Here is a 144,179-nt window from a genome sequence, read left to right on the forward strand (position 1 = left end):
ATGAGTGGCAGCAATCCCACGCAAGGTTGCCAGCCCTCTCCAAATTCTGACGAACTTCCTGGCAGAGTTCTCAGAGTCCATTCAGCCGACGCTGGTCCCGCGCAAGGACGTTGTCTCCTTCATAAACGCCTACTTCGTTGTGTTCGTCGGTGTCCTAGCGACGAATTAGCATCAGCTGTGCTTCATTGAGTTGTTCGTATGGAAGAGTTCTGCATAATTCACTCCGAGTTGTTGGGGGCGAGGTTTCAAAGATGATGTTGGTCCTTCAGCCTTCTCCATTTCGTGTTTTGTGCTCCGAGTGAGCTTGTGGTCTGCGTTGTTGCTTACATAGCTTGAATACCTTAGTCTGGTTTGATGTCCTTCACGTGGTAGCGACCTCGCTTTCCGGTGACGACATCCTCCAGAGTGTAGAGATTGGCTCCCAGCTTTTCTTTAACGATAGCTGGAATAAATTTGGGGTCCAGTTTCTTGTTGATATGGTCCGCCTTCGAAGAAAGAACAAACGAGCGGCGCCATACTAGCTCGCCCGGTTGAAAGGACACAGTCCGCTTTTGTAGATCGTAGCGCTTCTTTGTCTTCTCGTGGGTCTTCTTGATCCGCTGTTGGATGAATTTGTGAATCCTGTTGATCGTGGATAGCCGCATCTCCTGCGCGACCTTTGGATCGTCCGACACGTTTAAGTCCTGCAGAGTGTAGAGGTCCGTGTGCAACAGAAGTTCCCTGCCGAAGTTGGCGAAGTGCGGGCTGACTCCGGTTGATTCGTGCTTCGCACTGTTGATAGCTGCGGTGATGGCGGCCAGGTTCTTGTCCCACTCTCGATGATCTTCCTCCAACAACGATCGAACACAAGTGATAAGAACTCTGTTCACTCGCTCGGCGTTGTTGACCTGCGGTGCGTAGAAAGCGGTCTTCATGTGGATGATGTTGTGACGGCTTAGCAGCGCCCGAAACACCTGCGACTCGAACTGCTTGCCGTTATCTGATAAAATAATCCTTGGTCTGGAGAACTTGAGGAACACCTTTTCTTCCAAAAACTCGACCATCTTGCTCGAATCAGCGGCTCGCATCGGGTGAGCGATGACGTATTTCGTGATCCAGTCGACAATTACTAGCAGCACAGTGTTGCCTTTTTTGGATCTGGTTAACGGTCCGACGAAATCGATAGAAATTAGCTCCCACGGGACCTTCGCTGGCTTGAGCTTCCCCATCTGCGGCATCATTCTTATGTTGGGCGCTTTACTAGCCTTGCACGTAGTGCATGCTTTGACGTAACGGGCGACGTTGTCCTGCATCTTCGGCCAGTAATAGTGCTGCTGTAGTTTGTGCCACGTCTTCTGGAAGCCTAGATGCGCTGCTGATGGTGCGTCGTGGTATCGACGAATGAGTTCTGCTCGGTGGTTTTCCGGAACTACTTTCTTCCATCGATGCGTGATTAAACCAGCCTCATCATTGCAATGACAATTTTTGTAGAGCTCGTTGTTTGCGATACGAAAGTCGGGATACTTATCGCCTTTCCGTTCCACCTGCTTGACGATGTTCTTGTACCATGGATCATTCTCCTCGGATATCGAAAACACTAGCGAACAGACTACTCTGGATAGCGCATCTGGTACGGTGTTGCAGCTGCCCTTCCGGTACCTGATTTCGAAGTCGAACGCGTTGAGTCTCAAGAGCCATCTGCTCATCAAAGCTGTGGGGTTCTTTAAAGTTTTCAGGTAGCTGAGGGCGGAATGGTCACAGTAGACGACGAAACGTACCCCTTCTATATACCCACGAAACTTTTCTATCGCACGAATAACTGCTAAGCACTCTTTTTCTGTAACTGTGTATTTTCGCTCCGACGAAGATAGCTTCTGGGAAAAATAACTGATCGGGTGTTCTTCTCCCTCGATGTCCTGCGTCAATACAGCACCAATCGCGACATCGCTAGCGTCGCATGCTATCGAGAACGGTTTTGTATAGTCCGGCATCGCAAGTACTGGAGCGGTAACTAAAGCTGACTTGAGTTTGAGAAAAGCTTCTTCTGCTGCTGTACTCCATCGAAATTTGATCTTGGCTTTCGTGAGCTCCGTGATTGGTGCGGCGATTCGTGAGAATTCTGGAATGAAGCGTCGATACCATCCGCATAAGCCTAGGAATCTTTGAACCTCCTTTCGTGTGTTTGGAACTGGAAATTTGACGATGCTCTCCACCTTTTCCTCGTCGACCCTCCATCCTCCTTCACTGAGAACGTAGCCCAAATATTTTATGCGTTGGCGACAGAACTTGGATTTTTCCGGAGAGATGGTGAGATTCGCCTGACGTAGTCTGGTTGCCACTTCTTGAAGAACTGCTACGTGTTCGTCAAACGTTTTGGAGCAGATAATAATGTCGTCCAAATAATGAAAGACGAATGGCTCCATGTCCGCGAAAAGATGTGTCATTAGTCTTGCGAGTCCTTGACTTGCCGTACAGATACCAAAAGGAACAACCTTAAATTGGTAGTGACCACGGGATGGTACAGTGAAAGCTGTTAAGGGTCGTGACTTTTGTTGGAGCGGCATCTGCCAGAAGGCATCCTTCAAGTCAATTGATGATATGTACGAGCATCCTCCGAGGTTATTGATGATTGCGGAGATCTGCGGTATCGGATAACCTTCGTTCACCATGATTGAGTTCAGGTGTCTTGCGTCTAAACATACCCGGTATCTGCCATCTTTCTTCTTAACCGCTACCAGTGGATTGTTCCACGGCGAGAACACTGCTTCTTCGATCACGTCTAGGGATAGCATTCGGTCGACTTCCTTGTTAACTTCCGCTAGGACGTACTGCGACATTGGGTAGTACCGTTGTTTCCTTGGTGGCGCATTTCCGACGTCGATTTGATGTTCGTAGATTTGCGTCCTACCTAGTTTACCATCTTCTGCCTTCGGAAATGTGTGTACCACTTGGTCTAGTCGCTTTTGCTGTTCTGGTGAAAGCTCCTTCATCGGTTCTGCATCTTCTTCTAGTTCACTGCTCATCATCGAGAAGCACACTGCCTTGACGCCAAACGTTTGCCAGAAGTTCATGCCCATGATAGCGCAATCTGGCAGGCTAGGCACGAGTAGAACCGGCAATATCTCGCTTCGATTGTTGTACGATATTGGCAGACGTGTGAAGTGATTGATCTGGTGTGGCGTTCCATCCGCTGTCTTGATCCCACCGTTCAGTGCTTCTTTTCGCAGTCCCAGCTCTTCTACAATCTGTGCTTTATTGCCACCTAACAACGAACAGTTTGCGCCACTGTCCAACAAAGCTGTAACTTTCTTTCCAAGAACGTCCAAAACGGCGTGTGGACGATTGTCATGTCCGGGATTGATAATGATAGAGTTGATGTCTAGTAAATCGGGAGGTATTGAAGGTTGATAGCTGTGTTGCGAAGAATCTGGCCCTCCATCTACCACCTCCTCGCTGCGGCGTTTTCCGCTTCACTGTTACAAACAAGACAGCTGCGTAACGTGTAACCTTTTCGACCGCATCTGTAGCAAAAGAGAATTGCCTGTGCCTTCGTGCAATCCGGAAACCTATGCCCCTCCTCATCGCAGTTCCAGCAAAGCGCTGGGCGGTACGCTGTATGCTGAACAGGATCTAGATCGTACATGTTGTTGCCTGCTTGCTGAAGCTGCTGGTTCTGGAGCTGTGGTTGATAGTGCTGTTGGAATTGCCGTTGAGGCTGCTGTTGTTGAAGCTGCTGCCGTTGAGGCTGCTGTCGCGGAGCCCATTTAGCTTGCTGTTGCAACGGATGTTGTATTCGATGGTTCTCCGCTTGACTGCCTTGCCGATTCACCAAATTGTTCTGACCTGCCGAAGTTGTAGGCGGTTGCTGACGCTGTTCCGGTCGTTGTAGAGAGTGTTGCTGCTGTAGTCCTGTATTGAAACGATTCGATCTGCGCTCTAGTTGAAGCTTCATGGCACAAACTTGCTCGTACAGCTGGTTGAAGTCCCCTTGCAAACCGTTTGCTTCTTCTGGATCCACTAGATCTGCTTCAGTTTGGATAGCTGACGTTGAAGCCGCACCTTGCTGGCTCTCGTTCTCCACCGTATAAACTCTGTTGAAGCGTGGCTGTTGTATTGGAAGCCTATGCGATGGTGCTGAGCATGAGGTGGCTCCGTACAACTGCTCGTCCGCCTCTACTGCTTGCAATCTCCCGAAACGCTGCTGCTGGTGTTGCTGAGATCGACTTGTTGTTGCTGGTGTTGCGAAGTTCGGTTCTAGTAAGCTGTTGTGCGGAATTGGAATCCTGCGCTGCTGGTTCAGTAATAGCCTTGTCTCGTCGAAGTTGCTGCAGACGTTGACCAGGTCCATCAGTGTCTTTGGCTGAGCGGCTGTTACTATTGTTGCATAGTCCATGTTCATATTTTTCTTGACTATGAACAACTTCTCCTCTTCCGTAAGTGGTGGATCGATGAAGCGGAATAGTGTAGAGATGTCACGGAAGAACTTATCGAACGTTTCGTTGGCACCTTGAAAACGGAAGCTGGCTTCCAACCTCAGGATCTGAGCATACCCGCTAGGCAGGAATTCCCGTCGAATTTCTTGCTTGAATGCTTGCCAGGAATATAGGCGACGTTGGGCAAGTGCTCTTGAGTACCAGTCGAGGGCGTCTTCAAGCAACAGGTGCTTGATGGAAGCCAGAAGTGTCTGATCGTCGATTCCCTCTGATCTGGCAAACGTCTCCACCCGGTCCAAGAAAATGTTGAGGGACGTGGTGTCCTTTTCGCCTCGGAACTTGAAAGGCCAATTGTGAATCGCCTTCTGCATCCGCCTGTCGTAGTTGCTACCACTTCGGTTTGTAAAGCTGTCGTTCAACTGCTGCTGCCTCCTCTGTCGTTGTTGAATGTCGAACCGCAGTTCGTCCAGAACGTTCACAGCAGCCAGACCAGCCGAACTACCCGACCTCCGGATGATTACTTCCTCCGAGTCCCTCTGTCCTTGTCTGCCTCCTTGGAATGGAAGAGAAGACGGCTCGACATCCGCTTCTTGCATCCGTGCTCGTGCTCCTTCATCATTTCCGGCTGCTTGTGGCCTCGGTTGAATCGTCAACGCATCGCAGGCATCCCTACTGCTACTGTTCTCTGCCTGGATGGTTGGGACACTAGTTGAAAGGCTAGTGTTTTCTGTTTCACTTAGCACCATATTGACTGCACTGTTCACGCACTCTATCTGAGCTAGCAGCGTCTCTACAAGCTCGCACACGACCCTACGCGTTTCCTCTAAACTCGCGACCACTGGAATCAGTGATAATCTTTGCCGGTAATGAAGCAATCTCGATTTCGCGCAAGCCATTTGATCGGCGTTTCTATTCTGCGTGGCTAAATCAACATGATTCCTCAATTCTACAACTGCCCTCTGGCAGACCTCGATGTTCAACTCCGGCGACATTACGTGTTCTGAATTAACATAAATGGTGTCTCTAAGGGTGTCCTCTTGGACAAGGGCTTTTAACTTGACCACCCTAGCTCTTCTAGAGCATGGGGCTAGATTCGTAACATGGCGCAAGGCCAATTCATATTCCATCTCCTCATCATTAAGATGATATAATTCAATTTGTTTATTCATCATCATTTATTTTGGATCAAAAACCAGATATTTTCAGTGGACTTACAGATTAAAATAACAACTTGATACGATACAAAAACTTGAGCAAAAATCAAAATAAGCCTAACAGTTGCTTTCGCAAATCAACTGTTTTAATAATCATAATAATATCATTTCATATAAATACTAATGATATTCAAAATATTCAAAATTATCGAACAAAATTATGCGGTTCGATTTAGTTGGGCGCCATTTGTAACGGAGGCTGATCGTGGTCGGTGCCACAAATAAAAGAATTAAGATTGCGAAATTGCGAGAGATAATTTTGCGTGTATTGGGCAACATTTTTGTAACTCATCCCTCCCATTATCCCCAAAATAGCGTGTACTCACTCTTTTCACAAGCTTCCAATGTGCTTCCTCCTCGGCCTAAATTGCTCCCGCCTCGGGAGCGGCGTTTTGCTGTACACGGATGCGGCGATCGAAGACAGTCGGTTTCGGCGGCTGATCCACCGATTGCTCTTCGCCTGCTGCGGCGATCAGAATTTGGTCCGACTTGACGGTTGTGCCACAGGATTTCTGCCGCTGGCGCGGCGGTCACTGGCGAACGGATTCGGCGCCGGAACCACCAAGATCTCCCGCCTCGGTGCGGCTATCTGCTGTGCACGGACTCGGAACTTGTGCGCCGGATGTCCGCCCCTGATGCGGCGATGGAATTCGGTCCGGATTGTCAGCTGTTCCTCCGGATATTCGCCACCGATGCGGCGACGCGCTACCAACGAATTCGGCGGCTGTGCCACCGAGATTTCGCCACGGGTGCGGCGATCTGCTGCCGGCTATTTGCCACTGACGCGGCCCACAGGATATTCGCCACCTATGCGACGATTGAACGCCCTCGGATTCGGCGGATGTTCGCCCCTGATGAGCCAAGGAACTTCGGTCCGGATTGACCGCGGTACCCCAGGATTCTTTCGCCACTGGTGCGGCGACGACGAGCGAAACTTGTCGGCGGCTGTGCCACCCAATGCTTGCCCCTGCTGCGGCGATAGAACTTGGTCCTGCTCGGCAGCAGTGCCCCAGGAATCTTCGCCACCGGCGCGGCGACGAAAGCGAATGAATTTGGCCCTGATTCGCCGGGATTTCTTCGTCACCAGTGCGGCGTCGACGTTGGCCCCTGCCACAGCGACGATATTCGCTTCGGTTCGGCTGCAGTACCGCCGGTATTCTTTCGCCACTAGTGCGGCGACGAAAGCGAATGATCCACCAGATGATCCTCGCCTCGGATGCGGCGATGAAAAGCGATCCTAATCGCACCGATTCGCCGCGATTTTCCACCGGATCGACGATCGATGGCAGGTGAATTCGGCAATCGTCTCCGGGCTTACTCGCCACTGGTGCGGCGACCTGAAGCGCTTGGTTTCGGCGGAGGTTCCACCGGATTTCACGCCACTGGTGCGGCGTTCGGGATTCTATCAGATCCGGTCGTTGAATTGCCGGACTTCCACCACGGATGCGGTGATCGGATTCGGCAGACTTGGCGGGATTCTTACCTCACGTTCAGCGATCTGCTGCGCTTGGATTCGGCAGACTGAATCACTGAGAATCCGCAACTTAAGCGGCGAATGAACCCGCTCGAATTCGGCTGCTGTTTCCCGGAATTCGTCGCCACTGAAGTAGCGAGACGGAAGTGACCGGAATCTTGAATGCGGCCCTCGTAGCTGTGCAGCCTGTTCCGGTGAAGATGTTGTGCAGCTGGGCTCGCCAGATGAATGGTGGTTGATGTGTGGAAGGTGTGGAGGCCACGTGGCGAAGGCTTTACCACCTGCTAGGCCCTGTAGAGTTGGCCAAAAGAAGAAGAATTTGCCAAAAAGGAAAAAAGGGGTCCTGGGGACAAACCATCTCATTAGTTTTTCCTGCTGGAATTCTTTCGATCTTGCTTGGGTACTTACGGATTTCCGACCCCTTCTCCGTTATCTCGATTTTGCAGAACGTGGCTGCGACCCGGACGAGCGCTTGGCTTTAGTATTCTGAGGGGAAAAGGAACTTTTAGTTTCCTCCCACATTCTACTTTTGGAGAGACTTACCGGAGACTGTGTGGTCGTTTGGCCTTTCTATTGACCCGTCTCGTTGTCCTGAGCTACTAGCCTAGCCGCTTTTGGTCGGATTTCCAGCCGGGATGCCTGTTGGAGCAAGATTCTCCTTAATAAGCTGTTTGCTGTGATTCTTTTTTCACTCGCTTACCTCTTGACTCCGTGGAGCACCGAGTTCCCCTTTTTGGGACTTTGAAGACGGCCCACACTTTTAACTGGCCACTTTTTAAATTTATTGCGAAACTCTTCGCGCAGCGTCCACCACCTTTTTCACCGGAACTTTGAATGACGTCTTGTCAAACTTTTCCGTTGAGATTGCTGCCAACTTTTTCATATCAAAAAGGCAAAACCCCCAGGCCCAGTCGGAAATTCCATCCGAATGTGGTCCGATTCCGTAAGATTTCGGCTCGTCGAGCAGATACTTTCGATGATTGTTTTTCCAGTCAGGGATTTTTCCTGCTTATCCGATGCACGCTAATAAAATGTTGAGGAAGGATGGGTTCTTATTGAAAAATGTTGCCAGATCGCTAGAATCGTATCAAATTAACAGATTTGTTGTTACAGAAAAAGTCAAATGCAACACAATTCAGTCTGTAGAAGCCTATACCGGCTAAGACCATCTTTTGTTAAAATTAATTTTCATTCGAAAATGAGGGCTTGTGATATAGCTCAGTTGGCAAATCTGTTGCTTCCTGAGCCGATGTCCGCGAGTTCGAGCCCAAGAGTAAATATCGAACACAGTTGTACCGGATAAGTTTTCAATATTTGTCCGCCAACTGGAACGTTGATAAAGTCGTGAATGCCACAAAGATGGTAAAACGACTATAATCGAAACAAAAAAAAAAAAATTCGAAAATGAGTTGGTTTTGTAATGCGATCAATTATTCCGATTTAATTGAAAACAACATTACATGGTGATGATTTGATATCATTCATTTAGTTCCTCTGGATAAATTTAAGATCGCATGTTTTCGAAAAAAAAAACACTTTAGAATGACGTGAAAGTTGACCTGCTAGATGAATTGATCTGAGAAAGAAGGTAATTTCAATAACAAATCAACTCATTAGGAAGATATCCATTTTCGGTTGAATAAGAATCTAAACAAAGAATAATAGGATATCGATAAGAGAAGAGATAGAATTTGTTAATCTTAATTAAAGTCGCGAAATGGTATTTGGGTTATTGGGAGTTTTTGGACACGTGTTTAACAGAACAGAGAAAAATTGAGATTGTCAGATAAGTTTCAAACTTCAAAACTTGTTTTAAATTGAATAGAAAGCCAATTTACAATCCGAAATAAATTTATTCATAAATAACTTTTGTCAAGCTTTTTACCGAACTCAGTTATTTTAATATAATAATTCAGATTCAAAATGTAAGATTTCAGATTCAGAATCTAGAATTAAGAGTTCAGATTAGAAATTCCGAATTCAAATGTAAAGTTAGAACAACAGATTCAACATCGGAAAGCGAAGTTTAGATTTTGAAATTATAAATAATATTTCTTAATTCAGATTTCGTAATTAAAAGCATAAAACACAACTTAGATTTCATTTTCATGATTCCGAATTCGCGATTAAAAATGCAGTATTTTTATTAAAGCTTTCATAAAAAATGCTTTCAACAAACGTGAATCAAACGGTGATAAGATCATCGGAAAAAGCCTTATAAAAAAGTGATATATGCATCAAATAAAGCTATTATACAATAACCAAGAGCGACGGAAAGGAAAAATGCGTTTCGCCTTCTTTCTGAGCTCATACGACACTTCGAAACATTGCTCTTGAGAACCCCCGCGAAGCATGATTCGTTTTCCAGATCGATATTTTAAGATGTTTGACGTTTTTATTTCGTCACAAACAGTTCGATCGCTAAATTATCTTGATTGTCTTTTATTCAGAACTTTTTTTTTTTTGCGTTCTTCTTCTCGACTTTTTTATGCTGAACATCGAACTGCATCGGATCAAATAATCAACGGTACATTAGACTGGCCCATGAAAATAAAAATCCTTATTTTCAACGCGGCACCTTCCAGATTGATGTCATTATGTGAAAAAAATTATTTTCTGAAAGTTTCAGGGAAGTCAAGTCTCATACCAGCATTTTTAATTTTGATTAAGCGAAAAACTAAGGGTTGATCTCGCTGAAATGTCCAAAAATTACAGCTGTATCCACTAAATTGCCCTCAGTTTCTTTTAAAAGAGAAGTGTTGGACCGAAAAGTATCAGAAATTAAAGGAGGAGGATGTAGCCACCTAAAATACAGATTAGACGAAGTATAAGTTGGAAAAACTGATCAATATCATGACTGAAAAAAGTGTCTGCCGGCCGATGGGAGATACCAAGAGTGAAGTAGAAATTTTTCTAACAAAAAAAAAAACGACAAATTATTTTTTAAATTTTTTTTTTATGAATTATTATAAGATTACCTTCATTTCCTTCATATAAAGTATTTCGATCAAACGAATGGTTTTTAAGATACACGCATTCGTAACTGTCCCATTTCTAAAAGAACTAAGCTTTAAGTAAACGATATGCCTCACCGTAAACCGTTAAAACATTTAAAGCCTTTTTACAATTTTTCATGTTAAAGGTCATTATCTACTTAGGTAATTTTTTTCAATACTTTATTTGAACAGCTGGTAAATTTTTAATGCGTTTTGATGTGCTATTTTATGATTTTCGTTGAAAAATAACAGAGTTATGGAGCTTTGAAATATGGTTTATTTTATTTACAAAAAAATATAGCTCAATCTTACTCGAAAAATAAAAATGTAAGAAATCTGGAAAAATAAATGTGTTAAAAAGTCGTAAAAATGAACCCAATTATCAATTTTAGGGACAATCTGAAGACCCCTGGCGCAAATTGTCAGATAATAGAAAAACATTCCGTGTGACAGAGAAGAGGTGATTGACATCACACTTTGTTCTAGAACAATTTCTCAGGAAATTTCAAATTGACATGTTCCTGACGAAGAATCGATTTCTGACTACAGGTTTATCTATTTTGAACACTCAGGTGAATTGTTAGAAACAATTTCATTCCGATAACCCACGATCAACTGATTGGGATCTATATTTGGAGCAGCTTACTACTTAATTTCATGGACATAAACCTGAAATATGTAACTACTCCTCTTGAGCTGGATGAAGTGGTTGAAAAACCACCCAAATTAATTTGTAGAGATGTACCGAATATTCGGTCGGCCGAATATTTGGCGTCGAATACCGCCAAAAAACCGTTAAGCCGGATATTCGGCTCACCGAATAGTTGAGCTAAGTATTCGACCGAATATTAATTTTTTTTTAAATTTTATACAATAACAAACTTGTCAATTTCTTCAACAGATGTTAGATAATTTATGAAATATCCAAAATTAATGTTGCAAAGCTTTAGTAGCTCAAAGATTTATGGTTTCAGTGAATTATTGTAGGTGTTTTCGTGTATCTTTCACTGTAGTTAGTTTATAGTTTGTTTATCGTTTAATCCAGTTTTTCTTCATATATCCAGGCTTGCCCATAAATAAAAGAATTCGAGAAAAGTCAAATCTGACCGGGATGCCCAGATATTTTTTAAAATTTTCCGGATTTTACCCGGATTTAAGATTATTTGCCAAATCAAATAAAAAACTCAAATTTCTCTTTAAAAATTTTTAGAATTTGTGTTCACAAATGATATTTGGAGTAAATTTAAGAATGATCACCATTTTTTGTTTAATATTTTGTTACGATTATAGCACATTTCTGCAGCAGCTTTAATTCGATGAAAACTTTTCCAATAATTTTCTTTCTTTTTTATCTTGTTTATTTGAGAACAATGCCTAGTTTCTGTTCAGGTTTGTACTTTATTTCTACAAATATTTCAAAAAATCAACCAGAGTTGCCCAGCTGTGTGGCTACGTATGGTATAAAGTATGGTATGCTCTTTTTAATTAATTTGAAGACATGTTGCTTAAATTCGACATTCATCTAATCCGATATTTAATAGGCAAATTGGAATAGTTTGGCAACTGTTTAGATGTGTTTTGTCCTAGATTTCACTGGAACCCAATCTTTTTGGTGAAAAACGCACTGGAAGCGACAAGTCATCTGATATCATTTCAGTTATTGGTGACATTTTGAAAATCGAAGAGACCCCTTCTTGAAAAAGGACCTCTCTGGTTGAAAATAATCGACTCAAAAACATGAGGGAATAGATGTAATATGAGAAAAACGAAATAATTGCTTTTATATTTATATAAAGCTCAACAGAATATTTGACCGAATATTCGTTTTGCCGAATACATAGTTGAAAAGGTCAATTTTCAGTATTCGGCCGTTCGCCGAATACCACTATTCGGTACATTTCTATAAATTTGAATACTTATGAAGAAGCATGTTACGCACATTGAAATTCAACAAAAACAGTACACCATGGTGGAACTAAAATCTCAGTAAATTACGAAAGAACTGCATACGCTCTTGGAAACGATGACGCACGGATGGTTTTGATGCTTTCAAGTTGGCTCGCCGAGCCTTCCGAAAAGTAGTAAGAGCTGCCGACGCCCAAGTTGGCACTCACATTTCGGACTTGCACGAAGCAAGTAGGTTAAATAAAGTCTTAGCGAAATCAAAAGATTAGCAGGTTCCATACTTTAAAACCCCCAGCGGTTATTATACTTTAAACGACGAAGAAACATTAAGTTGTCTGTTCAATAATCACTTTCCAGGATGTGTTGATAAAGATTCATCGATAGGGCCTGAGTTATTTTTTGGAAGTCTAGATTCCTTGCATTTGGCTCGGAAAATAGTTACTACAGAATCGATCAAATGGGCAATTGATGGTTTTGCTCAACACAAATCTCCTGGAAGTGGCGGTTAAATTTCAAGTTTTGCTTAAGAATAAGGATAAGCAGTTTTGCTCATGGATATATAAACTTCAGCGGCAGATAGCCGTGAAATTAATCCCTAAAGGGGGAAGATCATCATACGACGAAGCCAACAGCTTTCGTCCTATTAGTCTTAAGTTCATTTTTATTAAAAGCACTCGGATGTTTAATTGATCATCATCATCAGAATGCCTTGTCCAACATCCGCTTAATGCGACACAACATGCATCCCAAACAGGAAAATTAACATTAACTCTTCTTCACAACGTAGTGTTATAGACACTATAATTTCATATAGTCTGGCAAAGAGAATGACGGGAGCCAATCGAACTGTCATTCGCGGGAGCCAATCGAGCAAACTTTCTAAATATTGGAAAATCATGGTGGAAGTATTGTGATTCACAAAGCTTTTTTGGCTTTTAAGTAACAATAACTTAAGGTATTTCGTATAATTTTCACTATTTATTCACCTCTAGATTATATCATATTTTTCAAAAACGATTTTGAGGTCAATTGACAAGAAAAACGTTTATTTTACGAATCTAAAAAACTATTTTATATTTTGCAACTGGAAAGAGTTATGAAGAGCTTGAACATTATCATAGAATGCTCGATTGGCTCCGCGCGAATGACAGTTCGATTGGCTCCCGTCATTCTCTTTGCCAGACTATATGAAATTATAGTGTCTATACGTAGTGTGTAAAAAATGAAAATGGTTTTCCACAGGAACAAACATGCAGCATGGAGCATTCTTTGACATAGAAGGAGCATTTGATAATGTCTCGTTTACATCAATATTGAATGGGAGCGCACGTGTTTTTTTCTTCATGTCGCGAAAAATTTTAATGTTTTAACTTTAAAAAGTGAAAAACTAGGTTCTTTTTGCAGTGCAGTAAAGAAAAACGGAGATTAAAAAAATGGCGACGGTTGGCAGTGAAAACACAATGCGAATGTATTTAGAAAAAGAGGTAAAAAAGCCTAATAGAGAATTTGTTTTCGTGTGGTGGTGCTCCGGGGCACTACCGGTAGTGCACTTTTTGCTGTTTTCATGCTCGTTTTCACGATGAGTAGTCCACTGGTAGTGCACCATAAAGTGGACGGTGGAACACTCTGAAAATATTCGGTGTTGCTTGCGCTCTCACCAATACTATCACGAATTTTGACAGCACATGCTTCCCGTTGTAAACAAATATCAGCTGGTTGGTTTATTTCTATACCGCAAAAATTGCGTTCGAGCTGTTTTTTTCTCTTCATTATCCCGAAGAACGGAAACTTGTTCCGGATTCAATACCAGTGCCGTTTCCAACAGAGGCGGAGAATTTCACCTGGATGGTGTCGTGTCCGGTGGATTTTTCCTTCCTTCGTAGTCAGTCCGGGCGATTCAGGATGTCTTTCGAAGAAACTTACTTCACGTCCGTCCGTCGCAACAATATTCTATCAACTGGCTCGGCTCGTTCGTTTTTTTTCACTCGGAGAAGCCGTTGGGAATTGCACCAATCCACCCTCTCCACATCGTGCAGATTCATTAGTGGTAGTAAATCCTGATCAAATTTGTCGGACTATCTCTTCTCGTCGGTTCACAGACAACGTAGATACTAGTTGTGTTAATTAGACTTCATTATTCTCAAACCACCCAAAATTATATTTTGAACTGTCATTTTTTTTAATAATTTTATTCTCATTGTTCCTATTCTCTACATCCCTCTCCTCGCCTACTCTTCATTCTAAATTTTTGCCAAAAAACATAAATCAATTAAATAGAAAAAAATATTGTTTGATATATATTTTATTTCAAACATTGACATTGAATGTATATCAGAAACTCCTTTAAATTAAAATCTAGTCGTAAATATCCGATTTTAAAATCAGTTACATTGTCTTTTCTATTGTGGTTTATCGCATCATTTTTTATTTATCATGTCATATTCATTCGTCATCAATTAATATAATTTTCTTTCTGTTTTTCACTTCTGTCTTTCTGTTTTAACCATTATTATTTTTTTTTTACCTTTTCACTATGAATCGTGACTTCTATTTCTGCTCAACAGCACTTATAAAAATTAAAGGACATTAAAGTTGGTTTTTCCTATTGGCTAACATTATTCGTTTCTTTTATTTTAACTTTTCAATTAGCAAATTACAATTTTTGGTAGACTTTTTCCTTATTTTTCCTTTTTTTTTAAACATTTACTAGATCAAAATACTTTCATCCTTAAGTACACTTTTTCTTATCACTTTAAAAAAAACTGAATCAATGAAAAACGCGATTTTATAATTCTTCTCTATCATTTCCCCTTCAAATCAGTTTACTCTTCTTTTTTTCCGTCTCTTCTTCTTATATATATCTTTAAATTATATACTTTTTCTTTATTTTCTTATCTTACAATCTCCCTCTTCTCATTTTTTCATTACCTTAACAAAGCCAACGAATAATGCAATTTAATACCATATCAATTTCTGATCTTATTATTTTCCTCACGTCTAATCTATTCAGCTTCTTAACCCAAACGTCCATCATCTTCTCAACTTATTATTGACTACATTTCTTTCTTTTTCTCATCCGATTATTTCGTTTCTGCTCATCTTTTTATCTTTTTTGTTTCTGCTGTTACAACCTCTCTGTCTATTTGTTTCTAGTCACTTTTTTGTATCGTTTTATCTTTCGTCCCTCATTTCTCATTTTCTCTTCTTATTATTTTATAATCATTTCTGCCATTGTCCTCGCCAGCCTCTCATCTTGTTATTTGAATCTCCCCCTTGTCTCATCACTTAGATTCTTACTATCGTGGCCGAAAGATCCTTCTTCGGAGTTGCCTATAATTAATTTTTCCAGCAGCTTTTGATTTTCTCAAAAAAAAATTTACACTAACGAACACATTTTTTTCTCGTTAAGAACTCTCCTCTATCCTTAAAAGATTTTTCTTCCTCAAATATATAATAAATCTCGTATATAATTTTCTTTTTCTTTACTATTCTTTTTTTTTATCTATCTTATTTTTGTAATCGTTTGATTTGTTTTTTTTTGTCTTTTTTTATTGGGCCAAACTCTTTTCACATAAAATTTTACATTTCATATTCTCGTTGTTTCATCTAACCCATTTCATTTATTATTTTCTCATCTATCTTATTTTGTAATCGTTTGATTTGTTTTTTTTGTATTTTTCTGGATCAAACTCTCCTTTTCTCATAAACTTTTCCATTTCATATTCTCGTTGTTTCATCTGTCCCATTTTATTTTTCATTTTTTTTTTTATCTTCCCATTCTCTCATCTTTTGATTCCATGTTTATCTTGTCTCCAAAAATATCTAATGTTCCATAACTTTTTTATTTATTTTTTGTTATACTTTTTCTAGCTCAAAATACTTTCATTCTAAAGTGCATTTTTTTTATCAACGCAACTTTTGCTCTATCATCCTCTTTTTACTCATTTTTTTTATAACAAGAATTCATCTATCATCTACTCATCTTTTTTTTTATACCTTTTCTTTCTCCTTCGCATCTGATTATCTTAACTTATTCAATAATTTTATTAATACATCTTTCAATTTTCTAGTCGTCTGGTTTTTCCTGAATATCATTTTCTTTTTCACTACTATTTTTTTTCTCATCTATCTTATTTTGTAATCGTTTGATTTGTTTTTTTTTTTGTATTTTTCTGGTTCAAACTCTCCTTTTCTCATAAACTTTTCCATTTCATATTCTCGTTGTTTCATCTGTCCCATTTTATTTTTCTTTTTTTTTCCCATTCTCTCATCTTTTGATTCCATGTTTATCTTGTCTCCAAAAATATCTGATGTTCCATAACTTTTTTATTTATTTTTTGTTATACTTTTTCTAGCTCAAAATACTTTCATTCTAAAGTGCATTTTTTTTATCAACGCAACTTTTGCTCTATCATCCTCATTTTACTCATTTTATTTATAACAAGAATTCATCTATCATCTACTCATCTTTTTTTTTTTATACCTTTTCTTTCTCCTTCGCATCTGATTATCTTAACTTATTCAATAATTTTATTAATACATCTTTCAATTTTCTAGTTTATACTGCTATAACCTTTCAAATTTTTTTCTAGTCTTTTTTTTTCGTTTTATATTCGCATCTGATTTCTCATCTTTTTCATCTTTTCTCATCTATTTTTCTTATCTTCTAATGTTATCATCGTTTTTTCATTTTTCTGTCAATCCTCTTATTACGAATTGTTATATTTCATAATTAATTTGGACTTTATGCCACTCAGAGCACAAATGAAGTCACTCGTAGCCAATCATGGTGATAGTTTTACTTTTTCTTTAATCCAAGAATCGCTCTAGATTCTTGATACTAGAAATAGAACAAGTATACGATTACCCAAAGCCGTGAAAAGGCCACTCAGAGCCAGGGGCCACTCAGAGCCAAATATGGACCACTCGAAGCCACTTAAACCAAGAATCGCTCGAGATTCTCTATACTTGCCACTCGGAGCAAGTATACGACCACTCAGAGTCGTGAAAAGGCCACTCAAAGCCAGAGACTAAGACCACTCAGAGCCAAAGTCGGGCCACTCGAGGCCACCACAACAAAGAATCGCTCGAGATTCTCTATACTTGCCACTCGGAGCAAGTAAACGACCACTCAAAGTCGTGAAAAGGCCACTCAAAGCCAGAGACTAAGACCACTCAGAGCCAAAGTCGGGCCACTCGAGGCCACCTCAACAAAGAATCGCTCGAGATTCTCTATACTTGCCACTCGGAGCAAGTAAACGACCACTCAAAGTCGTGAAAAGGCCACTCAGAGCCAATTGCGGGTCACTTGGAGCCGCCCAAACCAAGAATCGCTCGAGATTCTTGATACTTGCCACTCGGAGCAAGTAAACGACCACTCAGAGTCGTGAATAGGCCACCCAAAGCCGAAGTCGGGCCGCTCGAGGCCAATAAGGATCGCTAGGTATCATGAAAGTTAAAAGAATTGAGAACAATCACGTCGAAACAATATTCAGCATCCAGTCTCGTTCATTTGCTTAAAAAAACACTTCATACCGTTTTTGAAAAACTTCAAAATGGCCTCTCAGATGCCGCTCCAAATCACGCCACACTTCACTTTCCAACACAAAAAGCAGCACTCAGACCTCCAGCTAATTCGTTTGGATAAAAGATCTTTTCACATCATCAACTACTCGCCTCGAGAGCGTAGACCGCGCCATTGTCGTGTCCGGTGGATTTTTCCTTCCTTCGTAGTCAGTCCGGGCGATTCAGGATGTCTTTCGAAGAAACTTACTTCACGTCCGTCCGTCGCAACAATATTCTATCAACTGGCTCGGCTCGTTCGTTTTTTTTCACTCGGAGAAGCCGTTGGGAATTGCACCAATCCACCCTCTCCACATCGTGCAGATTCATTAGTGGTAGTAAATCCTGATCAAATTTGTCGGACTATCTCTTCTCGTCGGTTCACAGACAACGTAGATACTAGTTGTGTTAATTAGACTTCATTATTCTCAAACCACCCAAAATTATATTTTGAACTGTCATTTTTTTTAATAATTTTATTCTCATTGTTCCTATTCTCTACAGATGGCACGTTCCAAAGCAAACAACGCTCCCAAGAAGAAATGTGCCCAGAAGGTTTTCTGCAATCGGTTCCAGGCGATGCCGAAAAAGAGCAGCAAATCCGAGTGCAAAAAGGCCAACCCAAAGATCTGGTGGAATCGCCCAAACCGAAAAGTTTTCTTGTTCGGGAGGGTCCTATAAGTTGATCTCCACAGCAAGAAGCGTTCAGCTGCATCGAAGCTACTCTGCTTTGAGCTGTGCCTTAGGGTGACGATGCTCGGTTGCGCCAAGTCCCGGATTCCCACCTGTTGCCCTTCAAAAACGGTAGTTCGAGACTACACCCGCATTGGGAGCGTGAATTTCGTTCGTTTCGGTCTGTTAGCAAAATTTTCTCCCCCGATTTCCGCGATCTGAGTTCGCCAATTTGATTTCCAAGAATTTTTCTTTTGTCATCTGAAAACGGAAATAGGTACTCGAGGTATTTGCGAGGAATAAACGTTCAAAATACTGGAACCTTCAAGCTGGGGTAACTACAGTCTAGCAGCAGCAAACATAGACCACCCAGAATCAGCCGGTATTGCAGTTATCATCAGAGCCAGAGGCGAATCTACCAAGCAAAATAAATCTGAAATCTTCACAATTCAACATAGTATATATATTCATGCTAAAATTTTCATATTATTTAAAAGAAAATGATCAACTAAAGTAAATTTCATTTCAATTTTCGAAGTCAAACGAAAACAAATACCAGCTGTTATGGATTTTTGATAGCTTGATGTTTTCTGTTGACACTGCCGATTTCACGTACACCAACAAAGGTGGGTGCAAAACTCGATTCATGCTCGTTTTCAGCCTGGAAGGTGCAACACTTTCGGGTGGTGAAAACAAATACGGTATAAGGATTTTGAAGTTTTCAATTTTTTTTTTCGTGATAATTGTATTACAAGTGATATGTTGCTAGGCATGTATCAATGCCAAGGAATGTTCAGTTTTCGTGAAGTTCCAGGACCAAAAAATGCTACAAGAAGTTCTCCAGAAGCTACCTCGCTACTTGTCTTTCGACTATGATGATGGCACCAGAATCCAGATCACGCCTGTAGGAAGCAGGCCATTTGTTCCGTTACGTTAGAGATTTCAAAGGAACTTGAAAAATACGGGACAATACATCAGATAGTTCGTGAAAGATACGCCGTTGAAACAGGATTTCCGATATGGTCTGGTGTGCGAGGCATCCATATGGAGATTGTCCGAGAAATTCCAGCGAGGCTCCACATCAATCACGTTCAAGTGAAGATTTACTACGATGGGTTGCAGGTCAAATGTTTTGGTTGCGGATCGACAGATCATCTCAAGGCATCGTGTACTAAGCAATCGTCGGTTAACAAACGTTTGTCGAGAGGTGGCGTTGTTGGATCGCATTCTCTCCCTCCAACATCCGAAGGTGGGGTGAGAGCGATCTTTCGTGACACCTTGTTAGGAAAAGGTTTGCGCAGTAACGAAGGGGTGCTCAAGGGTATTCCCATCCCACAGAGGAAAAAGCTTCGATGGAAGGCACCCGGAATCAGTTGACTAGTCGCTCCGATCGTATTGCTGCTAATGATAACACAGATGAAGGCGATGGTGAAGCTGGTGCTATTGCCGTCGAGGAAAAAGATGAAACCGATCAACAGGAAACGAGGAAACGTGGTTCAAGTGTAAATAATAGTAACAAAAAAGGAACGGAATCTGAAAACTCATCAACCGAAACAGAGCATGAGAGAGCAATGGCCGTGCCACCAGCACCAAGCATTTTGGGGAGACAAATACCCGATCGAAGAAAAAGCAAATCAAGCTCAATCTAGGTTAGGCTTAGAGTGGGAATGGGCATCCTCATTTCTTCCTTTGTTTGTGTAGTTTAGATTACTAATTTGTGAAAAAAAGATTAGCAAATAGTTTTTCAAAGATTTCAAGAATACGAATGGATGTACAGAACAGCTTAAATTTCTCTTCAAAAAGTGACAATCTCAACCTAAGGAAACAATTTTAATCATACAAAACAAGTTTGGCTCCTTAAAACCTGGAGGTATGAGCCGTTTCAAACAAAGAAATTACAAAAAAAAAACAATATTGAATGCGGCATTATACTTCATGGGGTGCCTAGTGTTATAACTAACTGGATTAGCGCAATGCTAAGTAACAGGAATCTTCATTCGTCTTTAGGGCATCCGCAGCAATCGCGAGCAAAGTGAAAATGCTCACGAGTTTAATCACTTCCATACCGCACCGGGGGTTAGTATGAAGGTGAGCAAAATAGGGCCGTTGCCGTCGGGACCGACAAAATCACCAAATTTGCTCACTAGAAAGGGGCGAGATCAAACATGCACTGAAAAAATTCTACCGTTTTAAGCAGAATTAAACAAACGAACGGAAAGCGGAAACTTTTTTTATTGCGCAAAAACTAATTCCATGAAATATTTCCGAAAAGCCCTTCAAGTCCGACGATTGCTTTCTGAAAGTTTTGATTGTGCATTCCGTGTAGTAAACATTTTACTGACTTTCACAACCTTGAGTGAAGCTTCAAGGATTTTTCTCGGAGTAAGAATAATCGAGACCAGTGCGCTGTGCAGGATTTTTGTATCCAACCGTATGGGTGGCATTCCATTACTGTCCCTACCAATTCGGCTTTCGAAACGAGGTCTCTCAATAAGTTTGCAACTAATGGGACCCAGTTTTTCGGAACAGCAACTATTTCAGTCAGCACGTTGGTTGGAAAAAGAAGTTAAAGATTTAAGCAGAATTAAACAAACGACGTCGCAGCGTGTGTATGTTTGTTGATATTCATTTTAAGAAAAAATGTGTATGAGATTAAAATTGTGGATGGATTTTTTTTTAATAACCAGTTGAATTCGCAATTTCGTTACATTTTTTCGGGTTTATCCAGGAATTGAACGAGAAAGTGCAATTGCTGGTTCTGATGGTGAGTTATTTATTTTGTATTTTATATTGTTCAGGACTCTCTCACTCAATTTCAGATAAACAAACTCGAAGCATCGTATTTTATGACCAAAAATGATCATGTAACATAAGAAGAGCCGTTTGGTGGACGACTCCGAAAATTTACTCGGTCCGTATTAATTTAAGATTAAGATTTTCTTCAAAAGTTTTCTCAGTGCAATGCTAAATTTAAAAATAATTATGCTACCGCCCGGTGCGCGAAAGAGTGTGTATCCCAAAACCGGTCCGCTGAAATGAGCAAAACCGGGCCGCGTATACTCACTTATTGGTGCGTTTGCTCTTATGGCAGGCTTCAATTACAAAAGTTGGCACACGTGGTTGCCCACAGGCACAGGGTGTACTAAATATCACCTCTTTGATGGAACCTAGTTGCAGACGGCTTGTTGAGAAAACTCAATGACCTATGGATTCACATGTTCATCTTCCGCTGGTAAAAGGTTGGTGCATAAATAGTGTTCTTATGTAGAACTTTCAGTTAATCCTCTAAAAACAAATATTGTTTTATTCACTAGCTAACTTATTACGAATCAGACGTGGTGTGCGCACTCTGATGTTTTATGGTTCAGAAATCAACGTGTCTGATCAAGTTAAATATTTGGGTGTCATTCTTGACTCCAAATTAAAATGGTTAGACCACATCGAATTCAGAATCACAATAGTATACATGGCCGTCGGACAATGCCGATGTGCAATCGAGAAAAACTGGGGACTCAAACCCAATCATATTCACTGGATAGACTCCACAATAAAGTAAGACCAATTCCGGCCTATGGGTGTCTAGTGTGGAGGCAGAAAGGAGAAGTTGCAACAGTTCGGAGAAAACTAAATCACCTTCAAAGAATGTGTCTTTTAGGATCGTTCACAATAACTGCTACTGCAGCACTAGAGGCTCCTCTTTTTGTTCTAAAGTCTGCTTCATTTAATATTGGAACAAATTCTTTTGCTCATTGTGGCGCTCCTAGTGGACGGATTTGGAAACTTTTTTCACCCACGTGTTATCAAGCAGTACAAGGAAACATTGACGACGGCTCGGAAGCCGCATTCGAAGCGTCGGAGTGGAACTGTCGACCGGAAACTGCGTGGGAAAGTCATCAAGGCCGTCAAGAGGAATCCCAATCTTTCAGACCGCGATTTGGCCAATAAGTTCCAGGCCGCTCACAGTACGGTGCGACGAATTCGTCTCCGGGAAGGAATAAGGTCATTCCGAGCCAACAAACAGCCAAATCGGACGCTGAAGCAGAAAAATGTGGCCAGAATCCGTGCTCGAAAGCTGTACGACCAAGTGCTGACCAAGTTCGACGGATGTATTCTGATGGACGATGAGACCTACGTGAAGGCGGACTTTGGGCAAATCCCAGGTCAAAAATATTATTTGGCGACGGCTCGGGGGGATGTACCTGCAAAATTTAAGTTCGTGTTTGCGGATAAATTCGCCCGCAAGAACATGATTTGGCAGGGGATATGCAGTTGTGGACAGAAAACCAAAGTCTTTCTCACTGACAAGACAATGACATCAGAAGAATACAAAAAAGAGTGCCTACAGAAACGGATTCTGCCGTTTATTCGTGCCCACGACCGTCCAGTAATGTTTTGGCTGGACCTCGCAAGCTGCCATTACAGCAAAACGGTTATGGAATGGTACGCAACGAACGGGGTCAGCGTAATACCGAAGGACCTCAACCCCCCAAACTGCCCCCAGTTCCGGCCGATAGAGAAATACTGGGCAATCACGAAGCGGAGGCTTAAGGCAAAAAGAAAACTTGTTAGGAACATGACTCAAATGAAGAACTGGTGGAATCAAATCACCAAAACGGTGGACGAAAAGGGTGTGCGCCGCCTAATGTGCCGTATTACGGGAAAAGTACGAGAATTTCTTCGAAACAGCAATGAATAATTTTTTTATTTTTTTTTTATGAAAGAGTAAAGAAAATGCTACATTTGTATGAAAAACAAATTATGAATTCGTTAATAAATGACTGAACTACACGCAATTGTTTGTGTTCCAATATTAAATGAAGCAGACTTTATCAAACCTCTACACTTGTTCCTAAAACAGGAAGCCTTCTGATGTGCATTTCGTCTACAGGCAGTTGGTCAAACTTGATCGTGGAATAGTTGGACACTTGTCGACTAACCAAATTGTTTTTAGAAAAACCATCTCCAATCATATCGAGTAACTTTTTAACTTTGAGTAAATCGCATTGCAGCATCCTGAACAGAGCACTCTCTGGTAATTGTAAATTCAACTATCATAGGCACAACATCCAGCGTGCTGAATCTCCTGTATGTGGTAGTTGTGAATCAGATGTGGAAGATCCCTTCCATCTTATATGTAACTGTCTCTCATTTAGACTACGTTTTCGTACTCTGGGATATCACGCTTTAAGCACTGACCATACTGACTGGACACTCGATTTTGTTTGTTCGATAATTTTTCCAACAGTACGCAATATCGATTCCAGAGTGCGCATCGATCGATTTGAAGAAATGTTATCCCAGTTAGAAATTGCCAACCAACTTTCGAAAAATTAGGCAATTTCGGCGATAAAATCAGGCTAAACAGGTACATTTTTCCTACTGGGTATTTGAATCGGCAAAATGGTAGGTCCGCCACCTACCGGTGGTATTGCGAACCTACTAAATTTGACGAAGAAATTAGCCAGAAAATGATCGAATTTTTGTGCTAAGTGTACTGTCAGTATGATCAGTGCTTTAAGCTAGACTGAGTTTAAGAAATTCAACTTAAAGGACATTTTTTCGAGTTCAACCGTTCTGATTATCTCTGATTGAGTTGGTGGAAAGACTGCTTTGCAAATTGTTTTCATTCAGTTACCAAACAGATATTTGACATTTCGCGCTAACTCAACCTTCAGAGCACTCATTACGCCTAGATTGATGCTGTTCTTCCACCTTAAGTGACCAACGGTAATTTATGAGCCAGTTTCAGATTCTCAAACGTGTTGACAATGTATGGCCGAAAATATGATCTTTTTCTTCCTATTCTGCGGAGTCACCGCGTTTCCAAACCTGTCGCGCATATCAAATATCGACGGTATGACCTCCAGTAAGAGCACAAATATTAATCGGATGGGGCCATCGCATTGGAGGCAATGAATACCTAATGTAAATTTGGCAGAGAGCACGATGCTCCACCCAGAAGCCGCGATACTATTCGGCGCGGTCCCACGCCATTCCGGGATCGTGTCAATGATCCATCTCGGATCGGCCACCAACATTAGGCTGTCTGTCTGTCATGACACAGCGTGAATGGCTAATGTCTCATAATGGGTGCTTTTTTTCTTCTTTTTACCGGCAGCTATGGAGTTTCCAAATATGTTTAATTTCCATTTGAGTTTTGGAAAATATCTTTCATTGAAGGAGTAACTATATTCAATTTAAATGTAATAGATTTTTGTAGAGCTACGCTAACACAAAATAACGTCATGAAACGTTTTGGTAACCCTAGAAAATCCCTAAAAAAATACTGCACGTTCTTTCAGAACCTAGCCTAGAGGGATAACAGTTCACGTAAAGCTGGAACCCAAGTGACGAAAGAGTGTCGGAAGTTTTCTCTTTCTTCTTTAAATTATTTAATACCGTATTTGTTTATGCCGAGTGTTGCACTAGTGTTGCACTGGTGCACCACTAGGTGCTGTCAAACTGTTTGTTTATTCGGACGGTGTTGCACTGGTTTTGACCTGTCGGAGTTCTGCTTACGGACGGTGGCCCACCGATAATTTTGCCAGTGTCGCGAGAGAGCGTGTGAGTGAGTGAGATAGCAATACACTGGCGACGATTTGTGTTTGTTTTTATCGGGTACGGTGGAACACTCCACGAGTGGAGAAAACAAATACAGTATAAGTTTACCTAATGGCCAATAAGGCATGTTTCGGGTAAAACTCTTTAGGATTATGCCGAGCTCCGTTTTATTTTTCCTCCAAATCGCAAAGCTTCAAACAAACTAATTTCTAGTCAAAACAGGCTTTGAATGTAAATGCGCCTCAACGCGGAATATGGTGATTTATTTTAGAAGTTCTTTGTGGTAGCAGTACGGCAAATCCTGGTCAGAAAAGAGAAGATGTTGTTCTTCAATGCGTTAGATAAACAATCTACCGAATTATAGATTTTATGGCACATTTCTCCCTTATGATGGTTTTCAATTTGTGAAGGTTATTATTTTAGTGTGTGCAATTCATGTCGAATAAACGGGATTTAAATGTCTTAAGACACGAAAAGAAAAAATAATCACCATAAAACAGGATTACTTCATCAATACGGAGCCTTTTTTCCTAAATTCAGATTTTTCAACGAAACTCTTTCCTCAATGAGCGCGGGATCATTTGAGACAGGTTGCCTGAGAACCGGTTCTTCCGAATGATGCAAGTTCGGGACAGCCTTTTTCCGTTTGTCTGCTGCGGGAAAAATGGACCTACCAGTCAGACCGGCGGCATGTTTGGACAATCAAATGTAAATTTTTTTTTCCAATTTTATACAAATTTACTTCTTCCCTATCCCCGCAAATTATCACAAGTTGAGCAGTACCAAAAATACGAAGAACATTGCCTTTAATTAATCTATGGGCTTCTGTCATCAATTGTTGTTTTCTTCTTCCTCGAAAGCGAAAGCCAATCTGTACTACCTTCGAAATGCACCAAATCCGAATTGGGTGATAAATGTCAGTTAGTTAACATTAAGAAAATATCGAACTCGTTATTGCCCACATGTGAGAAAAATCGGAAGAAACAAATTTATGCGCAGCAATAAAAATGGTTCGCCATATAAAAGATTTGAATAAAAGCTGTAAAACTAGATTCCTCTTTGTTTTGCAAAGAAGTTCTGGCTGGCTGTGTATCAGGTTTCGTCAATCGTTCTGGAAAGGAAAAGTCTTCCAACTGTGCGAAGCATTACCTCGATAGATTTAGTCATTGAAATTTAAAAACGAAATTATCGGTGGTTTGCTTAGAACGAATTATTGTTTCGACGTTGAATGGAGATATTAATTTTAATGGTGATGTCTCTTTTTAGAAGAACTAACTCAAGATATTAGAATTTCAAGAAAAATAATGGAAAAATTCCAAATTTTGCCAGGAATTATCCATTTTTTACAATAATACAAACAGCTTAAATTGAGTTATGATATTTTTCTTGCGTTGAAAAACAAAATTTTTTATGCAAGTTTTATCAAAAAATTCATGAACGAATTTTAGGAAACCTTGGCTTTAATTTTCGTAGCGTCTGAAATTGAACCAAGAGAAAAATGGGTCGTTTTCAAACATAGACCGTAATCATCCCTGTTCGAATAATGAAATTTAACTGTCAGTTAAATTTAAGCTGATTGAAAGATGTATAGTTAAAAAGTGTATGTAGTTTTCAAGATCGTATAATACCTGCTTTAAAAGGTTGGACTGGAGTCGAATATTTTCCCGTCTCATGTGCAACCATTATTCTTCAGACGCGGTACTCTACCGTTTTGATATTGCTGGCATATTGTTTGATCGTGTAAGATCCATCTTTTCGTCAGAACGAATTAAATAGACTCCCTTCGGGCCCGAAGAAGACCACCTAACGTTCCAGTGAGAGATATACCAGTTGTGCTAGATTTGGACTACGTGTTCGAAATTTACCTTTTTTTCTAAAAGCTATCGATCTTCGTTTATAGTTCTTTTTTATTTTTATATTTCCCTTTATATCTTCTTTATCTATATACTAAAAGAGTAAAGCTAAGCAAAAGTATGGGCCGTTTCAAATAAAGAATTACAAAAAAAAGATCGTAAAACTGAAAAAAAACCAAAAACTGAAAAAATCATATTTTTTCTTCTTTAAAAACCATTGTTTTTTGTTTATACTGTATCATTAGCACAAATTTTAATACTGTGGTGATTTATGATTCTTATTTATAAAACCAATCAGGTCAATTAAAACTAACTAAATTTAATATTTTTGTGTTTTTTTAATCACATTAAGAACCGCGAAAAACATTCCAAGTAACCAAAAGTCCCATAAAACAGGTACGAAAAAGCCCAATCATTGATCTGAAGTACGTTCTTTGCAGCTCAAAATTTAAGTTCATATTGATACTTTCAAGTTCCAAAACAAGTCACTTAGACTTTCTATTCAGGTTTCAGCAGCCTTTTAATTCAGCTTCCGACAAATCGTACAAAATCCCCTTCTATCTCAATTTCACCCTAGGCATTACTTCAAATAAATTTCTCTCGGTGGATTTAAGATTCGTTCAAATTGAGGTTTGTTGAGATTTGTTCAATTTGCTGCTCGATTGCTTCTTTCCTACATTTCCTATTTATATTTTCTTATATCGCGCATCAGAAAGGTCACTCAAGTAATCAAATTACTTATTGAAAAAAAACTTGCCCGGGTTGGAGATTGAACCCTGACCTTCGTGGTGACAATCGAACACGCTACCACAAGGCCACGCCTAAATAGATGTTGTTCTAACTGAAACTAAAACTTAAAGTGCTTGTTATATGATTTTAATCGCCGTAATTTTTATGATTATAATTTTAATGGCATGTTCGGCGAAATGAAAACTAGAGAGAATTTTATTTTTTATAGAAATTTTAAAGAAAGGTGGATAGACAGGCAGTGCGCCAATAGGAGAAAACTTGATAGGTGTTGAAATTTTAGGCTAGAGGGCATGTTGATGAAAAGCTCCCATGAATTGTCCCGCCTTTGCTCTACAACTAGCTAACTATACATGAGAAACTGAGAAAGAGAATTCCCATGTATAGCGAGCCCAGTGGTTTGAGAGCGTGGTTTAAGCGGCCCATAGACTACACAAATGGCTTGTGCCAATTCGATGATTCCACGACAATATGGTTTGATTCTATGCTCGCTCACACACGATACAAACGTATTTCGTGCGAACACAAACGATTTCCGGCGAAAAAAACAACAGCAACAAAAAAACCGGTCTCCTCCCCGGCTGGGTCTGAGTAAATGGCCTGGATTTTGTACAAACAGCACCATACACATTGTACAAAATATTTCGATCCGGACCGATTTTACTCAAACCGTTTGCGCGATCATTCAAGCAGTGCCATACACGATGCTAATCGTGTTCACAGCGACAAAATTTCATCGAATTTCATCGCATTTGTACACATGTTGTGTAGTCTGTGGCCCGCTTCAAACGAGTCTCTAGTTTTCATTCCGCCGAACATGCCATTAAAATTATAATCAACTCAAAGTGGTGATATGATTTTTTAGTATACCTGCAGGCGCAACCGCCCTACCAGACAGCCTGCTCTGCGACGTAGTTCCACCTCCCCGTGGTGCAGAGTGGAAACGTGTCTACAGACTTGTCATCTGTAGATGTACGGCCAAGAGAACTACACGTCACACTTGGTATAGTCAGCTACCGACGGGCTGCGTGCCGAGTGTGACAAAAACGTGGTGCGACTGGGCACCTTGGTACCAGTGCTCAGTTGCAAGAGGGGTCGTAACGTGTATCGGGTAGTCGCGACCCCGATAAGCGGGACGACCAAATGTTCGAGCGGGTGTTGGTCGAATTCGCGCGTCGGGTGGTCCTAGCCCTGATTTGCGGATATGACCGACTCACGACGGGCAGAGGGGCCTTGTGCCGTAATATGTGGCGCCCATTGGATTGGCCTCAGGATGAGTCTCGAAGAGTCGAGACGGAGAAATTGTGGGATGTGTGGATATCTCCAGACCCGAGGAGAGGCGAGTCGTCCTCGTCTTGAATTGGGTCAAGAGACGTACCGAACGAGGGCCCTCGAGACACGAGGAGAGGTGGGTAGAGTCGCCTCGAATTGTGACAAGAGGATGGATGTGAGAGGGTCTCGAGTCACGAGGAGAGACGGGTCATGACGTCTCGAGCTGTGACAAGATACCGAATGTGTGGGACTCGAGTCACGAGTAGCGGCGAACGGACTGCCAATCCGTGAGTCGTGAATCGTGACAAAGAGTAGTTGAAGATTGCTGGTGTAGCACGTACAAAAACGAGTATTTGCCGTGGAGCGCATTGCGCGAGTATGGTCTCCCATGTCAGGTATAGCCTTCGTTGCAGGTCCGGATGGGAATTATGGCCAGAGGCCCCAGGTGGATTTTATGGCGTAGGGGTACATAGTATCATGAGTCGTCCAATTGCACCCATGGACCCAGAGTAGCAAACTGGGAGGACGCGGTGGCTCGCCGTGACTTGGAATGCAATCCGTAAAAAGGATTTACCACCTGGGTGATCAACTAATAAAAAAAAAGACAGCCAGTCAGCCAGCCAAGATGACCTAAATGCACTTATAGCACTGACCACACTGACTTGACTCTTAGAACAAAAATTCAACCATTTTCTGTCTAATTTTTTGTTGTCAGATTTTGCAGGTTCGCAATACCGACGGCAGGTGGCGAACCTCAAAAAATTGACAAAAAATGCCCTGTAGGAAAAATGGTCCTGTTTAGTCCGATTTTATCGTAGAAATTGCGTGTTTTATTTTTAAAGTTGGGTGGCATTTCCTAACTGGGATAGCATTTCTTCAAACCGATCGATGCGCACTCTGGAATCGACATTGCGTACTGTCGGAAAAAATATTTTTTTTTGTTTTGTTTCTGGAAAAATTATCCAGAAAACGAAATCGAGTGTCCAGTCAGTATGGTCAGTGCTTATAGTGATCAAGTAAATCCCGTTTATGATACTTCTGTGCACTTTGGTGACCTTTCGGTGACTTAAGTCACTTACAACGTACATATAAATCACTTTTGCTACTTTCAAGTTCATTGACGAGTACACACATTTTACTCATAGGAATTGGATAAAATAAGTCTCCAACAACTCTACGGCGTGACTCTACGGCGAACTCAGTGTCCAGAAGGTGGTGAAGGCTGGCCGGAATAAGACCAAGACTCTGTTTTGCTGGTGTTCGATGATTTCGAAAAAGCATTTGACCGACTGAACCAAGAAAAAATCTGGACGGCTCTAAGGCGACAATTAGTCCCAGAGAAACTAGTACACCTCATCGAAGCACAGTAAGGCATTGCCGTGGAATCCTTTGACAGTGGAGCAGCTGAACGACCTTGACCTGGCAGACGATATAGTTTTGCTCGCCCAAAGACAACAAGACATGCAGAGCAAACTCGGCGATCTCACCGAAAGCTCTTAGGCAGTAGGTCTCAAAATCAATGTCGGAAAGGCCAAGTCGATGGAAATCAACACAAAAAATCGTTCCAATTTCGAGGTAGCTGGACAACAGGTTGAGAAAGTGGAGTGCTTCCAGTATCTTGGTAGCCAGATAACGCCTGATGGTGGTACCAAGAAAGACAGCGAAACCAGGATCAGAAAACCCGATTTGCGTTTGCGAGTCTCCGAAAGTCTTGTACGTCTCGGTGGTCGAGTGGTTAGCGTGGTAAGACGGTAATCGCTGGTCCACTGATGGCATGGGTTCGATTCCCATTTCGGTACTGGGTGTTCAATGTTAATCTTAAGTTGTCCACGTCATTTATTCAGTCTGTAAAGCCTAAATCGGCTAAGACGGTGTGTGTCTTTTTTTTAAGAAACATCTGGTGCTCACGACAGATCTCCCTACGAACTAAAATCCGAATCTTCAACTCAATCGTCAAATCCGTTTTGCTGTACGGGTGCGAAACTTGGTGCACATATGCAGTGACGTCTCGAAAACTGCAAGTTTTTGTGAATCGCTGCCTGCGGAACATCCTCCGCGCTTGGTAGCCTTTCAATTTGATATCAAACGTGGAACTTCATCGCCGGTGTCATCAAAAAACGCTAGATTCCTTTTAAGAGATCCACTTAATCCACCGTTAACAACAATAAAAAATGACTCAAAAGTTACATGGGACACTTTTGGGTAGAATGGCAGAGTACAGTCTTTCAATTTTCTGGAGCATTGATTGATTATTTGAACTAAAGTCTGTGAAAATTTCATGAAAAAATTTTTTTTGAGAGAGTATTTAATGCTCCAGTGGTTGGCAAGTTAAAGCAGTTGGAACTTTTAGGATTCACTTTTTTAGACCATAGGCATTTAAGTTTTAAAAAGCGGTTCCCTTCTTTAAAAACTCACAATTTTAAAAAAATGTTATTTGTTGAAAATTTTCGCTAATCGAAACAACTTTAACAAATTTGTCCATTTTTCAATGACTAAACCTACATATAAATAGCTGAACCATTCCACATTATCTCCAATAAATGTTAACATTATGTAAACACTGGATAATTTCCCTGGGAACTGCCGTTCCCGAAAATGTGCTGACAAACTACGAAAAGAAAACAGAAAACAGTGATTTTAACAGATGTCACATATTAGCTTGTTATGATAATGAGCAATTAACATCGACTGCCGGTTTGTTGACTGACCGTCGAATTTTGGTTATGGCATGAATGGCTCACGACGACGCGTGACTTATCGTCGTTTGACGATCGAACCGTTTGGTTGTGGTATATGATTAATCGATCAAGAGCAGCATCAATATTGAAAGAAGCGGTTTGCCACCTGCACGGTGCCCAATTTGGCCTGACCGCTCCGATTCCGGAACACGACATAGTTAGCGCGAGTCCTCAGGCGGCGTGGTGGGAAACGATAAAGGAACTTCGCATCCAGCTGTGCGGAGTTTCGAAAGCCGGTTTTTCGGTGGCGTAGAAGAAGCTGGCAGCAGGCATAATTTTGAAGCAACCTGTGAGCGTCCGAAAGCGCTTCAGCCATCAGGATACGAGTCGGAAAACCCGAAAAGATTTCGGTATAAAGTAGTTTCCTTGCCATCGATCTGGTTTAGTTTGATAGCGGATTTGATCATTACCGCATCTGGCACGGGAATCTGCAAGGTGTCGCCAGCCTTGACGTCGTGATAGCTGTCCGATTGTTTCCTTGGGATATCTGTTTAGCGCGAATTCGTCACATTCGAGAGGTCCAAAAAATGAAAATTGTAAGTGCAGAGATGAAGAAAAACTATTAAAGCTTTAAGTGACTGTGATTAGTGGGAATTCGAGCCGGCCGAAAATTCGAACGATGAACATATTGAATGACAAATTATCATTATCTTATCATAAGAACAGTGATTTATGCTAAGTATAGCCAGGCGGTGACGGTGGATGATTTGTATGGAAATTAATGTACCATTCTTGGGCACTTGGAATCGACAAAGGTGATCAGCAACTGTCGTTTTGTTGATTGTTGTCTGGATTTATTTTCGAAGAAATGTGATGAAGTTATGTGATGCTTTGGAAGGCTTTGAATTATGGCGGATCTTATATCTTCACACATTAAAAATTTACATTAATTTTGTGTTTATAAACGGAGTGATTTAGAAACAATGTTATAGTCATAAGATTTGTGCAATATTTTAGTAGAAAATATTAAGTTTTCAGAATCATGAGTATGTTTAAAATTTAACACATTCTGTCTTTTAATGGTCATGATTAAAATCACTAGAAAGTGGTTAGCGTGTCCCAATCTTCCCAATGAACCGTATTGTAATAGTCTACAAACATCAACAACATACATGTTGAAGTGAGAAAATATAAATGAAATGTTTGCAATCAATTTATTTATCATTTTATACAAGAAGTACTAAGGGACGAAAATACCTAAGCTTTGATGAAAATTTGGAGAAAATTTGGCACCCTCCACTCTGGCAAAAAAAATGCTCCCATTTTCCCATCGGCTGATGTTAAAATTTAAACTCAGGTTAATGCCGATACCGTGATTTGAAACCAATATGTCTGGCGACCTGATCTCCGAACCAGCCTAGCAGTGGTATTTTTCCCCATACTACAATCAGCCAGATTGCGGTGTTGCTAAAGCACGTCATTTTAAATTGATTGTTGAAATTTTTCATCTGATAGTTGATGAAATCATTCCGGCCTCGTTCAAGATATAAAAATTTAGGCCGGGACATGTGCCAATATGACTCCGGCAAGATGCTTGGTAGTAAACTTGAATTTCACATTCTCTGGAACATCCTTAGCCTTCATGGGTGAAATTTAGCGACCCGTACGTTAATTGGACACGCAATCAATTGAAAAAAAATTTCTCGTCTAAGAACACGATGATCAGCTGCTTATCCTTCAACATATACAGAAATCGCTTCGAGCGCGTTTTAATTCGTTCTGTTACCAAATGGCGCTTAGCTCTTCGCCATTGATGATGTATTTAAGTCATTTTTGACCATCGTTGCATGGAGCAATTCGAGAGATTCGCTTCCTTAGCCAGCCTCTGGATTCATTTGTTTATTTATTGTTCATCAACAGATCACATATTGATCCAAATGATAAGTTAAAAATTGAAGACAAACTACAATTACACGGAATTCATCCTACACTATACTTAAAGCACTAAGGATTCTTCTTCGGAATAATTTCCTGGAAACGTTCGAATCAAAAAGATCGGAGAGCTGAAGATCACGATTCCTCAGGCCTCGAGAACGTACGCTGAGTTGGAGTGCTTCTAACAGTGCGGGGCAGTCGAAAGCAGATCGGCGTCGATAGAGGCCCGTGTTGCGGTCCGGCAGGCCTGCAGCGTGTCGATGTCGATTAGGCGGTAGCGAATTTCGTAGCTGGGAAGTTGGAACGGGTCTTGCAAGGTCAGGTTCCTGAGAGCGAAACGTAAAAAAGGCCTCTGGATGACCTCGATACGCTCCGAGCCATTTTGGTAGTAGGGGCACCATACAGCCGAGGCATATTCGAGGGACGATCGAACCAAGTTGCAATAAAGACTATTGAGACAATAAATATCCTTAAAGTTTTTTGTCATGCGGAATAGAAGACCCAGGCATTTGGAAACTTTATCAATGATGTAATCTAGAAATCTAGCCGTTTGTCCAGGATAACACCAAGGTCTTTCACATGCTCAACTCGTGCATCCGCCTCATATCCAAGAAAATAATCAGCCGACAGCGGGAGCCGCTTGCGTGAAAATGAAACTACCGTGCATTTGTAGCGATTCAAGGGAAGGCATCACACCAGGCGGCGAAGATACTAAACTGGTTCTGCAAGACGTTCGCATCTTCGGGGCCGTTGATAAGTTGAAACAATTTCAAGTCGTCGGCATACATCAGTTTTGGTCCATCGAGAAGCAACAGCACGTCGTTGAAGTAGATCAGGAATATTATGGGTCCTAGGTGGCTGCCTTGAGGTACTCCAGAAGAGTCAGGGAATTGATTGGAAAATTATTCACCAGTTCGTACGATAAGTTTCCGTCTTATCAGATAGCTGTGGAACCATTCCAGTAGAGCCGCAAATACCTTGTGGTTTACCTTGTCGAAAGCCGCGAACAGGTCGGTGTAGATGACGTCAGTTTGAGATCCTCTGGCAGAGCTGTCTTGCACGGAAGAGGTTTGTTGCCGTTGAATGCATGAATCCATGTTGTTCGTTAGAGAAATAAAATTTGCAATACGAGAAAAATGGATCGTATACAACCAGCTCAAACAGTTTGGCAATCGCACATAAGGCAGAGATACCGCGATAGTTGTTAACATTATTCCTGTCACATTTTTATTTGTCGGAAACATGAAAGCCTCTTTCCGAATGAAAGAGAACGAGGTTTCCGTGAGCGATGCTTGGAAGATTCGTTTTAAAGAAGTCAGCATATGTGGTATATATCGCTTAAGGAAAGTTGCTGCATAGAAACTGGATTTCAACTTCGCAGTCGTCTTCAAGATGGTATCGTCATCGATTACGATGTGATGAAAGGAAGTACTCTGACGTGGGATGTTACTAGCCGCAAAAGTCAACCTGCCCGAAGATATTGAACCAGAATCAAAAGAACTACTGAATTTGTCAGTGAAAAGGTTACAAATATCACGGTCCGAAGTTGCCGACTTGTCTTCCAAACCATGTAGGACGGTAAGACGGATTCTTTTCGTTGGTCCTTAATGTACTTCCAAAACGATTTGGGTCTAGTTTTAAAACTACGCTGTATCCGGATAAGGTAGCCCTGGTAACAACGCGTGCATGCTTTTTTATAAACTGAGTTAATTTTGCGATATTGGTTTTTGGCGTGAAGAGACTTGTGCCTCATATAGTAGCGGAGGGCTTTGTTGTTGGGAGCTTTCATTTGTCGCAACTCTTTCGTGATCCAGGGAGTTCGTAGGTGAGTGGCTGCTGAGCGTTTTGGTACGTGATGATCGATGATCGATGATGTAGTTGAGTGATATGAGAGAACTTCAAAGCAGCCGCGTTTGGGTCGGAAGATTCGAGTTCAGAATCTCAGTCGATGGCGTCAAGCGTGTAACAATCCCTTGTGTTACGCCCGCTCAGTCACAAGGACTCTCACTCAGGGTCGGCTTGCAAGAACAATAACAAGAACTGTAATGATTTTGGCCAAATGCAAATCATTGTATTTAAATGTCGAGACTGTTAATTTGGCACTTTCCCTAGTTCCCTAACTGTCCTTAGTTCCCTATTCTCAAATTTTTACAGAGGTACTTACGAAACCTACGGTGTGTGGTGTGACGTGTCCAACGATGTTCGCTCCGCTTCTAGGATCCGTCTTCTAGCCAAGCCACCGTGCTCGTGGCCACCCAGGGAACCGTGCTTGGATCGTCGTTCGTACCAATCCTGGAAACCGCTCTACCGTCTTGTACCGTGGGAGCAGTTCCCGCCCGTAATTAACACTAGCTGGCCCAGGGATGTTGCGGAAAATCCTTCCGTTCAACGATTGCCTTCCTCCTTAACCAGAAACCACGACCATGTGAACGGTCACAAGCGTTTGTGAAATAGCGACAAAATCAGCGTTCTTGAAATCGAAAAACAGGGACGCCGGCTTGTTGATAGGAGACACAACTTCAGAAATTTCAAGTGAAAGCAACAGTGCCGGGTGATGAGGAACAGGCTTAACCAGAGGCGCAGGAGCTAGTTCAATCGTAGCCAATTGGGATCCGTCGTTAACAAAACAACCTTCAAGCAAGCGTCTATTCTCATTCTCGACGCTGTTAATTTGGCGGAGAGTTGCTGTTGAGTTGAGTTAGTCGAGATTCAAACTGGAGGGTGTAGTAAATGAGGATCTCGCTGGATCAGCATACACAAAACCGCACTGGAAGGAACACCATTCAAGTCCGAGCAGGTTGAAGTCGCCAATAATGAGAATGTCGTCCTCAAGAATCCTCAAGATCTGGGCGTTATCCTAGACCATCGGCTGGAGTTTAAGACTCATACGAATTACATCGTCGATAAAGCGTCTAGAAGTTTTGGCTTCTTATTTCGCGTAACAAAGGAGTTTAGAGATGTGTACTGCCTAAAAAGTCTGTAGTGCAGCATAGTTCGCTCAACGCTTGAATATGCATCTGCAGTTTGGTGCCCATTTTACCAGAACGGAGCTGAACGAATAGAGGCTATCCAGCGGCGTTTCATACGGTATGCCCTGCGACACACTGTTTACCCAGTTACGAAAACCGTTGCCGCCTAATTGATTTAGAAAATCTACAGCTCTATGTTACCATCCGGCTGAATAACTACGGAACGAACAGCGCTCTAATTGGAATTTTGAGAACTTTCAACCGCTTCGCCTAGTACTTCGACTTCGACGCTTCCAGGGCTACTTTCCGAACAAAAATTTTAATGGTTTCGAGAACTGTATAGATTTAACTAGTTTAAACTCATTATTTTATTAAGTTATCATTAGAATCAACATGTGATCCGTTGATGTTTTTACACAAATAAACAAAAAGAACAGTGAGGGAACACAATTGAGAAAGGCCGCGGGAAGAAGACTCTGCGAAGGTCGCGCTTTTGGCACGATTATCCCGACGAAGAGCTTTCGAGTACCCAGATCGATACGGATCCAAACTAATTCCTGATCGTTCTATGACTCGTCGTCGATTGGAGTTGCTGAAAGACCGGATCAGATGGCAATCAGAACTCCGCCGCCGGTGGATTTAGTACTGTTTTGAGGTCCTCGGTCACGCCAGAACACTGTGTAGTCGAAGCTTAAAACCTGACTAGTAAGGGTTCTGTCGTTCTGCCAGGTTTCGGTGAAAGCCACAATATCGTAGCTGGAGCATGAGGCGGGTAGCAGATACTCGTTGACGCAGGAGTTGATACCGCCAACATTCTGGTAATAGAGATTTAGTTGATCTCGTGACCTAGCAGACACACTGGATCGTCGTTCACTGGAACGGAAAAATCCATCACGAAGGGGAAGGTCGATGAAAGTTGAGTACTTGCCTGTCAGTGCAGGCTGGAGAACCTCATCGCCGCAATCGAACTCAGGGCCGGGACGACTGATGCCGCTGGCTGGAACCAGCGCGACTAAGTCGAAGGGCTCCGAGGTCTCCGTAAAACCTGGATCGTTGCGTCCCAGTGAAGAAGCCCGTGAGGAAGCGAGGATTTGAGGATGCCCGTGAAAGACTAGATGATGTAGGTCGGAATGGTTGGAATCGGAAATGTCGTCACGCAAAGGAAAAGTTCCGAAACGAAAAATGTACTTGCCTGTTAGTGTAGGCTGGAGAACCTCATCGCCACAATCGAACTCAGGGCCGGGGATCCACAGATGAAATTGATCTTACAAGATTCCGCTGCAATTTGTCTTGACCAATTTTACCACTTTTACAGTGCGTACAGACCGTGGCCTTCCAATACCGGGATCCCGTGGACATGGTCCATCAATTAAAAAACGTTTCACCCGGTAAATAAGCAGTCGCTAGGGCATCCTACAGCACCGCAATTTGCTTAAGAGATTTTTGAGCGACAAGCAAACTGGTCTTTCTCTCTTTTGTCACAAGGCTTTGTGTACATCTTGCCGATATTGCGTATACTGTACAACTGCAATATTTACGTTAGTTGACAGATGAAGATCAGAGCTAATATACCCACAAAAAATATCCAAAAAATTCGTCATAAACAATCCAAAAAAGACCCCTAGAAATTTTCGCATGTCAGCATTCGCTTAAGAATGCTGACAAGTATTGTTTTATGATATGATTGGTCGTCCATTCCAGATTTTCTTCGATATATCCGGGCTTGCCGATAAATTTAATAATGAATTCGAAATTAATCAAATCTGGTCAGGATGCGCAGGTGTTGTTAAAAACTTCTCGGATTTTCGCGGGTTTATTCACATTATTTGCTAAATCAGTAGTTCAGTATTGGCATAATAAAATAACTCATGGGACTTATAAAAACAAAGAAAAAAAATTAGATCTTGAAAAACAAATTTAAAGATCAAGTTTCACTAATTAAGATGAAATCATCTTTGGGGATTTTTTCTATTATCTGACGGGTTTGAGTCGGGGGTCTACATATAAAAATACTAAATTTTCAATTTTGAGGAAAATTTAAAGACCCCTGGCGCAAATTTACAGATAATAAAAAAAATCCTCCTTGGTACTATAATTCGAAACTCCAGTTTCAGTTCTCATTTAAAAATGTTAAAATTGATCTAAAATAATGCCTACAAAAAAATCAAATAAAACACGGGATCAGCTAGTTATGAAATAAAAAATTGTTATGAAAATGATCTTGAAATTACCAGCTTTTCAATAAACTCACCGAAAGTGGAGAAGGTTTTAAAAAACTGGAAATCTTGGCATTTTAGGATTTTAAAGAGATGTGGATTTTTTTGTACCGTCCATTGTATATTGATTGGAAACATGAAATGTAACTAAGAAAACCTCAATCGAAAACGCTCACTGAAGAAGATAGTATATAGCTATCGAAATACCGGTATCTGAACTTTTATTATACCGTGGTTGAATTGAAGGGTTGTTTTGATTCAGAAGAAAATCTTAACTACAAATGTTTTATCATTCCTGACACCTATTGGACAGCCTCTGTTAGTTTTCAGAATCAAAAAGAATTCTGAAAACTTCACGGATTCAAAATCTTTATCAAAGAACGGCAGAGGTCAACGCGCTTTCGTTATCTTAATGTGTCGATAATCATTAGTATGTGAAATTTTATGATCACCATAGGCAGAGATGAGTCTCTCAGCCGGGCGTTTTATGGACCTTTCCAGCCTGAAGATTTCGTTAACTATTTTCGCCCAAAAATGGCTTTGCCGGGTGTCCAATTCGTCAACGAACGTCGACGATGGGCCATAATTCATCCGGTTCTATTCTCACCTACTAAACCGAGTAACAAGTTTGTGGCTAGGTTAGACACGCGGAAATCAGCTTCCGTGGCTTTGGAGCGACCGGGTTATACGATATTCCACGGTTATTGATTCTGTCTATTTGCATTGAAAAAGCGTGTTCACATTCGTTGAATATGTCGGTAGGTATCTGCAAACCGCTCGTATCCAAAGCTGATTAAGTATAACGATTCGCTTCGCTTTTTTTCTTCTCTAGTTTGCTTTTGTTGAACTCTCAGCTGCATATTAGATGAATGGCAGTAAATCAGTTCTGACATGGTCACACCTCGATTTGCTCGGTCTCGAATAATCGTGGTTCTTGAAGATGTTCATCTGACCAACTGTTCTTGAAGCTTGTCGAAAAAAAGTCATCTCAGAACGTTCCTGTTCGAGCAACCACAGAACAACATCGGGTGAAGAATTATGCTGATGTTGACCTCGGGTTAATGATGATTTGATTTGCATGTTGAGAAATTAAGATGTTAATTTAATTTAGTTTTATTTTAAATTCTTAGATAGGACAATTTTTCCTGATAACTTACCTTCTGAAGAAGTTTTACTTTTTGGTTCAACTAAAATATCCTAACCTTTTAAGGTTGGAAATTTATGGAAAGTTCAATAAATTATTAGTGACAATTAAAATTTTAACTCAACCATAAATTAAGTGAGAAATTATCAGCGTTGAGCTGTTTTCGCTCCAAATTATTGTTTCTTGGCTATACAATTCTGAAGAAGCATTTCATACTTATGTTGAATGATTCGTTTCGAAAAATATTTGAGAAACTTGTAAATTTCGTGGACGGCTGACTTTTAACCCTTCATTTCATGATTTTTTTTAATATTTCCTTAAAAATCATTTTAAACATTTGGAAATGATGAGTACATCAAGAAAAAAATTAAAATAAAATACGATTTTTCCCTTTTTCTTTACATTTATTGTTGCAAATTTGTTACTCTATGAAACTAAGGATTAAGATTAACTGAATTTGAAAATTTTCATCTACATTTCTTAAAAAAAACATTTTTGATGAAATTATTTTATCGGCTATATCGGTGAAATTTATATTCTTCGAGAAAGAATATTTAAGAATTGAAAGATTATAGACGGATAGAAGATTAGAATAAGATAAAAGATGTTGAAATTGAGCGGAAGGGTAATTTTAATTTGAAAACTTTTCATCACATTTCATCGATTTGTTCCTCACATTTTTGATTTTAGAAGAAGACTGCCAACGTACACTAAAATCTTTTTTGCGCGGAGGATACGTATTGGGCAAACGTGTAAAATCTAATATGGCAGTTTACACATTACTTTTAAAACTTTCAATGACCGAATATCACATGAAACTCTCTCAATATGGTTTAAGGACTTCAACAAGTTGACACTTTAGTACCATTGGACCCTGGTTAGCTTCAAGCTTCAAGTCAAAGAAATATTGGCAAATTTGGAACCTTGTCGCAGAATAATTCCTCAATGTTCCTGAAACCGTCTAACACAAACGAGGTTATTTTACAAATAAAAGAGCTTGATTCGAAAAAAAAGTTGTGGCTCTGATGAAATTCCAGCATATTTTGTTTAAATGCACCATGAGCTCTTCGCAAACATTTTGAATGATGTTTTTCACGAAATGGTCATAACTGGATCCTACCCCAATTACCTGAAAATGGCAAAAGTTATTCCAGTATACAAAACTGGCTGTAAATCTGATGTGAACAACTACCGACCGATATCTGTTTTATCAGTTTTAAGTGAAATTCTGGAAAAAATGCTAGCTTCTAGGCTGCTAGATTTTCTTAAAGTTCACAGAATTTTATACACTCATCAATACGGGTTCAGAAGTGGCTCGAGTACATTGACGGCAGCATGTGAGCTAGTGGATGAAATCCTACTGGATATAGATGCTAAAAAGACTGTTGGTATCCTTTATTTGGATCTGAAAAAGGCCTTCGACACAATTGATCACTCTGTGTTACTGGATAAATTACATATTTATGGAATCAGAGGAACAGCTAATAAACTATTTCAAGATTACCTAAGCGGACGGGAACAATATGTTGCAGTCAACGGAAAAAAGAGTGTGCATCTGCCTCTGACAGTTGGCGTACCACAAGGGAGTAATCTGGGACCTTTGCTTTTTCTTCTGTATATAAATGACCTACCAAAGCTAGGCCTGAAGGGGAAACCACGACTCTTCGCAGACGACACGTCCTTGTTGTACACCACGAATGATCCAAGCGAAATCGTTGCTCAGATGAAGCTAGATCTACAACTGCTCCAGGATTATTTTTTGGAAAATTTGCTGTCTTAAATCTTTCCAAAACAAAATAAACAATTTTCAACTCTCGGAGGTCGCCTCAAATTCAACATAGGAATGAGCTGATAGTACAATCCACAACTACACCCATAGAAGAGGTTGCAAAAATCCAATGCCTATTTAGCACATCTCTGTGCCGATAATGCGCTGAAATGTGCACTGTGCCGAAGATGATATGTTTGAAAAACCGTAACTGGCATAAGGACTCGCCTCCCAACTAAAATGATGCATGACCACTACATTCAAGCAAAACAAGAAAAACATTTTATGGGATTTCGTTCCTATTGGATAATTCATCCCAGAAACAAGAAAATAAAATCATAAACCACAGCGCCCGTAGGGAGAATCGAACTCAAATCACCACCCAAATGGTCTTGGCAGACCGACATCTTAACCAGTGTACTATATGAGCTTCATGCAGGAAGAGGGATATTTGTCATAGGCATTCTGCCACCGATCAATCACAAAAGAAACGCACGACAGTGGCTTCCCGGCGTTTGGCCTCCTTTCAAGGTATTCATTTGTCTTGCGATGGAAACGGGAAAGGGAACTGGAGTGGATGAAACGGGAAACCCATTGAATGAGAACTGTGCTTTGCTTACTGCCTGCTATTACATACACACGCTACATATACACAGCTGCTAAAGCCGGGCAGCTTGGCCGGTGCTTGTTTGCCGGTGAATTGAAGGAATATATTCTTGTTGCTTTTGCTACATACACACGCACAGCTTAGCCGTGGTTGAAGGAATGTTTTTTTTTGTTGTTGCTTTTACTGCATACACACGCACAGCTCGGCCGTGGTTGTTTGCGGGATTGAATTAGAAGGATGTTTTTGTTGTTGCTTTTGCTACATTCACACGCACAGTGCTCGGTTCGCTGGCTGCCTGGTGTTGGCCGGTATTTATTTCCATCCTTCTTCGTCTTGTGATGCGATAGGGAGGGACGTGAAAGCGTTTTTATTTTGTTTCTTTCAGACATACGCAATTCGGTTAACTTGGGAGATTAATGCCGGTGGGAGCAAATCGAATCAGCACCGATCGCGTTATCTTCTTGTACCAATGATGCTATGTAATTGACTACACGCCATTGGCACAGAGGCTGAATTTTGGGTGTATAGAAAAAGCGCAGAGTTACAAATATCTTTTTTTTAATACTTTAATTCTTTATTCTTTAAAATCACAATATTTCTTACAATCTAAACAAATTCATACAACAATGTTTCTTGCTTCAAGGCTATTGTTCTTCTAAACCATTTTATTATTTGAAAGCTACCTTCACTCTTTCAACAAATTTCAATAAAAATCTATTAGAACCATTGAAACATTATCAAGTGTGAAAAAGAAACCTATCATGAATGCACTTATTTACTTCTTGAACGAATGAAATTAGCCGGCATAACATTAGGTACTGTTGCTACCATATTCAGCGTCCCTTTTTTAGCTCTACGCGTACGCCTTAAAATCAGCTGATTGGAGCTATCTTCATCAGTAGCGGTTTCCGAAGGGAGAGATTGATGCCGTTTTACCCCACTCTCCTTTTGGACCTCTTCTACATCTTCTTCCATCCGTTCATGTCCTGCAAAACCTCTGAGCACCTTGGTGAAACTGCTAATCGTCTTTTAAGATTTAGTCTGTCGCTTGTCTAATTTTGTTGATGTCGAGTTGCAAATTTCCGTTTGCACCTCCGGTTCAGTTCTTTTGATAACAGGAGATTGAACCTCTCCAGAGTAGCTCACTCTAGTTTGCTGCTCTAAATACCCTGCTAGCAGAACTAGCTGGGAGAACCACGCCGTCGAATTGGTGAACATCTTTATCTGCTTGTGTTCTTCTGTTTCTACTTTGCGGGCAGGAAGCCTTTAGGTGGCCCTCTTGCTTACAAAGATAGCACTTTTGTTTGAGCCCCTCGTAGTAAACTCTCCCTTTACGATTACAAAATAACAAATAACTTGGGATCTCACTAGTCATTTCCATGAATACACCTCTTATACCAGTAAACAGGTCCAACTCCAGTTCTGCTGGAAATTTTTCCTTTACCAGCCGTTTTACCCTGCCATACTTTCCCAATACAGCTGCTATATTTGCATCCGGAATTTCCGGAGGCAAATCAAAAACTCTGACATACCGGGTAAAGCAACTTGCTATTGTCATTATAACATTCACCGTTGTTCACTTCGAATACCTAAACTGAAGAGTCTCCGCATTCTGTGCAATTACATACATCCTTCATGGCCTCATTAGTTCTAAACTTTATGAACAGGTGCTTCTCCTCGGCCACCTTGTAAGAGGTTTCCATTTGTGACCTGTCCGCATCTAAATCCTTAATAAATCGAGCCGTTTCTACCAAAGTTGGACTGAGAGCACCATCTGGGAACCTAAAGGTTATTGTATTCTTCAACAGCTCGTCGGCCATTTTAAAAAAACACTCACTGCTGGAACTCTGAAATTTTCACTTATGAAGCTTGAATCGAAATACATCTGTCCTCTACGAAGTCTGATCGTCAACTGATGTCTTTAAATCTTTCCAAAACAAAATACACAATTTTCAACTCTCGGAGGTCGCCTCAAATTCAACCTAGGAATGAGCTGATAGTACAATCCACAACTATAGAAAAAGCGCAGAGTTACAAATATCTTGGACTGTCCATTGATGCCGATCTTAAATGGACAACCCATATCGAAAACATTAAAAAGGAAATAACTAAGCTCAACATGTGGCCTTCTCTGGAGGATAAAAAAATACATTCCCATGAAGCAACGTTTATCAATGTACCATGCTTTTGTTCAATCAAAACTTCAGTACATGGTAGCAACTTGGGGAAGTGCCAGCAAAAGCGCATTGAAGCCGCTGCAAGCCGTACAGAATAGGTGCTTGAAAATAGTATTTTGAAAACCGCGATTATACCCAACAAACGACTTGTATCGAGAATCTCCGCCGTCAGTTTTTCCTGTCGAAGCCCTGCGAGAACTACAAGTTCTTATACAAATGAAAAACTTCCTCCAGAACCCCCAGACTCACCGGAATCTGCAAATCCCTCTCGCAATCCATAGGTATGGCACTCGAAGACCCAACTACTTGTCGACACGTCGAATGAACACTGAAAGGGGAAAAGCTACCTTCTCATATTACGGTAGCCAAATGTTTAACGCTCTACCATCGCACGTACGACTTGAGAACAACCTTACGAAGTTTAAGCTTAAGCTCAAAACTTTTATAAGAAGTAATCTAAATCTACATTTATAAAAACTTAATGTCGCCTAATCTGGAGAAACTGGAAGTCTACTGCACCCTCTAAACAGATATTCAAATCTCACTGAGGGTGCAAAATCGTCCTAAAAATCTCATCATATGTCCACCGCCACCATTAGCCTAGTGAACTGGCAACAAAACACAGACTTCCGACAATCTAGTACTTCACTTTACTCTGTCGGAAGTAAAATTTAGTGCTGGCGCTATTATAAATGTCTATACCGAAGTGATAAATTATAATCTATTTTACAGTTTTAAGATGAAAAACATCCTCAATATCATGAAGTTTTAAAGTTTCGCTTGATCGAGAACCCAAAATTTAAGGATAATTTTTTTTCGATTTACATACTCTATTTATTTTTCGGTAGCAAAAATATAGCTTGCGCTGACGATCGCCCCGTGGTAAATTATATACCGTTGAATAGGTGAAAGCCTTATCAAGATGATATGTATGCAACTTCACCATAAAACATCAGTTTTAGTATTAATACAACAAACCTAGAGAAATTTCGGAGCCCATACTTGATTTAAACAAAAATATTCATGAATAATTGCAAAATATTCAATTCTAAGCTCAAACCCCGTTTTGGTAATCATGAAAAAAATAGCAAACTTTGAAAAAACCAACACGATTTGGCTAAACACATTTTACGAGAAAACAGTTTATTCATCTCTTACCTTACAATTAGAACTATTTTATTAAAAATACTAACTATAGGGTAATCCATGATGCCGAAGCACGATTTTGATGCAACCCTTCTCATTCCGGATGACGTTGAAACAGCTGATTCCTGCTGGTTGTTGTTGTTCACAATTTAACTTAAAACTCTGTGTTCGTAAGCTCCACTTTTCATTATTTTAGCGAAAATGAGCAGAATTTCCAAAAAAAAAAAGTGCAAAACAAATGGTGTACTATGCCCAACATTTCGCTGATTCAGTTGGCGCAAATAGAAGAGGTAAGCATTGACGAGGCCTGAAATTCGATTCGGAAGAATGGAGAAGAAAGCAGCTTCGTGGGGAAAAAAATGGGCGGAAATCGAATCCGGTGGACAAAACTTTGAACCGGAAAGTCATGCGTGCTTACGCCAGTAAGCCTCGTAAGAAAACTGCCTCGATTTAAAATGTGGCCAAAAACGTGGATCCCCTCTCAGCACTGTCCATAGCACCACGTTAGATTGGGTTTAAAGACAATCAAGAAGCAGAAGAAGCCGAAGCCAAGTCAAAACAAGCTGCTTCCGTTAAACTAAGAGCTCTTAAATATCAACTGCGGTGTGGAAAATCGGTGTGCGTAATCATCAACAACGGATCCTATTAAAGTTTGATAACAAAACGCTTCCGGGTAACCAATAAAGGGTGATACGGTCAAAATTTGGTCAATATCAACTTGACGTATTTCTTTCAATTTTGCATTTAAAAAACCTGAACACCCCTCATTTTGAAGGTGTGTAGAATGTTGCTCATATTTTGATTTTGGAATTCACTCTTCAGTTGTCAAAATGCCGTCCAAGGAAGAAGAGCAGCGTATCAAAATTTTGCTCGCCCATCGCGAAAATCCGAGCTACTCGAACGCAAAGCTGGAAAAATCGCTAAAAGTTGCCAAATCAAGCGTTACAAATGTAATTAAAGTGTTTGGGGAACGTTTGTCGACAGCCAGGAAGTCTGGATCGGGGGGAAATCGAAAACCGGAAGCCGCTGAGACGACAAAGAGAGTTGCCGGTAGTTTCAAGCGAAACCCTAACCTCTCTCTCTGAGATGCCGCAAATAAGCTGGGTGTAACGTCTACAACCGTGCATCGAGCCAAAAAAACGAGCCGGACTATCGACTTACAAGAAGGTAGTGATTCCAAATCACGATGATAAACAAAATACGAAGGCCAAAGCGCGATCCCGGAGGCTGTACACGACGATGCTGACGAAGTTTGACTGCGTGGTAATGGACGACGAAACCTACGTCAAAGCCGACTACAAGCAGCTTGCGGGACAGGAGTTTTATACGGCAAAAGGAAGGGGAAAGGTAGCAGATATTTTGAAGCACATGAAACTGTCAAAGTTCGCGAAGAAATATCTGGTTTGGCAAGCCATCTGTACCTGTGGCTTGAAAAGCAGCGTTTTCATAGCTTCCGGGACTGTAAACCAAGAAATTTACGTGAAAGTCTGCGTTCTTTCCTGAAGAAACACGGTTGTTCCGTACTGTTTTGGCCGGATTTGGCATCTTGCCATTACGGTTAAAAGGCCATGGAGTGGTACGCCGCCAACAACGTGCAGGTGGTTCCCAAGGACAAGAACCCTCCCAACACGCCAGAGCTCCACCCAATTGAGAAATACTGGGCTATTGTCAAGCGGAACCTAGAGAAAACAAAAAAAACTGCTAAGGGCGAGCAGCAGTTCAAGGCAAACTGGTTTTCTGCGGCGAAGTAGGTGGACAAGGTGTCTGTACAAAATCTGATGGAGGGGTTAGGGGTAAGGCCCGGCAATTCGGATTTGGAAAAGCGGAAGCATAACTGAATATTTTTCCTGAATTTTATACTAATGAAACTTGAAAAGGAAATTATATTTGATTTTTAAAATAAACGATTTCACCGATTTACACGCGTTTCCCCTTGACCAAATTTTGACCGTTTCACCCTTTATTACCCTGTTCGGGATGGCCAAAGTATTGACGGAGACATACATTTTTATAAAAAAAAAAAAATCGGTAAAAAGGCAATAGTTTGGCAAGCCATATGTGAGTGAGACATGCTTTCCGAGTTGTTCGTGACTACTGACGCAATGAATACAGCTGTTTACATCGGAGAGTGCCTCAACCGTAACCTTCTCCCCATGATCCGCAAGCATGATCTCCTAGTACTGTTTTGGCCGGATTTGGCATCAGTTCACCACTCAAAAAACACGATGGCTTGGTTCAAAACCAATAACAACGTTCAGATTGTACCAAAGGAGATGATTCCGCAAATTGTAAATACTCAAACGAGACCGATTGAAACTGTTTGGGTCCTTACCAAATCGTGGATGAGAAAACATGTGAAGCCTGCAGATTCTATCGAAAACTTTGCAAAAGACTGGATAAAACCATCGCAAATCAATCTGTGCTTAAGATAATGAGTAGTCTTCGATCAAAAATTCAATCACTGGCTTACACGTTTGACCGGAATGTAATTTTTTTTATTGATTCACTGTAGAATTTGTGGATCAAAATTGTTTTTTTTTCTCTAATTATAGACACTTTACCACGTTTGTGGCGTTCGTGTATTTGGATCAAAAAAGTGAAAAAAAGTATTTGCTCCTAAATTGTGTTTTTACTTTTTCTTCAAAATCGAGCTTAGACTTAAAAGGACACCCTAAAGGTATAGTAATCAATATTGTTGTGTCAAAACATGCTAGTTATAAAATTTTTAGTCCAAAAAGCTTTCGAATTCCAATTTTTAATTCGTTTATTTGTGATGGTGTTAAAAAGAAAACACCTCATTTTATAATATGTTTGTTCAAAATAATCTGGAAAATCATTATTTTACTTTTTTCTTCCAATAATCCAGCTGCTTGTCGTTTGCCTGCTGGGAGCTGTGCAGCTCACGTTGGCAGCCAAAATAAAAATTCCTTCGAAAAACCGCAACGAAGACCTGTTCTCGGATGACGAGTTTACCTTTCCGGTGGAGGACAACAAGGATCCAACCAACTTTACCGGTGACGTCATGAAGGCCACTATCCTCATGGCGGAAGTCAAAAACACGGGCAAAGGCAAATTCAAATATGCGTAAGTGAATGAGGGAGAGTTTTGGGATATTTTTGATGCTAATAAACTGTTTACAGGGTAGAAACGCAGAATGGCATCGAAATCGAACAGATTGGAAAGTTGCGAAACGATAACAAAACGTTCGTCGTGATGGGTTCCTATACCTACACCGGAGCCAATGGAAAACGGTATCGTGTCCGATACACTGCCGACGAATTCGGCTATCATCCGATCACTGAACTGGATTTGGACATCCCTGAGTATGATTATCAAATTGCTAACTCCCTTTCCAAATAATCATTAAAACCTCCAATCCTTCTACCCAGGCTTGAGGGTCAACAACCTGCTACGCGACCTCCACTACAGCCATTCACGTTTGCACCGCGGACAACAACGACGACTACCACGACAACTACGGAGCATCCCGGATACAACTACGAACGGCCTTCCAATGCTTATCTGCCCCCAACGAATGGGTACCTGCCGCCTTCGAATGAATATCTACCCGCCAAAAATGTGAACGAGCCACCACAACAACAGCTGCCGCCTTTTTTCGATCCTCCGTTCCGAGGTCGGAACAACAATTTCATCTAGGCTAACTTCATTCACATCCGGAACTCCTACCTAGTGAAGCTATGAAGTACAAACTTCAAATCCTACATATGTGAGAGGTCGACGATCATCTGTCACTCGCATAGCTAGAAAAGTTTCACCGAGATGGTCAACTACCATTTAGTTTCTAGATTTTAGTTTTTGTAAATATTTCTTCAACGCAGTATTTTAAGTTATTTATAATAATAAAAAATCAATCGTACATCTTTTGAAATTAGATTGTTTCATATTTTCAAAGCATTTTTTCACCTTAAGCAACGTTATACAGTGAACAATTGGCTTATTGGTTCATGACTCGATTTTAAGGTTTTGCAAACTTCTATCAAACAATTTTCATTGAGTACAGAGAGTTGTTTGTGATTTATTAATACTATAAACCCTGTTATTATCCTAACATCAGACCATGCATTTGCGATATATTTCGATCTTAGATTTGTGATGTGAATTTGAAAAAAGAAAAAAAAAGTAGCTCCCTGTTGTATTTCCGTGTGAGTTCGTCCTTCCGTGGATGGGAATGAAGGTTTTCTGCACAGAAATAAAAAAAATAAATTTTTGATTTATAAACATGACAATACATGTATATTAATTGTCTCAATAGTAAGTTATTTTATGTCTTAATATACTATTGAAAATAATTGTTTCATAAAATTTTTTTGTGAATGTTGAAACTCCTTATTTCGAATTTCTGTGCACCACTATTGAGAACCCTTCTAAATGATTTCGTGGGAAAACGAGAAAGAACCAAATGGTATTAATTTTTTTCCAGATAACTGTTTAATTGCATTTTTATGTGACTTGTGGAACACTATTTTAAACACACGCGACCTAAATATTTAAACACATCACTTTATGAAATCTCCAGAATGGTTCTTAATAAAAAGAAAAACAAATATTTGTTGAAGTACCCCCAAATAAAAAAAATGTAACTGTAGTAGAATGATGTCTTATTCTATTACAGTTCTTCAAAGTCCGGGCGTTGCTGGTGGCTCCAGAGAGTCCTTCATTCGATCCAACAAAAGTTACACATAATGAATTAATGAATACAAAATATATATAAAATTCAAAATATATATAGTATCTCAAAAAGTTGATTGTACACCCAATTTTTTCCTTTTTTCTCGAAATATTGTGTTCTCGCAGTCACGAGAATTTCTCATTGAAATTTTCAATTCATCAGTTGGATAAATCATACAGTTGATAAACTATCAGCATTATTTTTTTTTCGCCTATCAATTGACTCGGTAAATGAACAAATAAAAAACGTAAATTTTTCGAGCGTGCCAAAATTTAATGTGTACACTTATGAACCTTTTTATTATTTAATGATCGGGACTCGATCAGACTGAACTGAATGCCTTCCACATTTTTTCGAGACACTTGAACTTTAAGTGCACATATTTTCATCTAGAGACGAAATGTTGGGCACTTATGAATCAAAAGAGATAGCTTTTAACACAAAGAATTCTTTTTAGTCAATCATATTTGCCTTTTGATCTAGAATATGAATTACACGAGATCCGAAATTATATTTTAATTTTTTTTTGAAAATATTTCAAAAAGTCATCAGCAGCGAATAGAATACGTACTTTCTTATAAAGTTGATCGGTTGTTTTTTGGGATGAAATTTAAAAAAAAATCTTGAAGGTATGGCATTTTCTCTGTAATTTCGTGAAAATAATAATTGAAAATTCCATAGAAAATCAATGATCGATTTTATATGCAAAAGCTGTGTTAAATAACACTTATTTTTGATAGGCCTACACAGCTGCTAATACTCCTTTTATTTTGAAGTTTTATACACCAATCGATACCTTTTAAATTCAACTAAAATTTAATTGTGGGATTCGAAGAAAAATATTGCTATCTGATTTTCTGCTGAAATTTTTATTGTTATTTTCTCGAAATTACAGCAAAATTGCTATACCTATATATTTTTTTTCAATTTCATTACAAAATATCAACGGATCAACTTTTTAAGAATGTAAGTAGTACAGTATTCGCTGCTGCTAACATTTTTGAAAACAGTTTGACAAGAAAAAAAATCTTTAAAATATTTTTTACTATGATTGAATCACATAAACTTCAGACGTGTACCCTAGACTGTGTCGCTTTGGGGTCATTTTTGAATTTCTCAAGTCCTGGGGTCTATAAGCTTTGTTTTGGTTCAGAACTCATCCATAATTTTTTTTCCAAAATTTTAAAGTAACTTTTATATTAGTTGGCTGGTAAACGGTGGATAATGTGCAACTCGAGACCCCATAGTGGTCATATCACCTCTTATTCACAACTCCTATCTCTACCTCCCCGCGGTGCCGGCTGGGGTGCGAGTAACCTAAGCGGAGATCGGGTACCCAACCCCGGTGGATGCTTTGGTCGCATGCAGACTGAGAAGGTGGCCGCACGCGTCCCCAGGTCGGGGGCGGCGTGCAACAACAACCGAGCGTCTGTTCTACAGGTCAGGGGCGGCTCAAGCAGCGTCTGTCTCGCAGCGAGCGGCTGAATTTATGAAATGCGGCTCCCGCCAGCTAAGTCCAAGATGGCAGCCCCATCGCGGGATAGGGACTTTAGGCTAACAACCTACTGCTCCTGATATCTTGTATTGTTACAGAAACTGAGAGAAGAAATAACCGAATTGGAACTTTGGCAACGACTTTTAGCATGAAAACACGGACTAGAATTGGAACTTGGAATGTTTTGACCCTTGCCCAGCCAGGAAAGCTGGCTCAACTTGCTAGAGAAGCTAGCCGCCTCAAGCTAGAGATATTGGGACTGAGCGAAGTCCGTTGGCCTAACACTGGAGAACACAAGACACAGTCCGGGCAAGTACTGCTTTACTCTGGCATACGAGGAGAACATGCTACTCGGGAACGAGGAGTTGGTTTCCTTTTAAGCCCGCAGGCCCATGCGGCCCTCATAAGATGGGAACCGATAAACGAAAGAATAATCGTAGCCAGATTCAGAACACGGGTTAGAAACCTTACAATGGTCCAGTGTTATGCGCCAACTGACGTTGCCGATTTGCAGGAGAAAGAGCAGTTTTACAGTCAATTGAACAGCGTGGTTGAGAGAATTCCGAAGGGTGACATTCAAATCCACTTAGGCGACTTCAACGCAAAGATTGACTCCGACAATCAGGACTTTGAGCGCATCATGGGGCGCCATGGCCTAGGACAGATGAGCGAAAACGGAGAGCTGTTTGTAGAATTTTGTGGCAACAACAACATGGTGATCGGTGGATCGCTCTTCCCCCATCGACCAGCACATAAGGTCACTTGGGTATCCCGAGATGGCCGAACAGAAAATCAAATTGACCACATCTGCATCAGTCGAAAATGGAGAAGGAGCCTTCTTGATGTCCGCAACAAACGAAGCGCAGACATTGCATCTGACCATCACCTCGTCCTTGGCGAGATACGACTGAGAGTTGCGCGTGTCCAACGGCGCGAGGAGAAAGTCGGGTGTCGATACGACGTCCGCCGGTTGGAGAATCCAGAGGTGAAAAGGGCATACGTTGAACAGCTAGAATCCCGAGCCTTGGAGTTGCCGACAGACGGAACAGTCGAAGAACAGTGGTGTGGAATCAAGAATGCTTTTATCACGACGAGCCATGGTACTCTCGGTAAAGTTCGTGGAAGAAGAAGTGATTTTATTTATTTACATAGTATTCCGTCTCACGACATAACTTGACGAACATAATTCCTGAAATTCACTCGGTTCATAGCAACCGTTCTCCAATTTCTCGGGCACCCCACGTTCGCCAGATCACGCTCCACTTGGTCTAACCATCTCGCTCGTTGCGCCCCCGCTCGTCTTGTTCCTACCGGATTCGTAGCGAACACCTGTTTTGCAGGACAGTCGTCCGGCATTCTCGCAACATGTCCCGCCCAGAAGAAGTGAATGGATGTCGGATGAAACCTGGAGGATGATCGATGATCGGAGAAAGGCGAAAGTCGGAATTGAGCAGGCATGTACCGGGTCAGCCAAAGCAGCCGCCCGCTTACGATATGCGGAGCTGGAGAAGGCAGTTAAACGAGCTTGTAGACGAGACAAGAGAGCCTGGACAAACTCCCTAGCCGAAGAGGGAGAAAGAGCCGCCGCCATTGGAGATATCCGATTATTATATGATATTTCTCGCCGCCTTAGTGGTGCAAGGACTAATGCAAGAATGCCGCTGAAAGACCGAGCAGGTCAGCTGCTGACAGATCGAACAGATCAGCTTAAGCGTTGGACTGAGCATTTTGATCAACTTTTCCGAGTTACAAATAGCAATGGCCAACAGAACCCGCAGCTCGAGGCGCCCACAGTAAGTCGCATTAATGGCGTCAACTCGGAAGCGCCCTCGCTGGCTGAAATAGAAACGGCAATCAAAAACATGAAATCCAACAAAGCGCCTGGAATCGATTGCATTCCTGCTGAAATACTCAAAGCCGACCCTGCCTTGTCAGCACAAATGTTGCACCGTCTTTTCGCTGACATTTGGGATACTGCAACATTCCCGGCCGACTGGATGCAGGGTATCCTCGTAAAGGTCCCAAAGAAAGGAGACCTAACAGAGTGCGGTAACTGGCGTGGCATAACTTTGATCTGTACAACCCTCAAAGTACTCTGCAAAGTGATCCTGAACAGGATCCAGGAGAAAATCGACGCTACACTCCGACGGCAACAAGCTGGATTCCGATCCGGACGATCATGTGTGGACCACATCACAACGCTACGAATAATACTGGAACAAATCAACGAATTCCAGGACTCTCTTCTGCTGGTGTTCGTTGATTTCGAAAAAGCATTTGACCGACTGAACCACGAAAACATCTGGGCTGCTCTTAGACGACGAGGGGTCCCAGAGAAACTAGTCCATCTCATCGAAGCACAGTACGAGGCATTTTCGTGCAAGGTCTTGCACGACGGTGTCTTGTCCGAACCAATCCCGGTAACTGCTGGAGTGAGACAAGGATGTATTTTGTCACCGCTGCTTTTTCTCATCGTAATGGATGAGATCTTGACTGGATCGATTGACTGTAGACCAAACCGAGGATTGCCGTGGAATCCTTCAACCATGGAGCAACTGAACGACCTTGACCTGGCAGACGATATTTTTTTGCTCGCCCAAACACAACAAGACATGCAGAGCAAACTCGACGACCTCACCGAAAGCTCCAAGGCAGCAGGTCTCAAAATCAATGTCGGAAAGACCAAGTCGATGGAAATCAATACAGAAAATCGTTCCAATTTCGTGGTAGCTGGACAACAGGTTGAGACAGTGGAGTGCTTCCAGTATCTTGGTAGCCAGATTACGCCTGATGGTGGTACCAAGAAGGACATCGAAACCCGGATCAGAAAAGCCCGATTTGCGTTTGCGAGTCTCCGAAACATCTGGCGGTCACGCCAGATCTCTCTACGAACTAAGATCCGAATCTTCAACTCAAACGTCAAATCCGTATTGCTGTACGGGTGTGAAACTTGGTGCACATATGCGGTGACGACGCGAAAACTGCAAGTTTTTGTGAATCGCTGCCTGCGGAACATCATCCGCGCTTGGTGGCCTGGCAACTGGATCTCAAACGTTGAACTTCATCGCCGGTGTCATCAAAAGGCGCTAGAAATCGAGATTCGGGAACGTAAGTGGAGATGGATTGGGCACACGCTGCGAAGAGATGAAAACGAGATTGGCAGAGAGGCGCTCGACTGGAATCCAGATGGGCATCGAAGAAGAGGCAGGCCCAAAAGCTCGTGGCGGCGAAGTCTAGCCGCTGAAATCCGCACAGTTGACGAGAACCTTGGCTGGCAGCAAGTGAAGACGCTGGCTCCGGATCGCCAGCAGTGGAGATCTTTTATCTCAGCCCTATGCGCCGGTCAATCGGCGCTGGACCCTTAGGTTAGGTAGGTAGGTTTTATATTAGTAAATTTTAACTTTAATGTTCGTGGGAAAAAAAATTTAAAATTATGTACTGAAAAAGCAATTTCATTTTTGTTTCTTTTGTGGCACCGAGCTTGTAAATGGTTTTTGTTCCAATTTATAAATTTTCTAAAGGAAATTTTCCGCTCAAAAACTTTGTTAAAAGCCGCAATTTCGTATCTAATTAGGCAGAAAAGTTATTAGTTGTTTAATAGGGGCATGACTTTTGGCATTGAAAAATATAAATAATTTTCTAGTATTTTAAACATTTTTTTAAATTAATAACTATTGGCCAGTAAATTAAGTTTCAAAAACTAGTGTTTCTACTGCCATTTAAATCTCACCTAAATATTTTAGAAGTTGTTGAATGAAATAGTAATATTTTCACATAAACTTACATTAAAATAAATGTGAAAGATATGTATGTGTTAGCTAAAATTATGAAAGTTCTGTTTCAGAGAGCATTCTCACTCACTGGTTGAGAGAATAGGAATTTTATCCTGTTTTCTGTTAACCAAAGTTTTTGTTACTGAAGGTTTTGTTTAGAATCCACAAGGTGTTTGAGCCGTTAATTTTACTGTCATGATTGTGTCATTGATTTTCAGAATAATCTGATACCCTTGATGCAGAACCTGAGTAACAGGCCTTCTTCTCCAGTGTTGGACAATTTCACAATTTGAATAACAACAAAGCATCGATTATCTTATAGCGTTCTCTTTGATTTATTTCTTTCAGTTTCTGTTATTACCGCCATAATTTCAAGCGGTTTTCCAGTTTTCATTCGTTTTCGGTACCATATACTTATCGTCTCGTCAATGTGTGTGTTTGTTTTTTTTTGGTCGGTTTTCACCGCGGTCATTCTCCAAAACATTCTGCCCGATACTCCTAAAATACTTTTCTACCATTAAGAAGTTCTAACAGAGTCAGCTGTTGTCGGAGGGGCACGCATCCTTACATACTCTTCTGATGATCAACCGCCAATCAGTTGTTCGGTCTTTAACGCTCAATTTCATTCTCTTGGGTTAGTGCACTTTTCATCAGATAGAGTTTTTTTTTCATCATTTTCTGGTAAAAATATCGCTAGCTTTTCGTAATAGACTAGAAAATGAAGAAAAAACATTTCTCGTCCCACTTTACGTTCAATGAATTTCAACAATTTTTCTTTTTAATGCTTCAGTGTTTTATTTGTTTTTCCCAAGCGGTTCTTTTTGCTGACGTTACAGTTTGGTTTTCAGTACGAAAATATATACGTTAATGTTTTTTCTTTATTTTTCTTATTCTTGTTTTGTAGTAAATATGATCTTAATTTTCATTTGCATTCTTAAATAGAGTTTTTCTCGATAATCGTTCTCTCTCTCTTGCTTCGGTACTCATTTGCTAATAGTGAGAGGTTGACTCGAAATTGCGCCCGAAGGTGATCTGAAATCCGATCGTTTTTTTTTTTTAAGTTGTTCATCAATCGTTTCCGGCTCAGCCATGAATGTCTTTCTCTCGGATCACCTTGAGTTCTGCTCGTGTTTCTCGGATGAAACGTGAAAAGAGAGTTTTTAACTACTAGCAATACCAATTTTTGCTTTTGTTTACACTATTTTGTCGTTTTTGTAGATGGTTTAACTGTTATTTTATTGTATCATTGTAAGTATTAGTATTTGTTTTAGTACCAAATCGGAGATTGCGTGTAATTTTGCCGCTTGTGTAGATGGCAAAGAGAAGTCGAATCGACTCTCCAACGAACGTTTTTCGATTAAACCTACGAGCATATAAGCCCCCAATGCAATGTTTTTAGCGTTTTAAATGGATAGGGTGAAGGGCTACTTGAAATGATTATATTTAAGAGTTGAAGCAATAACGATGAATAGACTAGAATTTAGAACGTTAAGGTGAGTCTCGGATTTTTCGATGAAAAAATTCCATGATGATGATTATTACGAAGACATAGATATTGTGAGTCAATATTTTGAAAAAAAAAATCGTCGTTGGAAAGTGTCATCTATCTCTGATATTCACTTTCGGAGAGCGAGGCAGCGTGCGATCGCGTGAAGAACCGCAGACTATTTTGGATAAGAGTTTGACATTCTGCAACATGTTTCGTATGTTTATTGAATTACTTTTTTGTTGTATTGATTCGGTGTACAAGCACATCCAAGCATGCTGTTTAAGATTTCGATTTAAACTATTTCGACAATATAAACAATTAATAGTTGTTTTTTTCTGTTTGATAATGTTTCAACTAACAATCACGTGGTCTCTTCTGGATGTTTTATCAGCGATGCCTACTAAATGTAGGAGAAAAGTGTACACGAGTTTGGCCCACATAGAGTGGAGTATCTGACGTACAGAAATTCGGCGCCTGCTGTGTTTATAGTCATCTCGAGTGTAAGTGCGAATGATCTACTACTAGAGCACATATAGCGCATATTCAACACCATTTACAGTCATATTTGATGGGTTAATTTTGGCACCAATAGGCGCCTTTAATAAATGTGTCAACATGTTCGATTTGAATCGATAGATGGTAATTCAATCAAGGAATTAAACGGTACGCGTTACAATAAATCAACGCTATTAGTTTGTTTTCACTTCCTGCCCCTTTCCTATACGATCGAATATAAAACCTTAATGCTTCTCGCGTACGGCTCTTTTTCGACTTTTCAGAAACACGAATTCGATCCCAAATTCTGCTCGGTTCAACCCATTTTCAACATAGTTATATTGATGTTTTCCTTTCTTCTGTTCTGTATCTACAAATTATAGCAATAGAGAAACTACGCTTAGAAAACAAAATTAAACAAACTTCAGCACCAAATACGAAAAAGATTTATTCGATCCCTTACGGTCTTTGCTAGTTATACCACGAATACTCCACAAGGTGTTTCGAGGTTTCCAATCGGATAAGTCTTTTCCTGCATAAATTGCTGATAAAAATCATTCTACCCCGCATTTGTATTTAATGCGTTTGATTCATCTGAAGTAAGGCAGTATTACAAAAAGCCACATGCGTGTACACATGCTCAAACACGTTATATTGAATCCTTGACGTGTCAAAATATAGCACCTCTCGTTCTATAAAATCCGCAAAAATGGAAAATAAAACAAAAAAAGTTCAGCCGAAGAAAAATGCAACTGAATCAAGTTCTGCTAACAGAGAAAGGCCACGTTGCGGTTTAATTTTTTTTTTTTCAGGTTAAGAAAAAAAGGATATCTGCCGTCCAAAAGTATAACCCTAAGTGTGAGTACCACAAATGGCTTCACGCATTCTGCCCTACCGCTGACTGCACGATTTACGCAACCATTCTCATCACTCTTAGCTGCTCAGTGCAACCCAAGATGATCGGGAGACGATTATTTTCTGTAGTACCTTTCCAAACAAATGACCGGAAGTCACTAAACATTATTTGCTCTAAATTACAATTAATTGTTACACAAGTTGCCTACAGTGTTACACAGAGTTACATAATCCGTTACTGTTGATTTTCGGCGCTCATTCCATCTTATCAAAACCCGCACGTGCACACGTCTAACTTTGTCCGATTCATACTTCTTCACCGTTCATACGAATATCAGCAAGCTTTACATGTTTTGTTTTGTTACCTCCTAGTAAAATAATTTAGATATACACACTTTGCAGTATAAAATAATGAAATACATTTACTCGCGTTTACCGCTCATCCGGGTATAGTCCTCTCGTTTGCCTGCCATGCTTTCTGTATCCCCTAACTATACCTAGCGCCCTCTCTGTAAACGTGTCAACTAATGAGAATGTTTGTCAAAAAACGAGTTCAAGTTTCCAATTTCAAAATGGAACCCATTCTATCGCTATTGTTTATGCTTAGAAAACGGAAAAAAAATTGTTGTTTGTTTTGTTTTTTGTTTTGGACAAAATATAAAATAACAACATTCGCACTTTTGTAAACCCCTTCTTATCAATCGTGTGTCTCTCTTACTTTTTTTTTTAACTCAATCAGTATTGTTGATTGTTTGTATGTAAAAGTGTATGTGTGTGTGACTGTGTTGTATACGTGTATATGTGAGTGTTGCCTTCCTTCCACACACGATGTCAAAGATCCTCAAACCTTACAACACACTAAGAGGGTAGCTGTATTACTGTATCACACAGCAGGCGCACTTCTTTTTCTTCTTTTCGTCTATGATCACGTGAGATGCTGATTGGGGTCCCGGTATCACTTGGTTGCTGATCTGAGTTTGACTCGAGGGTTGCTGCTGCTGACTGGAGGAACCGTTCTTCTGCGGTGACGCCAGGGAGGTCGGTTCGCCGCCCTTTTGGGGCGATTTGGACGTTCCATTGGGCTGCTGGTTTTGTTGCGATGCCTGAAAAGGGCGGAAGGGGAAAATATGAATTCGAAGTATTCGTCCATTTGAGTAATAGATGTAGCTTACTTCGAGCTTCGTTACACCGCCGTCTACCACTGTGCTGCCACCGTTTTCCGCTGGATGGCTGCTGTCCTTTGGTGCGCTGCCGTTCAGCAGGCTCGCATCACCGGTCGGGGTTATGGGTTTGCCACCTGTGGAAGGAAAGACATATAATACGTTTTAGAATACTTCCATTGATAGGGCGATCTATTACACGAGAGCAAAATTTTTGTTGAAAACGGAGGTTTCAGAGGTGGAATAGAGTTATCTTTATTCAGGTTCAATCGTCAAGTCACTCAAATATTACTTATTACGTTAGCGATAGCTATTGTCTCACTTTTGTCCACTTATATTCAATTCTTGGAACATGGCCGATCTCTAAATTTCATGGGCAGTATCCACGTGCTCTTTAACGAATTGAAGAGCCTCAAACTCGACATCGTAGCGCTTAAGGAGGTATGCGGGAAGAGATCCAGGGTATGTGTGTTCCGAGATGGTCATACCAGATGATAATAATAAAGCATTTATAGTGATGGAGAAGACCGACCGAATGTGCCGGTTGAAGATCAAGGGCTGGTTCTCCAGCATCAGCATCATAAACGTGCATAACCCTCAACCTTGGAAGTACCGATGGCGACAAAAACGAATTCGACGCTAATACGGCCGCTGTCTAAAACATGATATCAAGATCATCATCGGGAATTTTAACACTCAGGTCGACCAAGAAGAGGAATTGGAAGGTTCAGTGCGCACCAGCTGACCAACGAAAACGGCCTCAGACTTGTATAGATTTTTCCGCATCTAAACGAATGGCCGTACGTAGTATTTTTTCCCCTCACTGCCCTCAACTCAAGTACGCCTGGAGATCACCATAGCAAACGCAATCACAGATCGACCATGTTTTGATAGACAGCCGGCACTTCTAGGACATCATCGACATTAGATCCTGTCGAGAAGCCGACATTGAGTCAGATCTGGTAATGGTGAAGATGCGCCCAAAACTCTCCGTAGTGAACAATGTACGAAACCGACGCATGTCTCGGTTAAATATCGCATGACTGAAGCAACCTGAGGTCGCGACAGACTCAGGGGACTGAGATAAACGGAGAATCATCGTCAATGATCAAACAAATTTTGCTGCCAGTGATTGAATTTGTGGTAATTTGTGGCAATTTGTTAGAGAGAATCAGAAGGTTTAAGTTAAAATGAAAGAAACCGGTGCTCAGAGAGAGTGAAAATGTGCTAATTGTTGCAAATTGTTGCAATTTGTTAAGCAGTTGAGGAATTTCAATCATTACCATTCCAAATGCAAAGAATTCTCTCTCCACTGCAATCCCTCGGACAGACAACGCTGCCGGCAGAGAGCGAGCTGGACGAAGCCCCTCTCAGTCATCAACAGCGTTGCGGAGAACGTCATCGGGCATGTGGAACGAACTCGACGGAACGACTGGTGCGATGAGAAATGATGGACGAAGAGAACGTCGCGCGGGCGGCAATAGTACAAAGAAGCACCCGTCGAAATGTTGAAAACACCGACAGCGGAAGAGGCAGACAGTCCGAATTTTCCAGGAGAAATAGTGCCGCCTGGAGGAGGAGAATCTCGAGGAGCTGGAACAGCTGCATCATTCCAACATGAACGTTCTGTCAGAAACTCAACGCATCCCTCAAAGACTTCATGCCGCAAGCCGAAATGTGCCGGAATAAGGACGTGACGGACAATCGTGATGTGAACAAAGGTGGAAGCAGCACTTCGTTGAACACCAGAACGGCGCACATACTGAAGATCAAGACGGTGGAAGAAGGTACATCGCCGGCGTAGCCAACGACGTAGAGGAGCCACTCCCAACGATGAATGAAGTAAAGGAAGCCATTCGCCAGCTGAATATAAACAAGTCGGCTGGGAAGGATGGCATCGCAGCTGAACTCATCAAAATGGGCCCGGACAAGTTGGCTGTTTGCGTACACCGGTTGATGATCCGGATCTGGGACACACAACAATAATATGCCCCATCTACAATAAGGGCGACAAATTGGACTGAGATCCACCGAGCGATCACTGTCCTCAATGCCGCCTAGAAAGTATTGATTCGTGGGAAGTCATTGTGGCATCCCGAATTTGGTAACATCTAAGCTGCACAGGTGACTCCCAGGTCAGTGTGTAAAAGAAGAGCAGAAACTTTAGGTGCATTTTACGGAGTGAAGTAAACACGGTTTATAGTTCTGTTGCGTAGTGGCGTATATTGCAGTCATCAGGCCGGCTTCGTGGAGGGACGATCAACGATGGACCAGATCTTTATACTACGGCAAATCCTCCAAAAATACAGTGAACAGTGAACATCAAGTCTCTACGTATCATCTATTTATCGACTTCAAAGTCGCATACGACACGATCGACCGTAACGAGCTATGGAAAATCTTGGGCGAGAATGGCATTTCCGGGAAGCTGACCAGACATAACAAAGCGACAATGGATGGAACGCAGTGCTGTGTGCGGATTTTGAGTGAATTGTCGAATTCATTCGAATCACGTAGGGGGTTTCGACAAGGCGATGGTCTATCCTGCATGATGTTCAACCTAGCGCTAGAAGGTGTTATTCAACGAACAGTGGGCGAAATACGGTACACGACTTTCAACAGATCCGGTAAACTTATCTGCTCTGTCGACGACACTGACATAGTCGGCAGATCATCTGCGGCGGTGGAGGAGATCTACCGCAAACTGAAACGCAAAGCAGGAAGGATTGGGTTGATGATAAATACGTCTAAGACAAAGTATATGCTGGCCTGTGGATTCGAGACCAACCGATAGTTGATGATATGGGAGAACTTCAAAGCAGCCGCGTTTGGGTCGGAAGATTCGAGTTCAGAATCCCAGTAAAGGGTGATACGGTCAAAATTTGGTCAATATCAATTGGACGTATTTCTTTCAATTTTGCATTTAAAAAACCTTAACACCCCTCATTTTGAAGGTGTGTGTGTGTGTGTGTGTGTGTGTGTGTGTGTGTGTGTGTGTGTGTGTGTGTGTGTGTGTGTGTGTGTGTGTGTGTGTGTGTGTGTGTGTGTGTGTGTGTGTGTGTGTGTGTGTGTGTGTGTGTGTGTGTGTGTGTGTGTGTGTGTGTGTGTGTGTGTGTGTGTGTGTGTGTGTGTGTGTGTGTGTGTGTGTGTGTGTGTGTGTGTGTGTGTGTGTGTGTGTGTGTGTGTGTGTGTGTGTGTGTGTGTGTGTGAGTGTGTGAATTCACTCTTCAGTTGTCAAAATACCGTCCAAGAAAGAAGAGCAGCGTATCAAAATTTTGCTCGCGCATCGCGAAAATCCGAGTTACTCGCACGCTAATCTGGCAAAATCGCTAAAAGTTGCAAAATCAACCGTTACGAATGTAATTAAAGTGCTTGGGGAACGTTTGTCGACAGCCAGGAAGTCTGGATCGGGGGAAATCGAAAACCGGAAGCTGCTGAGACGACAAAGAGAGAGACACATGAAACTGTCAAAGTTCGCGAAGAAATATCTGGTTTGGCAAGCCATCTGTACCTGTGGCTTGAAAAGCAGCATTTTCATAGCTTCCGGGAATGTTTTGGCCGGATTTGGCATCTTGCCATTACGATAAAAAGGCCATGGAGTGGTACGCCGCCAACAACGTGCAGGTGGTTCCCAAGGACAAGAACCCTCCCAACACGCCAGAGCTCCGCCCAATTGAGAAATACTGGGCTAATGTCAAGCGGAACCTAAAAATGACCAAAAAAACTGCTAAGGACGAGCAGCAGTTCAAGGCAAACTGGCTTTCTGCGGCGAAGAAAGTGGACAAGGTGACTGTACAAAATCTGACGGCAGGGGTTAAGCGTAAGGCCCGGCAATTCGGATTTGGAAAAACGGAAGCCTAACTGATTTTTTCCCTGAATTTTGTACTAATTAAACTTGAAAAAGAAATTTAATTTGATTTAAAAAAAATATGTCACCGATTTACACGCGTTTTCCCTTGACCAAATTTTGGCCGCATCACCCTTTAATATACGTTTTTCTTAAATTGTTCATTCGTAATTAACTTATGAATCTGAAAGAGCATGGCGAAGGATAAAACTTTTTCACCATAATGAAAATGAATTGATCCAATTCTGAGAATTATTTCAAGGTATAAATTTCAAATCTTAATTTTAATAATGGTTTGTAATTCTGAATATTTTCTTTTCATGTTCTGAAATGATGAGTACGAATATGAAAATTGCATCTAATTTAAATTAGAAATACAAAATAAAGATAGGAGTCAGGACCCGAGATTTTTGTTTCAAAATTTTCCCCAAAATCTGGCCAATATTCAGGAAAATTTAGAAATTTTTCAACAAAAATCATACAGAAAAACACTTAAAAAGTGTTTTCAAAATTCATAATTATAAAGACTCAATTGAAATTATCATTTGATTATGCAAATAAAGTGAAAAAATTCTGACAAAATTCTTTTGAAAATTGATATTCGGGACTAAATTTTTTATCAACAAGTGAGAATATTTTTGAAAAACTGTAGTAGAATTATTCACTTGGGAAAATATTTCGAAGGTTTGGCTTTAGCCCTGAGTCGAGATTGTTACTCTTGAATCGTTTTAGTGTTTTTTTTAAAATTTGATTGGGAAATTTAAATTATGAGTTTGGAGAAGAAACCTTTTTCGTTGTTTAATAGGTTGTACTCCATTTACCCGAAAACCATTGCCCAGAACGAAAAATTCCCAGAATTTCAATCGCCAGAAAGAACCATTCCCCAGAATTTTTTTCCCCAGACGATCCATTCCCCAGAAAAATTTTCGCCAGAATGTACCATTTCCCAGAAATTTTTTCACCAGAATGAACCATTTACCAGAAATTTTTTCGCCGGAAGAACCATTTCCCAGAAAATTGAAACCATTTATCCTTACTAGAAATTAATAAAAAAAAAAGGAATTGTTAGAAAAAAATGGGTTTTCATAACTCAATTCTTTTGCGGCAAAGCCGCAACCAACGAGGATGAAGGGGCTGAGGCGGCACAAAGCCGCCGTAGCTCCCAAATCCGAGGTGGCCGCCGACCCGCCGTCGGAAGCGGCGGCCCCATTACATTGGTCTAGGTCTGCCGGGGCTTCCTAGGTCTGCGTGAAAGCTAGGGGTGATCCCTTAGCCCCGTCCGCCACGCGATAGCGTGAAGCACAAAACGTCTTTCAAGTTCGAACGCGCAGCGTGAGGAGTCGGATACCAAAACGGGTTTTTAAAGGAGCATGGTAAGCATTGAATCAATTAAAGTACCATAAACCATAAACAAAGCAGGATATTGGTTCTAAAATAAATTTAGTTGGAAAATTTCAAAGTTGTAGTTTCATTTAAAAAAATTTCGAATTTTATGAAATTTACAAGAATTAATTAGAAAAAAAAAACAAATAAAAATACAAGATGAAAAAATCTGGGATTTGTGCCATTCTGGGAAATGTTCCATTCTGGGGCAAAAAATTCTGGGAAATGGTCCATTCTGGGAAAAAAAATTCTGGTAAATGGTGCATTCTGGGGAATTTTTTTCCGGGAAATGGTTCATTCTGAGGTTTGATTTCGGGTATTTGTCATTCTGGGAAAAATTCATTCTGGGCAATGGTTTTCGGGTAAATGGGATACAATCGTTTAATAATCCTAAATTCAACACATAAAATCATATTGATTTTGTAACTACATTGCAACTAAATTGCATAATGTTTCAAATCGGTTATAAGCTTTTTGACGCCATTTTAGCAGTCAATATGGATGACACGTTTTCCTGAACTTTAAACTTATAATGCAATATAAAAGCATTATATATTCGCAGTCCTTTATGTGTTAATCTGAATCTAAATCGATTTCAGTATCAAAACTAGTAATTCATGTGCTGGAACTGAAACTGTACTTTTTTATGTTTAATGCTTTATTTTAGGCTATTTTTCGGTCTTGGATGTCAAGCAAACAACTTCCTTTTTGAAATGCCCGATGTTTCGACCATTTTTGGTGATCTTCTTCAAGGGTTTTGTCTAACAGTTGTTATTGCAAGATTTCGTTTTTTTCCAACGTTCAGGTGTCCAGTCTTCGCTGCTCTTTTTTTTAATCGGGATTCAAATACAAATTGTTATCCGATTTGCGATGTTGCACTGTAACTTAGTTATAGCGTGTTTTTTTTTTGAATTCTGGATTTGTTTCCGGATCCGTCCGAATAAAAAAACGACTTTCGATTTTCGATTTATTCTTCTCTCAGTTTTTCACATTCGGATTGTCTTTTTTCGTGTCCGGATTGCACTGGACAGCAGATAGTACGATTTTGCTTGGGTGAGAGGTTCTAAATCGCGGCAATAATAATTTTTCCGTTCATTATTTCAACTGTTTTGCTTTCAGCCACAAACAGCTGTTTATTGTTTTGACAACAGGGGATTTTTTTTTATTATCTGACAATTTGCGCCGGGGGTCTTCAGATTTTCCCCAAAATTGAAAATTTGGTTCATTTTTGCGACTTAAAAACACATGTATTTTTTCAGATTTCTAACATTTTTATTTTTTGAGTTAGCTTCGGTTAGATTTTTTTGTAAATAAAAAATAACCATTTTTCAAAGCTACATAACTCTGTTGTTTCTCAACGGAAATTATAAAATAGCACATCAAAATGCATTAAAATTTTATCAGCTTTCCAAATAGAATAGTTGAAAAAAATTAAATAATGGCCTTCAACATGAAAAGTTGTAATTAAACTTTAAATGGCGTCTAAAAGTACCGTCTGCACCACCGAATATTTTGCAAAAAATACCGTTGTATAGCTCGATTCATGATGCAACTTTCATCTGAAGACACCAAAGTGGGCCATTTACACCTTGAAGAGTTATGAAAGAAATAATGACAATAAATCTCTTTTTTTGCATCGAAAACAAACAATGGTCGAACAACTGCACTCACATATGGAGATAGCAAGCACTTCTAACAGTAGGGGAGAGTGGGGATACTTGATCCCCTTTTCTTATTTTCACCATATCTTTTTGGAACAATTTAGCAACTCGCCGTCTTTGACAATTTCTGACAGCTTGTAACTTCAAGTTTCTATGCTCCAAAAATTAGAACGATACTTGAACCCGTTGATGAACTAGAAGCATTTTCGTGGGAGTAAAAAAATTGCGACTTTTCTGAAGTTAGGGGAGACTTGATCCCCTATTGAAGGAGACTTGATCTTTTATTCAGGAAGCCCTAATCCTTGTATGAATATCAAACAAAACCCCAAGATAGAATGTTAATTGACCATTTTGGTCATGTTTGTTCTCATTTTACAATTTATAGCAGACATAAGAAGAAAATTCTAAAACTTTGTCTCAACGCTAATAACATTGCATACTTAAAGGCGCTATTTTTTATAATTAAGAGAAAATGAATTATTTTTGCTCTTTTCTTCAGACAATTGTTTGATAAATATTAGTTTTTGGATAAATATTAGTAATTTCGTAATCAGCAATCATAACGATCAATTCAGAAGAAGAATGTGCCGTTTGGAAAGGGGGATCAATTGTACCCAACTCTAGGGGATCAATTGTACCCATAATCAACATTTTAGAAAACTTTTTCTGAAAAAAGTTGAGAGTTTTCCATTGCTTTGAAAATATGGCATTATGAAGGTCATTTTACGCTCGAACGATTGATACATTGGATCAAATATTTTTTTCATAATTTTCCCATGTACGGAACATTCTAAAGTGATGAAAAAAGATCTTCAAGTTACATTTTGTAAAAATTTTCAAACAAAGTTCAATTACTCAAACAATTATTTTGTTAAAAATTTTTAAACTACAAGCATTGTTATTTTGCTCATTTTGGCACATTTTTCTAGATTATTTGATCTTTGTAAGACATTCCAGTTTCGAGATATAGCAAAGGAATCAAGTATCCCCAGGGATCAAGTATCCTCATTCTCCCCTATGGAAACAAAAGAACTCACCAAAGCAGGTACAAAACACTACTTTTTCGTGCTTTGTAGAGTGTTTGCAGCAAAACTGACTTTAAATTTTAACCAAAATTCTGAGTATCGTATTGTTTAAGTGATATAACTAATACTGGGAATGTTGCTTTTACAACCTGGTCATATACTATATAGCAGGCATGTCAAACTCGTTTAGGTGTGCGGGCCGCATTAAAAATTTTCTACGACGTAGAGGGCCGCAGCCAAAATCAGCTAGAAAACATAACATATTAGTTTCGCGAAGATTATATACAATACAAAGGAATATAGTTAAAAGTAAACTTGGAATGAAATTTTGCGTTAAATTTTTATTAAAGCTTTTAATGTTTAATATTCTTATATTATAATGCATTATATCTATTGTACTGATGCTTGACATGTTTTCTGAGATACTAGTTCATTAATATCAAGTTGAAGTTTATTTGTCACTGACACTTTTATTATTGATGATAAATTTGTATCAGATAATCTCGAACAATGAGGAGTTTTTGTAGCTTTCATTATGGAAAAAACTGCTCACATAGATAGGTACTTGCAAACATACATAGCAAGAATTCCGGCAACAAATTTCCGGTGTAAGCATCATAAGTTTTTTTGTCGCTAGAGTAGTGTCCTTTGACATTGTACTCTTTTGGCACACTTATGCAGAAATTACATATTAAGCAGATTATTTTGTTGAATATCGATGTGCAAACATAACTCAACTCCCGTTTTGCCTGAAATATTCTTTTTTCGTCCTGAATTTTTCTTCTGCTAGTAAATGGTGCTGTAGTTACTAATTCTTTATCTGTATTAATTTCCATTTTTCTGAGAAATTAAAAAAAAAAAGCTCTGACATATTGGCGTATATTTGAGGCTCTTGGAGCCAAAGGGGTGTAAGTGCAAAAATGATCATTTTTGAGAAAATCATTCTAAACAATTAGTTGTATTAAAATCTTTTTTCAGTGCTTATTTCAGATTTTAATAATTTCATCTTCATACTTTTTTGAACTACAACTTCCCAACAAGTTTATGGAAAATCGCACATCAAAGAAACTTTGAAGCGTGCTATCTCGAAAGTAGCTTTTGTGCACTAATACCCCTTTGGCTTTGAGGCCCTCATATGATGTGATAGCAATTGTTTACAAAAAACTTAACTTTATTTATTGACGTCAAGTTTTAAATTTAAAATCGATCTCTTAGTCCGGAAAGATTTAAAAAAAATATCTGCGAAGAGCAGTTTATTGGTCAGATAATAGAAAATGATAATTTTATGAACAGTAGCTGAAGATATTTTTTTTTAAAAACACAATTATTTTTTTTCATTTTACAGTATTTCAAAAACTGCTATAATCAGAATTTCCCATTTTTTTTTTCATTTCAGTGACCGGTATGGTATTAAAAATGACTCTCAATTTACGAAATAAAAATATTGTTAACTAACGTTATTAAAAATGTATGCTGTTTATACTCACGTATTCGGATAGGTTTGAGACAATATGAAGACTCCAGCGGTGGGATATGTTTTTGTTCAATTCCGGTGCAATCAACAAACTTACCGCGAAATTAACTAAACATTAGACAAGTGGTCACTGAAATAAAATTATTCAGAGCTACAAATTTAATCACGGAAAATTTTTTACTTGCTTTTTTACAATGAATAATGTTTTTTTTTAAATATCACAATATGTCTGTTGTTCCTTCGGTAAAGCAAAAATAATAGTACCAAAATACTTGGAAAATATTTATGTTGTTTACGCTAAGAATGTTTACGCACAATTTTACACGGAAGCGGAATCTCACCTCAATCTGTGGTTCAGAGCAACAATGTTACACGTGTTTTTCTGATATGAAATTTGAACATCGAAAAACATTTGCATTAAGTTGAAAACGTTACATTCAACTTAATTTTTTTGGAGTAATATTTTACATAAAAATCAGTGGTGTTTTTTATGTGACAATTTAAGACGGGGCTACGCGGGCCGCATTGACCAAGGCCGCGGGCCGCATGCGGCCCGCAAACCCCCAGTTTGACATGCCTGCTATATAGCTTATAAATTTTTCGATCAAAGATCATTGTGAAGCATAATCAATGCCAATAGTAGAAGGTTCAGTCCCTGTGTTTGGGATCACAAAAATGTAATTAAAAAAATGAAATATAGACGTGATTTACATAGTTTTTATATTGGGAGCTAAGCACTGGACACCAAAATCCTTTCCCATTGATCAAAAAAGTATGAGAAAGTGGCACAAATGTTGTAGAAATAATCAAAGAGCTCAGTATGGCCAGCCCAGGCTGTAAAATGATGAAAATATGATATTTTTACTGTATTCGTTTTCTACATTCGCCCAGTTTTGAGGTTTACCATACTAGAACGAACATAATTCGTCGTCAGTGTTTTGCTACCTCGATCGCTCACTCACGAATCTTCAGTGTTCCACCGTCCTTAAAATCTGGGAAATTAGAGATGCAAAATTCAGCGCATAAACTTCTAAAAATGACAGTTAAATGCGCATAACTTGTTGTGACCTGGTGCAAAACTGGGTATAAACAAATACGTTAATAGATTTTTGGATATAACATGAAGCCAGTTAAGCTGCAACAATCTACCGCCCCTTCTTTCATAACAGTCCCATATACAAAAAAAGCAAGCGAGACAATCAGCTTTTTCTGTTTTGGAATATATTTTTAAATTGTGACCACCACTTTCAGCATAAACGAAAATCGTTTCTAGGTTATCAAAATCGAGAGCACCATTTTTATTCATTATGGGACTGTTAATCGACCATATTTGAAACCTTTTTCGAATCTACTAGCATAACCGTCCCATACAAAATATATTTTTCTCACCAAGCTACTTTCTAAGACTTAAATTTGATCATTTTTAACTTCTATATGCAATTGTCAGAAAAAGAAACATACTTTTGCAAAAAAATATCATGAATTCTACATTGTAAGTTGAATCTTTTTACGATTTTTGATAGCATCCGATAGTTTTTCGCTCAGGATGTCATTCCTAAGAAAGTCAGACCTGCCTTCGAAAACTAGTGTGCATCATTCGACATCAAGTGAGTTAAAAAGGTGTTTGAATGATTCAAAGCAATAAACCAAAGACTATTTCGCCGAAAGAAACATTGAAAAGTAACCAAATCTGTGGTATTTCACATATGAGACTGTTATTCAGGTATATTTCATATAGGACAGCCACGAATTGATTTTTTTTCGAAATTTCTAGAACAAAACCTCTTTTTTTTAGTCTTTTATGTTGAAGCCTTATAGTGACCTAAAATGACGAAAATTCATATGGGACTGTTATGCGAGTAAGGGCAGTCTGAAAAGGACGAAAAAATAGTGTTTTTTACCAGCTTTGATAAGTTCTTTTGTTTTCATGTTGTTAGAAGTGCTTGCTATCTCCATATGTGACTGCAGTTGTTCGACCATTGTTTGTTTTCGATGCAAAAAAAGAGATTTATTGTCATTATTTCTTTCATAACTCTTCAAGGTGTTAATGGCCCACTTTGGTGTCTTCAGATGAAAGTTGCATCATGAATCGAGCTATACAACGGTATTTTTTGCAAAATTTTCGGTGGTGCAGACGGTACTTTTAGACGCCATTTAAAGTTTAATTACAACTTTTCATGTTGAAGGCCATTATTTAATTTTTTTCAACTATTCTATTTGGAAAGCTGATAAAATTTTAATGCATTTTGATGTGCTATTTTATAATTTCCGTTGAGAAACAACAGAGTTATGTAGCTTTGAAAAATGGTTATTTTTTATTTTCAAAAAAATCTAACCGAAGCTAACTCGAAAAATAAAAATGTTAGAAATCTGAAAAAATACATGTGTTTTTAAGTCGCAAAAATGAACCAAATTTTCAATTTTGGGGAAAATCTGAAGACCCCCGGCGCAAACCCGTCAGATAATAAAAAAAAATCCCCAACAACATTGAGAGTATTGGTGAACTTCTCCCAAAACTGACTTTCTTCTCAGGGCGACTCCGTCCGTTTTTCGAGCGAAACTAGTTTGCCTCTAGACCAATAAACGAGCACGATGACAGCAGTTAGAGCGAAGCTAGGTTGCCATCGCAAATCGGATGAGAAATTGTTTTTGAATTCCGATTACAAAGAAGAGCGGCGAGGACTGGACACCTGAACCTTGAAAATAAAAACGTAATAACAACTGTTAGGCAATACCCTTGAAGAAGACCCTCATAAATGGTCGAAACATCAGGCATTTCAAAAAGAAAGTTTTTTTCTTCCAAGACCCAAAAATAGCCAAACATAAAGCATTAAACATCAAAAAACGGTCGATAACATAAACCTAATCTCACATTTTTTTTTAAATTTTGATTCCAATTTAGAATTCAGCATATGTGTCAGAAATTTAATGAAATATTCAAAAATTAATTTTAAGATTGTTTGCGTAAAAAAAACAAAAGATTCAGAATTTTAAGAGCTGCATTTTGATATTAAATGTTTTTTTATGTGTTTACAAAAAGTTAAATGTTTTTTTCTCTTGATGAAAAAGTGATTGCCATATGAATTCGCGACGCCTCAGCCTTTTTTCTTAATTTTTCGTTCTGATAATATAACAATGCTTAAAAGCTTTCATATTTTTACGCATTAAATTTAACAAAATCTATTATAATTAAAAGTGATGTCAAAGTCTGATAAATAACTAAAAATCTGTGTGATAAGAACTGTGGCAATTATGGTCGTCTGATTTAATCATATCAACTTTTATTCAATCTGGAAATAATTTTTAAATCTAGATGCCGAATCCCAAACTTGAAGATTGAAATTAAAATTTGATGCTGAAGATTGTAAGGAACCAGAGAATACGTTTAAAAAAAATCTCTTTACCTTTGATGAGATTGACAATTTCGTCGGCTTCCCGCGACAGATCACCACCGGGTCGGAAAGGGTTGTCCCAGCCGGATTCGGTGCTGTGGAAAAAGAAAGAAGGAAAAAAATCGTGAATAAAATGGTTGAATAATATTGAATCGGCAGCTCAGTCGTGTCGTGTCGAGTTCAGTCAAGTCACAAACTCACAAACAGCTTTGCCGTTCGTTTGTTTGTCCGGAAGGAGACAGAATTGGACGGAAATTAATTGCGATGGTGATGAATGGAGCGGACCTTCTAGGACGTGCGAGGGAGTTGATTAAAGTTAAAGGTTTGGATCATTGAGAAAAAAATTCGCTCTTTATGACAAATCCACAGCTTGAAAAAAAAACTTATTTGGGCCTTCATTCGAATTATTCTGAGTTCATTTACACACCATCAATTACCTGTTCAGTTTCGCCAGGATTGTTGTTTTGTGCACATTCTGAAACTGTTGATGGTGGGCTGCGTACTGAGCCTGTACGGTGGGATTGGGATAGCCGCCGGCATTGGCTGCGGCCTGAGCCTGGGCTGCGCACTGTTTCAGATATTCTTCGCGGGGAACCTCCACCACATAGTACAGAGCACCGCCATGCGATTGCGAGGGAGTGGTGGCCGTTGAATTCACCATTGCAGGATTTGTTTGATCTTTTCTTCTGTTTCGATTATGAACCAGTTCACTACTTAGTTTATGACACTCTAACCATCCGGAATCAACTTAGTTCGATTCAATCACATGGTGTCCCCAGTTGTTACACTATAACAAAGTTCGTTGGCTCATTTTTTCTCACTATTTTTGATGAGGACACTGCGAGACGAGGAAGCGTGTTAATCGTTTCATCTTTTCAAAAGATGTAATCAAATTTTGTCTCACTTGTTTCGAAGAAGATGGAAAAATTTTACTTTTCCACCCCACAATACTTTATCTTCAAGAAAATAACACGGATAATTCCAACATTGTAACTAAGTGCACGTGATCTGAAGCGCATTTCGAAATGGTTTTGTTTTCTAACGAGGGCACGTTCACGGAAAAGATAATCTTAAAACAAGCTCCATCGATTGGTTTATGATCCAATCAACTTTGCTAATGCGAATGTTAACTAGAGCCATAAGACGTACGTAGATGTTCTTTGTGGGTGGTTTGTGATGTGTGTTTTTGGTTTCGATTCCTTGAAAATGTTCCTCGAAGGTTTGAAGCCAAACTTTGATGTTATTGTAATCAGTGAAACATGGATAAAGGATGAAAATGTAGTTTTTTTTAACTATCTACCAAGATTTAAGTTCACTTTTTCATCCCGCTAGCTAGGTGGTCTAGCTATATATGAGAGATAACAGAAAATTCAACAAAATACAAAATTTGCAAGATGAATGATACCACAATATTGGAGTCGAAGTAATTTCCAGTGGAGCATCAATGAATGTGTATGAAACCTACAGGCCACCGGACTACCACTTTCTAAATTCCTAAATTAGAGCTACTCCAATGGAGTAGTACTCCATGCCATCCAGCGGTTGTTCACCGCGTGAAATGTTCTCTCCTCGAAAGCCGGATAGCGGAAGGACACGGTCCTCACTCACTATGAAAATTGTAAAATTGGTCAATAAAAAAGTGAAGCAGAATCCAGTCAGATCAATCCGGAGGCTGGCTAAGGAAGCGAATATCTCGAAATCTTCCATGCAACAATTGGTAAAAGATGACGGCATCATCTAAGGCAAAATAAATGTGCCGTTTGATAGCATAAGGAATTAAAGCACTGCGACTTGAGCGCTCGAAGCGATTTCTGTCTTCAACTTAAAATACTTTTTCTTTAACTTAGAAAAATCAGATGATCGTCAGCTTCTTTCGATTGATCCGGTGTCCAATTCACGTACGGATCGATTAATTTCACCCATGAAGGCAAAGGACGTAAAATTCAAGTTTACTTCCGAGCATACCGCCAAAGCCAAGGTTTTTATTAGCGGTTGCTTCGAATGGATGGAAGATGCATCAGGTTTTCATAAGAGCTGGTGCAAAAGTTAATACTGAAGCCTCCACGGACATTTTAGAGAATCAGCGCATGCTGGTCAAGTTAGGTGAACCCGTGAATGTTGTTGCCCCTCGACTATTTGATATGGGCGTATGTGCAATTAGGCGCAAGCAAAGGCTTGTGGATCCTCTCTCCTAAGGCCGATGACATAGTGAGAGCGATGCGATGCGAATTTACGGACGCAGCCAATGCGAAGTCCCCATCAAATATTTAAGAGAGTATATCGCAGGAACGACAGAATTATTCAAACAATTATAACAGATGTAAAGATTGTATTAAAGTTACCAAAATCGCATATAGCTACAAATGTGGAGGCAATATATCAACAATGACAAGATTCCAACGATTCAATTTCTCCACAAAATGCAAAATAAACGATTTTAAGTAATTTGATTAAAACGAATAAAAAATTTCGCCAACCGAGATTTGAACTCCAGTCCTTCGAGTTCGCTATCCGATATCTAACCACGATGCCAACTCATCAGTTAATGGCCCTTATTCTGCGCCGCGCGTGACGTGATGGTAGTCGACTCACCCAAGTCACGCTATTCCAGTAGTCGGTTTAGGTGAGGAACGTCACTTCGGATGAACTTTTTGAGTTCTTACCCTATTCTGATAGTCACCGTGGGTGAGAATCGTCGCATTCGGGTGACGATTTTAGGTGACAATTGTCGGTACCTTTTCAGGTGGCGACGAGAGAGAAATTGAATGGAAAATTGATACAAAATGGAATAATTATGCTCCAAACGTTTAATTACACTAAAGTATGACAGTTTTAGAATCAATCAAAACAAAAATCACTTCAATTTTTGATTTTTTCAATCATTTGAGCAGAAAAAAAAAATGTTTACTAGACGTTGAAAATAAATTCAAACATATAGAATTGAAAGAGGTTATAATTTCATTTTATATAACTTCATTTACATGCATCGAAATTTGAAAAAAAACACATTTTTTGCACTTCACTAAATCTTATCCGATTCCCGTCGCGGGGGGTATTTCACTTTCACCCGGTAATGTTGTTTTCGAACAAAATAAGCTTTGAAGTCCTGTACTGAATCGTTGTTTATCCACGTCGAGGTGTCGTATCCCATGTGTTGATCCGTATGCAAAGGACCAGTTGATTGAGGCAGCAGCCGTCGATTTCCGCTTTTCTGGTGGATGTTTTTTTCAAGCCGCTCCAGGAACCAAACATATATGACCAAATTCTGTCCGATTCGCTTTATTCGCAGCTCCAAAAGTGATTCCAGCTGCTTGCTTAAATCTTGCAACCCGATAGTGACCGTTTGCGTAACGAAATTTGTACATTTTGATTTAAAATTTAATTTTAACATTTGGAATCGCGAACGAAATAAATACAAACCGAACAAATTTGACACTTGAGTTCACTCGGTCGCTCACCAGAAATGAACATCTGTCACTTTACCCATATCGACTCCGGGAATAAGGTGACAAATCTCACGGTGACTCGAGGTGAGGTGACAATCGTCACGTCACGCGCGGCGCAGAATAAGGGCCAATGAGATCCACGCTATAGCTCTATAGGTCAGATTTTCTTTTTACGAACCGGTCAAAGGAAGAAAGGGAGAGATCGGATAGAGTTTCAATTGATGGACCGCCCATTTATCTTAAGGGGGGGGGTAGGGTCTAACGGGTATAAAAAAACACCATTTTCACGATTTTTTTCTAGAGCCATCGTTCAAACAAATGTATTCAAATTTTTTGCATTATACAAAGCATTGTTAAAAGAACATTTAGTAATTTTTTCGTAGAAAAATATTGAAAAATGAGCCGGTGACGGAGCATTTTCGAGGATGCCTTTTAGAAAACAGGATTTGCGGTGGACACTGTATCTCAGCACAGAATCATCTGAAGTCAAAAAATCAGAGCAAAATATTTTTAATAGATGTTTTTCTGGACCCCAACGTTTTTATTTAGCTTAAAAATATTTTTATGAAATTTTTGTGGCTGTTTGAAGTAAAAACTACGATTTTTCACTTAAAAATCCGCCATTTTCCACCTCTAAAATCTCCCCAAAGTAAAAAAAACAAAAAACAAAAACGTTGGGGTCTGGTATTTGATATGTAGAATATATGTTCCAAATTTGAAAAGAATCGGATAAGTAGTTTTGAAATGACGATGTCCACGGACTTTAAAAATGTGCTTTCGAGAAAAACGCGTTTGAAGTTTCTGCTCTTGCTTTCTTGCAGTATTAGATAGGGAGGATAAAGGCCTATAACTTCTACAGTTTTGCTTCAATTGACTTGAAAATTTGACACAACATTTTTGAAATGTTTTAAAATAAGAAAATAAAAAAAAAATGATTTTTTGAAAGTGTTAGACCCTACCCCCCCCTTAAATCAGTTCACCCAAATCGTAAATGTTGAATTAGCAAAACAAAAGTGGACACACATCGAGTGATTGATTCTTAACATGTTTGTCTACATGCCTGAATAAATAAAATGGTTTTTAAGTTATGTTCACATCCTGAAAAGTGTTTTTCAACCTTGATGACGGATTTTTGCATATTTTTATTGGTCATACTGTAACAGGTCGGCGTTAAATACAGAACTATAAATACTGCAACTTTTTTTATAATACCATAATTTACGTTCAACGAGGATTTTTTTTTTTTTTTTTTTTTATTTTTTTATTTTATTTTTTTTTTTTTGATTTGTGTAGTTTGCCGATTGCGCCATGTGTCCGTGTCTACGTGTACATTGGAATTCTTGAACGGATTCCATTCAAAAGAGTGTTATTTTGAAATTATTTTCAATATTTGTGTTGAAAAAAAAAACAAGAAGAGGAAGATTATCGATAAAATTTAGGTTTTCTGTACTAAAAGCTTTTGTTCTATAAGCTCGATAGCATTGTATAAAGCTATGTATTTTGGGTGTAACGGGTATAACGGGGTTAGTTCATAGTAGTATGAAAAGTGTCTGATCAAAAAGATTGTGCCGAAAGGTCAACGGATGACTAAAACCTTTCAGAAGTGATTTTTGGATAAAAATGTTCAAAATTCATCGTTTTCCAGTTACTGCAAAACTTCTAAGCTAAGTATATTTCTTTTATTTACCTTTAAGTATTAAATATTATATTAAGTGTCAGGAACTCTAAAAGAGAAAAAAAATCAACACTTGCCGTTCATAGAATAAAGATCGAAAATATCGAAAGCGTTATAAGTTTGAAATCGCCTAAAAGTATACTATAGAATTGAATATTTTAGAAACTAGCTTTCACACGTTAAATGCAAATTTAATTTTTCATCTTGTGTACCACGGTATTTTACACAATAATTTTAGAAATAGTGCAAGGCAACCTTTTTTTTGTCGAGATTCATTATCAGAAACTAACATTAAAACATCAGACAAGAATGCCCACCGTTACTGGCATAAAATGGTCAAAATCAACGAAATTGCCACCGAAAGTGTTATACGCGCACTAGCCCAAACGCCTAAAAATAGGCTAAATATTTTTTCTTCCGTTTTATTTGAGTCTAACTACCAGGCATTTAAAACAATCGATATCTGTTTCTAATCTAATATCTTTAGAACAAATAGTATCACAGAAATTAATCTACTTCTTTACCAAAGAACATGTAAACTTGTATAATAAAAATCTGTCCGGATATGAACGGTGATAATTCAAATTGCAATTTTATCCTTTTTGGCTTGTTATGATTAGCAATTTGACTGTAGTAGTAATTTCATGTATATCTAACAGTTATACGAACCTTTTCCGAATTCGACGAAATGCCAGCATTTTAAACGTCAGTTCTAAAACTTGTTAACCAGAAAATCAAAAAGAACTTCCTTATTGAAGCCTTGGAATGTGTAAGCTTAAATATGTCGAACCTTTAACTTGCATCTGGAAAAATTTGAAAAATTGAAACCCTTTTTTAATGTCCGCGATTTTTTTTAATTAGGATAATCGTAAAACTTAAATAATTTCATAACTTATTACAATAGTAGATTAGGCTTAAACATTTCTGTTCTGTATGGTATAGAGATAATTATCCATAGGTATATGGTATAGAGACAATTAAATTTAAATTTCCTAATGAATAAACGAATTAGACTAGTGGAAGTTTTTAAACGACGAACTAAAATTGTCAACCAACATCGAAAGTTGTCAAACGTTTAGCGAAGAAGTGATGAATGTTTTGGAAATAGTTGTGAGTTTTCAAGTTTATAGGGTGCATCTTGTGAGCATGTCATTTCTTTAAAACAATAAATGTAGGTTCAGGCGTAGATAGATAGACAGAAAATTAGATAAACGTATTAGTAATTAAAAAGTCAATATTCAATGCTTCCATGGTTGGAATATTTTCAATTGGATTGGTTTATTTTCCAGATTAATTTTTTTTCTTTTATTCGAGCAAAGGCCCGTATGATTTTTTCTGCAATGCAATAATGCTTTGAGTTAAATAGGCAAAAATAAAAGTTATTGAGTGAAGTCAGATAGATTAATAAAAAAGAACTGAATCTTGACTGAAAAATAAGTGTCTGAAGAATTATATAAAAAAAATCTGAGTTCATAAAAAACCGATAGTTTAAGGTACGGTAAGAAAAAGTTTGTAAAATGTTGAAATAGTAGATATATTTAGGCAGTGGTAATTATTAGTGACATTGACTCGATACGAAAATTCAAATTCTACACAACATTTATGGATTGGTTATGTAACATTGATTCATAAACAATAAGAAACTCACTAACACAGTTTTTCGTCTATGCTAAGAATTCGAATAAAAAGTAAAAGCAAATATTTATATCAGAATCGACTAGGATTTAATGAAAATATTAATTTTTTCAATTACATTACATCATACCAGAGAGTTAGTAAACAAGAATATACAACTTACATTAAAGCAATGAATATCAAATGACATATACTATCCTATATGAATTTCGTTTGCATAAAATTTCTTTTTTGGATATTATTTTCAATTTTCCTAGACAAGTTTGGAAAAAGTTGAATTTCATTAGCGTCAAAAAGATGCCATTAAATTTAGCAAAGCTAATTTCAATTTCAGGGCATTCTGCTTTAAGCTTGTTTAGACATTAAGGAATCCATAAAAATGAAAAAAAGTTTTTAGAAGTGTGAGATATTATAATAAGAAGGTCAAATTAAAATGTATAACTTGTTATCCACATGAAGTTAAGAGGAGAGTTATCAGTTGCACTAGTCAAAAGTGTTTCCTTATCGTATCCTTCCACCCATACTTCCTAAAACAACTTTTTTTTGCTAGGATGCAGAGGTAACCTCGGTCCTAAGGCACAACATTATTCTTTCATCCCTTTCTCTCTTTTCCAAACTATCTATTGACTACTAGGACGTGGCCGGCGCCGTTATTGATGATTAAAGAGAGAGCATCAGTTTTGAGCACTGTGAATGTGTTGTCAATCCCAGACACCATTATTTTGACCTTTGAACAAAATTGATGGCCTCGGTCAATCACGGAGTAGCAACCATTGGCGATGTGGAACTCGTTCTACTGAGCCGCGCCTGCGATCATGGAATTCTAAATGCGTTTAGTTGAATAACAATTCTGATTATAAAAATAAGAAAAATAAGATGAAAGTTTTGAGAAACTATTGATTTAAAACATTTATCAGGTTGCATTTCGGGTTCAATGATTCACGGTGGATGTGAGTAGTCAATCAAGCTAAGCTTAGCTAAGCTAATACCATAGTTTACGTTCAACGAGGAATCTTCTTTACTAGACAAAAGGTTTACTCTCTGGAGCCACCTTAAAAAAAAGTTTCGTTTCATAACAACAAAAGGTACATATTCAAAACTCCTTCAAAACTTAAGAGGGTGGGTCGTTACGATGGAAAGGGTGGTAAAACTTTTTTATTCTTCTCCTATTTTTTATTTCTAACCGGCATTAGCCTTAAAATGCCTCTCAGATAACTTAGAAAAGCTACTTATTGCAGTGAAGCACTCAGTTTCTGAAAGATTATCATGAAATCTTGTACAAGGCTTAGTCTTAATTTTAGCCTGCAGCGCATCACTTTTTCAAAAGTCGGGTCATTTGGGGCACTCTTATGTACAAATGTACTCAACTGAAGAATTACCAGGTGCCATTTTAATTTTAAGAAGCACATTAATCGAACAAAATTTACAGACACATGAACTGAACAAGAGCCTTTCATTCATAATAGATAAGATAGGACTGATGTGTATAAGTGAAAAGTATCAGTGAATAACTGCTTTTTATTGAAAAGAGTGAGGGTAATCATTTTCCGAAAAAAATTCATTTGAAGTACACTAGAAGAAGATTCATCGTTTAACTTTTCTATATTACAAACAATTTAAAAATTATTCTAGAAGTTGTTGTTTGGGCCCAAATACCCAACTGAAATGGATTTGGAAATGAAAATGGAAACTTTTTATTTTAAATAATGCCGAACAAACACTTTACTGTTTGCTTTCATAACAATTTAAGTATCTATATACATACGTAGTTAACATGAAAAGTGTGTTATGTTTTACTTATTTTGACTGCGTAAAACAGTCTTTTAATCCGCTTCTTTTTTGAAAAGTGAGTTTTTAGAACTGCACTGAATTTTTTTGAGAAATTTTTAATATACACTTAAAGTGGTAAAAATAATATTCCCTCCTGTCAACTCACACGGTGGGTCTTTTAAGAATTCGACCTTTTAAGGATTTCATCTAGAAAATGATTCATTATGTTGAAAAGGTCAGAAGAGGTATCCCAAGTATTGAAACTGAAGCAGAAATTCAAAATTCTTAAATTAAGTTCTTTTACTTTAAACAGCATTTAGTAAAAGTGAAGTACCAAACATAAATTGCAGGAAAACTGTAGATAAAGCTTAGTTCTTCTAGAAATGGGACACTTTTTTTTTTGCTGATAGCTCATTTACTAATAATCGCACATTCAAAATTTGACAGCATTTTGCTGCCTGTTGAAAGTACCATTAGACCTTTTTTCAAAATTTTAAATTTACATGTTTCCGAGATATTTACGATGCAAAAGAAATAGAAAAAAATATTTAAGAAATAGGAAACTTCAAAATCCATCATTTTCAAATTGATAGTCAGCTATCAACCGTTGATTATTCAAAGAATTACTGTGTAAGAGTAGAGGAAGTACCAAGGCTATGAGATAAATGATTTTTGATGGACTACTAAACTTATGAAAAACCCTAATTCCAACAAATTCCAGCGTTTGAATCCTATAACATGTCTGCTCGTGGCAAGGTCCCTAGCAGATTAAAGTTTGTATTAGCTGGTTGTTTTGTATAAAATATTATGATTTGCCAAAATTCTGCTCCTGTGGAAAAGTGCAACAATTTTTAAAACGAAAACTTTGATTTTCATTGTCTTTAAAAGCCAAAAAAGAGTAATCTTATATATATCCTTCGCAACCTACGATCTATACTAACCGATAATTCTTAAAATTCAATCTCATGATGGTTTTTCTTCGTTATTTATAGATTTTTTCAGCAGACATTCCATATAAAATGCTTTTAAATGGCTCAAAAATAATCAAGTTTTGTTAATTTCGAAACAGCTGTATCCACTTAATCGCCTTTACATTCTTTAAAAAGAGAAGTATTGGACAGAAAACTATCAGAAATTGCAAGAAGAGAATGCAGCCACCTAAAATACAGATTAGACGAAGTATAAGTTGAAAAAACTGAACAATATCATGACTGAAAAAAGTGTGCGCCGGCCGATGGGAGATACCAAGAATAAAGTAGATATTTTTCACACAAAACCGATAAATATTGTTTTTTCGTGAATCATTATAAAGTTACCTTCATTTTCTTCATAGAAAGTATTTCGTTCAATCGAATGGTTTTTGAGATACACGCATTCTTAACTGTCCCATTTCTAAATGCACTAAGCTTAATATCAATGAAACTCGATAAAACGAATCAAACAGGATCAAGTATTAAATTCATTTTAAAGCCTTTACACACGCATCTGAAAATAAGCTATGTCTTTTCACTTGCCCAAATAAACGGGACAAATGTAAACTTAGAAATTTGTTTTTGCCAACAGTTTTCAATATTTTTCTTTCAAACGTTGAGAACTAATTTAGTGGTGCAACTGATTTTCTTAAAGTTCATATTTTTCCAAGGAATATGATAGTTGACTATGGTGAAATCTGTTTGCCCCGGTGTTCCTTAATTGAAAATTAAGATTGACTTTAAAAAGTAGAAAATAAAATTTTTTTGGTTTTGAGTGACGTTAACATGAAAATTTCCATAAAATAAAATTAATGCATAGAACCATCGTAGCCTAAATAGATTCTTTCTTTCCGTTCTATTCAATTTTTGAAAATCTACTTTCAATTAAATGTGAGTGAACAGATAAAGTCGTTATGCGTCAATGTTCCGAAATTTTTAAAATCAGAACATCCTGTTGAAACTCAGTAACAACGCAGGTTTCAGTGATGGAATAGAGCTATCTTTATTTTTTTTTTCTCAAGGAATTTTAAGCGACAATGGCTTATTCATCCCGAAGTTGGTTGTTTCACGTGTTGTATGCTTTTTTGTTTGTAATTGTTTGTATTTTTTTTTGTATTTTTTTTCCTTTTTTTTTTCTTTTTGAGCTATTTTTATTCAGTTTCGTCTATGAGGTCATTAGAATACAACTATATTAATTAGCGATAGCTAATTGTCACTTTCTAATTCTTATATTCCCTAACCGGGAAAGTATTCATGTTTTGGTTCTACGAGATGAAGCAGCAGAATTCTTCTGTTGGAGGAACGGATTTCGATAGATCCGAACCGTAAGTATCATAAGGTTGCCAGAATTTTTTCAGCACCTATACGGCCTGATACATCCTGGCAATTTTATCTAAAAACCTGGCAAAATCTGGGCATTTGTTGCGAAATTTTCGACCAAAATTTCGGGCAATATCCGGACAAATTTGTTCAAAACCCAGGAATTACTCCACAAAATTCAAGCAAAAAAAACTAGAAATATTTTTTTTATTTCATTAAAACTCATCAGTTTATTGATATCGTATTTTAGGCTTTCAAAAAATCTTTCGTTTTATTTTTTTTTCGAAATAATCTTTCGAGATTATTTATTATTCAGAAATTTTCGATTTGGACGCAAAATGTGTAACACGATTGTTTTTTTTCTGTTTGATTTTGCAAATTAAGTGAATTAATCCGGACAAAATCCGAGCAACCGGGCCGGACCGGACTTTTCCCACCTTTTGTTTTAAATATCCGGGCAAACCCGGATAAAACCGGACAATCTGGCAACCTTTAAGTATCATTACATCCAAATGCTTCAATTGGATTATGTTTTTTTAAATGGGATTAATGAGGACATGTACTATACACGACAAAACAGAGAAAGTGGCTGTATTTCGGTCAAGCAAAATGATTGAAACTTATATGAATTTCATTTACATTTTTTGCTTGAATAAATAATATAAAAAAGTTATTTGCACTGTATAAAATAGCCCGTTTTCATACAATGGCAGGTGCTGTTTGGGAACACTTCTGGTTGTAATCTACAAGTTTGGCATATGGCGAAACATTTTTTTAAACATGATTTTGGTGAAAGTAAGGATATTAATTAAAACTGCTTCTAAAGGCGAGGATGGTAAAAAATGCTGTCAAAAATGGTTTTAAAAAAAGTTTCCTCACCGTTTTTTTTTATTTCTATAGCTTATTTTATCAGCTCCAAAAAATATACCATCTAAAGCTAATCGGGAACTAGAAATATTAGGAAAATACCCAAAAACTGTCTCGATTCACTATATTGACTGATTGATTCTATCTCCATTAAGTACAATGCAATAAATTCCAAAATAAGAATCTCTCTGTTTCAATTTAAAAATTTATGTCAACTCGTGCCGGGTAAATCAGCCTACCTCCTTCAAGCATTGAGAGATGGAGGACCCATGTAAGTTTTATTTATGGAATAAATAAAGAACTTAGCAAAAAAAGGAACATATTTTATAAGAGAGGTTTTTCTGCGTACGAATACTTGGCAAAACTCGAAAATTTGTGAAATGACCAATGTTTCTTTGGAAGTTCGTGACCTTCAAACTTTGGGAGAAAGGGTGGAGAATCCATACTAGAAAAACATATATTTCGGCATAATTTAAGTGATCGTGAAGCTTTTAAAAACAGAGTTCAAATTTCAGATCTTGAAAAACAAATTTAGAGATCAAGTCTCAGTAAATAATATGAAATCATCTTTGTATTGCTATTCAGAATTCCAGTTGCAGCTCTCATTTTAAAGTTGCCATGCCTCTGAATTATGTTGAGGTATGATTTAAAAAATGCCTACAATAATCAAATTTAAATTAATGTTTGCAAGTTGTATATTTATTATAGATACATGTATTCAAAACTGCAACTGATTAATAATTTAACTAGAAGGTTAGTTCAAAATCTGGTGTTTGAGCCAGCTTTTTTGCTCTGCTAAATATTTAGAGAAAGGTGCGGTAGGATATAATAATCATAGCTTAGAACTTGACATTCGTTGAAGGAAAAATTGTCTTCATGACCTAGCCAAGAGCAACAATTTCCGGTTCGTGCAGATCATCATCATCATTATTTTGCGTTTGTTTGGATTGTATAACCGATTTGGATTGAAGGTGGGGGAGTTTGAGAGAGAAAATGTCTATACCAACACGTGAATGTGGTCAACTGCACAATAACACAATGAACACTCGCGGTCCATTGATTGCGCAATACTGGGTATGTAGATATCTGTTCGGAATGATCCGGTTCAATGGAGCTCATTGAGGAAAAAATCGAGCTGAAGCGCTAACCGGACGATACCGGACAAACTGAAACAAGCCGACTCGTTCTGTTCTGAATCGAAGCCGGGATGCTGAAGCACCCTCCACCATGTTGGTCGTCATCATCGTTAGCTAGATGTATATCTAAGTTGTTTCGTGTTCTATGCATTTCTCATTTTGCTCCGTGTTTGAATTTGTCATTATCGAAACTGGCCGTATGAGTTCTTCTCCGTACTAGGGGGATGTACGGATGATGTCATATTAGTTAATTTTAAATCTCTTATGGCGGCACGAGTAGGTTTCAGTCTGTCTAGCTAGGTGGATGCTAGAACCGGTATAGTCGGAATACTGTACAGGCGTAATGATCCACGACTTTACATTGTTGCTGCACACTATTGTTTATCATTTCTAAGTTTGGCTGAAGCTGCTTACTTAAATTTATTATAAACCGGTGGCTCCAGAGAGTCAACATATTAGTAGAGTTGTTTACCGTTACTTTATCGAACAACGTTGAATATATACGATCCTCATTAAAAGGAATGAGTACCTGATGGAAAAAATTGCCTCAGTACGGTGCAAATTTTCAAGTCGAATATTTACGATTTGAATTCATGTCAGCGTGCTGAGTTTTGTTTTGAATGAAGGTCACCATGGGTGACCGAATCAGGGAAACTAATATCAACACTGATGAGTATACTGTCCAGATGCAGGTCATTCACAACCCACCCCGATGCACTATTTTTGAATCCTCACTATAAATTAACTTGGAAAATAAAATTTTATTCACATACACAAACAACCAGGAGAGTTGTTGAACGAGAGAGGAATAGCGGTCCTAAAAAAACCCTTGTTCTCTTCTCCTCTGAAAACTGTAAATCGCAATGTTGGTCCAAGAATTGCCCTCGGATACACTTTCGATTTTGCAAATTTTGTGCTACCGAGCCAAATTGGCAGAAGCTGCCGATTTTGACGGAAAAGAGCGAAGAAAATAATCAAATAAAAACCCCACGGAAACACCTGCCTGCCCGGTTAAAAAAGCACAAATCACTTTCCACTTTTTGGTGTGGCTCCAAAATTGTCGATTTTCTTTTGCCACTTTTCGCTGCCCATCAAGGGAGTGTTGTTTCCACTGATATTTTCATTTGCTTCACACACAATCACACTTGGTAGTTTTCTGGTTGAACTGGTTGTTTGGAACGTTCGTCGTCCTTCTACTGGGAAAATGCAATTTTCTTCATGCCAACAGGGCAACGCACACACGGAACCATATACAAATACGTACATCCCAACCGACCTTTGGATGGGAAACTTTCACCAATATTGGCAGCCTGCAGCAAATCGAATCATCCGAGTTCGGTTTCAAATTTTCACTGTCGATTGGCACGCACATTCCTGATGTGTTTGCTTTTTGTTTTTCGTTATGGTGGTCTTCTAATACTTGGTATATCACCCCATTTCTTTGCCGCCATTGCCCTTCGTCATTCGCATTCCTTTTGGGCCTGCATGGACGACGATTCCGGCCAAATGATGGCCAAACACGGTGGCTGTGACAGATTACAAATAGGCGAGAAATTCTTGTTTTTTTTTTTATTCATATAGGTGATTTATTTAGTTGAAAAAAATTAGGTTTATAAAAATAAAGAACTTTTATGAAAAAAAATTATTCCCGCAGAAAAATTTCAATAACATATTCTATAACGAGTTCTGGTTAAAAATCATAGCAGCTTTGAACTTAAGGAAAAATTTCACAAGTGAGAAATCCAAATTTTTCGAAAAACCAGTATAGTTAGTTTTGCTCCGTTGTAAAGCTGGGCATTTTCTCTTTTATTGAAATACTTTCAACTCATTTTGAAGAAATTTTTTAATCAAATTTTAAGTTCAAAGTTCTTAACTCCTAAAACTTATGTTCAGACATTCATCGGACAATTGTGAATCCAATGTCAACGCATGCATATATGGCAGAGTAATTTTGTCTGAACAGACGACAGCAGGATGAGCAGGATGTTTGAAATGTTAAATTTTTCATTTTTAGTTTGATTTCATATGAGGTATAAGTGCATGAAAGGTTATTTCGAGAAAACACGCTTTAAAGTTGATGTGTTTGATCATTTTCCCAGTATTTTTCGAAAATTTGTATTTTGCTCTCGAACTTAAAAGTAGGTAAATAACATTCTAAAAATCTGAAAAAATCACCAAGTATATTTTGAAATGTGAAGGATTGTTTGGCATCATTAACTCAAAATCGACCATTTTGTCACTTATACCCCTTTGGCTCTGAAGGCCTCATATGTTAAATTTTTGTGCCGAATATTTTCTTTAAGAGACCGACATATATAATTTTGTTTTTTCTAGATAATTATTTCGAAAATGTACTGGAATACATCCACCATTTTCTTTTATTTATGAATAGCTTTTGTTTGCGTGAATGGAATCGAAAGAAATTTTCAGCTTAGTTAGTATTAAAGTAATGTTTACATGTGCAAAATTTGATGACAATTTGTCCAATGGTTTTTTAGGAAGCTCCCAAATAACTAAGAGATAGACTACGAAATTTGTGCAACGTTGTGGAAAATGCAAAAAAAAATCCTAATTGTACTTTTTGAAATATATGGAAACCAATTATTTGATCATTTTTCGTGTCCCAATCTAGCCCAATCTAAGCCTTTCGATTAGGATGTGGCCTAGAAGGTCTATTTATTCTGTTCGTTCAGGGGATTTTTTTCATTATCTGATGGGTTTGCGACGGGGGTTTTCAGATCTTACCCAAAATTGAAAATTTGATTAATTTTCACGGCTTAAAAACACATGTGTTTTTGCAGATTTCTAAAATCCGAATCTTACTTTAAAAATAAAAATGTTAGAAATCTGAAAAAATACATGTGTTTTAAAGTGGTAAAAATGAACCATATTTTTAATTTTGAGGAAGATATAAAGACCCCCGGCGCAAATTGTCAGATAATAATATAATCCCTTCCAGCAGACAAAAAACAGGCTGGATTTTATATTTACAATATGATTGCCCAAACTGGCATAGGATGATTTTTGTAACATTTTTTATCAACAGAAAACTTCCCCGATTGATTTCTTAAGGTGACACAACGACTTTCTGAAATTTTAGATAGTCTTAAGAAAGCCATCTAGCCTAATCATTGGACAAAAATGGACAAAAATATATGAAACATGGTTTTCCGATGTACACAGATGTGCGATATACGGACATTAAAAAATTAAGCAAAGGGTTTTTATAGTGTCTTATCGAAAAAAAGATTCAGAAAATGCAAAAATTAATATTTTGCCTAAAGATAATTTTCTGTGAGAATTTCCTAAAATTTAAAAGATTTATTTTGAAATCAGAAATATCTTTTAATGATTGTCGGAGAATTCTTCCAAGGTATGAAAATAATTTTACACAAAAAAACTATAAAATGACCAACTTAAAAATTTTAAGTGCAATCGCAGGATTTTCTTGTTGTTTGAAAATAGCCACAGGAGAATTACAAATCAACGTTGTAAGAGTTCAATTATTTCAAATCCATAGCATCTGAGTCCATTTCAAATAAGGGTAAACTGCAACCAAATTAAAGTAGATTAATTATTCTGAATTTTTTTTTGTATCAAGAACACTTTTTCTGTTCCTGGCATCAGAAAGATGCCAGCTGATCAGCATTGATAAGTGATTGGTGTCGTAACCTTTCTTTAATTTTCACAATTCTTCTTTTCACATAGCAAAGCATGAAACACTGAGAGAATATCGAGAGTGTATAATCATTTTCACCTAATATAATTTTCAAAGCAAACGAAATATAAATTTTCTTTTGTAATATTTATTGGCAACGTTATTCTCTACAATTGAGTATTTAAAATGTTTTTAAAGATGTTAACTATAATGAAAATTCCATATCATTAACCACTCTGCTCAAATCGTTATAACACTTTTCATTTAGATTCTAACATTTCGATACCTGGATTGTAAATTAATTTTGCGAATTTGACTGAAACTTGTTATAGATTGGTGGCTCCAGAGAGCGCTGATTAAACACGATTCAGAAGGGAATAATGCAACCAATTATGCAAGGATCAATACCTGAATAAGTATAGGTAGGTTGCCCTATGTTTTAAGCCCAAACCAATCCGGGCTTTTTTTTATCTAAAACCCCTGGCAAATCGGGGAATTTGATTTCAAAATTGTTGACCAAATATCCAGGCAATATCCGGGCAAATTTGGACAACACCCAGGAATTACTCAACATGTATGAAGAAAAAAAACTTGAAAAAAAATATTTTTTTCATCATAACTCATCGGCAGTTTTCAAATCGAATTTAAGGCTTTCAAAAACCTTTTCATGATTATTTTTATAAAACTGGCTTAAAAAAAATAGTTTGGACGCATAAATAAAAACTATTACAACACAATGTGTTTTTTGTTTGTTTTGGCAAATAAAGTGTTTAAATCCGGGCAACCGGGCCGTACCGGACTTCACATAAAAAATTGTGAAATAGTTCATATGACATATCTTTATTAATATTTTAATAGTTTCCTTAACTAGCTTAGTTTAGCTTAGCTTGGTCGCCTACTCATATCCACCTTAAATCACTAAACCCGAAATGCTTCATAAACAGTTCCTCAACATATTCATTTTTGTTATACTTTTTTAAATTATGTTTTTGTTTTCAATTTATTCATTTCTAGTTCTATGATTGCTGGCGTAGCTGTGTATGTAGAACAAGTTACACATCGCCAATAGTTGCTGCTCCGTGATTGATCGAGGCCATCAATTTTGTTCACGGCCCAATAGAATGCAGCTTGTGATTAACAATTCATTCTCAATGCCTAAAACTCATACTCTCCTTTCGGAAATGATCAATAACGGCGCCGGCCACGTCTTAGTAGTCAGAGGGGATAAAAGGAAGGAATGTCAGTAAGATACTCTACAGGCTCCAAGTGTAACCTTTTGTTCCCACATATCCCAGAAGTAATTTTGATATATCCTGAAACAGAGGTAAGCTACAGTTGCCAACTATTTTTTTTTCTTTTTGATAGGAGTTTAAGTTGCCAACTATGGAAATCCTAATCCATATTTAAGTATCCAAGGAAGGGGTTGAGAAGTTAGGGAAAGGCAAGATCAGGATCCATTTTGGTAAATGATGCGACCATTAGTTTGTCCTACACCTTCTATGCTCCTAGATATTTCCTGAAGAAACTCCTTGCCTGTTTCTGTTATCCTTGTCCGATTCCCTAATTTATAGAACGGAAGCTGAGATTTAACTCAACTCAACAATTATTCAAATATAAAAAAATACTTAACGAGTTTATTGGAGTTTGAGAATTATAAAAACATCTTTTTATGATAAACATTTTTCAATACCTTGATTTCAATTTGAAACTAAAAGCGATACTATAAATTTAGTGATATTGTTCTCATGTGTTGACTGTTGAATATAAAACCGTTCAATAAATTATTGAATTTGTTTTTATTGTTTGCCTCATAGCAATCAAATTTTATTAGTATTTGAGAAAAACTCTTAGTAAAAATTAAATAGAAGTTAATATCGAACCAATATTGAAATAAGTTAGAAAGTTTCAAAATAGATGTTGTAAAGAAAGAATAAAACATACAATTAATGCTTTGTTTTTCTTCTAAATTCATATCCAAGTTTTTAATCTGGGATAAATTTCTCAAAAGCTTGTTTTTTCATCTGGTATCAAGTGATATAAACTACCTGAGTAACCAAAACGCATTTCTCGGAAGGTTTAAAAGAAATTAGAGATGAACAGTAAAGTAAAATCGTCTTATTTGAAAAAAATATATAGAAGATTTTCAAATTTAAACTGAACAAAACTTAAATTTGTGTTAAATCTTTAAAAAATCGCCGTTCGCACGGCCAAAGTGGAACTAAAACGCTGACAAACATGGAAAAGTAAATTAAAGGAACGAACTCACCGAGAATGCCAATCATAGATGAAGAGGAGTCCGCGGTTCACCAGAAATGCTGTTTGAAGCTTTTTATCCGAAAGTTCGTTTCCGTTGCTTGATTGGATAAATTACAAAGTTTCAGGCAATTTTCCTGATTTTCCCTTGTAAATGAACGAGGCGTAAATAGAAAAATTACCAATAATTGGTACTCTAGTAGCCTTCGCCTGTTGAAAAGAAGAAGAGATGAACTGTACAGCCAGTTTCTTCGGCAGAAATGTGAGAGAAATTGGCTGAGGTACAAAGTTGCGCGAAATGAATACTCTCAGAAAATAAAAGAAGCCAAAAATCTATCAGTTCAACAAGAACAGAAACGACGGAAAACTCTTATGGAAAACGATTAAACGTTTAGTCAACCCAGGTGGTGTAAAACTTGAATCAGTACGTTTCAATGGTGTTGAAACTACTAACGAATTGGAAATTGCAGAAAAATTCAATAATTATTTCGTAGACAGTGTCATGCAAATTCATGATAGTATACCTGCAGGTTCAAATATCAGCTTAGGACAAATAGATTACAATGGTCGAAACTGGAGCTCCTTCGAAAGCGTTACTGTTCAAGAATTTTTTGAAATAGTAAAAAATCTGAAATCTACAGCGGGCATCGACAATGTATCACTCAGGGTGGATTTGATTTAAATCAAAGTGATTTAAATCATGATTTAAATCACGATTTAAATCACTTGATTTTGATCAGTGATTTAAATCAAAGTTTCTCAGTGAAAAAATACCTGAAATTCAGTGATTATGAAATGGTTTTTTTCATTTTTCCACGGTTTTAAGCATCGAAGCATCCCCTCGGGAATTAAGAATTGATTTTTTTTCTTGCTCCTTGTGATATTCCGAAAGTTGTGATTGATGTCGAATGCTTGTCCACGTAGCAGGAGGTTGGAGTTTGGATAATGTGCACGTGGACATACTTCATAAATTTTACTCAAATTTAATTCAATAAATACATTTTGATATGAAGTTGGCATTGACAAACAATGTCCGCTCAAGTATGCTCAAAATAATTTTTGGTCATTTCTTTCAATCAAACTGAAGTAAATTTTCTTTTCTTTTTTTTTAATAAAGTCATCTGATTTTTCATGTTTTTGCTTAAATTTCAACGCTCAACTTTTTTAAAAGTGTTGTATTAGAATTTATTCTATTTGTTTGATTTTCTGATTTCTCTGAACCAAGATAAAAAGAAGGCTGATTGAGTGCTAAATTCTAACTCGTAGTACCTTTAAAAAGTGTTTGGTGAATTTCGATAATATTTTCATTCAGTAAAGAAATTGCTCATTTGTTCATGAAATTAACCATTTTAATTTAAAGAGCTTTAAAAATTGTATTCTAACTATAAAATTAGACGAGGACAGTAGAAAACATGCATTACAAAGGAGTAAGCTTACAAAGAAATTTAGCAAAATTTTCCAAGACAACCGTCAACCGTTTCAAGTCGTAGATACAAAGTCGAATCGAAGCGGATTTAGTTTGAAAAGCATTGGTCTTTGATGAATGTTGAAAATCATGAATCATGAATGTTACACTCATACAGCCTGAAAAACACATGACAGAGATCCTTCGGATGCCAAAATATTTTCCTCAAATGCAATTTATAGAACAAATTCTATTTAAATAAAAAAAATCTGATTTAAATAAAAAAAATCCGATTTAAATAAAAAAAATCTGATTTTTTTATTTTTTTTGAAAAAATCATTGATTTTTATCCACCCTGGTATCACTAAGAGTTTTTAAGGACTATTTAACAATACTTGCAAATCCATTATTGGAAATTATAAACACTAGTCTGCAATTAGGTACTATGCCGAGTACATGGAAATTTTCAACCGTGGTTCCTGTACCAAAACAGCCCAATGTACGCGAATCAACCTTATTCAGACCTATTAACATGTTAGAGTTACAAGAAAAAATGCTAGAATTAGCAGTCAAACGGCAATTGCTACAGTTCATTGAGTCGGAAAAAAATTTGATTGAGGAACAATCTGGATTCAGGAAACAACATTTCACGGAAACAGCGGTAAATTCGATACTTCAAAAATGGAAAGAGAATGTTGAAAATGGGAATCACACAGTCGCCGTTTTCCTCGACTTTAAGAGAGCGTTTGAAAGGATTGATCGACTGAAACTGTTGGATGTGTTAGCAAGAATTGGATTAAGTGGCATGGTCTTAAACTGGTTCAAAAGTTACTTGGAAAATAGAATGCAACGGACAAAGTTTAGCTCGTCTTACTCTCAGTTTAAAGAAAATGAGTTGGGTGTCCCTCAAGGAAGTGTCCTAGGGCCAATTCTTGTTATCTTATACATCAACGACTTGAAAATGTGCCTACAACACGGCCACCTTAAACTGTTTGCTGATGATTCAGTGTCTTATTGGACAGGTAAAAACTTAGAACTCATAATGCATGAAGCAAATGCTAATTTGGAAAACATTACTGAGTTTCTGAAACAACGGAAATTATGCTTGAATGTCGATAAAACCAACTGGATGATTAAAGGCAATCGCAAAATTGTGAATTGCCCAAATCTTATTGGGGGATGTGTAATCGAAAGAGTACGTCAAATAAAATATCTAGGAGTGCAAGTTGATGATAAGCTAAACTTCATAGAGCATGTGGACTATACAATCAAAAAAATTGCCAAAAAATATGGTGTACTTTGCCGGATAAACAGATATTTGAATTTCTGGTCAAAAATCATTTACGTGAAGTCGGTTATCATGCCACATTTTGATTATTGTTCTACAATTCTACTTCATGCTTCAGATACACAAATAAAGCGATTGCAGAAAATCCAAAATAAAATTATGAGAATTGTGATACGTTGCAACCGATACACACCTAGTGCTCTTATGCTCGACATGCTTAAATGGTTATCTGTGAAACAACGCATTGCTTATAACAGCCTGATGTTTGTCCATAAAATGAAAAAAAGAATGTTACCTTCATATTTGGCTCGAGATCTACAGTTCGGAAACGATATTCACAGTTATAATACGAAAATATTTGGTGATTTTAGACTACCAACTGCTAAAAAAGAAATGACAAAACTATCTATATTCTACAACGGCTTGAAGATGTATAATAACCTGCCGCAAGACATCAAAGATAATTCGAATATGAACAGCTTCAAAAGAATGGCAACACTATATGTGAAGAGAACCTTTTAACATAAGCAAGAATCCTAAATGGGATCTTTATAATGTGATGGCAATCTGATGCGTTATCAGACATAGAATATGTACAGTGATGGACATACGCGGGAGTTGATAAGACGACCAAGTAGTACAGAAAATGACAAAGAAATGTATAAACAAATATCCAAAGGATAAATTGTCCCTTCCAGATGCGTATGGGGTGGAGGGAGGACCCAAATGGGCCTCATGGGACCATCACGAAAAAAAAAACTTTGAAATTCGCTTCAATTTTTTAATGACAGAAAAAACGCGTCCTCTTCGCGGCCACAGCCAACTTCCTTCCCTAAACTAAAGTAGCTAGGAAAAAACTTTTAACCGAACCATAGTACTTTGAAATATACAAAGTAGGCTATTCCTCTCTTTTTAAAAGTATTAGTAAGAGGCCTCAAAAACAGGTATGTAAAATCCTGGAAAATGTGTAAAATTTTGAAAATATATTTTTTTTTTAAACAGACAAGCATTAAAATTATGAAAAAATGCACTGATGCATTTTAATCCAACGAACAATATGTGGCTTTTCGACACAACTAAAATTAATATGCAATGAGCTTTTTTGTATTTAAAATCAACAAAATTTTGTGATACTTTTATTTTATGTAACCTTTTTTCTTGGGCGATTTGATAAAATTTAAACAAATAGACTTTTCATCACAAAAATATGTACAAGGTTAGATCATTTATCAAATTTTCAACATAGACTGAAGAAAATATGACATTGCTTGCTATCAACAAAGATATACAACGATGGTTTTTTTGAATGCTCATTATTATGGTTCAGATTCAAAAATCCAATGCAAAAAAAAACGATGAGCCTGAAGAATCAATTTTTAATCTGAACCCCTTTTCAAAAAATCGGATGGCTATTAATTTCTTTTAATAATTTGGTTGCCATATATAAAACTGCCAAATTATTATAACTACATTCGTTGGTATTCAAGCATGCTGAGTACATACACGGAGCTTTCAAGTGAGGTTAAGCGCACCTATTATTTTCCATGTTCTATAGAACTGAACGAACTGAATTTTGAAGAGATGAACAGTTATCATTGAGTTGGTTCGAGTTGTTTTTTTTTTCATCAATCATATTAGCATTGATGAGTTTTTAAGATGAGTTCAAAAGAAACCCTGGTAAGGTGAGAAACCTCTGTATAAGAGCAATAGTATTATTAAGTTGCACTCTCGCTAATCCAGATTCGACTGTATTTACAATTTTTAATTCATGCCAGAGAACAAACTTTTGTTAAGATGACCTGTAAAAATCTTATAAAAAAGTTAAAAAGTCTAAAAACTGATTGTATCAGTAACTGTGAGAGTACTAAAATAATTTTTGAACTTTGTATGTACGTCATCTTTAATGAAGTTTGTTTCTTATTGTTAAGGCAAAGTACCTACCATCTGAAAAAAAGACGGCTATGAAAAAAATAGTGTTAATTTTAATATTTTGAAAATCTGAAAGGCTCTAGTTAAGCTCTTTAATTATAATAATGTTTTCTCACCATAAAAGAAGAATTATGAATGATGATTATAGATATAAACGAAATCCTATATTTTTGAAACTTGAATAGTTCTGTCTGAAATGAATACATTTTTAAGATTTTTACTTTATAGATATGTATTTCTATTTTCGACAAAACATGAGGTAACCCTGTCATGCCTTTTAGAACTAATAATTCACTGCGGAAAATTTTGGTGTAGTGAATCAAAATGAGATATTATGAATAAAAGGCAAAACAAATCACTTTAAAGAAAAATCACTTGAAGGTGAACTTCTATCCACTTCACCCAAATTAAAAACGGTTCAACAGACCAAAATAATAAAAAAATTAACGCTCATGAAATAAAAAAAAGTTACTTTAACTTTAAAGAGTTGAATCTTTTATAAAATCGAGATCGTTAAGCGTCTGTATAACTTAAAATTCCAATAATTAAAGAATCAGTAGAACGATAAAAGTTCGATTAGCATCATTCCTTCTTTTTTTAAACAAATTGTGTACTTTCTAAAATATATTCAAAGATAGTTCAGTTTCCTCGAATAGCAATAAACACATTTTTGTGCTTCCATCCCTTATTTGTAAAATTGTTTTGCAAACATAAAATTATGTAAGTATCATTTTTATGGAAGCCTCTCTACCTTTGCAGTAAAGAGAAAGGATCTTAAACAATCATATGACCTTCCGACTTCAAAATCTTTAATTTGCCAAGCTTTATTTTGGCAATTTTTCTTGTGATAATTGGTAATATTTGAATTTCTTTATCTGTGAAGAAATTAATATTTAACTAAGTCTTAAATAAGTTGAAAATATGCATGTAGAAGATCGGTTATTAGTCATTGTATTGTTTGTAAGGCTTTTGAAGATAGAATTTTCTTTTTAACTTTTCCTGAAACTTATAATATTTTTCCCGTTTGAAATCGACATGAACCACCGTGCTAGTGTATCGCTGTCGAAATATTCACAATCACGAAAATCGGTCGTGCGCACGTTGTATCTCTCTAAGTAGCAACTCTAGCTAGAACGAACCACCGCGCCTTTTCGGTTTTCGGATGTATGTGGAAAGGACGGAAAATGCAGAGGAAAACCTCGCTAAACAGAACGATTAGGCCAACATTCAGCAAATAATCTTCGCTCGCTCACATGCTGCTGCTGCTGGCTGGTTCACTTTCTATTTAGTGTTTCTCTAGTGTTATTTATATTTTTAGAACCCCCTCGCGTCGTCGTTCGCGTATCTAATGTTTTGGATTCGCGACTGACTGCTGTCCCGGTGTTTGACAGTGGCCTTCCTTTTTCGTCCCAGCCCCGGTTTTTTTTTATTCGGTCTCGCTTGGCCCAGCTCGATTTCGGTTTCGATCAAAACTCCCCCTCCTCTTGGCACTTTTTTCAGTGAATCACAACTTTCCCCCTTAGGGGTCGCACGCAAATTGGATTATCGGTTTTTCGAATGTGTTGTTTTCTTCTTTGTGTTCTCATTGGCACGCGTACTGTTACACCGTTTTTCCCCTGACTTTGTTTGTGTGTGCGCTCATTTTGGGGGTTGAATGCGAGTCAGGCGCAGCGATTTTTTTTCTTGGGAATTTGCGAATTTCGTTTTTCCCTTTTTTAAATTATCACAAAGAAAACACTATTCGGAGCTAGGTTGCATCGTAAAAATACTGAATTTTTCACTGAATAGAACTGAATGACGCTTTTGCTTAGCTTGTTGAGTAATTTTTGGGTGAAGCACTCCACAAAATCGATAAGTTTTTCTTCTGTCAATGCAATGAATGGACATCAGGCTTCACTTTTCATTCGAACTTTGTTAGTTTTCAATGAGCTCAGCAGGATGTTAGCACTGTAATCGCTTCCTACTTCCGGAACGTTTCAACTTGATTAGCTTAGGGTACAATTATCCAATTTCCACATGATTCCAATGATTTCTAGGCACGAATTTTGAACACTTCATTACTAACACCAAGTTACCGAGTGGGAAATCGTGACCGAGCCAAAGTTAGGTTGCACGAATTATTTCAGCAAACAAGTGACAAGTTGCAAAAACCGACAACGACGACGACGATCGAAGGAACGGAACTGAGTGACCGATTCAGTTGCGATGGGCCGTTTCGGTAGAGTTTTCTCTAGCCAGTGTAGTTAGCTAGAATTTGATGACATAGGGGAACTGGGTATAAAATGCGCAGTCGGGACAAGATGCGCCACCATCAGTATTTCACTAAACAAACATTGTTCAACATTTCTGAAAATGCCAGTTTGTTCTTTTTACATTTTTATGCGTTTATAAACACTTGTGGACCTTCTAAGTTTTCTATGTTGCGTAAATTTGACGAAAAAAGAAAACAAATTTTTTTGGGAGCTTTCCTTGCAATTTTTCAACTTTTCTCATAAGGAATTACAACATCTACCAGCAAAACATTTATCTGGCATCTGTTCCAATGATGAACATGGGTCTTAACAATCATCACACAACGAAAAATTTCCTAATTGAATTATTTTTTCTGATATTTTTAACGATTTTTAATAAGCATGTCTAGGCAGGGCAAAACGCGCCATGTCCGTTTATCTTTAAGTATGTTTCATATGTGTTTAAATTTATATGCAGTATTCATCACATCAATTTTAAGGATATTTATATGTTGAACTGGAAATCATAACTTGAATATAAACGAATATATTTAAAATTCGTAAATTTAATATAGATTTAACTAACGATTCACAAAAACGTCAGTATATCTGGCAGCACTGCGCGTAGCAATACATTTTTCCATCTGTGAAGTAGAAAAGAAGTGTTTTTACCTGGCAACCACTTTCGGGGGCCCTTGAATTAATAAACACTTATTAATCGTTAAAAGGCGCGTTTGGGTACACACATATGCGCACTTTGCCCCGAACGAAATGAAAATCATACTTTAGAAAGCCTTTCAAAATTTAACGATTGAGAGGTATATATTTGGTATAAGTGTTCCTGTTTGTATATTTCTGGTGAAAAACAGTCCCCTTTTCAAAACTCTTCTCGAATTTACTGGATTGCATTCTTCATTTACGAGTAATGAAAGATTCTTCTTAACGTGGGCGTCTTACCCCCAGTTCCCCTACATCGGACGGCTCCCGTCGTTGGCGTGCATGGACGGTGTATATACACAATCAAAGATGGGGCGCGCGCGTTTGTCAGCACGTGTGTGCGTTTGTTGTGTGTGTGTGTGGAAAAAGGAAAACGTGTGCCCACCACCATCGATAACGAGCACACTCCATTCGCACATTCGCCCGCTCGCTCTATTCACCAACATGAAAGTAATAAACAGCCCCCGATCAGGCCGTAGAGATAAGTTAGTACCTACATACCTATGTGGTTTATCTATAGGTGGGGACAACTAAAACTTTAGTATTAGTTCGTTGTGTACGGATACAATGTTTATGAACGATTGTGACGTAACGCGACGCCATCATGGAGTCAAGTGTTTAGCGCCCAAATGTAGCCATGGGGACTTATTAGGAGGACGCAAACAAACTTGTTTATTATTTAGAAGGAATAGCGTCGCCGTGCTGTGGTGCGTTAGAAAAAAAAGCGTAAATGAAAGGGTGCTTTGATTGTTATTTATGAAACTGCAAGGAACATTGTATGCCGCCGGTGAATGGCGTCTTCAACGTCGAGACGCTAATGAACGATTGTGACGTAGCAATCAAAACATTGAAAAATCCGATTCTCACACTCGTGCAAGGGTATTCTTGTCCCCACCTCTAGATAAACCACATAGCCTACATACATCATTGTGGACGAATTTCAACAAGCTCTTACTAGGAAACTAGAGATTCTTACCGAGAGAGAATTTTCCTCCATCGCTATCGTTGTATTAGTCGGAAGTAACACACATAGCTGTCCGAGATGTAAAAAGAGGGAAATTGTTTTGGTTGCATGTGTGTAGGTCCTGCTTCATGCACCATGCTTCATGCAGAAGGGAGTTGAGAACTTCACGGAATACAAACAGACAGACTCGCCCAAGGAAGTTATTGACAACCATCATCGGACGACAACAACGACTGCTGCGTTTGTTGTTCAAAGCACAACCGAGGACGAAGCATCAAGCGTCTCCATCATTGTCGAAAAATCCAGCTTAGTAATAGGCGTTTGGTAACATGTTTTAAATTTTTGTTTTTTGTAACTCCGCTCTAAAATGTTTGTCTTTTGTTTTGAATAGGCCTGCATTCTGTACCAAATGTATGTTTTGTCGATAGGGATTCTCCCCCTCTTCCTCTTCCATAGTGAAGAGGGGAACTTTAATAAAAACATTGTTATTATCTAAATAACGCAATGTACCACATTTGGTTCTATTTGTTTGATAAGTTTTTGATTAATCTATCTATATCTATATGTATTATACATGCAGATAAACACCAAAATATGAGTGTTAATAACTATAGCAGCTTTGCCTACTGGCGACACGGCGCATACGTCGCGACGTTGAGAATCATAACGACGCATCACGAGTTTCCTAGGAAACTTTAAGCATGCAATTGATGGCCTAAAGAAAATCAACAGTAAATAACGTAAACAATGTTTGTGTACTACATGGAAATCGCCTGCTGGACTGAAAAAAGAATAATAAATCTTCAAATGACAAGAATCTCCCTAGTAAAAAGTGTCGCTAGCAAAACTGTCGCTATTCGTTTTGGTGCTATACACATAATATAAAAATGGATTTCTGTCTGTCTGTCTGTCTGTTCCCTATAGACTCGAAAACTACTGAAGCGATTTGCGTGAAACTTGGCATATGAGGGTATTGGAGGCCGGGAAATGTTCCTTTAATAGTTTGGGACCCCTCGCTCGTTTTGGAAGGGGGGAGGGAGTCTCTTATATAAAAGTAGTAAGTCTTCATAACTCGAGAACTGATAATCGAAATCGAACCAAACTTGGCACGGGTGGGTACTGGGGTACGAGGATTTTTTCTAAAATATTTGATACCCTTCCCTCCTTTTAGCGGGGAGATAGGAAGGGGGGACTTAGTTAACATTTTATTACATAACTGAACTAATCGTGCTAATGGAACCAAGGCGGGTAGTGGAATACGAGAAATGGTTCGATGATTATTTCCTATGATTATTTCAGACCCCTTCCTCCTTCCAGTGGAGACAGAGGTAGGAAGAAGGGGGCATTTCATACCTTTTTTATAGCACAACTTGAAAACTATACGAGCAAGTAGAACCAAATTTGGCATGGAAGGGTATTTGGGTACGTTAAATAGTTCTATGAATATCCGGCACCCGTCCCTCATTCCAGTGAGGAGAAAGTCTGAAAGGGGCTCCTTTTCAAATTTCAGCATAATTGGAGAGCCGATCAAGCAAATTGAACAAAATTTGACGTGGGAAGGTATTTGATTACGAGAAATGTTTCTATGATATTTACAGAACCCTTCGTTCTTCCAGTTGGAAAATCTTAAAGGAAGAGGGTGCTCTTTTAAAAAATTTTACATCACTCTGGAACTTACCCAGCAAACGGTTAGATTTTTTTTCTTGGAAAAGTATTTGAGCACAGTTTCTGTGGTACTACTGCTTCCTTCCAATGGGGTGACAGGAAGAAGAGAGAGGGGGGCTCCTTTACAATTTTTCGCATGACTCTAGAACTAATCGAGCAAATGGAAACAACTTTGGCGTGACGTTATTTTGCTGCAAATAATGTTTCTATGATAGTTTGAGACCCTCTCCACATTAAAAAAGGGACAGCAAAGATTCAATGTATAAAAAATATTTTGGTCTAAGTTATAAACTTATGAATCAAAAAATCCAGAGTCATAAAAAGAACTAAAACACGGATTTGAAAAAAAAATGATTAAGATTTCAAAATAAAAAAAGCTGCAATATTATTTTTAAAAAAAACTTTAGAAATTTTGAAATTGAATTGAAATTTTTTTGCAAATAAATGATAAGTTAAATAACTAGGTGGTGGACAGGTTTTGATGTATTTCGACCAATTATTGTATTTACAAATATTTTTGTAGAACATGTGGGGAGGGGAGAGTTATTACATATTCATTGTAAAATATATCAGAACTCGAACAATTTTCAAACGATTTTGATCCAATTTGACACATCAAAAAATTCTTGATGTCATGAGAATATTTGAAGATTTCTAAGCGTTAACCGTTTTTTTTAAAGGGGGCTCCCATATAAAATGTTTACAAATATTATCTAATTTGAACAGTTTTCGAACAAATTTTGTCAAAAATTTATCAAACATAACACGATGAAATGATTTATTGATTTGGCAAACAGGTTTTAATCTAATTATATGATATGTTGTATTGAAAGACTCTTTCCATTGAAATAATGAGGGCACACATCTATCTTCTAAATCTATGAAGTGAATGTTTGTCTGTCTGTCTGTCTGTTTCCTATAGACTCGAAAACAACTAAACCAATCAATTTGAAATTTAATATGTAAGAGTCTTTGGGATGGTTTCTAAAATTTGGTTCGTAGCCGTTTTCAAGACCGAGAATGCTTTCTATAATACTTTCAAATCTCTCTGAATCTTAATAGAGGGGGCTCTCATACTAAATTACAAAAAAAAATTGACAGAATTTGCACAATTTTCGGATACTACTGAACCGATCAACGTATTTTTTTTGTGTAGCCGTTTTCAAGACTGGAAATGGTTTCTATCATTCTTTTAAACGCTTGCAAATCTAGGAACCAAGGGGCTCCCAAACAAAATAAACAAAAATTGTCAAAATTTTAACAATCCTCTAAAAACTTTTGTTAAAAATTTATAAAGCGTAGGCGTTTCGACATAGTGAGATGATTTATTGAATTGACAAATAAGTTTTAACATAATTTCATGATATATTGTGCTAACAGATGATTCTTATTTTTACGAATGAAGACTCTCATATTAAATAAATGTAACATACATATCATAAACAAAACCAATGTCTTAGTGTTTTCATAAAGTTGGCACACTTTTTAAATATGAGCAAATTTGCCTGTTTGACTCCTCCCGCATCAAAAGGGCGATTTTTTTTTTATTTTATGGGTTTATTTTTTGTATTGAAGATCCCTCCTTGTTTTCTAAAGTGTGGCTCCTCCAACCTACAAGTCTTAAAGTTACGTTGAGACTCATAATGTTGAAATTTAATTTTAAATAATTTTTTTTTTATTATGATAACTTAAACGAACTTAATTTTTTCCCATGGAAGGGGTAGCTAAGCACACCCGGTCAGCTAGTACCTATGTATATAAAAATGAATTTCTGTTTGTCTGTCCGTCTGTCTGCCTGTTCCCTATAGACTCTTAAACATACTGAACCGATTTACGTGAAACTTGCCAGGTGAAGGCTTCTGAGGCCGGGGAAGCTTCCTATATTAGTTTGAGGCCTCTCCCCCTCAATTTAGTTTTGGGAGGGGGTCTCTCAAACAAAAGTAATAAGCCTTCATAACTCTAGGACTGATCATGCAAATGGAACCAAATTTTGTATGGGAGTGTATTTCAGTATGAGGAATGTTTCTATGATGGTTTGGTACCCCTACTTTTTCCAGTGCGGAGATAAGCAAGGGGGAGGGTTCTTTCTTACTATTTTTTACATAACTCGAGAACTTATCAAGCAAATGGAACCAAATTTGGCATTTAGATAAGGGTATTTGAATACGAGAAATGATATGATTATTTGAGACACATCTCTTCTTCCAACGGGAAGAAAGAAAAGGGGGAAGGTAGCTTTCATATAATTTATAATTACATAACAATTCTAACAAATGAAACCAAATTTGGCATGGCAGGGTATTTGGGTACGGAAAATGTTTTTATGAATATTTGGTACCCCTTACTTCTCAGGTGGATTAAAAGAGGAAGGAGGTCTCCCTTACAATTTTCAGCTAAATTGGAGAACCGGTCAAGCAAATGGAACCAAATTTGGCATGTGAGGGTATTTGAGTACGAGAAATGTTTCTATGGTAAATTGAGGATAAATTTCTATGAATATTATGTACTCACCGCTTCATTTAATGGGGAGATAGGAAGGAAGGATGGGACTCCTTTACAACTCTATGAATTACACGGAACCTAACCAATCATCAATGCCTATCTAAGACCTTTCTCTTTTTCCAGTAGGAAGAAATAAAGGGGGAGTAGGGCTTCCATACAATTTTTATTGCATAATTCGATAACTATTCGAGCAAATAGAATTGAATTGACATGCTAGGATATTTGAATATGGGAAAACTATTTTATGATTGATTGAGCCACCTCCCTACTCTGATTAGAAGGACAGAAAGAGGGGAAGAGGCCCATGCAATTTTTGCAATACTCGTTAACTGATCAAATGGACAATCAAATTTAGAATGCGAGGGTATTTGGGTGAACGAAATGCTCCCAAGATGGTTTGAAGCGGGCTCCTATAAAAAAAAATCCTGACTGGAGAAATAATCGAGCAAATAGAACTTAATTTGGCATGGGAGCATATTTGGATACGCAAAAACATTATATGGTTGTTTGAGACCCATTCTTGATCTCAATGAACAGATAGGAAGAGGGAAGGTGGCAACCACAGTTTTTGTTTTCAAGATCTCGACATCTTCAGTTGAAATGCACCGAATTTGGTATGGGATGGTATTTTGATGAATGTTTCTTTAATTCTAATGTTATAGGGTCTCACCCTTCCCTTTTTCCATTGAGTGAGATAGTAAGAGGAGACGGGAGTTCCATACACAGGAAAGAAGCCAACTTTAGTAGGTGAGAATATTTGGGATGGAGAAATGTTTCTATGCTTCTTTGACAACTCTCCCTCATTCCAGTGAGGGTTGAATAGGGAAGAGGTGGGCTCCCAAACGATTTTTTGAAAAACTCGATAACATTTTAAGCAGCTGAGGCCAAATTTGTTATTTGAAAACAACAAATTTTATAATCTTCTGTTTTTTTCAGGGGGAGATAGAAAAGGGAGAGGAGTGCACCCATAGTTACTTAATGTTTCATTTACTCAATTTTTTTTTTTAATTAACTCGAGAAATTATTGAGCACAGAAAAGATTTGAGTACGAAAAATGTTTTCTTGATTATAAAACAGGGGGAATTTCATATTTTTTATGACTTGGAAACTGATCAAGCAAATGGAACCAAATTTGGCATGGGAGAGGAATTTCAAAAGAATAAAATAATTTTTATTGTGAACTTATGAATGAATACATACAGAGGCCTAATTTTAGACGCAAACCAATAACTCGAAAGCTAATTTTAGGTCAGATTTTAAGTGCCGAAACAATTGTTTAAGAAAATAAGAATAAATCAGTTGAATCATTCAACCAAGTAGGCTCATACCACAACAGAGAAGAATAAATCCCTTTTTTATTGCTCTTGAATTTCGCTCAATTTACAACTTTCATTTCATGGGATTGGTATATAATGATGTAATTTCAAAATAAAATAATTACCTTAAAAATCGAAATTTAAATCATTTAGAAAAATGCCATCAATTTGAAACGGTGTAGCAGCGCACCGGGTCAGCTAGTGTCAAATAAAATTAAAAAAAAAATAGTCTCCTTTCCTACTCCGCACTGAAAAAAGGAAGGTCCAAAATTTCTCGTACGCTAAACGTTAAGTGAAAGAAATTAATTAAAAACAAGCAACTGAACTTGCGTTCGCAATTTATGAAAATATTTGATTTGAAATTCATTTGATTGAAAGACGTTAACGAATGCTCCGGAAATAACAATTTAAATAATGTGATTGAACACATGAAAAGTCTTTATGTGAATAAGAAAATTATGCGATAATCGAATACTCTGATGTTGGTTTTTTGGTATACTCCCTTTTCAACTTTTATCACATCATTGTTTACACTGAACCTCGAAAATACCCAAACTTGAGAACTTTCCCCACCATCCCGAATGAAACTCCCTCCCTACAGGTTTGGCTATTGACGGCTTAGCCCAAAGTTAAGCTTTTGAAAGAGAACTCATCCTCCAAAATCTGATACTGCAATAAAATGGAAACCAAAAACAAAAAGAAAAAAGGATGTGGGTACGGGAATCAAACCCATACCTGCAGTGGTACTGCGATTACCATCAAAGCATGCTAACCACTCGACCACCGAAGAGCTGTTGGGATTAATTTTTACAGCAACGTATATGTGAGGCTTTCTATGAAGGAAGCAGGAATAAAATTATCCCCCAAAACAAACAGTCCTCGCTTTGAACTGACCACCCAAACGTAGATCTGCAACGATAGAGGTAGTAGAAGCAGATTTGCCAACATTAAAAAACCCCCCAAAAACAGTTCTCCGCTTGAAGGGTAAGTTTGGCATATTGACAAGCTGTGATTTCTTCATAAACTTGAGTTGTCAATTTTGAAATCAGGTTTGGGGGTGGAAGTTCTCAAGTTTGCGAACTTTTGATTTTCAGTGTACACAAAGAATGCAACAACTTGGTTGCGCTGAGAGAACAATGTCAGCAGGTACAAAGCTTGTTAATGCCAGACCGACATAGAATCTTGTGCCGTTTATTCCATCTCCCAGGAAGTCATGATTGGAGTAGAATCTGATCTGTGGGTGTAGTACATTTCGATACAGTTTGCAAAACAACATTTTGCGATTTTGATTAGCAGACGCTAACTTCGACCAAGTAATCGATTTAATAAGCTCCGCTAACTTTTCAATTAGCGATGCCGAACACTGCATCTGATAACTGTAGAGAATATTGATAGTTAGAGAATTATAAAACTATTAATAATCAGTAACGTATCGAAATGCACCGCAATAGGAAAACGTAACATTGTGTTATATGATTTATGAAGCTATCTTAGAATTCGGAACAAATACAAAATCTGACTGGCATCTATGACGTAGAATGCGAGAGTTGATTGAGTGTCAAGAGTTGAGTGAGTACCGGAGTAAAACGAACGCTTCGGTTAAGATGAGTGTTTGGTTTTAAATATAATAGAGAGTTTCCCGGAGAGGAGATGCTTCGGGATCGGTCGAGTAAAGAAAAATCAGTTTGTAAAGGATTGTTGAGAAGCGCGCATCATTTTTCCTGTCAGTCATTAATGAATTGAATGGAAAAAGGAAGAAAAGTCAGTATTGGAAATCTAGGAAGTAACAAATATGTGCATCAGTCACGACAATGGCGTAGTAGGTAGGCTTGTAGATATATATCGGAAAAGTTTATTTAAAAGGAGCTGATAGAATGGCAAAGTGGAGTGCGATAAGTTTGTTTCTTGGTATTTTGAAAGCTTCAAGATGGCGACCAAATAATTTTGCTGTTCCAAAGAGCGAGTAGAAAATGATGGTGAGTTATTTTATGTAAAATTTTATAGTCTGGATTTGAATTTGAAAAATAGATATTCTCTGTTTGACTGCTTGAAAGTAAGTGACACCCAAGAATATGTTGATTAATATTATGGAGTGAATTTTAAAGTGAATTAAAACAATTCCGTTGGGGTGATAAGAGTTCCAATTGTCCCACTAGGGAGAATCACAATCCCTAGCGGGTGGGATCAATTTTTTAAAAAAAATCAAAAAAGTGAAAAAAAAAAAATTGAAAATAGGCAATGAAAATCCTTAATATGGTTCATCACTGGGGAGAATTACAGTCCCTAGAGGGCGTAATTAATTTTTGAAAAAACCCTTAGAGAGTTTATTAATTCAAGGGTTTACAATTTTAAATATTGTAAGTCATTTTTAAGATCAATAAAAGTTTCTAATGAGGAAAACTGATTCAAAAATAAGTCTGAATAATCAAGAAAAATAAAATAAAAGTCCCGTTGGGGTGGATAAGGTCCACAAAGGTTTAATATTTTTCAAGTTAAGTAAGAAAATGTCCAATTAGGGTTAACAAGAGTCCCTAATGGATAGAATTGATTCAAAAAAAAGTCTGAAAAAGTAAAGAAATTAGAATTACTATTACTATAAATACTTCCTTGACCCTAACTATGATTTTATATCGATGGGCTGACGTTAAATCAATAAAGCACAATTACAATTACAATTATAGTCCCGCTGGGGTTGATAAAGTCTCCAAGGGTTTATGTTTTCAAGTAAAGTTATGAAAAAGTCCTATTAGGGTTAATGAAAGTCCCTAATGGGTAGAATTGATTCAAAAGTAAGTTTGAATAAGCAAAAATAATCAAGTAAAAGTCTCGTTGGGGTGGATAAAGTCCCCAAAGGGTTAATGTTTTTCAAGTAAATTAATAAAAAAAGTCCTATTAGGGTTAATGAAAGTCCCTAATGGGTAGAATTGATTCAAAAGTAAGTCTGAATAAGCAAGAATAATCAAATAAAAGTCCCGTTGGGGTGGATGAAGTCCCCGAAGGGTTAATGTTTTTCAAGTAAATTAATAAAAAAAAGTCCTATTAGGGTTAATGAAAGTCCCTAATGGGTAGAATTGATTCCAAAGTAAGTCTGAAAAAGTAAAGAAAATAAAATCATAGTCCCGTTGAGGTTGATAAAGTCCCCAAGGGTTAATGAAAATTTAAGAGAAAAGAATGAAGATCAATGATTAGAAGTGATGATAAAAGGGCAGAGAAGGAAAAGTCAATGAAAGTCCCTAATGGGTAGAATTGATTCAAAAATACGTCTGAAAAAGTAAAGAAAATAAAATTATAGTCCCGTTGGGATGGATAAAGTCCCCAAGGGTTAATGTTTTTCAAGTAAAGCAATGAAAAAGTCCTAAAAATGTTAAAATGAAAAAAAGGTTTAGAATTAGTTAAGAAGAAAAATAAGGATGTTGAGAGAGAAGAAAGCGCAAGACAATGAATGGAAGCGTTAAAGTAAAGAGTTTGAAAACTAAAAGCGTGGAGAAAGAAAGAAAATAAAGAAGAATGCATGCTTCAAGAGTCATAGTGTCGCGAGAAAAAAGTCAAGATTTAAAAAAAAAGAAACATGTTAAAAATTTATGTTAGTGAAAATAATAGAGTATTGAATAAATAATAAAAATATTGGTTAAAAGTGAAATAGAAAATTAGGAGTATAGAAAAAAGAGAGAAAGGCGTAAAAAAAAATAAAATAAATAAAAAGCACACAGAAAGAGTGAAAAAAAAAGAGAAAACACAAGAAAGATCTGAATGTAAAAAAACGGTTAAAAGCAAAGAGAATAGCGGAAAAGTAAAGATAAAAGAGTAAAATGTAAGAGTAAAGGGCCTAGCGCTAAGAGTAATGCACAAGAAATTAAAAGTGAATAGTGGAGCAAAGAGCATACAGTGAGAAGAAATGTATTAAAAAAAAGGTGGAAGTATTGAAGAGGAATAGAAATGAAAAGGGTAAAGAATAAAAAAAAAATTAAAAATCAGTAAAATGATAAGAGTGAAGATTATTAAAAATAGTGAAAATTGAAGTGAGAAAAAATTGATATGAGGAGATTAAAAAAAAAAAAATGGGTTGAGAATTAAGACATGGAAGAAAATTAAAAGAATAAAAAAAAACTATGAAATACAATGAAAAATAAGACAAAAAAAAACAATTTTAATAAGTATAAAGCAGAGAGCATGAAGTGAAAAGCAAGAATTAAATGGAAAAGTTAAGAGTATGGAGTAAGGAGTTAAGATCAGTTAGTGAGGAAAGAGGAAGGAACAATGAGGCAAAAAAAAACTTCTTAAAAGTGAAAAAAAAAAAAACTGAAGAGTTAAAAGTAAATATAAGAAAGCCAAAAATAAAGAGAATAGTGTAAATAGTAAAATAAACATATCCAATAGAGTATAAAGTGAAGAGAAAAAATTTAGATGAAAATTTAAGAGAAAAGAATAAAGATCAATGATTAGAAGTGATGATAAAAGGGCAGAGGGAAGTTAAGAGTAGAATTGAAGATGAAAGAAGAAAAAATGAAAGGGAAGCAGTAAAGAGTGAAGAGTTGAGAGTGATAAGAAGACAGCAAGGAGCGAAGAATAAGAGTAAAGCAAAGGCTGTAAACAGAACAGAGTAATGTGTGGAGAGTAGCGGTCAATCCTAGAGCGCAAATGGAAAGAAGAATGAATGAAAGGTAAAATACCATAAATATTGCATGATGAAGAGTTATGAGCAGCTACTTGAGTTAATAATGGAGCAAGAAGACGAAGTTATAATGAAAGAGATAAGAAAAAAACACTTAAAGAGAGATTAAAGAGTAAAAAAAAAATTTCAAAGAATTAAAAGCTTACAGAAAATAGTAAATAAGTGTAATGAGAAGAGTATGAAGAAAAGGTAAAAAGCATGGCTAACATAGTAGTAAACAAAAGAGATAAAAGTAAAGCGTACAAATAAAAAAAAAGAAAATAATTGGATAAAAAATGTTATTTATTTTATAAAATTGATTAAAAAGAAAGTCTGAGGAATTCCGTTTAAGAAGAAGTAGAGGTAAGAAGTTTCCTCAAAGGGTTGTCAGCTGTCGTTAGTCGTCATGTCTGGAAAAGCCAATATAGGTTAATTAGGGTTAGATGGAAAACTAAGTATGATATTGAGAAGCATTAGTCCCGTTGATGTAAGTAAAGTCCAAAAGGAATATACAGTTTTTAATCAAATAATGAGTAAAATTGATTGAAAATTGGACTAAAGTCCTCTAAAGTAATATAAGTCCCTATTCGTAAATATGTTACAAAAAAGCCTCAAGAGGTACAAAATAGAACAATAGAAGTTGAGTTAAGTCTCTGAAATGTTGAAAGTTTTGACTTAAAACCTTTTATATTAAATTTAAGTTTCTAATTGATATAATGTAGTTGACGAATGATTGGACGAGTTACGAATTGGAAAGTCTAAAAATGTTAAAAGGAAATAATTAAAACTGCCAATCAGGTGAAATAGATGTCTTTAATGAGCAAAACTGATTAAAAACTAATGCCAAAAACATTAAACAATAAAGTTGGGTTAAATTGAATGAAATTCCACAGAACGTTGATTGTTTGAAAATAAAATAGAAAAGTGCACTGATGATTTAAATGCTTTTCGTTTAGGATATTAAAAATGATGTTTTGGTTGTTTGTAAATTATTAGAACAAATCTATTCTGAGTAAAAAAAAAAAAGAAATGAAAGTTCAGATAGAGTTAAATAAATTCATTAAAGGATAGTAGATGTTAAACAAAACAAAACATTGAGAATGGCTATCTATTTGTTATAAGATAATGTTTATTGAAATATTCAATGGATTCGTTTCGTTATTGAATCTTAGAATAGGGGTGAAGGCGAATGTAGAGAATATTGATAGTTAGAGAATTATAAAACTATTAATAATCAGTAACGTATCGAAATGCACCGCAATAGGAAAACGTAACATTGTGTTATATGATTTATGAAGCTATCTTAGAATTCGGAACAAATACAAAATCTGACTGGCATCTATGACGTAGAATGCGAGAGTTGATTGAGTGTCAAGAGTTGAGTGAGTACCGGAGTAAAACGAACGCTTCGGTTAAGATGAGTGTTTGGTTTTAAATATAATAGAGACAGCGTTGCCAGATTGAAAACCGCTCAAGCCCGTAGATTTCACGAAAATCGAAAAATGTACTGTTTTCGGCTAAATAAAACTTGATGATCTTTTTTTTTTTTTTTGGTCGTCAGGTAGAATTTTCATTTATCCGCAGAATCCCTTGAATTTATTGATAATCCGTAGAAAATCCGTAGGAAATGCTGAAAATCCGTAGATTTGGAGCGTCGATCCGTAGCTCCGTAGAAATCGTCAAAATCCGTAGAACTACGGAGAAATCCGTAGATCTGGCAAGGCTGAATAGAGAGTTTCCCGGAGAGGAGATGCTTCGGGATCGGTCGAGTAAAGAAAAATCAGTTTGTAAAGGATTGTTGAGAAGCGCGCATCATTTTTCCTGTCAGTCATTAATGAATTGAATGGAAAAAGGAAGAAAAGTCAGTATTGGAAATCTAGGAAGTAACAAATATGTGCATCAGTCACGACAATAACTTCTGTGCAACAATCTGAGAAAAACATCAGTTGTCAAGGGACCAAAATACCAAAAACCTTGCAACATTTAGCATTAGATAACATATATATTGCCTTTGAACAAATTTGTTTAGTTGGAAATTTCGTAAGATTAAAAATTCATAAAATAGAGATTATAGAGATGGTTGTCTTTGATTAAGAGCTTATAAAATCAACTGAGTTTTTAGGAACAAAATAAAAATCAATTTGTTTGAAATTGTTCCAATAATAAAATATCTCACACCTTTTTGGATCTCAGGACCGGAGAAATTTAGGAATGACAAAAAATTGGTCCGTTAAACAAAGACAGTTTTTCGCCTTATAAACAGTCATAAGATCGAATTAGGCTATGTTTTTGTCATAATTTTGTTTGAGTGAAGGACCTTAAATTTGGAGTCTCTGTCATAATCATTGGGCAAATATTTTCAAAATACTCTTCTACTGTTTTCGGCTTTTGATTTTAATGTTGTAATTTTGAACCAGGAAATTTCTTCTATAAACTTATTTAGTTTCATTATTTTGAGGTACGATTTTTAAGTTTAGGAACCTTCGCTCTCAATCCTGAAATGCTGGGTAAAAATTTAAGTTTATGGATAATGAATTGATGGTCATTTAATTGCATTTTGAAAATATGAATTTGAACTACAGAACTTTATATCTTCTATTTATTCAGTTAGACCACAAGTATAAAATGAAGATTATCTTAATTTTATTTTAGTTCTAAGTTCGATTGAACGAATCTTATCTATTTTGGAATTCTAATGACTTTGAAAATATCCATCATCACAGTGCGTATTTTCGCTCAAAATTTTACATCACTTGAGAAGAGAATTAGAGATTGAGATCTTATATTCTCTTCCTCGACCTAATGTATAGCTACGCGCAAGGAGTAAAGATGTAAAACGATGTAGTGTCAAAACCTTCTTAATTTAGATAGAATAAAACTATATAGAAATAGTTTTTACGATGCGATACAAGAATCCGGTATAATATTTCTATATTAAATAAAAACTTTATTTAAACGAACTTAGCAACGTTAACGAGGCATTAAAGAACCCATCCCAACAGATTTCACAATGCCTTTATGTTGGTTTAACAGAAGTGAAAAACTTCATTCATTAAATAGAAAAAAAAATTGAATGATAAATACAAACTGTTATTTTCATAGAACATGACAACCTTTCAAAGCATCCATTTTCTCTCGAAAAGCTTAAAACAAATATTTACTGACTCCACCAGCTAGATAAATGTAAACCGATAGTGTAGTTTCATGACCGAATCACAGGGACTACAGGAAGCAACCCACAAACCCAGTAAAAGTTCTTTCAACTATCCTGACTAGATTTCTGTCGCCCTACTGACGAACTGTAACGCTAAAGAGATACTTAGTTCACTGCTTGCGGGGGGACACGATGGGGTTTCTTTCCAACGATTATGCCTCTGTTTGTTTGACATGTCCTTTTTTCATTCACCCTAGAAAGGTCATCAACCGGTGCTGCTCCGTCAATTGAAAGGGTTATGTAAAAGTTGATGAATCAAAGCGAGAAAGCGGGGTGGAGACGATTTATCTCTTCTATAAAAGAACATTCCTTGATTTTAGGGAGGAGTTTTTTTCTGTTATCAAACTCACAAACTTACATACCATGTGAGAAGTGTGTAAGAACTTTTAATTTATCATTAAAAATTCTTTTTGATCACAGATCGGCTGGCTTTAAAGCTTGAAGATGATAATTTGATAATTTGATTAGAACATATCGAAGTATTCTAATAGGTAGCAACTCGATATTTCTTACCTCTATTTATGAAATTGGAAAAAAAATCCTTACTTACGGTTCATTCGAAATTAATGTTGTGATCATAAAAAAATCATTCGTTTCATGAAATTAATAAAAGCTTGAAGGTGTTAATTTATTCCACACTGTCCGACAAATGTTCAGCATACATACATACGGTGACGAAACTTCTACTTTCACACATCGTAAAGCTAAGTGGTGATTGATTGCCGCGATTATGCAGAAACATGTTTGTTTTCGGCTAGTAAAATCGCCCTAGCAGCACCAAAATTAGTCGTAAATGTGTCGGAATGAGTCGACACTTAGCGAACTAGTGCTATATTCGAAACAGTGAATGAAGTTTTACGCAGTAGGAAATGATTCGATCCGATTGACATTCGGATGAGTTGAAGTTTACCATATATTTTAGTTGTTGTTGGGCATAATCGGAAACTACTTTAAACTCATAGCGTTTTCGTTTATAAAACTGGCGCTGGAAACTATTTCCTCATAAACAAACAAAATCGTCAAACAAAATCGTTCCAGATGAAATTCTATAGGCCCGAAGTTTGATTTGTAAATATAATTCACTGTGTTGATTTAAAACCAAAATCAGGGTGGCAGCGAAATTCGCCATGTCGAATTGAAAAAAATAATCAACATAATTTTTGTTACTTATACCAAAAATCTGACCTGGGGGTTAGGGGGATTAGGGGGGGGGGGGGGTAGTTAGGGGTTTAGGGTTCCTCAAAATCTCGATTTTGACCCTCGTAGGAGCCAAAAAAATCAGGAAAAATTGGTTTTTTTTTTTCAAAATTTGGATGACAAATGACTTAAAAACGCATGAAACATCGAAACAAATTTTTGGTAAAAAATCGACTTTCTGGATTGCCAGTGGTTTTCTACGGAAGCTTTAAGAATCGGCTCGCAAAATCAATCATAATTTGCTCCGTTACGCTTCTTAGTTTTTCATTTGGGTGGTTCATAAACTTTCCTCTAGGTCCTAAAAAAAAGTGCAATAACTCAAAAATAGAAAAATTAAATATAAATGATAAAACTCACTGGTTTTTAATAAAATAAAGGCTGGTATGATAAAAATAGCAAACAAAAATGACAGAAATGAAAGAAACGACAAAAAACTCAAAACTAATTGATATGCCAAAAAATAAAATAGTGACGAAAATAAAAAAAAAATTAGAAAAATAACAAAAACACAAAAGCTACAAAAACGAGGTACAAGAAAAACAAAAACTACAAAATGACTAAAGCTTATTTGTCAGTTGTTTTGTAATGTTTGTTATTTTGGAAAAATAATTCTAATTTTGGACTCTTGTGATTTAAGAATTTTTGTCATTTTTTTTATTATTGTAATTTTTGTCATTTTCATCATAGTTGATTTTTTTTTATTTCTGTAATGTTGTAATATCTTTCAGTTTTTCCATTTTAGTCATTTCAGTAACTTGTTTTATGATATTTTTTTGTAGAAATGTGTTCTGTTATTTTCAGCATATATTTTTCATTTTCACAATTTCACTATCTTGAGTTTTAAACATTGTAGACATGTGATACTATTGTAAATTCTGTGTTATTATTAAATATTTATCACGTTTGAATGCGTTTTTACCGTTTTTTTTTTCATTTCAATAATATTTAGGACCACCCTAGTGGAATTTCGTGAAACGTCCAAGTGAAACATAAATAAATTTTAAATGCTTCATAACCTAACAAATGTATTATTTGTGATTGGGAATGGGTTGGGTTTTCGTTTCTTAGCCAATTCTCGAAAATTACGTATGATTCCTCCAGAGTTTTGAAAAAGGACCATGTCCCAGAGAGTCGAGCCATGTTTTTTTTAAATAATCAGATATTGATATTTTTTTCATTTTTAATGTACATTTGGCATCGGTACTAAAAATTCAAATTTAAAATTTGTTTTTTTAATTCATATATTGATCAAAAATATTCTAGAGACAAATTTAACAAATTTCAAATTTTAAACAAAGCTTTAAGTCTCGCAAATATCTTCCTGCACTTATTGAACAATGTTTGAAAGAAATTTGCGAAGCATTTTGAAACTGAAAATTTCAAACATTATTATTTAAGCAGGTCTTAAAGGGTGATAAGGTCAAAATTTGGTCAAGGGAAAACGCGTTTATTTAAAAATTCAAATTGAATTTCTTTTTCAAGTTTAATTAGTATAAAATTTAGGAAAATTATTCAGTTAGGCTTCCGCTTTTCCAAATCCGAATTGCTGGGCCTTACGCTTAACCCCTGCCATCAGATTTTGTACAGCCACCTTGTCCACCTTCTTTGCCGCAGAAAGCCAGTTTGCCTTGAACTGCTGATCGGCCTTAGCAGTTTTTTTGGTCTTCTTTAGGTTCCGCTTGACAATAGCCCAGTATTTCTCAATTGGGCGGAGCTCTGGCATGTTGGGAGGTTTCTTGTCCTTGGGAACCACCTGCACGTTGTTGGCGGCGTACCACTCCATGGCCTTTTTACCGTAACGCAAGATGCCAAATCCGGCCAAAACAGTACGAAACAACCGTGTTTCTTCAGGAAAGGCAGCAGACGTTTATTCAAACACTCTTTCACGTAAATTTCTTGGTTGACAGTTCCGGAATCTATGAAAATTCTGCTTTTCAAGCCACAGGTATAGATGGCTTGCCAAACCAGATAATTCTTCGCGAACTTTGACAGTTTCATGTGCTTGAAAATATCTGCTACCTTTCCCCTTCCTTTCGCCGTATAAAACTCCTGTCCCGGAAGCTGCTTGTAGTCGGTTTTGACGTAGGTTTCGTCGTCCATTACCACGCAGTCAAACTTTGTCAGCATCGTCGTGTACAGCCTCCGGGATCGCGCTTTGGCCGTCGTATTTTGTTTATCATCGCGATTTGGAGTCACTACCTTCTTGTAAGTCGATAGTCCGGCTCGTTTTTTGGCTCGATGCACGGTTGTAGACGATACACCCAGCTTATTTGCGGCATCTCAGAGAGAGAGGTTACGGTTTCGCTTGAAACTACCGGCAACTCTCTTTGTCGTCGCAGCGGGTTCCGGATTTCGATTTCCCCCCCATCCAGATTTCCTGGCTGTCGACAAACGTTCACCAAACAATTTAATTACATTTGTACCGGTTGATTTGGCAACTTTTAGCGGTTTTGCCAGCTTTGCGTGCGAGTAGCTTGGATTTTCACGATGCGCGAGCGAAATTTTGATACGCTGCTTATTTTCCTTGGACGGCATTTTGACAACTGAAGAGTGAATTCCAAAATCAAAATAGGAGCAACATTACAGACACACACACACACACACACACACACACACACACACACACACACACACACACACACACACACACACACACACACACACACACACACACACACACACACACACACACACACACACACACACACACACACACACTCACACACACACACACACACACACACACCCTGTACACCAAAATTTTTATACGTGGTATACGTGGTACAGTTTCCTTTTTGGACAAAACGAACCAAAGAATTTTTGCAGATGTTTAAAGCGGGAATTAGTTATTCGGGTTTAGATTTGAAATTTTCTATGGATAAACGTAAATTTTTTTTCGGGGAATGTCACTTTCTTGTTTTTATTGAATATTTTGTTCTCATGGAATAAAAATTAAAATCTAATATATGAAGCATACTTGAAAATTTCAGGCTACAACCTTGTCGAAGAAGGCAAAGCGGTACGAGTAGCGAGAAAAAAGTTATAAAGATCCAATCAGAGCATTCTTTTCTTCATGAAAAGAAACTAGCAATACAGGCAAACTTTTCGTCCAATTTCCAGAAATATTATGTTAATAAGAAATTTATTGATTTTGGAGTCATCAAATATTCTGGTGAAATGATCTTCATTAGATTTTCTATCATATGCAAAAAAAAATTACCAGAGAAATTGAGAGTTACCAGTTGTTATGATTTGCAAAAATTAAACTTTAAACGAGCAGTTCTGTCTTTTTCACATTTTTATTCAATACAAATATGAACTTACAATTACAAATTTTTCCTTTTTCCATACGAAATTTCCAATCAAATCCCGGTTACCTAAACCTCATTTGAAAAATCTGCAAAAATTCTGTCGTTCGTTTCGGTCAAATAGGAAACCTTTTACACTACAGGGTTTTTGAAAATAGAGAAAAGATGAAATTTGACACACCGTAATGTACATACATATACGGAAAAGGTTTATTTTGCCTTTTTTTTCATCCACCTACGAACAAGGTGAGTTATACCTTTTTTCGTTTCACCTAGAAAACTTTACGTTTTACAAAAAGGTAGATTGTACCGTTTTCCCATTCATTGACTTAAAAGGTATATGCATCCTGGATAAGTCGCGAATGACAGAAATATGTTAAAGCGACTATAATCTAAACAAAAAAAAAGTAAATGCCTGCTACGTTTTGACTGGTTTCATCAATTAAAAATAAAACAATAACCAATTTTTTTCATAATTTGATATTTTTTTAGGATGACAGGGATTTTGTATGTCCAGTTTATAATCAGACGATCGGGGATCGAATCCCGCCGCCTCCAATTAGGTGAAGAAAATTTTTGAAGTCCACGGACATTAAAACGAAACACACACACAACGAAAAAGTAACAGAGAAGGAACAAAAAATTGAATTGTAAACTCTACGGAGTATAAAAGATTGCAAAATATCCCTACGGAGTATAAAAGATTGTAAGCTCTACGGAGTATAAACGGAAACGTTGGTCAAATAGTCCCTGCAACTGGACCATTATAGGACCATTATTTTTACCTTATTATTATTGTTTTGGAATCTATGACCATTTCGAAAAAAGCCAACTTCCTTCACTCAAGCTGGTGGCAATCCGGTTCAATGATCTTCTTTTTTATCTTTTTTCTAGGTGAATTGTTCTATTTGTTCAAGATAAATTTAGGTAGAATTCACCGCGCTTCGAGGTTTTTCTCGTTGAATTGTACCTTTTTTTTTAGTTCGATTCAGGTAAATTTTACCTCGCTGTAAGGTGAGTTTCACCTCAAAGAGGTGAGAGTTACCTTTTTTGGTTTCAGGAGCATTCACCATTTTAACTCGGTAAATTTTTATCTTTTTATTATTTTCCGTGTCTATATGATTTCAGAACAAAATATTATATTAAAGGATGTTCACGATGAAATTGCCACATTGTAAAATTGATGTAACTTTTTAACCGTTGGGTAGAATTTAATGAAAATTTGGGTGGATTTAGATCATAGTGCATTGTTTACATCCAACAAGTTTTATAGTTCTGTGATCGCAGGAATTGAGTCGAAAGAACAGCTCGTGAGTTATAAAATCTTGCGCATTCATCACGAGAACAAGGATCTCTCGCATCGTTCCATCGCTTAAATATTAGAAATCGCGAATTCCACGTTGTCGCGAGTGATTAAGCGGTTCGAGGAACGATTGACCACCGATCGGAAGCCCAGAAGTGAAGGAAAAGGTATTCCGTACAGCACCAAAAATCACAATCGCGCAGTTGGGGCTTCAACCGAAACCCGAACGCCTCCGTTCGGGATGTGGCTAAGAAACTGCACCTAAGCCGAAGTTTTGCCCAGAAGGCTGGACTTCAAACGTTCAAGGTAAAAAGGCCCCTAATCGCGGCGAGAAGCAGAACAAGTCCGCCAAAACCCGTGCCAGGAAGTTGTATCCCAACTTGCTGACGAAAGTTGAATGCTGCATCATGGACGACGAAACATATGTGAAGGCCGACTTCAAACATATCCCTGGCAACCTGTTTTTCACGGCCAAGGATAAGTTCAGCCATCCGGAGATGTCCAAATTTGCGAATAAATTCCTGGTTTGGCAAGCCATCTGCACGTGCGGGAAGCGGAGTGCACCTTCCGTGACCCAGGACACGATGAACGGACAGGTGTACATGAAAGAGTGCTTCCAGAAGCGGCTGCTCCCTCTCCTGAAGGCCCACAACGTCCCAACAATCTTCTGGCTGGATTTGGTCTCATGCCCGTGTTTCAAAGACGTGCTGAAGTGGTATGCCGACAATATGGTCAATTTCGTGCCGAAAATGTTCAAGTCTCCCAACACTTCGGAGCTCCGCCGCATCGAGAAGTGCTGGGCGATTATGAAGCAGCACCTTCTTAAACGACCTAAGGTAGTGAAGACAGTCGATGAACTGAAGAAAGTATGGGTTTACATGCAAAAAAACGGTTGATTCACAGGTTGTGCAGAATCTGATGGCCGGGGTTAAGGCCAAGGTGCGGGCATTTGCGCATGGACTGTAAATAAAATACAAGTAAAATAGTAAAGTGAAGTTTAATATTTATTTTTCAATCCCTGAAAATTTGATGGCAATCGGATGAAAATCGAATTTTGCGAATTAATTTTGTGTGTCAATTTCATCGTGGACACCCTTTATTTGAAGGTTTCATGAAGATTGATGAAACGTGGCAATAAAAATCATCCTTATATCTTGTGAATTATCGTGGTTTTTCTCATACCAATATGCATAGTTGGGGTTTACAAAAGTTTCTTGAGCTGTAATATCAAATGTAGCAACTCCTTTTCTACCATCAATTATAGTTTATTTTGATCCTTTTTTGGTTTAGGCCTATGGAAAAGTTTTCAGTCTAGAATTATGCTCAGTCATGTCATCAGTTCATCATAAATTTTCCAGAAAAACTCGGTCAAAAATGTATTTACGCAGGCTTTTTTAGGTCCAGTCTATCCACAAAAAGGTAACTTTTAACGCTAGACACCTACCTCATTTGCCGGTCGTACGCCACGGCCATGCTGGCTGGATCGTCTGGGTCGTACCCGACCAGGTGCTGATACTGAGGGTGGTGAGGGTGCCCGGCCAGCAGCGAATCGTACTGCTGATTGAGTGCTGCCGAGGTGATGAAGGACGCGTCTAGCAGGGTGTTGTTGTTATCATATCCCGGTGGTCCGCCGCCACTTCCGGGACCAAAGTGTATCAGATTATGCTGGCCGCCGGCGAACAGGAGCGACTCCGGCGGGCTGATCGATTGTGGTTTACTGCTCTGGAAAAACGAAACGCGCACCTTGGAGCGTTCCACTCTGGAAAAAAGCGAGAAAAATAGAATGAGGTTAGCGTAAAATGGTAACATTAGGTCGCATGATTACGTCAGTAGTTTCGTGGTCATTAATGGCACGAGGGTAGAAAGGGAGATAGGAAGTTACAATCAGGAAATGAAATCGAAGCGATACAAAATGCTAATCATTCAATTTTCTGCAAGTTAATGGTAATGCTTTAACCTTCAAATAACCTAGATTCCAGAAAAAAAGAGGTTAAAATCTTTATTTTTTCAACTAATCTTCCACACAATCTATAACCATTTTTCAGGATTTTCACAAACCACGCTTAAAAAGGCAACTTCAGTTAACTACTCAGCATAATGCAGTTGATAAAGTTTGGATTTTTATTTCCCCACATCACGCTAAACAGTTGCAGCGACTGAAAAACTCGCGCCATTCGTTAGAATCCATTCTAGGTACAGGTACATTTGTACCGATTCGGTTTTCCCCACCGAAGAGGTGGCGCCTGAATGGCGACTGCATGTAGTAACAACGACACTACTAACCGATATATACTCACCACACGAATGATGCCAGCCATCCGTGTGGTATTGTAGTAAGATGGGTAGCGGTCGAATGAATTTCATTCCATTTTCATACCCGCCTCGTCCGGTTGTTGTGTGTGGTTGCTTGTCACCCAGCTGTGTGGGACATTTATGATGGGCTGGTGCTCATGTGGTGAAACGAAAACGAATGCGGTTTGAATGCATCCGATGGAGAGATGATGCAATATACGCCATTTAAAGGAATTGTGCATTTAGTGGAGATGTTCTTGGAACTGTGGGCGCGAATACAGTTAGTCCGTGATGGGTCACGTTAGTGAATGGTGCATCGAGAGCCCTTTTCGTTGAGAAAAAAGTTTCAAAAATGTACAAAATATCTAGTGAGAAACGTCAGAATTTGTGGAACAACAAAAAATATTCTTTGACTGTAAGATAATGTCTGCAAGAGTCTACAAAACGTTGTCCCTTTATAGCCAAGAGTTTCTTATATGTAGAACGGGCTCTTAGAAGATTACTCTTTCGCTGGTGGCACTAACAATCGCTAGAGAAGTAACATGTAGCTTTGTAAGGAAGGGCCAGGTAGAGAAAGTACATAAACGAAAATTTCCCCATCACCTGCATGTTAAATCATTGAACTCAATAGGTTATGGCCCCAGCTTATCAAGAGCGGAAACTAACAGTTAGATTTAGGGAGGTTCGATTCTACTTGCTGCTAATAAGTGAAGAAGCAATCAGTACAGCGCAGCAGAATATGGATTCAAAAACAAAATGCATTAGTTGTACTAAGGGGTGATAAGGTCGATATTTGGTCAATATCAACTTGTCGTATTTATTTCAATTTTGCATTTATAAAACCTTAACACCCCTCATTTTGAAGGTGTGTGTGTAGAATGTTGCTCCTATTTTGATTTTGGAATTCACTCTTCAGTTGTCAAAATGCCGTCCAAGGAAGAAGAGCAGCGTATCAAAATTTTGCTCGCGCATCGTGAAAATCCGAGCTACTCGCACGCAAAGCTGGCAAAATTGTTAAAAGTTGCCAAATCAACCGTTACAAATGTAATTTAAGTGTTTGGGGAACGTTTGTCGACAGCCAGGTAGTCTGGATCGGGGGGAAATCGAAAACCGGAAGTCGCTGAGACGACAAAGAGAGTTGCCGGTAGTTTCAAGCGAAAACCCTAACCTCTCTCTCTGAGATGCCGCAAATAAGCTGGGTGTATCGTCTACAACCGTGCATCAAGCCAAAAAACGAGCCGGACTATCGACTTACAAGAAGGTAGTGACTCCAAATCGCGATGATAAACAAAATACGACGGCCAAAGCGCGATCCCGAAGGCTGTACACGACGATGCTGATGAAGTTTGACTGCGTGAAAATGGACGACGAAACCTACGTCAAAGCCGACTACAAGCCGCTTCCGGGACAGGAGTTTTATACGGCGAAAGGAAGGGGAAAGGTAGCAGATATTTTCAAGCACATGAAACTGTCAAAGTTCGCGAAGAAATATCTGGTTTGGCAAGCCATCTGTACCTGTGACTTGAAAAGCAGCATTTTCATAGCTTTCGGGACTGTCAACCAAGAAATTTACGTGAAAGAGTGTTTGAATAAACGTCTGCTGCCTTTCTTGAAGAAACACGGTTGTTTCGTACTGTTTTGGCCGGATTTGGCATCTTGCCATTACGGTAAAAAGGCCATGGAGTGGTTCGCCGCCAACAAAACGTGCAGGTGGTTCTGGGCTGGGGATTTTCCAGCGATTTCAGAGATTCAGGAATTCCCGAAATTTTTGGATTCCCAGGTCGAGAAATCCCGGGACAGGACACTCAAGATAAAATGCAAAAACAAAAACCAAATCCTTCTTCGAAAAATTCTATAAAATCAAGAATACAAAATGTGAATCAACTTCCATCTTCCAAAATTTGGTTCTTGGTCTTGTAATCTTTCGGATATTTGATTTTTTATTTGAAATTTACTTAAAATACTTCAAACTTTATATATTCCCCCCTTCGAGACTTTGGAAATGTTGGGGGTGACAAAAGAAGAAATTGATATTTGTTCCAGCCTTAGAGAGTACTCAAAACTGACAAATGAATGAAAGTTTCATTCAATTAAAAACAAATACAAACCAAAGACTAAAACGACAAAAAGAGCTATAAAATGATAAAGAATGACAAAATTAGAAAATAGACAAAAAAAAAAAATTAAGAACAAATCATGAAAAGTGCTTAATGTATCAGAAACACGACTAGACTAAAAATTATCGGAAATTGACTAAAAATTACGTTGATGATAATAATAACAGTTATTTTTGTAGTAATAAATGAAAAAAGTTGTTCAATATGTAAAAACTAACATACATATATTGTAGACATAACAACAAAAGTGCAGAATGTATTTTGAACACTTTTTGGCATTATTGTCTTTTTATGTTTTTTTAAAAAAAATTTATCTTTTTTATCTTTTTTTCAATCTTTTATTTATCTTTTTTTTTCATATTTTTTATCCTATTTAACTTTTTTCAAAACTTTTTTATTTTTGTTTTTATCTTTTTTAAAACTTTTTTCATCTTTCCTATGTGTTTCCTATGTTTCCTTGTTTTTATCTTTTTTTTATCTTTGTTTATCTTTTTTTATTCTTGTTTACCTTTTTTACTTATCTGTTTTTTTATCTTTTTTATCTTATTTTTGTCTTTTATTTTAACTTTTTTTTATCTTCTTTATCTTTTTTTTATATTTTTTAATCTTTAATCATTTTTTTTAATCTTTTTTTATTATTTTCTATCTTTTTAAATCATTTTTGAAAATTTTTGTCTTTTTGTTTTTTCATCTTTTATTTTATTTTTAACTTCTATATCTTTTTTTTTATTTTAAATTTTTTTTCAATATTTTCAAATCTTTTTTTTTATAATTTTTTATCTTTTTTTTAATTTTTTTGTCTTTTGTGGCTTTTTTTGTCTTTTTTTTAATCTTATTTTATTTATTTTAATTTTATTTTTATCTTTTGAAATTTTTTTAAATCTTTTATTTATTATTTTCTATCCTTTTTTAATCTTTTTTCATATTTTTTTTAAATGTTTTTAAATATTTTTTTTGTCTTTTTTGTTTCTTTTGCCTTTTTTGTATTTTTTGGCTTTTTTGTCTTTTTTGTTTTTTTGGTTTTTTTGTCTTTTTTTGTCTTTTTTGTCTTTTTTGTCTTTTTTTCTCTTTTTTGTCTTTTTTGTCTTTTTTGTCTTTTTTGTCCTTTTTGTCCTTTTTGTCTTTTTTGTCTTTTTTGTCTTTTTTGCCTTTTTTTTCTTTTTTGTCTTTTTTGTCTTTTTTGTATTTTTTGTCTTTTTTGTCTTTTTTGTCTTTTTTGTCTTTTTTGTCTTTTTTGGCTTTTTTGTCTTTTTTGTCTTTTTGTCTTTTTGTCTTTTTTGGTCTTTTTTTGTCTTTTTTGTCTTTTTTGTCTTTTTTCTCTTTTTTGTCTTTTTTGTCTTTTTTGTCTTTTTTGTCCTTTTTGTCCTTTTTGTCTTTTTTGTCTTTTTTGTCTTTTTTGTCTTTTTTGTCTTTTTTGTCTTTTTTGTCTTTTTTGTCTTTTTTGTCTTTTTTGTCTTTTTTGTCTTTTTTGTCTTTTTTGTCTTTTTTGTCTTTTTTGTCTTTTTTGTCTTTTTTGTCTTTTTTGTCTTTTTTGTCTTTTTTGTCTTTTTTGTCTTTTTTGTCTTTTTTGTCTTTTTTGTCTTTTTTGTCTTTTTTGTCTTTTTTGTCTTTTTTGTCTTTTTTGTCTTTTTTGTCTTTTTTGTCTTTTTTGTCTTTTTTGTCTTTTTTGTCTTTTTTGTCTTTTTTGTCTTTTTTGTCTTTTTTGTCTTTTTTGTCTTTTTTGTCTTTTTTGTCTTTTTTGTCTTTTTTGTCTTTTTTGTCTTTTTTGTCTTTTTTGTCTTTTTTGTCTTTTTTGTCTTTTTTGTCTTTTTTGTCTTTTTTGTCTTTTTTGTCTTTTTTGTCTTTTTTGTCTTTTTTGTCTTTTTTGTCTTTTTTGTCTTTTTTGTCTTTTTTGTCTTTTTTGTCTTTTTTGTCTTTTTTGTCTTTTTTGTCTTTTTTGTCTTTTTTGTCTTTTTTGTCTTTTTTGTCTTTTTTGTCTTTTTTGTCTTTTTTGTCTTTTTTGTCTTTTTTGTCTTTTTTGTCTTTTTTGTCTTTTTTGTCTTTTTTGTCTTTTTTGTCTTTTTTGTCTTTTTTGTCTTTTTTGTCTTTTTTGTCATTTTTGTCTTTTTTGTCTTTTTTGTCTTTTTTGTCTTTTTTGTCTTTTTTGTCTTTTTTGTCTTTTTTGTCTTTTTTGTCTTTTTTGTCTTTTTTGTCTTTTTTGTCTTTTTTGTCTTTTTTGTCCTTTTTGTCTTTTTTTGTCTTTTTTGTCTTTTTTGTCTTTTTTGTCTTTTTTGTCTTTTTTGTCTTTTTTGTCTTTTTTGTCTTTTTTTGTCTTTTTTGTCTTTTTTGTCTTTTTTGTCTTTTTTGTCTTTTTTGTCTTTTTTGTCTTTTTTGTCTTTTTTGTCTTTTTTGTCTTTTTTGTCTTTTTTGTCTTTTTTGTCTTTTTTGTCTTTTTTGTCTTTTTTGTCTTTTTTGTCTTTTTTGTCTTTTTTGTCTTTTTTGTCTTTTTTGTCTTTTTTGTCTTTTTTGTCTTTTTTGTCTTTTTTGTCTTTTTTGTCTTTTTTGTCTTTTTTGTCTATTTGTCTTTTTTGTTAGTTATTATCACTATTTTCACTTTAAATTGATTGTTATCGTTTTCTTAAAATTGGCACCAAAACATGGAAATAAACTTGGAATAATTCGCTAGCACACCTTCATACTTTTTTTTTCGAAACACCGTCTTTTTGTTGATATTAAACAAAAATAAAATGATTGATTTCAAATGTCAAACTCACACCTCCATACCACTTTGTTAACTTATTCGCACCTGCATAAACAGATTGAAGGTCGCGCAATCGTCATTCCAACGTATGTTTAATGGGTGCTCTAAACGATTCCGAAATAAAATCACATGAAAAAAAACCGATTCACTATTGAACAAAGTGTTTCACACTGTATGGATGGATGAGCGCCCAATGAATGAAGTTCAACTTCATACCAGAACAGACTGACCGACGACGACGACTCGTTTCCGATAAAAGCAAACACAGATTTCCGGTGTCACCCACCCGACAGGTTTCCATCATTCATCACCCAAACACTGAGGCTACGATTTGACAAAGTGCATCACCAATGGAGCGAATCCGGAACTAGGACGCCCTGTTGTTTGGCATAGCATCGAGCAGCGCAAAACGTGGGACTGTGTCATAATTGCACGGAGGAAAACAAGTAATAAATACCAAAACAAACACGAAAATGCATTTAGAGCGATTGTACAGTATACGAAGAACTCCGGGCTGTCGCAGTGCGGACCTGGAAAAAAGCGATTAGATAAATTTTCATCTGTGCCCCTCTTGTGGGAAAATCGAAAACTTATTTCCCACAGCTCTCAACTACTTCCTAACCGCAAACTAAACCATATTCAAGGAAACTGATCTCAAAAGACAAACCGCAGTAACAAAATGTGCGAAAAAAACTGAACTTGCACGCTTCTCGAGTCGTATAAACATTGTAGTAGTGTCGATCGCTTACAGTGAATCTCTCTAAAGCGTAGAAGGTATACTTTATGGAACACCAGTTGCACGGGCCGGCAGGATTCGAAATCGAGGGAAAGAAACACTTAGAATAAACAACACAAGAAAAAAAACACACAGGTTTTAAAAATAGTTCACGGTTCTGAGGAAAATTCGTTTTCTCCGCGCTGCCGCCTTGCCTTTGTTGATATCTGTTTTTGTCCGAAGTGATTTACTGCACCCACCACCTACGCATTGGAGTGCTAGGGTAACGAACTTATTTTGGACCAGTGGACTAATTTGTCTAGCTTTCCTATAAAGCAACTAATCATAAAAAAACTTAGTGCAATATATTTAGTACCCGGGCATCAACTTAATTAATTGCTTTCAAAGAGAGCTAGACAAGGTGGTTCAAAAAGAGTCCGTTACCCTAAATGTGCAGCAACGCCAGCAACAAGCTCATCTGCCCATCGATCATTGAAGGATAAGCTCGAAACGCGGCTGTTTAATGGGATTCCTTCCCGAATTCCCCCCTCCCCATGGCATTGCAACTAACTGGATCGAATCGAGACGACGCACGTTAGGGTCAACAATCGGCAGATGCAGCAACACGATAAAATAACGCTACGCTACTGGCTAGCACTATCGACATGTGCACTCGTCGTTAAATTGCGCGGTACACGTGCGCAATTCATCTACGGGTAGATCGAACGACGCTCGCTCGTTGCCCATTTCGGTAGGAGTAAGTTTTCCTTCATTCTCACACTTGGGACAGTTCACGTGTTTTTTTAAATATTTACACAGCTCATCTGTTTTAAAACTCAACTGAAGTATTACGAAAACAACTAAAGTATTTGCTTATAGAAAATTTATTATGATTTACTCCTTACAATAACTTAATCAAAATAACATTACCAAAAAATAACTATTACATATAAAAATTAAAGCACGTTATCATTTTCATATCTACAGTCTACCCGCTCAAAATTTAGCTCAAAATTTTGAACCGTAACCCTGCTATTAAGGGCAAAATGCACCCTCACTGAACCATGTCCGATTCTAGTTAATCTCATTAAAATTTGTTTTTTTTCTACACCGCCCAAGTGTTCCAAAGTTAAAGGTTACAGACTCTAACAGAACGAGCACATGTGTTGTTACACTCTTGCCGTAATGTACAGTTAAAGTAAGAGTTCACTGTGCGCGATATTCAAAAATCTCTCTTTAAATAAGATATTTGATTTTATTTTGAGGTTGCCATAAGGCACTCGAAGCATTCGCCTTTCATTTCCCTCAAGGACCTGTAACTCTGAAAACTTTGAACAGAGAACGAATAACCAAGATGGTATTAATTCAAAAAAAGTCCTTGAACGCAAAAAAAATATATTAATGTTTGAATTTTTTGTCTAATTTTGCGAATAAACGGGCAAAACGCGGGCATTTTTCAACGAAACCATTCCCAAATTTTGTATCAAATATCCGGGCAAGTCCAGATAAAATTGGGCAATCTGGCAAGCTTAGTTTAGATCTTCTATGAATAGACAAAATAGAATATAGTAGAATAGACAATTTTGAACTTTGAATCATTTGGATGTGACTTTTGATTACCCGTGTAAGTGACGCCTAGAAGTCCGCTTTAGACTCGATTACTACTGCATCCACATGACATTTTGCGAATGGATTTTTCAATCATATTTTTTAGGTATAGTTTCGAAACCCTCTCACATGAAAAAAAATAGCTATAATTCTATTTTCTAGTGTGTGGTCAATAAATTTAAATATGATCATTTGTTTTATCTCGTTGTCGAGCAAAACTATGGCACATACACCAAATATTTTCAGAGCCATTTTGTATTATGATCAGCCAAACTAAGTATTCATGATAGTACTGAAGGGTCTATTTGTATTGATTAAGAGTTCACTTTTATCGGCAGTTTCACACCGGAAATACTAGTAAGTACAAGGAAGTTAAACAAGTTTTTATTAACCAAACAGCCCTCAGTTCACCAGATACGAATCCATCAGCAGGCATGTACCGGGTCAGCCAAAGCAGCCGCCCGCTTACGTTATGCGGAGCTGGAAAAGGCAGTTAAACGAGCTTGTAGACGAGACAAGAGAGCCTGGACAAACTCCCTAGCCGAAGAGGGAGAAAGTGCCGCCGCCAATGGAGATATCCGATTACTTTATGACATTTCTCGCCGCCTTAGTGGTGCAAGGACTAATGCAAGAATGCCGCTGAAAGACCGAGCAGGTCAGTTATTGACCGATCGAACAGATCAGCTCAAACGATGGACTGAGCACTTCGAACAACTCTTCCGAGTCACGAATAGTGGTGGCCAACAGAACCCGCAGCTTGAAGCGCCAACAGTAAGTCGCATAAATGGCGTCAACTCGGAGGCGCCCTCGCTGGCTGAGATAGAAGTGGCAATCAAAAACATGAAATCCAACAAACTGCCGCTCATAGCAAGTCCGTCCCATTTGCATTTTCATCATTTTTCAGTTTATCGCTGGAATCACTTTAATTTTATCTGTAGTTTCTAGAGAAAACTTTGTTTTCAGTACTTTGTTCTGATGAACATTGAAAAAAACCTCAAGTAATTTTGTCCCATTGAACAAATGATCGCAAGTCGGTCCCATATGGCATAAATCATAGCATGTCAGTCCCACAGCCATAAGGGCCCAGCAAAAGATTTTCAACAGAATCAAAACAAAAAAATTATCATTAAAAAGCGAAAATCTTTCATTGGCCGTTGCAGTGACAGATTCTGTTGATTATTTCGTATATAAACGCATAGAAGTGCTGATTTACCGTTGGACTTTTTACGATTTTTCAATGCCGTTTTTCTCATTTCAACAAAAACGCAAATGGGACGGACTTGCTATGAGCGGCAGCAAAGCACCTGGGATCGATTGCATCCCTGCTGAAATGCTTAAAGCCGACCCTGCCCTGTCAGCACAAATGTTGCACCGTCTTTTCGCTGACATCTGGGATACTGCAACATTCCCGGCCGACTTGATGCAGGGTATCCTCGTAAAGGTCCCGAAGAAAGGAGACCTGTACAACCCTCAAAGTACTCTGCAAAGTGATCCTGAACAGGATCCAGGAGAAAATCGACGCTACACTCCGACGGCAACAAGCTGGATTCCGATCCGGACGATCATGTGTGGACCACATCACAACGCTACGAATCATACTGGAACAAATCAACGAATTCCAGGACTCTCTTCTGCTGGTTTTCGTTGATTTCGAAAAAGCATTTGACCGTCTTAACCATGAAAACATCTGGGCGGCTCTAAGGCGACGAGGGGTCCCAGAGAAACTAGTCCATCTCATCGAAGCACAATACGAGGCATTTTCGAGCAAGGTCTTGCACGACGGTGTCTTGTCCGAACCAATCCCGGTTACTGCTGGAGTGAGACAAGGATGTATTTTATCACCGCTACTTTTTCTCATCGTAATGGATGAGATTCTGACTGGATCGATCGACTGTGCACTGAACCGAGGATTGCCGTGGAATCCTTCAACAATGGAGCAACTGAACGACCTTGACCTGGCAGACGATATTGTTTTGCTCGGCCAAACACAACCGGATATGCAGAGCAAACTCGACGACCTCACCGAAAGTTCCAAGGCAGCAGGGTCTCAAAGTCAATGTTGGAATGACCAAGTCGATGGAGATCAATACAGGAAATCCCTCCAGTTTCATGGTAGCTGGGCAACAGGTTGAGAAAGTGGAGTGCTTCCAGTATCTTGGTAGCCAGATAACGCCTGATGGTGGTACCAGGAAAGACATCGAAACCCGGATCAGAAAGGTCCGATCTGCGTTTGCGAGTCTCCGAAACATCTGGCGTTCACGCCAGATCTCTCTACGAACAAAAATCCGAATCTTCAACTCAAACGTCAAATCCGTATTGCTGTACGGGTGCGAAACTTGGTGCACATATACGGTGATGACGCGAAAACTGCAAGTATTTGTAAACCGCTGCCTGCGGAATATCATCCGCGCTTGGTGGCCTGGCAACTGGATCTCGAATGAGGAACTACATCGCCGGTGTCATCAAAGGCCGCTAGAAATCGAGATTCGGGAACGTAAGTGGAGATGGATTGGGCACACGCTGCGAAAAGATGAAAACGAGATTTGCAGAGAGGCGCTAGATTGGAATCCAGAAGGTCATCGAAGAAGAGACAGACCCAGAAACTCGTGGCGGCGAAGCCTAGCCGCTGAAATCCGAACTGTCGACGAGAATCTTGACTGGAACTAGGTGAAGACGCTGGCTCCGGATCGTCAACAGTGGAGGTCTTTTACCACGGCCCTATGCACCGGTGGATCGGCGCGGGATCATTAAGTAAGTAAGTAAGTTGCCTGGGAATCTTTTTCGGTGCCTCAATTTGATCTTACTGTTCTTGATTGTTCAATAATACGAAAAAAAAAGATTAAAAGACCAAAAAACAAATTTAAGAATATGGACGTTATTTCACCTTTTGTTTTCTTGATTTGATTGAATTAGTCGGTAAAAAAATTACTTGATTTATAAGTTTTGTGCAACGATATAGTATGCAATTTTTTTTAGCATACAAGCTTCCGTGCAATTTATTCCAATTTATTTGTATTTCGCATTATTTTTTATTGTCCCCCCCCCCCCCTCGCGATGTTCCAACTCCGAGTGACAAAAGAAAGGTTTGAAATTTGTTCCGGCCTTATTATAGTCGTTGTTAATAATATCGAGAATACCGGAGGATCGGCGCGGGATCATTAAATGAGCAAGTAAGAATCGATCATATTAATCATTATAGTCATTGTTAATAATATCGAGAATGCGCGAGTACGACAAATCCAAACAAGCCTCATACAAAACCTTATTTGGTTCGAAATGTCCCTGGAAGTAGTGCGTGCTACCTGCACTTGAAAAACATGAAACTCATAACGGATAGTTATGAGTACCTCATAAAACCACCGTAATTTCAAAAAATCGTGTAGTGTTCAACAAAATTTTGGCTGCGTACTTTTGTTTATATCCAAGTGAAGCAAGCGTTGTAATTTTTTGTAGTTTTTCGATATGAAATCTCAAAATGCGTGACCTTACTCCCGAGCAAACAAATCGGAATATACTCAAATGGGGCACTCTGAATGGTATTTTAATCAGAAAACAAGCTAAGAAAAAGGGTGTGAGCATTACCGCGTTGAGAAAGTGTGGAGAACAGTGTATTTTCGCAGATTCCCCGAGACTCGGTAAGAAACCAGACCCTGCTGCACTGCCGTGATATGACGAAGTGACGAACATCCATTTTTATCGGTTTTTTTTTCTTTTTGACGTCATTTTAAACAGTTTTCTAAAAGCTTTTAATGCTCTGAAAAGTTTTTTGATATTTCATACAGTTTTCGAGTAAATTCAGAAAAACGAAGTGACGAATGTGCCATTTTGACGCCGATGTGACTAATATCCGTTAATTCATGGGAGAGATACGGAAAACTCTAGCAGTTCTAATTATTTTGAAGCGATTTTCATAAAATTTAGGACATATACCTATCTTGACATGATGATATTTTAAAAGATAAGACAACCCTCCCACCTTAATAAATGGGGGGGTGTCCTACAGGCCCTACAATGGACAAGAAAATCAAGGATTATTACAAGCTGCATCCTTCGGCATCAGTAGTGAATGTGACTATGAAACTAGGTAGTGTAGGATGCCGATAATACTAAAAGACCTCGTTTGGTTTCAAGTGTTTATTATTTAAGCGGGGAGTAGGGTCTAACACTTTCAAAAAAATCGATTTTTTTTAATTTTCTTATTGTAAAACATTTCAAGAATGTTGTGTCAAATTTTCAAGTCAATCGAAGCAAAACTGTAGAAATTCTAGGCCTTTATCTCCTCTTATCTAATACTGCGAGAATACTACAAGCAGAAACTTCAAACGCGTTTTTCTCGACAGCACATTTTTAAAGTCAGTGGACATCGTCATTTGAAAACTACTCCACCGATTCTTTTCAAATTTTGAACATATTTTCTACATACAAAATACCAAACCCCAACGATTTTCTTTTTTTTTTACTTTGGGGAGATTTTACAGATAAAAAATAGCGGATTTTTTCGTGAAAATCGTAGTTTTTACTTCAAACAGCCACAAAAATTTCATAAAAATTTTTTAAGTTAAATAAAATCGTTGGAGTCCAGAAAAACATCTATTAAAATATTTTGCTCTGATTTTTTGACTTCAGATGATTCTGTGCTGAGATACAGTGTCCACCGCAAATCCTGTTTTCTAAAAGGCATCCTCGAAAGTGCTCCGTCACCGGTTCATTTTTCAAAATTTGTCTACGAAAAAATTACTAAATGTTCTTTTAACAATGCTTTGTATTATGCAAAAAATTTGAATACATTTGTTTGAACGATAGCGATGTTTTTTTTACCCGTTAGACCCTACTCCCACCCCCCCCCCCCCCTTAACATCTTGAAGTGATCTGTCTCCTAAACATTCTGGAACTTATCTAGGCCTACTTGATCCTTAAAGTACCTAATCGACTAATGTTATACGTGCCAAAGAAAGAATTCGACTTTTGACCCATCGGAGGCAGAAGCAGCCAAAAAGGAGTACTAAACAGGCTGAATCCGTGAAACGGTGGGCTCGGAAACGCAACGACAAACTTCTTACCAAGAAATCGGGTGATGAAACCTACATTAAACTCGAAAGAAAAACTCAACCAAGACCACAACTTTATACCACCAGTGAAAGCCATTTACACTGGAAAATTTGGAAAGAAGGTCATGGTGTGACAAGCCATATGTGAATGCGGTAAAAATTCTTAACCACAGATACAATGAGGAAGAACGCAAGAACGTTTACAAAAAAGCTGCTACCCTTAATCAAACAGCATAACAATCTTTTGACCTAATCTCGCTTCGTGCCTCTAAGAATGCATTAAAGTGGTATGGAGTCAACAAGGTCACAGGTTTACCGAAAGACTCCTACCCACCAATTTGTCCAGAGATTGGTCCAATCGAAACTTTTTGGGCTTTGGCGAAGACATATCTTAGGAAATTTATGAAACCAGCGGACAGTGATGAAAGATCGGCCTAAAATGGTTAGAATGGACGGAGAAAGCACTGTTCAGAAACAGATGAGTAGTGTTAAAAGAAAAGTTAAGGTCTCGTGAGCTCCAGTTTTCATCATTTCGAAGCATTTTTCCGGAACAGAACAAAAAAATATCGTGCACAAATGGTGTACCCAACACTTCGCTGAGTCAATTGGTGAAGATGAAAGTAGGTAGTAAGCATTGAAGCGGTCCGAAATACGATTCGGAAACCGCGTCCGGTGGACAAAACTTTGGAATGGAAAGTCATGCGTGCTTACGCCAGAAGGAGGACTGCATCAGTTTGAACTGTGACCAAAAAAATGGGATCCTCTCGTAGCATCGCCCACCGTGACAAGGTAAGATTGGGTATAAAGACATAAAAGAAGCAGAAGAAGTCGAAGTGGAGTCAAAAACAAGCTGCTTCTGTCGAACCAAGAGCTGGTAAATTAAATGATCAACTGCTGTGTGGAAAATCGGTGTGCGTTATCATCGACGACGAAACCTATTCAAATTTAACTGCAAAATGATCAGTATTAAACTGTTTGGGACAGGGGACTGAGATAAACGGAGAATCATCGTCAATGATCAAACAAATTTTGCTGCCAATGATTGAATTTGTGGTAATTTGTTGCAATTTGTTAGAGAGAATTAGAAGGTTTAAGTTAAAATGAGAGAAACCGGTGCTCAGAGAGAGTGAAAATGTGCTAATTGTTGAATATTGTTGCAATTTGTTAAGCAGTTGTGAAATTTTGATCATTATCATTTTTTTTTTCCTGTAGGGGAGAGCCCACTGCGACCAGTAGTTGATCTATTGTGGTGTTTACCCCGCGTTACTATATGCTGTCAGGTTCACCTGCACTATTGATTGGAGTGACAGTTGATTGATCATTATCATTCCAAATGCAAAGAATTCTAGCTCCACTGCAATCCCTTGGTTTGGGATGGTCAAAGTGTTGACGAGACGGAGACATCAATTTTTACAGAAAAATTAGCGAAAACGGAACGGTTTGTCAAGCAGATCCTAACCTTGTTCTAATCCTGATGCTGAATTTTATCCCCAGTCTGGACTGCACACAAGCTACGGAGGAAAAGGGATGAAACATCTACACAGGACGAAAATCCCATAAAAAAACCTCATTTTGAATCACAATCTTCATACAGTTCCTGATACTGATTCTCATTCTGATCTAGGTTTGGATCCTGGTCTAGTTCTTTATCATTATCTTACTCTCGATATTGATCCAGATCCTGAACATTATTCTCATCATGATCCTGATCCCAATCATGATCCTGAACCTGCACCTGATTTGAATCTTGATCCAGGTTCAATCAGTTTCGGATCCTATTCCTTATCTTGTTTCTGATCCAAACCTGATTTAGATCATGACTTTTCGATGATTTTAAAGTGACGATTATTAGCTTCACAGTCTTTCGAATGAATTACCATTTTCTAATTCGGCTCTGAGGATTAAACTGCATATATTCTGGCTGTAAATCTAAATTTCATTCGTACTTTTTTCAATGCATTCCTCGTACGAAAAAAGGTACATTGACTATTCTCAATTTAATCTGACCTACACACTCGGAAAGTCTAGTGCATTGCCATCGAGATCCTAATCTATCTGACCACCTTAGAGGAGACTCCGGCGTAGAAGCATTTCAAATTTTTTCCCCATGTGGAGCGAAATTTGTTTGTTTTGTCTGGCGTCACCACAGTCGCCAATTGCAATCGTGAGAAACGGAACGGAATTATTTTGCCATTCTATCCGCTTGCTGCTCCCAGGTCCAGTGCCAGTTTCTACATACACACATATTACATTTCTTGAGCCGTAATAATAACGATGGTGATGATGATGATGATGATGTTGATGAAAGTGTGGGAAAAATGACATCATCATTATCTCTGGTCGAGTCAAGTGCAGGCCATTAGAGGGAATCGCGTACGGAAATTTGCTCTGACTGTGGAGATCATCATTCGAACAAAATAGGCGGTTCAACTGGTTTCGGTTGAATGGTTCCTAAAAGTATAATTTATCGAGATGCCAGCAACATATTGTGAAAGTTGGAATGTTTATTCTTTCAGCGGAAGCATTGTAAGAGATTTGCCAAATTAATGAACGCTTCAACGAGCTTTTTTCCCAAATTTTACGAACAGTGAAACAGGGCAGTAGAAAATGGTACAAGGTGAGGATGCTCAAAATTCGTTGATTGCGTATTAGAAGCCATCTGTTTCGTTTCGGTTGTCTAGACTATAAACAAGATGAGTTATTTGCTCAAATTTTCGCTTTTGCACCAGGTTGGGGAATATCGTGCCCGGAATTGCCCGAAATGTCGAAAAAATGCAAAATGTAATTAAAAACTGAACAGCATTGATTTCGACCGAATACAGTCTTTGGTAGCCAAAGACAGTTTTAAGTTCGCAATTTTAGATCAAAAGTTATTCCAAGATAATTTTTCACGGTTGCTCCATCTATTAAGTGTGGTGCAACTGAAAAAGTGTAATCGAATAACCTGTAGATGCAAAATAATAGCATAGTGTCATATTTTTGCCTGGACAAAATAAGGTTTCATTAAGCATCGATTTGTCTAAAGATGATGCCAAATCAACACCTAAATAAAGCATTGCCAGCATGTGAAAGCATGATTTAGTTTCGAAGGGACGGGAAATTGGTTTTACTTATCTAATTTTACAATTTCAATAGAAAAATAGATGCGTTTATCGTTTCCATAAATAGGTTTTTTATACCTAAGAAGGCCACGCACATATCAGATTGAAAAATTGTGATTTCAGAGTGTCGATATTAGTTTTATGAAGGAAATTTGACCACCAAAACCAAAACAGTAAAATATAGCTTTCGGTTCCTTTATCGATTCCGAATTCCTCTCCCCGATATGGACCGTTTCCTAAGCCGATATCAGTTGGTTAACCTCAATTTCATTTGTGATACCTGTGTGTCACTGCGTTCCGATAATAAATGCGGCAACCACAAAAACCGAGAACCGAGAATCCGATACCTACTGTGACACCATAAATGGGGATCATTTCTATTTACAATGTGCGGTGTGAGAGTGTTTGCTTGCGTACATCGACACCTTTTTCGGCCCTTCCGACTTTTAGTTAGTCATCATAACACAACACGACGCACCGATTTGCCGGTCGAAAAATATGTTCATCTTTTTGCCCCCGGGAAATATGAACCGAGGAAGAGTAAGAGAGATACACCGTTACCTTAGGAAGTAAATAGCTACAAAGTAGGTTGATGCCGACTAGAGACGCGACCAGACCGGCTAGCGGTTTCTTAATCTAATTATCAAGTGTATGTCATTCGTCGTCCCAGGCGTTTGTCATTCATAGTGTATGTACGCTCATGTTGTCACTGTCTGACAGTTCAAAAAGCTCCGAACGCACAACTGAGGGAGCTCAACCGGGTACTTCAACTTCCGCACAACTTCACCAGTTTTGCTCCATGACGGTCAATGTCAGCGGCATTTTTCAACGCCTTGCAGTTGCTTAGATGCCCAACAACGGAAGAGGATGATCTTCACAAGAGCCAACAGAAATCGGAGCTCTTCATCTCGCACCCAAGCAAAAACCTGTAACTTCTCACCTCACCAACCTACAACAACAAGAAAGGCCATTCGTTCTTCGATGCATAAATAAGTAGGTATCTACACTCAAGTTCAAGCAGGACCTACGACGGCATTCGGATGGCATTGACTCGAACTCAGCCAGTCGTCACGCCGTCTACGAATGAATGACATCATTCTAACCGAAAGGTGTCTGCTGATGTGATTTGGCTTAGCGCGCAGTCTTAACACCGGCAATTCTCTAGACTTAAACAATTTTAGTTGAAAAAGAACAATTTCATATTGCCGATGTTGCAATCAAAAAACACTTAAAATAAAAGAACTTATAATAGAGATAATAACATGAGAAAGGCTCAGGTTGATTCCCTCTATCTAAGACTGAAACTTAAGTTGTTGATTATTTCGTACCCACTTTTCACTGCACTTTTGATGTTTTCATCAGCCATGAACCGAAAAAAAAAACCAAAAAACGTAATTTGATCATGCTTTGATCTGCGAAAAAAGGATAAGCAGTAGCAATTTCCTGTGCCAAATTTAGATATAGTTCCTAGTGCCAAATTTATAAACAAACTAGCTGACCCGGTGTGACACCTTCCAAAAATAAAATAAATTTGTTAAAATAATTTAAATGTTGATTTTTGTAGGCATTATTTTAAATAAAATTTCAACATATTTGCTAGATCTGGTGTAAAAAGAAAATTATAGCAGCCTCCTATATCCCCAATGGCGAGAGTCAGTGGTCTCAAAAATCATGAAACCATTTTCGTACCACATGCTCTCCCATGCCAAATTTGGCTCCATTTGCTTGATTATTTCTCAAGTAATTAAAAAAAATTGAAAGGGAACTCCCTTCCTTTTCCTAGCTTCCTAAATGTAGGAGGGATGTGGTACCAAACATCTATAGTTTTTATTTTCATACTAAAATACCCTCCCATGCCGAATTAGGAACCAATTGCTCGAATAGCTCTAAAGTTATGCAATAAAAATTATATGGGAGCTCCACTTCCCCCTTCCTATCTTCCCAAAGGAAGAAGGGAGGGATCTCACATAATCATAGAAATATTTCTCGTATTTGAATACTCTGCCTTGCCAAATTTGGTTTCATTTGCTTGTTATAAAAACATTTGTCTTTTGATTCGGAGGTCCCCTCCTCCCTTCCTGTGAGGGGGAAGTGTCTCAAACCACAAATAGGAACTTTCTTTACCATAGAATACGCCACATGTCAAGTTTCACGCAAATCGGTTCAGTAGTTTTCCAGTCTATAGTAAGGTTGCCAGATTTTTTTCAGCACGTACCCGGGCCGGACAAATCCAGGCTATTTTATCTAAAAACCTGGCAAAATCCGGGCATTTCATTTCAAAAATGTTGATCAAAATCCGTGGAATATCCGGACACATTTGGACAAAACCAAGGAATTCATAATCAAAAATAAAGAAAAACAAAATGCAGGGCTAGAAGCGACCATGCGGTAAAAAAGTAGGGCAAAATAGTTACTTTGAAGTGAAATTAGGGTAAAATTAGTGACCAGATCAAAACGAAAACTAACTAAAAAATGACATTAAAAACTAAAATAAAACGCTTTAAAGACAATTCTGTTAATTGCAAAACGTTTTTAGGAAGGCTGTTGGCCTCACTTGTAGTAAAGCAATATGTTGGACAAAAGAGGAACATTTTAAATGAGCTTAGACAATTAAAGAATAGCGACCGCAGAATCCTAAAGTTCTAAAGAAACAATGGGAGGGAACCAAAAGATCGCACTATAAAGACTAGGACAACTTAGCCCGACAAGAACTTCGAGTTTATCCATTGTCTTTGAAAAAAACCTACAAATTTTGAAAATTATCTTGAAAAAAATTAACAATTCGAAATAAATTTACAGAAACCCAAGTTTTCAACAAAATTGTTACATGTGAGAGATCTTCAAATGCCAATAAAAAAACAGCACATGTTTAACGAAATAATTTTACGAGACTAATCTTCAAGGTACAATATAATTTTTCAAATTTAAAACTAACTTAAAGAGAATTTACTTACAAAAATAGAAAATTTCCTATGAGTTTCCCTGCAGACTTTATTGCATGATCTACTTATCAATCATTAGAAAGATTTACTAGAAAAAAAATGATGTTCAAAAAGGAATTTAAAAAAAATATTCATAAATGATTTAACACGACATTTTTTTTTAAAAATTCACAGATCCAAGAAACACCTCAGAAATATAGTATCCATCCAAGAAACACCTATTGGAATATTGATGAAAATATATCAGTAAACCTCTAATATATCTACCAATACTTCAAATGATTCGAAAATGTCTGAAATAAGGGAACTTAGAAATGAAATATCTTATATTTTCGATTCAATTGAGTCACTTTTTATAAGTTTACCTTCCATTTAATACTACCTAGAGCATCGAAAGCATGGAATGTTTCCTGCCATGTGATTTAGTGCACTGCACAGATTTTGATTGATTTAAAAAAAAATAAAGTTGAGAATTATATTTAACAAATTCATGCTTTAATAGTCATAACACTTCAAATCTTGGTTAAACATGTTGTAATAATGTCACGTCAGGAATTTTTTTTCTTGACACGAATGCCAAAACGTTGGTAAAAAGTGTCACAAATAAACAATAAACTAAATATTTTTTAGGCGAAAAACTATTTTTGTTTGAATTCCAATTGTCATCTATATAATGTTTAAGTGTAAGCGATATATCAAAGCAAAATAAAACAATAATCTTCCTTACTGAATCCGAGCCATTCTCTCAATTTAGGTCGTGTGAATTCCCCACAGGACTCGAAAGGAAGGAAAAGAAACCCGTCAAATAATAAACGAATAACCTAATTATAAAAAAAATGAAAACATACCACTAACGTTTTTAATGAGTTGAAAAAGTTTAAAAAATAAGCTCAGTTGTAAGGAAATTATATACAAAATAGTGACTTTAGGGACCTAATTTCAAAAAAAGTAACTTCTTAGTGACCAGCCTGAAAAAAGTGACAAAGTTACTAAAAAGTGACCAACTTCTAGCCCTGAAAATGAAAAAAAAAATTTCTTCAAAATTTATCAGCAGATTTAAAATCGTATTTTAAGCTTTAAAAAACCATTCATGATTATTTTTATGAATCTTGCTCGAAAAATTTCGTTTTCGACGGAAAAATTTAATAAAATACAATAAAACAATTTGTGTTTTAAAGTTTGATTTGAGATTGAGAATAAACCCTAGAAATATTCAGGCTTTTCCTATGAAATTCGGGCAACCGGGCCGTACCGATCTTTTCCCAAATTTTACATTGAATATCCGGGCAAACGCGGATAAAACCGGACAATCTGCCAACCATATTTTATACCTACTGCATTTTGAAATAGTCGCGTGTTCTGGACAAAGTTTAAAAATAATGCTAAATAAACTTGTTTGTATTATTAAAATAAAAATTGTGTGAAAAAGTTTTGAATGAAGATTTAAAACTGTTATTAATTTCGATGCTAATAGGTTACAAAAAACTGTATACAAGCTTCATGCAGAGAGTAGGCTTTGAAAACACTTGTTAACTTCAAAAAATATAAATTGACTTCGAATTTATCAACAGAAAATAAAAGGGTGATACATTAAAAATTTGGTCAATATCAACTTGACGTATTTCTTTCAATTTTGCATTTAAAAAACCTGAACACCCCTCATTTTGAAGGTGTGTGTGTGTGTGTGTGTGTGTGTGTGTGTGTGTGTGTGTGTGTGTGTGTGTGTGTGTGTGTGTGTGTGTGTGTGTGTGTGTGTGTGTGTGTGTGTGTGTGTGTGTGTGTGTGTGTGTGTGTGTGTGTGTGTGTGTGTGTGTGTGTGTAGAATGATGCTCCTATTTTGATTTTGGAATTCACTCTTCAGTTGTCAAAATGCCGTCCAAGGAAGAAGAGCAGCATATCAAAATTTGCTCGCGCATCGCGAAAATCCGAGCTACTCGCACGCAAAGCTGGCAAAATCGCTAAAAGTTGCCAAATCAACCGTTACAAATGTAATTAAAGTGTTTGGGTAACGTTTGTCGACAGCCAGGAAGTCTGGATCGGGGGTAAATCGAAATCCGGAAGCCGCGAGAAGACAAAAAGTGTTGCCGGTAGTTTCAAGCGAAACCCTAACCTCTTTCTCCGAGATGCCGCAAATAAGCTGGGTGAATCGTCTACAACCGTGCATCGAACCAAAAAACGAGCCGGACTATCGACTTACAAGAAGGCAGTGACTCCAAATCGCGATGATAAACAAAATACGACGGCCAAAGCGCGATCCCGGAGGCTGTACACGACGATGCTGACGAAGTTTGACTGCGTGGTAATGGACTACGAAAACTACGTCAAAGCCGACTACAAGCAGCTTCCGGGACAGAAGTTTTATACGGCAAAAGGAAGGGGAAAGGTAGCAGATATTTTCAAGCACATGAAACTGTCAAAGTTCGCGAAGAAACATCTGGTTTGGCAAGCCATCTGTACCTGTGGCTTGAAAAGCAGCATTTTCAGAGCTTCCGGGACTGTCAACCAAGAAATTTACGTGAAAGAGTGTTCGAATAAACGTCTACTGCCTTTCCTGAAGAAACACGGTTGTTCCGTACTGTTTTGGCCGGATTTGGCATCTTGCCATTACGGTAAAAAGGCCATGGAGTGGAATGCCGCCAACAACGTGCAGGTGGTTCCCAAGGACAAGAACCCCCCCCCAACACGCCAGAGCTCCGCCCAATTGAGAAATACTGGGCTATTGTCAAGCGGAACCTAAAGAAGACCAAAAAAAACTGCTAATGACGAGCAGTAGTTCAAGGCAAACTGGCTTTCTGCGGCGAAGAAGGTGGACAAGGTGGCTGTTCAAAATCTGATGGCAGGGGTTAAGCGTAAGGCCCGGCAATTCGGATTTGGAAAAGCGGAAGCCTAACTGAATATTTTTCCTGAATTTTATACTAATTAAACTTGAAAAAGAAATTTAATTTCATTTTTTAAATAAACGATTTCACCGATTTACACGCGTTTTCCCATGACCAAATTTTGACTGTATCACTCTTTAAATAGATGAATTTTACTTTGCGCACAAGTTTATATTTTTAAAAACAACAAACCTCTGAACGTTCCAATCGGGCACTGTTCGAGTGCGGTCGCATCTTCTCGCGGTCTCTGTAATTCGTCGCGTTTGTTCGTGTTGATCCGTTTTCCTACTAAAAAAATGAAGTTCCTACTAATTGTTGTGAAATGAAATGCCTATTGACGGGTTCAATAATCATTTCTCAAGTACCGAAGTGGCATGCTTGAGCGAAAGAATTGAATTCTTGTGAAAGAAAAGCGAGCATGAGTGGAAAAAATGGCGGCCGAAAGTCTAATTTTCTATCAGAGAATGAAGAAAAGGGAGCTTAGACAGAGGATGAATGTTTACTAGAAGTGGATTGGGTTAAAAGTGTCTGTTTATGGAATGTTTTTTTCTGCCGCTGGTTGAAGAAGGAAAGTGTACAAGTTCGAGGAAAGTGATTCAATCGTGATGATAATTCACGAGGCAGAAATCGCCCAATTGAATGTTTTTTTTTAATTGTGTACGCGGCCATTCTCGATTCGAGAGGCAAAACTCACCTTGCACACTTGTGTTAGTGATGTTCGTTCGGCGTGGTGAATTACTGGAGGTGGATTCGCTTGGAAATGAAACAAGTGTATGCGTGAAGTTAGTGTAAATGGATTCTAGATTAAAAGCAGCAGTAGCTATGGCTAAATGAATATGTGCACTGTTCCGTGAGCTTAATGATTTTGTTTGCGCCCTAGTTGAGCCACCAAGGTTTCTTTGAAAGAAGGCGATTATGCGAAGGATGCGGATTGAAAGCAGCAAAACCCGGTGAGCGCGTTCCGATTTTTTGCTTTATTGTTTAAACTACTACTTTGTTCTCTTTCCCTTTATTTTTTCTAAAATAATCATTGATAAAGACTATCATTATTATTTTAGTACACTAACAAAGTTGAATACTAATTATTATCATCATTTAACTTCGGTGTATTTTCAAAAACTGTCATTTTATTCTGGGAAATTACTTCGAATGGCATGAAACTATTTATCAAGGAATTCATAAATTCATTACTACCTTTGCAACAATAACTGAATTCAAAAGTACGTAATAATCTTAAAACTATCGTTTTAGTGTTTTCTTGCTCACATAAATCATATTTCATCAATATTGTGGTTCTTGTAAATTTTATCCAACACTTATCGGATGAAAAAGTATTCGTTCATAGATATATTTTTATAAAAACAAAATTGCCACCAACTGGTCGCGTGATTTTTTTTTCGTTTAGTTTCGTTCGTTTCGAAGCTATTTTCAAAGTCCTTAAATCTATTCAGTTTTATTTTTTTTATGACTGAGGCTTTTAGGATCAGAGCGGTACAAGCACCTAATTGAAAGCTTCGATAGAACGTGCTTCAAAGTTATGACGGTGCTCAATTTTTCTTTCGTTTTTTTGTAAATTTGAGGAAAATAAAATAATAAAAAAAAATGATTGAAAACATTTAAAAATCTATGTTGTGAACCCAATTTTGATTGAGATATAAATAATTCTTGGATATACTTGACTCGAATAAGATTATTTTTGGTACTTGTAGCTGTCTGATCCTGGGGGCCTCAATCATATTCAAAAGCATTATCAAATGTTGTTTTTCCAGAATCATATCCTCATTGGTGCTGTTTTGAGTAATCTTTATGTTTTATTTTGTATTCTTTACTTTTTTTCCTTTATTGATTATTATTAAACCCTTTAATTTTGAAGATTGTTTCAGGAATGTTTGATCATAAGCATGTTCTATTTCATATGAGTTGCAGCTTATCCATGTGGCCGATACAAATAGTCAAAAATAGGCGCCATCCCAATCAATATCAATATATTTAGGATTATGATCATAAACGATAGTAATTTTCTTAATCAGCTTATTCATGTGGAGATGTTGTGTCCATTTCAGCCATAAGTTATTAACAATTCCTTTTCGATATTTGGAAGAAGCTGCAATGACGTTTTACTTTTCAGTGAACATTACATACCATTAACCTGAATTTAAAGATTCAGCTGATCTGATCCCTTTCATCGTCATCGCAAAAAACTTAATATTTCTGCACATTATTTTATGTATTTAAAATTTTATTTTTGCATTTATATCACATTATATTT

General features: G+C 37.7%; 3 protein-coding genes across 5 annotated transcripts in view; 1 reads left to right on the forward strand and 2 right to left on the reverse strand.

Moving 5' to 3' along the window:
• The window catches only part of LOC129739472 (uncharacterized), a 3,887-nt gene extending 2,774 nt beyond the window's left edge, over positions 1 to 1,113 (reverse strand). The window contains exon 1 of the mRNA XM_055730944.1: positions 1 to 1,113. This exon is cut by the window's left edge and continues 2,346 nt beyond it. Within this exon, the coding sequence (XP_055586919.1) occupies positions 342 to 1,067 (726 nt within the window). The 5' untranslated portion in view covers positions 1,068 to 1,113 and the 3' untranslated portion in view covers positions 1 to 341.
• Positions 1,114 to 31,809: 30,696 nt separating this feature from the next.
• LOC129740325 (uncharacterized) lies at positions 31,810 to 49,139 on the forward strand. The gene is made up of 4 exons (XM_055731969.1): positions 31,810 to 31,942; positions 48,175 to 48,392; positions 48,449 to 48,631; positions 48,698 to 49,139. Exons 1-4 carry the CDS (start codon positions 31,934 to 31,936, stop codon positions 48,963 to 48,965), a joined length of 678 nt encoding a protein of 225 aa, XP_055587944.1. The 5' UTR covers positions 31,810 to 31,933; the 3' UTR covers positions 48,966 to 49,139.
• A 6,438-nt stretch (positions 49,140 to 55,577) lies between these two features.
• LOC129738569 (uncharacterized) lies at positions 55,578 to 120,292 on the reverse strand. 3 transcript variants are annotated; one of them, XM_055729801.1, is made up of 5 exons: positions 97,466 to 97,598; positions 72,485 to 72,885; positions 72,060 to 72,142; positions 59,278 to 59,402; positions 55,578 to 59,208 (listed from the first exon to the last, which is right to left on the reverse strand). In XM_055729801.1, exons 2-5 carry the CDS (start codon positions 72,706 to 72,708, stop codon positions 58,981 to 58,983), a joined length of 660 nt encoding a protein of 219 aa, XP_055585776.1. In that variant the 5' UTR covers positions 72,709 to 72,885; positions 97,466 to 97,598; the 3' UTR covers positions 55,578 to 58,980. The 3 variants fall into 3 exon arrangements, with proteins under 3 accessions (XP_055585776.1, XP_055585777.1, XP_055585775.1); XM_055729802.1 differs by having other exon boundaries at positions 97,476 to 97,596; XM_055729800.1 differs by lacking the exons at positions 72,485 to 72,885; positions 97,466 to 97,598 and adding an exon at positions 119,913 to 120,292.
• Positions 120,293 to 144,179: the final 23,887 nt, after the last annotated feature.

This window comes from Uranotaenia lowii, chromosome 1, assembly GCF_029784155.1.
Source record: "Uranotaenia lowii strain MFRU-FL chromosome 1, ASM2978415v1, whole genome shotgun sequence".
Lineage (NCBI taxonomy): Eukaryota > Metazoa > Arthropoda > Insecta > Diptera > Culicidae > Uranotaenia > Uranotaenia lowii.

Excerpts from the sequence above, each read along its gene's own strand:
- LOC129738569 (XM_055729800.1), bottom strand. The coding sequence starts at position 120,277 with ATGTTACCATTTTACGCTAACCTCATTCTATTTTTCTCGCTTTTTTCC. Across the intron at positions 72,143-119,912 it reads GCGTACGACCGGCAAATGAG|CACCGAATCCGGCTGGGACA; the intron begins GTAGGTGTCTAG and ends CTTTTTCCACAG. Across the intron at positions 59,209-59,277 it reads GCGGTGTAACGAAGCTCGAA|GCATCGCAACAAAACCAGCA; the intron begins GTAAGCTACATC and ends CGCCCTTTTCAG.
- LOC129740325 (XM_055731969.1), top strand. Across the intron at positions 48,393-48,448 it reads AAAGGCAAATTCAAATATGC|GGTAGAAACGCAGAATGGCA; the intron begins GTAAGTGAATGA and ends AACTGTTTACAG. Across the intron at positions 48,632-48,697 it reads CTGGATTTGGACATCCCTGA|GCTTGAGGGTCAACAACCTG; the intron begins GTATGATTATCA and ends CCTTCTACCCAG.